The sequence below is a fragment of the Apus apus genome, chromosome 2 (genome assembly GCF_020740795.1).
Source record: "Apus apus isolate bApuApu2 chromosome 2, bApuApu2.pri.cur, whole genome shotgun sequence".
In the NCBI taxonomy this organism is placed as follows: Eukaryota; Metazoa; Chordata; class Aves; order Apodiformes; family Apodidae; genus Apus; species Apus apus.
The window spans coordinates 34,676,553-34,815,080 of record NC_067283.1 but is presented as its reverse complement, the minus strand read 5'-3'; the positions used below and the strand labels follow the sequence as shown (position 1 = coordinate 34,815,080).

General features: G+C 47.0%; 11 protein-coding genes and 1 long non-coding RNA gene across 15 annotated transcripts; 11 read left to right on the top strand and 1 right to left on the bottom strand.

Moving 5' to 3' along the window:
• Window positions 1–9,040: 9,040 nt before the first annotated feature.
• HOXA13 (homeobox A13) lies at window positions 9,041–10,644 on the top strand. Its single transcript, XM_051611461.1, has 2 exons — window positions 9,041–9,716; window positions 10,352–10,644. The coding sequence occupies exons 1-2, from the start codon at window positions 9,041–9,043 to the stop codon at window positions 10,594–10,596; spliced, it is 921 nt and encodes a 306-aa protein (XP_051467421.1). The 3' UTR covers window positions 10,597–10,644.
• Window positions 10,645–25,494: 14,850 nt separating this feature from the next.
• HOXA11 (homeobox A11) lies at window positions 25,495–28,381 on the top strand. Its single transcript, XM_051612177.1, has 2 exons — window positions 25,495–26,277; window positions 27,765–28,381. Exons 1-2 carry the CDS (start codon window positions 25,617–25,619, stop codon window positions 27,995–27,997), a joined length of 894 nt encoding a protein of 297 aa, XP_051468137.1. The 5' UTR covers window positions 25,495–25,616; the 3' UTR covers window positions 27,998–28,381.
• Window positions 28,382–37,594: 9,213 nt separating this feature from the next.
• HOXA10 (homeobox A10) lies at window positions 37,595–41,322 on the top strand. The gene is made up of 2 exons (XM_051610494.1): window positions 37,595–38,422; window positions 39,812–41,322. The coding sequence occupies exons 1-2, from the start codon at window positions 37,603–37,605 to the stop codon at window positions 40,084–40,086; spliced, it is 1,095 nt and encodes a 364-aa protein (XP_051466454.1). The 5' UTR covers window positions 37,595–37,602; the 3' UTR covers window positions 40,087–41,322.
• On the bottom strand, window positions 40,047–41,580 carry LOC127380896 (uncharacterized). Its single transcript, XR_007888602.1, has 3 exons — window positions 41,438–41,580; window positions 40,753–40,890; window positions 40,047–40,311 (listed from the first exon to the last, which is right to left on the bottom strand). It is a non-coding gene; the product is annotated as an uncharacterized LOC127380896 (long non-coding RNA).
• A 5,248-nt stretch (window positions 41,581–46,828) lies between these two features.
• On the top strand, window positions 46,829–49,991 carry HOXA9 (homeobox A9). Of its 2 annotated transcripts, XR_007888775.1 has the most exons (3): window positions 46,829–47,429; window positions 47,865–48,126; window positions 48,545–48,630. XR_007888775.1 is itself a non-coding variant. In XM_051612235.1 (2 exons), the coding sequence occupies exons 1-2, from the start codon at window positions 46,877–46,879 to the stop codon at window positions 48,781–48,783; spliced, it is 792 nt and encodes a 263-aa protein (XP_051468195.1). In that variant the 5' UTR covers window positions 46,829–46,876; the 3' UTR covers window positions 48,784–49,991. The 2 variants fall into 2 exon arrangements, 1 of the variants encoding a protein (XP_051468195.1); XM_051612235.1 differs by lacking the exon at window positions 47,865–48,126 and having other exon boundaries at window positions 48,545–49,991.
• A 5,775-nt stretch (window positions 49,992–55,766) lies between these two features.
• On the top strand, window positions 55,767–59,241 carry HOXA7 (homeobox A7). The gene is made up of 2 exons (XM_051612118.1): window positions 55,767–56,275; window positions 57,410–59,241. The coding sequence occupies exons 1-2, from the start codon at window positions 55,900–55,902 to the stop codon at window positions 57,691–57,693; spliced, it is 660 nt and encodes a 219-aa protein (XP_051468078.1). The 5' UTR covers window positions 55,767–55,899; the 3' UTR covers window positions 57,694–59,241.
• Window positions 59,242–59,892: 651 nt separating this feature from the next.
• Window positions 59,893–67,828, top strand: HOXA6 (homeobox A6). Of its 2 annotated transcripts, XM_051609166.1 has the most exons (3): window positions 59,893–60,564; window positions 65,168–65,273; window positions 66,690–67,828. In XM_051609166.1, exons 2-3 carry the CDS (start codon window positions 65,249–65,251, stop codon window positions 66,947–66,949), a joined length of 285 nt encoding a protein of 94 aa, XP_051465126.1. In that variant the 5' UTR covers window positions 59,893–60,564; window positions 65,168–65,248; the 3' UTR covers window positions 66,950–67,828. The 2 variants fall into 2 exon arrangements, with proteins under 2 accessions (XP_051465126.1, XP_051465125.1); XM_051609165.1 differs by lacking the exon at window positions 59,893–60,564 and having other exon boundaries at window positions 64,527–65,273.
• Window positions 67,829–68,485: 657 nt separating this feature from the next.
• HOXA5 (homeobox A5) lies at window positions 68,486–71,782 on the top strand. The gene is made up of 2 exons (XM_051609164.1): window positions 68,486–69,688; window positions 70,686–71,782. Exons 1-2 carry the CDS (start codon window positions 69,127–69,129, stop codon window positions 70,934–70,936), a joined length of 813 nt encoding a protein of 270 aa, XP_051465124.1. The 5' UTR covers window positions 68,486–69,126; the 3' UTR covers window positions 70,937–71,782.
• Window positions 71,783–82,876: 11,094 nt separating this feature from the next.
• HOXA4 (homeobox A4) lies at window positions 82,877–85,281 on the top strand. The gene is made up of 2 exons (XM_051609162.1): window positions 82,877–83,525; window positions 84,060–85,281. Exons 1-2 carry the CDS (start codon window positions 82,949–82,951, stop codon window positions 84,386–84,388), a joined length of 906 nt encoding a protein of 301 aa, XP_051465122.1. The 5' UTR covers window positions 82,877–82,948; the 3' UTR covers window positions 84,389–85,281.
• A 1,554-nt stretch (window positions 85,282–86,835) lies between these two features.
• Window positions 86,836–106,090, top strand: HOXA3 (homeobox A3). Of its 2 annotated transcripts, XM_051609160.1 has the most exons (4): window positions 86,836–86,977; window positions 90,655–90,732; window positions 102,202–102,790; window positions 104,242–106,090. In XM_051609160.1, exons 3-4 carry the CDS (start codon window positions 102,319–102,321, stop codon window positions 105,009–105,011), a joined length of 1,242 nt encoding a protein of 413 aa, XP_051465120.1. In that variant the 5' UTR covers window positions 86,836–86,977; window positions 90,655–90,732; window positions 102,202–102,318; the 3' UTR covers window positions 105,012–106,090. The 2 variants fall into 2 exon arrangements, with proteins under 2 accessions (XP_051465120.1, XP_051465121.1); XM_051609161.1 differs by lacking the exons at window positions 86,836–86,977; window positions 90,655–90,732 and adding an exon at window positions 94,540–94,758.
• A 3,424-nt stretch (window positions 106,091–109,514) lies between these two features.
• HOXA2 (homeobox A2) lies at window positions 109,515–112,558 on the top strand. The gene is made up of 2 exons (XM_051612261.1): window positions 109,515–110,672; window positions 111,411–112,558. The coding sequence occupies exons 1-2, from the start codon at window positions 110,291–110,293 to the stop codon at window positions 112,154–112,156; spliced, it is 1,128 nt and encodes a 375-aa protein (XP_051468221.1). The 5' UTR covers window positions 109,515–110,290; the 3' UTR covers window positions 112,157–112,558.
• A 4,279-nt stretch (window positions 112,559–116,837) lies between these two features.
• On the top strand, window positions 116,838–118,260 carry HOXA1 (homeobox A1). The gene is made up of 2 exons (XM_051610777.1): window positions 116,838–117,474; window positions 117,898–118,260. The coding sequence occupies exons 1-2, from the start codon at window positions 116,859–116,861 to the stop codon at window positions 118,251–118,253; spliced, it is 972 nt and encodes a 323-aa protein (XP_051466737.1). The 5' UTR covers window positions 116,838–116,858; the 3' UTR covers window positions 118,254–118,260.
• The last annotated feature ends 20,268 nt before the right edge of the window (window positions 118,261–138,528 follow it).

Here is a 138,528-nt window from a genome sequence, read left to right as displayed (position 1 = left end):
TGCGACAAGACCTGCGAGATGCTGCTTTATGTTAAATCCAGCTCTTTTTGTTCTTCTTCTTCTATTTTTTTCCCTTTTCTTTGAGGGAAAAGGGCGGGGTGGCAGCGGGCTATGCCGGGAGATGACAGATGATTTGACATAGTCCCCACACTCGGCAAGAGAAACGGCAAAGAAATATGGTCTTGTGAAAGTGGATGACAATTGGTAATTACTGGCAGGCAGTGAGTATCTTCCTCACAATGGGAAGGAAGCGGCTCCGAGCGAGGATACTCACTCGCTGGCACCAGGGCAGCTACATCTGCAGGAAAGCAGCCTCTAGTTGCGTGCAAGGGGACGGGGGAATTTCTTCCTTTTAGGTATCCCCGCTAGAAGACCAGGGGGCATGCTTGACTATGGACTAACCTTTATTGTTTAGCCGTTCACTATTTCGCATGTCAGAGGGGTTGCTATGTAACCACTCCCTTTTCTCTCTGCCATTATTGGACTAAATATACTTTGGCTCCCGGGACTTTGTGAATTGTCTTCGGAGCGTGGGAACCTTGGCGTGTGCCCTCAGCTCCGCTCCAGCCCCCCTTGGCACCAGCCTGGCTCCTTCTCCCCGGGTATCAGAAGCCTCGCAAGCACTGCAACAGGACTGCTTTTGCTGGGCTGAGGCTCGTCCCACGACCCTCTCTTTGCCCCTGGACAGGATGGCAGAGTCTGTGCCCTCACATCCATTCCCGCCCGTGGAAGTGGGGACAATAAGGTGGCAACACCAGCCGGTGTCGGTGGTCTGGGCAATCGCCATCCTCAAACAGTCCAATTCACTGTGCTCAGGCAGAGGAAGTCCCTACCCCAGATGAGAAGATCTAACCAGGCATGGGGAGATGGGAACTGCTGGTGTGCAGGTTAATTAGGGACCGACTCTGCTCCCGCCTTTCCTGATAAACCACGAAACTCAAATGCAGCACTTCAAGCTGATTCCAGAGTAAATCACATCTTGGAAGTAGTCAGCTGTCGCTTATGTAAGAATGGGATTTAGCCTTCAACAGGGCCACATATGTAACTGCTTATCTAAAGAAGACATAAAATACAATAAGCTTTGGAAAAAATTCATGATTCAGCAAAAATAAAGGGAGCAATACACTTACACAGAGATGCAAGTTATCAGCTAGTCTGCATTTGGCTGGTGTTATGTTTAAAGGAAAATACTGTATAATTCCTGTTTAGAGAATGTGTTCACGGTATGGATAGAAAGACATTAGTTCCATCTAACATGAAGAGTAGCAAATGTCTCTTGTTATTAAAGACAGCATGTATTATATATACCTGAGAATGGACTCTAGGCGCTAGAAAGTATTTTCTAGACCCTGGGTTTACTGTGTCTTTTTACCAAATAAATTTTTAACAGAAATGCGTGTGCTTGGTGAAATGTAAAGCAAATTGGAGACCACAGGATCAGATCACGGTATCGAGTAACTTTCTGCTGGGAGGTGCTTGGTACTGGTAGCACCGACGACATGGACGAAGGGCATTTAAGCAGTGCCGAGGTCTCAGCCAAAGCCAGCTGGCTTTTTCTGCCCGAAACTGATCATATATCCTTGCAGATGATGCATTACTCCTCGAGAAGCATGTCCCCAGGGCTGTCCCTGCGGGGTCCCACCCACGCGAGAAAAAGGCTTACGCCGAGCCAAAGGTGGGAAGCGCCTGGGAATGAGGAAGGACTGACAGGAACCCCGGCCCGCGGCCAAGGGGTGCCCCACTCCCCTCCTCGCTCCGGCACGATTCTCAGCGGGGGGATGAACATAACTTGTCGCACAAGGCGAGAGGCACGTGTGTGGTCACACACAAACTCACCAGCCAGGGTGAGGGGATAGGGGAATTGTTTCAGGTGTGCGCGCTTGCTGCCTGCTTGGGTACGCGCTTCCCCGCGGCCTCGCTCCCCCTTCTCACCCTCTGCAGCCAAAAGCCCTTCTCCGCGCCCGCGGAGCAGAGTGCGCCAGAAAGGCGGAGGAAATGGACCAAAGACAAGAAAAAAAAAACAACACCCAAAAGTGAGCCCGGTCCGTGCCCGGTCCTTGCCCAGGGACTGGAGGCAGCCGTAGGAAGGGCCCAGGCACAGGTGTGCCTGCGGGCAGTGGACAAGGCGCGGCCCAGCGCCGGCGGGTGCGGAAGGCTTGGCCTGGGCCTGCGCTCTGGCGGCCCAGCGTCCTGCGGGGGCTGCGGGGGCTGCGGGGGAGGGCAGGGGACCCCGCAGGCACCGAGGCAGCCCGGCCTGCTGGAGGAGCCAGCGGGGCATGCGACAGCACTCACGGGGCTACCCCGCGGCCGGTCCTGCCCCATGCTCCACCACCTTTTGACGGAGTTGCAGGGGTTGTTAGATACAGCGCGATTTGGTTTTGGTTTTCGTTTACTTGGTTGTTTGTTGGGCTATTTTGTTGTTTTGGGGTTTTGTTGTTGTTGGGTTTTTTGGGTTTTTTGGGTTTTTTTTGTGTGTGGGTTTTGTTTGGGTTTGTTGTTGTTGGGTTTTTTTCCCCGCAGGGAAGTTCTCTACTCGTGACTCCCAGGTAACTTCTAGGGAGACTGTCCCAAGAAGTCACCCTCCCCTCCCGTCAGTGTGGTGAGTCCCTAGATCTATAAGGTATTTCTTAAGACAGCCGTGATTAGAGCCCCGCGTAAATACGGTCTCATCTAAGCAAAGGTCTGGAAAAATGAAGAAAAAGCTCTGTTAGACAAATACAGACATTAGAGATAAACTGCCTCCATCAAGTCAACGTTTTAATCACTCAAACCACTTCTGAAAAGGGAACCAAAAACCCTCTTGGAGAATGGACTCAAACAGCTGTCTTCCCGTAAAGGCAAACATGTCCAGTGCTTCCTGTATGATTTTTATCCCCTCTCCTTTCTTTCTCTAGATACTGCACACAGGCAACTTTAGCACCGAGAGACTAATTGTTTTTCTAGGTGAAGATACAACTTTGGAGTCAGCACGAAAAAGAAAATAATAAAGACCTTGCAACTTCTTGCAAAGAGCAGCAGCGTCCACTCCTGCCCCTGAGCCCTCCTGGTCGGACTCTGTGTAAATGTCACGCTATTACAGGAATGTTATGGTGAGAAGGGCTTTGTGGAAACCTTTTCCCTCGCATAGCGATTTCGACTTCTCTCCGACAGCTTTTCAAAGGGAAATAAAACAGCACAAAGTGAGCCTGAAGCTCAGGAAGAACTTTTTTTTTCTTCCCCTAATGAAAAAGGTGGAGGGATAAGTTTAATTGTAATCAGGCTGCAACAATACACCATGTGATCATGTGGTAGCAATTATTACAAGCTTCCAGCAGAAATAGAGAGGATATGCCATTGCAGCTCACTGTACCCTGCCTTTATTTTTCTCCTTTTTAAATTTTTTTTCCTTTAAAAAAAAAAATAAATTGTGACTTACTGGTAGATAAGGCTAGGAATGAACTTACCCTCAAACACCAACTCATGAAAATCAGAGAATAAACAAACAAACAAATAATTCAAGGAATATTAATTTGAGTATCATGTTGTTGTTATCTGTTGCTTTTACGCGTTCATACTAGGACATTTTTAACTGGAAGATGTAACCGACCTGATAAACTACTGCAGCGGACTCTGCACAGCCAGCCTGGCCTCCTCGCTTATCAGAATTTACGAAGAGTAAAGTAAAAGAGTTCTCGGCTCCCTTTGTGCTAGCGAGCAGAGCTGATTGAGACGAAATCTGTCTCAGTTTGCATGGCAAAATTAATTGAAATTGTAGGAGGGACTTCATCACTGCAGTCAAGCAGCCTGCGGCTGACAGAGCCTTCAAGGGCTTCTCTTCATGGCTAAGTTTACACTACAGTTTAAGTGAAATATTTTCTGCTGACTACCAACACGTAACGGCAGATTTCTGTTGCTTTCACCCCCCAAATATAAACAGAAAACTATCTCACCCTCATAGAAGTACGCTTGTGAAAATATTGGGGGGGAAGGGAGAGAAAAAAAAACCAAAACAACAACCCACAGAGGAAAACAACAACAAAAAAAAAAATCGGAAAAGAGACCTTGTCCGTGAGTCAAGAATCAGGATCATTCCCATTTTCACTTTAATCACATTAAATGCCTCCAGTGTGTTTTCTGGAGCTGAAGCAGAAAAAAATAATATGGAGTGAAGCGATCTTCTGAGACCTCTGTCCATGATGACTAGTCCATGTCTCACACTTTAGATGAAAGCAACTACATTATTTTCCAGCACATCTTATTGACAGGAGGTGCCAGTTTGCGTGGACTGAAATAGATAGGTCCGTATCTAGTGTGCGCCTGAGGATTTTTTAGGATGCCTTCTATACCTGAGAGAGCTGCAGCATTAATCTCTTTGTCAATCTTCCCGGACGATTTTCCTTCCTGCATTTGCTTTTACGAATTATTCTTATTTTGTAATTATTTCAGCCCCCCCCAGTACACAGTGGGAGGGAGAGAGTTAAGATGTCCTGCGAACCCCGCTCGTAAAGCTGCTTACTTCCATTAGAAACACATGAATATCCTGAAATACAAAGTGTCTTTAAAACGGTCTCAGGAATGTTTATCTCAATCCTTAATGCTTTAGAAATTGCGGAAGAAAACAGCGGTGAGAGTACTGCTTCAAATTAACCTTCTGGCAGGTAAATTTCATTTGCTCATGAAAATCAAATTCGATTAAGGTCTTGCTCCTGCTATCACTTTACTCCCGCGTCTCACAAGACTCCTGGGCTCTGCAGGACGGAGATTATTATTAGTAATTAAGATCACCCGCTAGCCCCTTCATTATCAGTTGAGATCTTTTAGCAGGTTTAGAGGGATTTAACTCCGGGACAAACACGTATTTTTCAGCAATCAGCCACGATTTGTTTGGAGTTTTTTTCTTCATGCTCACTAATTAGGTCTAAGCAGTGGATAGAAAAGTAAGAGTGGATTTCCTTGGGCGACAGTTTTTCTTCTGTATTCGTACGGTTGTGACAATCCGTACAAAAAAATCACAGTTCCCATCAGCTGGGCATTGCCGCGGCAGGGCTTCGGAGGGTGCGTGTTTGTGTTATCACACAAAGGCTGGCTTGGGAAGGGAAAAAAAGCCTTCTAGATACTGTGCCGTCGAACTTCGCATTTGCAAAAACTGACATTCAGCCAAAAGGACCTTTGGTTTCTCTAAGAAAAACGAAATCTTAAGGCCTCTTGAGGAAAATGAATGGCCATATTTCTATCACATAGAGAAATTTACAAATAATTAATATTGTCTCGTTTAAGGGCAAAATCCTGAAGTCCTTACTATCTTCGGCTTCATGGCATTAGGAGCACACAGTGACTTGGTTCAAAACACTTGTAAGGGCTAAATTCTGACCTTGTTTACATCTGCGGAGTGGTTTAAATGCATCTGACCGCTCTCGACGCAGCCAAGGGAAGAAAATGCCACTAAAGGATTTCGTAGTGCCTGCGATGGGCATGGCCGTGCACTGCGAGGAGTGACCGTACCACACAGGAGAATCAGTTAGAAATTGCCCAGCTGAAATAATTCAGCACCTTTAAAAATCCTCCTTCTGATTATTATGGTCGTTCATCCTCTTATTTCCTAAGGAATTAATACTCTTTTTAGAGGAAACAATTTAACAAATGTATTTCTCCCTGAGATGTTTTACACGCTATATAAATGCAAAGCACTTCGAAGGTTTGCATCAATTTTCTTGGAAAATGCTGAGGCTCTACCATAGGCTTGTATTTGCTGTATCGTAAATGTATTTGGCACGAAAAATAAAAAATAACAGTAATAAAAAAAAAAAAAAAGGGAAGAAGCTTCGATTGGTTTGTCGGCTGCATACATGGAAGCATTCAATTATCAACTTAATTTTCCAAAACGCAGGTTTTGTAGAGTATGGCCAAATGAATCGGTGCCTTCAAGTTAATTGCTTGCTTAGTTTTGGTTAATTTATCAGGCTCATCCCAAGCCTTACTTTGGAAAAAATAAAAGGTCTTCCACAATTGGTAGGAATGGTATATACACAAAGCGGGGGCCGGAGTGGGGGGAGACAGGCTTGGGCATATTTTTATCCCTGGTGTTCATTACAGGGTCTATGATTTTCGAAGAACATCTGCTCTATGCCTTCAGCCCTCACGATTCCTTTCTAATATTTAGTGGCAGATACCCATTAAGACAGGAGGGAATTGTAGCTGGGTAATGCAAACTGGGTATCGGGGTAAGGAATGTAAAACAGTTGACGAGACTTTTCTCCTTTCTCGGTGTCAATAACTTATTAAAAGTCAGTCAAATTAGGAAAGCAAAACAAAGGCGTAAAATCCTGTGACCGACAATAACTATTTTTCTGATGCTGCAGACCCACCCTGCAGATGCCATTTTGCTTGTTTTAAGGAAACGGTCCCATTCCTTGATTTCCACCCACGTCATGGCAAACGAGGGAAGGGGACAGTTGTATCACTGCTATTATCAGCAGTGAAAAGCACGGCCCTCTTCCCTAATGATTCAATAGCGCTCTAGAGAGATGGAGAGATGCAGAGAAGGGAGAAAAGAGAGCTCTTCAATCTAATCTCCCTTCTCCCTTTTGCACACAGGACTGGAAAAGCTCCAAGTGGGTAAACAAAACAAAAAACAACCACCAAAACTCAGCAGACCGGATGCCCCCCCCCCCTCCTTTTCTCTCCCCCTCAACCCTCTACCACTTGTATAGTTTGCATCGGGGCTGGAAGCTACGGTTTCACAGGGCTTTTCCCTCCTCACGGAGAGGGGCTTAAAAATCAGAGGCAGATAAGCGAGAAACGCTCCAGGCTGAGGGAGAGGAGAGTTTGGAGAGGGGGGCGGGCTGGTGGGTGGGGGGCCAGTGGGGAAGGGAGGGAGGAGAAGCGAGCTGGGTAGATTAGTGTTCTCATGGCTACCCGCTTTTTAGCAAATCAGGCAGATCTTCGGGCTGTGAATGACAGTTCTCACATTGGCTAGACTGCAACTTTCAACTTGACCTTGGCCTCTAGCCGTGTCTAACCCGTATGTAAAACAGCGCTGCCCCATAGAGCTGCCTTCCCTTCCCCCTTCTTTTCGCCCCCACACCCCCGCCCGCTGCAACTCGGTTTTCAGAGGCAACCTCAAGAAACCAGAGGGAAACAAACCGACCCAATTCATGCCAGTCAAGCAATGTTTGGCCAGGGGAATCCACAGGTTTCAAAACTGGAGCCTGAAAAGAAAAGGAAAAATATGCGGGGAATAAATATTTGCTTTTGGCCATGAGGAAGAATGCGGAAAAGGGTATGCGAAGTCAAAATGGGAACTCTTTATTGGTTACAATGAAAGGGGGAAGGGGAGGAAAAGCTGCTAAAATGCTGCCAGATTAGCAGGGGAATGACAGCGGCTTCAGGTGTCCGAACTCATCGCACGGAAAAAACACACTGCAAAATAAAATATCCATGGACGCCAAAGGGCCATTTCTCATGGCTGGCAGCTCTGCGCTAGGCAAGGAAAAGTCTGCTCGGTAACAATGTACGTCCTGGGACCGCTCTGCGCTTGTAGCCATGCGGACAAAACAATGCTACAACGTCAATGGGAAGCACAATAGGATAATAAATACGCCGAGCTGTCAGGCGCAAAACAAAGCAACATGCAATTGCAAAAAAAAAAAAAAAAAAAAAATTAAAAAAAAAAATTAAAATTTAAATACTAGTTTTCAGGATGGGAGTATTCGGGGCTGTTTTGTCCAGAAGCCTGAGCGCTGAGAGTTATTAACTATGAGACGAACGCTGCTACAGGTCGTTTATTGATAACTCGGTGATGGAGCGATTTGAGTTCAAGGTTGTGAGCGAGCAGCTGAATGCTGGGGGGAACGCATCCTCACCAGTGGGAGGTGCGGCGAATATTCATATTTGAGATGATTTCGGCCTATGAAAAATTCCAACATGAATAGTGAAAAAGGACTGCTCTTTTCCGAGCTTTCACTTGCAGAGAGGTACGGCCTTCCAAAAAAAAAAAAAATTTTTTTTAGCCAATAAATCGTTTTTTTCCCAGCACCAAAATAAGAAAAAAAAAAAAGCAGTACCCAGTGTCTGCACAAGCCGATGTTATATTTTACAGCCAGAGAAGATTCAAACTGAATTGTAGGCCCCAGTTTTTATTATTACAGCAACAAATAATACAGCGGAATCGCGATGGAGATCCAGTTAATCCCCCCTCTCCCCGGGCCCATCTTAAAAGATGATAAATAAAATAGGGATTTCCTGGTCTGTTCTTATCTGACTTCTGAGCTCTTCTGGCGAGAGGAGCGAGATGGGTCTTAGGCTTTCGACGGGCGGGAAGGAAGGAGGAAAACACCCAGAATGGACCCCCGGAGGTTCCGCTTCGAGGGCCTTGCCTGGCCCGGCATGCGGCCCAGGGAACGCTTTTCTGCCCGCAGCTTGCGGCGGGCTCCCCGCGCCTCCCGGCCGGTCCCGGCCCGCACTCTCAGGGGAGAGGCGGCGGATAGGACCGGGCGAGGTCGCGGGGTGCCGTTCACCTCTCCCCGGAGAGGAGGGGAGGTCTCCGGGGCTTCCGCGGCTCTCGGGGTGGGGAGGGCCCGAGGAAAGCGGCTCAGGGGAGAAATCAGGTGGGGTGCCGGGGGGAGCCCCGCACCTCGGAGAACGCGCCGAGCAACAACGGGGCCAAAAGGCTCACGCCTCGGTGGCGAGGGGAGGGAGGGCCCGAGGGAGGAAGGAGGGAGGAGGGAAGGAGGGGGAACGGGCGGGCCCCCCCACGCTCCCCCCGCCGCGCCCGCGCCCCGTGTGGCGGCAGCAGGACTGCGCCGTGCCCGCGTCCGTGCCCGCGCCCCCGGGCCGAGACCCGGCCCCGCGCAGTTATTGCGTTATTTAATTATCTCCACTTTATTCCTTCAGATGTTTATCAGCTGCTTTGCATATCACGTGGGGGCTGGCGGCCCAATGAGGGCCTGCCTGGCGCGACACTGGCGCGTCAGCTTTGGTCAAGTCCCGGAGATTGAGTATCTCTTTTTTCAGTCTTTGGGGCTTTTAAAAAAGAGCCACTAGTCTCAATGCGGAGCGGGCTATGACAGCCTCCGTGCTCCTCCACCCCCGCTGGATCGAGCCCGTCATGTTCCTCTACGACAACAGCCTGGATGAGATCAATAAGAACATGGACGGGTTTCACGCCGGCAGCAACTTCGCGGCGGCGGCGGCGGCGGCCAACCCCTGCCGCAACCTGATGGCTCACCCCGCGCCCCTGGCCGCCCCCAGCGCTGCCGCCTACACCTCCAGCGAGGCCCCGTCCGCCGGCATGGCCGAGCCCGCTGTCAAGCAGTGCAGCCCCTGCTCGGCCGCCGTGCAGAGCTCCTCCGGCGCCGCGCTGCCCTACGGCTATTTCGGCAGCGGCTACTACCCCTGCCGCATGACCCACCACAACGCCATCAAGTCCTGCGCCCAGCCCGCCTCCACCTTCGCCGACAAGTACATGGACACCTCGGTCTCCGGCGAGGAGTTCACATCGCGGGCCAAGGAGTTCGCCTTCTACCAGGGCTACGCCGCTGGGCCCTACCAGCCGGTGCCCGGCTATCTGGATATGCCCGTGGTGCCCGCCATCGGCGGCCCCGGCGAGCCGCGCCACGACCCCCTGCTCCCCATGGACAGCTACCAGCCTTGGGCCATCACCAATGGGTGGAATGGGCAAGTGTACTGCCCCAAGGAGCAGAGCCAGCCGCCTCACCTCTGGAAATCTACCCTCTCGGGTAATACACCTGCATGGCTCCCCCATGACCCCCCCCCCCCCCGAACCGTCCTACCCAGCTCGCCCCTCCCGTGTATCCCGCCGGCAGTGCTCCGGGATCAACCCCGGGCTGACCCTTCCCCGCCCCGTCCGCGCTCCCCGGCCCCGTCCCGCCCGGCCCGCACATGCCCCGGCGCCGCCGGAGAGGCCCCGGTGCCGCCCCCTGCCCCCCGCCGGCGCACGGCGCATCCCGCTTCACCCCCCCGGCCCCACCGCCGGCCAAGGGAGAGGAAACAGCTGAAAAGGGCCGCGGGAAAGTCTGCGGTGTTATTTTCCATACATCCCGTAGCACCCAGGCTGGGTAAATCGCCGCAGCACCTCACGATTCTTCCTGGAGTCCTTCGCCAGGCCTGTGGGGTTTGTTAGTATTATTTGTCTGACTGATAGAAGCGAGCCTTTCCGAGCCCAAAAGCTGTCCGCTGCGGCCAGGAAAGAGCAGCCCCAAATGCTGAGCAAGGCTTTAGAAGCTAAGCTGGAGGAGGCCGGCAGAGGAGCGAGTTGTAATTCTAACCCCTCTACCACTTGAAGATGTCCTAAGCGGTTCGAGCGATTTTCTAATACTTGCCTTCATGTTTGTTTGGTTTTTTTCTCTTCCAGACGTCGTTTCTCATCCCTCCGATGCGAACTCGTACAGACGTGGGAGAAAGAAAAGAGTCCCTTACACAAAGGTCCAGTTAAAAGAACTCGAAAGGGAATATGCTACAAATAAATTCATAACCAAAGACAAAAGGAGGAGGATATCGGCGACTACAAATCTGTCAGAGAGACAGGTCACAATCTGGTTCCAAAACAGAAGGGTCAAAGAGAAAAAAGTGATCAACAAATTGAAGACTACCAGTTAATGGATTAAAAATGGAGAAGCAGCAACTCAAGAGTTTCAGAACTTTTTTTTCGTGTTCAGATTAAAATAATTATTAATAATAACTAAAAAGAGAAAAGACAATGAACCTCTTCTTTCAGAACAAGAGATCTGTATCTTTGGAATTATAGCTTTTTTCTTTTTCTTTCTTCTTTTTTTTTTTAATTTTTATTATTATTGCTGTAGCAAAATGGTTAAAACTGACAGTTCTCCTGAAATCCCAAGCAGTCAGCCAGTATCACTGACAGACTGTAAAACCCACACGCCCAGCCCCGAGAGATACACTTTCAACTAAGACACACGATTTTCTGAGAAACTTGTACGTGCTTCTATGACCTTACTATCTGAGAAGACCCTTCGTGGCCATGAGGTGAGAGCTGGTTGACGTGAGGAGGTCGATGTGGACACATAAGCTGGTTTTCTTCCATTGCAATCCAAACTGTATGTTGAATGACTGCTCAGGTAAACCATAGTGAAAAAAAAAAAAAAAGTACAGTTACTGTATGTTTTTAAGCAATGCATTTAATGTCAAAAAGTAATAATAAAACCTCGAAGGTACTGAATAAGGATTTCAGAGACATCAGTAATGAAGGAAGCTCTGTGGAGGATCTATCTCGATAGTAAATTTTTTAAATATCGCAAAGTAGTGGGGATAGAAGGGAAAACATTTTCTTGGAGATGTGTTTCGGTTTTATTTTTTATTTTCAACAGATGATTTCTTGTCATCTGAACTGTTTTTTGTTGTTGTTTTTTTTCCTCCTGCAGACCGTACAATAGATACTTTTTAAAGGACTCTGCCTATTATAAACCTCAAATAATCTTCAATAATTAATATTATAAGTCCCCGGAATTTTTAAAATATTTGACTCTGGGTGGATACAAAAACCATGAACATTGGCATTTCTTTACAGTAGGGGAAAAAATAACAAACCCCTAAAAACTTCCTGGAAAAAAATATCCGAGAACTTTGAACTGAAATACATTTTTTTTCCCTGAACTATTTTGATTTATATAATCTACATTTTGATCTATGAGTAATTAGTCGTTTCTCCTTGTTTATTGTCTGTTATGAGGCCGCAGTAGAACGTTTAGGGATTCTTTTTACAGCACCTTTTAATCCAGTCAGTTATTTCAACCAGCACATTATTTTGTTTTTATTCACTATAAGAAGCTATCTTGTAAATAAAAAAAAAAAAATCAGCGCACTGTGAAAATGTACTTGTGCACCCTCATTTTTTTTATATTTCTACTGAAAGATGAAAACCCAAGACCTGTAGATAGGTATAGTAGTATTAATACTGTTAATAAAATAGTCACTGTAATAAAACCTGAAAGAAATGCTCTTTATTCTTCCATACCTACGTGCATTTCGTAAGAAGAATTAATATATCTGTCTTGGAATTGTAATACTGTTGTCTTCCATTATGTAGCTTATGTATGTACGGTGTTTTTTTTTTCTGGACGGTCTTTCTCTGGGGGCAGGCACGCCTGATAACCAGCGTTCCTAAACGAGAAATGTTTTGGTAATGTTAAACAGCGGTTTTGCAGCGGGTCTGGGGGCCCGGGGGAGGAAAAGCAGGATGACACCAGAGCAGCACTGCAGCCCTCGCGGGCAAATGGAGTCCGGTCCCTGGAGACAGGACGACGCTGCCCAGCCCGGCCATGCCTCGGCCGGAAGGTGGAAGCGGGGAGAACGGGGGTGGGCTGCTTGGCGGCGATGACAGGACGAGGAAGGCCTGAAACCTTGACCTTGAGGGGGAAAAAAAGCCGATTTGTGACCTTGACTTTTGACAGCTCCCCGCGCCAGAGGCATCCGCGGGCCGACAGCGCCACCTCGTGGCTGTCTCCCCGCTGCGCCCGCACCTGGCCCCCCGCGCACACCCTCGTCCGCGGGGGACCGCGCCGCCTGCTCTTATCTCTACATGTGTATTATATGTCTGAATTGGCAAGGCAGAACGCGCAGCAGGTTGTGCTCCGCAGCCCCTATCTCTGGTGGTAGCAGAAGAAAGGCGAGGCTGGGTCGGGGGTGAAAATCGGTGCTCAGCCGGCGTCCGGTTGGAAGATGCCGGTGCCGTGCGAGGAGCCGCCGGCCGGGTGTTGTGAGTGGCGGGCGAGTTTGGTCGGGCACAAAGAGAGGTTTTGCTTTCGCCTCCTGTCTCCTGAGGTGGTCTGCAGCTCTAATTAGAGTTATTGGGGGACCTTTACGGTACATTTAGAGGATATCATATACCACGTTAACTGTGCACTTCTAGCCTTACACTTCTGAAATTCAAAAGGACCCACCTCTGCAGGGATCAGGGCAGAGCGCTTTCCGCCCCTCAGATCTGACTGTAACGTATTTGTGCAATAACTTACAGGAAAAGTACCTGCAGGAACAGGATCTGTTTTCCAGAAGGCTGTGGTGTCGAGGGCTTCGCGCTCCGTGCGGGATTTTAGCTTTCCGGCGGAGCACGGGAGCGTTATCCCCCCGCTTCGCGCAGCTCTTGGGGCCGTGGAGCGTTGTGGTTTCTCAGGCCGCGGGAAACCCGAGAACGTGAAGCGTGGGAATGTAGGCTGAGTCCCTTCGGAGGTCGGTCAGGGACTTTTGAGCGACATTTCCCAGTTCCGCTGAGAAAATAGCCGGAGAGAGGAACATAAGTGGCAGCTGGTTTCCAGGCCTTGCGGTCGGGATGTGCTTCGGGGCGACAGCGTATCCCTGTGAAATTACGAGGGCCAGCCCCGACGGCAAGGACCCGGCCTGCCCGCGGCCTGCGCACCAGGGCGAGGGACCACGAGCAAAACCCCACGGGTGCAAAACTAGAGGGGCAATAACCAGTCCCCGGCGGGCTGGTGGTTTCCCCTCGCTGTTGGGGAGCCAGCAGCCCCCACGACCTCGGCAGCAGCCAGGAGGCCTGGGATTTTTAGCAGAGCTGGATCAGGCAGCAGAACTTCTCCCTGGGGCAGCCGGAGTCGCGGGCAGCAGCTGCTCACAGTTGCACCCTTCTTGGGGGTCGGGAGCTGAGGGCTGGCTACGGAGCCGGTCACCCGCTAGTCGTGCCTGCCGCCCGCGGGCAGATACCCACCGCTCTGCCTCGACTGCAGACACTAGCTACCCGCTTTTACCTGATGGAGCTAATTACCTGGAGAAAGCCACTAGTGAATTACACTTGTTCTCGTTCTGAGTGAACAATTCAATTTATTCCGTTATATTTCGCAACCTGTATAATTACTGCATGAGACACGCCGCAAATTACATGTATTACAGGTCGGAGATGAGGGCGATAGGCAGCGTTCGAGCCCTCTGTATCTTAGACAGGATCTTCTATTTTCACACCGTGCCCCAGAGCGATATAATTCAGGGGCGCCTGGAAAGAAACCCACAACGAGAATATGGCCGACATCAGTAAAATAACAGGGGTTTAAAAAATATTTTTATTTTTAATTTTTTTCCAATGTTAACTTTTAATCCAAGCTAGCGTTTGAAGATATGTTTTCACCCTGAACTACTCACCGTTTAAATCTGCTTAACATTTCTAGACTGACTGTGGATTAGCGAACTTAAATTCCCACTACTGTTCAAATAGCTCTGCCGCATATATATTTCACGGGGTAAAAAGGGGAGGCTTTGACTCGCGATTGCTGGCAGGAGTATGGTAACATTTTGGATGGGACCCCTGCTACCCTGTGAGTCGGCGTCGAGGCTCTCCCAGGCTTCAGCAGGAGGAGTAGCTCGTGTTTCCCGGCCCTGCAGCGGAGAGTCCCTGGCTGGGGATCAGGATCAGGCCCGTGGAAGAGCTTCCCCACAGCCACAGGGTGTTCCCCTTCGGACACCCTCGCTTGCGGCCGCCGTGCCGGCGGCTCCCGCTCCCGGTCCCGTGGGGTCGTCGACTCCTCTTTGGACCTGCTGCCTCCTCCTCTGGCCTGGCTCGAGGCCTCGCACGGGAAACGTCGCCCAGGGGAGAATGACTTGTTCAGGTGAGTAAAGGCCGGGACCTCCATGCCTTCCTCACAGGGGCACCCCTCGGATTGGGGTTGTGCGGAGCGACGCTGCCCGACGGAGCCCTCTGAGCCGCGTCCGTGGGACCACTCAGGGCACGAGGTGTCTGCTGTTTTCGCTAGTCCCGCTTCCGTGGGGCTTGCGTGCCCGCCTGCCCGCCACTTCTGCCCTCCCGGGTCTTTGCAGCCCCAGAGCTGTGCCTACGCAGCCCCCCGCGCCCCCAGCCCTCCGTCCCGCCGGCCAGGAGATGTGGCCTCGGAGCGTGGGGGGGGGAGCGGGTGTGTAGGTGTGTGTGCTCGTGTTATTTATTACCTTCATTTACCGTCCAAAAGCTGTTGGCACATACATTTTCAAGTACAAATTGCTGTTGTATTACATACTCCCTTCTCACCAATCTGCCGCCAGCGTCCTAAAATACATCCCTAATATGTTTTACAAGTAAATATATCACCAAAGAAAATAATTAAGCAACGTGATACATTACTTCACGACGTCCGTCTTTGCACAGGGTTCATAGAGAATTATTATTTATATTCCCCGCGTTACCGAGAATGTTTTGAAATGGTAGTGGAGAACTTATTGTGCCTGGCTTGCTGTGTAGACTTATACGTGCGAGGAGTTTTATTTGCAGATGTAAAAAAAAATGTGCCGGAAGAAGGATTTGAAAATAAAACAAACACAAAATTAAAAAAAAACAAAGAGTACATAAACAAAGTAGGGTGTCTGGTTTCTCGACTCCCCTAGAATTTAAAATGTCAGGTATAACATTTTAGTAGATGTGCAGAGGGACGCAAGGGACCCAGGGAGCAAGTTATTACTGTACATTTAACTTATTTATTGAAACATTAATGACAAAGCAGTATTTAATTCCCAGTCTAAACCGCAAAACATAAATAAAGATTTAAAAACCTATTCGTTCAGTTTCTCTTCAGGTAATTCTTGCGGGATTCAGCGATGTGTACTATAATTTCCAGTGTCTGGATTTGTTGGTTTGTAATCACCTAATTCCGTGCGCCCTAGGTCCCTCAGATTCGAAATTTCCACAGGCAGAAAGTGGCCTTGCATCTTTCGTGTAGACAGATTGGTACAGCAAATGTTTTGGTTTTTTTCCACCAAGAGAATAATCCGGTATTTAATCTATCCCCGCCTCGAGCTCTTGGAAGTAACAAAGGTGGTTTGCTATGGGAAATAAACTTTGACAGGAGCATATTTCCGAAAAAGAAAAAAAAAAGGGAAAAAAAAAAAAAAGTAGAACTGCAAAGCTGTATCTTTTTTCTGCCGCCTTTTCCTGAGAAAGACTCCCGCTTAAAAACCTTCACTAGCTGAGAAGGCCACTGAAGCAAATGGGAGAAATACTGTGCTCAGGATCCAAATGTTCAGATGAAAAAAATCTCCCAATGCTTCCAAAGTAGCGATTTTATTTTGTATGCGCCAGAACAAACGCGTAAGCATCTCGGCCTTCAGCCTATAAATTAAAGTTGTTGTTGGTTTTGGATTTTTTTTTATATATATAAATTACTACGGCTTAAATAAAACTCCTTTCCTGGTGCATTTCAGCATTCTCCGTGGGCAGCGTTAGCAATAAAATCAAGAGAGCGTTTAATTAAAAAAAAAATATTGGCAGGCGCTAAAAGGCCGTGTGTTGCCATTCATAACATTTAGATGCTTTTTAATGCACTTTAATGATGATTTGAAGAGATGGCCTTGCACATTCTCGGCCGGTAAAGGAGTCCAAAAATAAGAGAGGGGGGGGGGGCGGTATCTGGGGGAGGCTTTTCCTCGTGGGCCAGTCGGGACGTGGGGCTGTGGGTGCCGGATCTGGCCGATGCGCCCCGACGGCGGCCGCAGGGGTCCGGCAGCGGGTGTTATAACCACGCCGTGAGACCTTCCCCGAGCCCCCTCCCCCTTGAATGCATTTGATTCATGAACTAGGGGACGAAATGCAAATGTTCATTAAGTCTTTCCTCCTTCCCTCCTCCCTCTGGCCTCCCCCCCGCCTCCACACCCCCTCCAAAAAAAAAAAAAAAAAAAAAAAAAAAAAGGGAAGAAAAAAAAGTTTGATTTTTTTTTTTTTCTGCAGTAAATAGCTTCAACATGGCGTGCTGAAAGGCAGAAGCTTTGCCCCTTCCTAGATCTGAACTGTGATTAAACATCCCGAAAGAGAGCATCTCTCTTCCTCCCTTCGCTCCCTCCTCCCTTCCCTCCCCGTAGCGTAGAGGAAAGCGCCCTCTTCTACGTAGGAAAGGTCAAGTCCTACAACGCACAACCCACGGTCATTACTGTACTGTGACCCGGGGTGTACTGGGGAGGAACGGCCGGCTGTCCCGTGATCAAAAACACTGGGACTTCTTTTTTTTTTTTTTTTTCCTTCTTCTTCTCCTTCTCGTGCGATGAGAATCCGTGGAATTAGACAGAATTTTAGGCTCCTGCAATCACCTTGTGTGCAAATCGCCATCGGAAATACTAGGGGATCAGGAGAGAAAGAGAGAGAGAAAAAATAAATAGCAATAATAGCTGTAATAATAACCGCAATATTCGTCATCAGCCTGTGATATTGCTGCATTTTGCAGCTGAAGCTGGCAGGAAGGACGATGTGACCTAGTGGCTAGATTTCTCTCCGTCTAAAGGCAGACCAACAAGAACTAGAACAACAACAAAAAATAAATCTAAAAGTCCAAATCAACAGAAACCTAAGTCACTGAGAGATCGAGAAGGAATGTTCGGTGGACAGAATATATTTAATCTGTAAGGGAGGAAACAAAAAAAATGTGCAATCCATCCTCATTGATCGGGAGGTCTACAGCCCAGCGCTGGATCCTAGCTGTCAGTCTCCGTGGGGATATAATTTTGCACAGGCGAGACACTTCTGGATGCTGGGGTAAGATTTTCATACTCTTCCTGGAAGTGGCTGAATGTTTCTCCTCTCCCCTTGCTCGGTGGTGAATTAAGCAAACAAGCCTACAACGAACACCCAGTCGGTTCCCCCTCAAAGCCCCCTGCATGACTGGAGCAAAGTAATTTGGAAGGCCTTTGTCGAGGGCTTCCCAGGCCTCTGCTCCCCTTCCCCAGCCCACCCACCCACCCTGCTCCCTTTCTGCCACGGTGTGTGAGGCCGATGTGCTGCTTCTGCTGCAGGCACCTGGGTGAAGAAGGCTGCCTGAGCTAATGCTAGTAAAGCCGAAGAGCCCCCAGAGAAGAGTAAGACTGCTTCTCCTAGCTTGGGTGCTTGCTCCACCTTTCTCAGAGATGCTGCTATGCAGCCTAGCATAGGTGGAAAGCAAAGCAGGCTCTTGGCAGGAAAAGTGGGCCAGAAGAGACTGGGGTCAGAGCCCAAAGACGCGGGCAGACTTGCAGATAGAGCTGCTGGCTGCTTGGCTATCTGCTGCGATGGATTGTCTTGCGGAGTTGGATCAGGCTGCGTGGAAAGCGGTTCCTGGGTTTTATTCCCCCTTGTTTTATTCCCGTGTGTTCGCTTCTGAAATCATGTTAATCTTTCGAGAGCGGGGGTGAACCGTTCTGTGTGGAAGAAAGCAGGGGAAGGGTGTTTAACCTGTCTACTTTTCGCCTTCGCATGTGTGTATCTAGAGAGAAAATGCACGCTGGGTGTTGTAACCTGCCAGTTTAAATTAATCAGAACTTCGTCGTAATCGCCTTGATTTCAACGCACTAAGCGAAGTGCTTTTATTTATTCCTGGTGGTATAAATCTCTAGTCGGCTTGGGCGAGGAGTATTGGGAAAGCAGGGTATTTTAAGTCTGGTGTCAGCCTTCGACATGCCCTTGGGTAGGCATAAAAAAATGATAGATTTTAATACCAACCGATCTTGGACGGGCTTCGTCTCCAGCTACCGGTTGCTTTATGTTTAAATATGTGAGGGTTTGTAAAACGAAAGAACCGTACTGTGCGGACACTTGATGAGAAAATAAAACTGAAAGAGAAAGGACGTGTAACCCACAGACTCCGTCCGGACTGATACGGGGGATTTTGCCCAAAGTCTCCCTGCCTCTGCGGTGTGGACTTGCTCTGAAGCACCCTATAAGTTCCTATAAGAAGTGAAATTATAAGAAGTGGCGTCTTTTGAAGAATCGGGAAAGAGAATTAACTGGGACGGTGAGCGGGTTTCCACGCCGGCATTGGCTAAAGCAGCCATATTAGGCTTAGAGGGAGAGCTATTTTTATGGGTGTTTTTGCGTGACATACGAGAGAACAGACAAGAAGCGGTCCTTACAGAGCCGGGTGCGCTGTGCGTGAGCATACGGTTACATCCACAAATACAGCGCGTATTTTAAGTTAGACAAATAGCTTCCCATAAAGGTTATACAAGTACAGGTACCTTCATTATAATGCAATTCTGAGAGTCTACCAAAATATGAAGTGGAGGCTTTGAAGTCGTTGATTTGACAGCCTCAGTATAGTGATACTTCCTGTACCCGCCCCCTAAAACAATCCTTGATGAAGAAATGTCTTTACTTCGGTGGGTTTCATGACACATGAATAAGGCTCTCCTATAAAGTTAGCAGTGTGGCACAGTAAAATCTGATGTGTTTCTTGGCGAGTTGGGGAAAAAAAAAAAAGTAAAAAAAAAAAAATTGAAATACCTTTATAAATCACTGTTAAAATTCAATGTGCGTTAGGGAGAACCTTATATCCTATAAAATTCAATTTAGCCGAGAATCCCAGTCAATTACCTTGACTTGAATTTCTGTGGCAAAGTGGCAGAAAGAGTCTAGCTCTAAGACTAGTGTAGTTGAGGCAGTTCACTTTCTGAATCTCTTAATCTAGAGGACACATCACATATCTCATAACTCTGGTGTGCTCTTTGTATCCTGAATTGCTAGGCAGAAAAATACTCGTTTGTTAGAGGCAGCGCAGTAGGATTTTTTTCCTCACACTGAATATATTTCCTGGATTAACAAATCTAAGGTCAAGTTCAAGGCACCAGTTGTAGCAATACTTTTAAATGTTAGTCTACATGGGAGTGTTTTGGGGGAGTTTTCCTTTTCTTTTTTGTCTTCTTCTTTTTTTTTTTTTTTTTCCCTTTTATTTTTTTAAGCGTGTAGGGTAAAGAGGCATTCCGGGCTGCCGGTGAACTTTGCATGAGAATATCGCCTGAGATGTGGCCGTCCGTAGGGATAATCGCGTCGTTTAATCATATCGCGCTTTCAAGGGATTGCTGAGGATGTTCCCTAAACCGCTCTGATTAATTCCATATAAAATACGTCAGAGTGAAAAAGGACTGGTACTTGCTTACTACAAACGGCGCTAATGACCCAAGTCCTTCTGGATCTGGGTGGCAGCCGGGGTGCCTGCTTATCTGTAGCGGAGGATTATAACCAGGGAAATCTGCTTTCGCACTCGTTTTAGAGCCGACAGCTTGGACTAGACACCCCTCTCCCGCACCCTATTTTTGCCAAAACTCTCTTGCACCTGTATCTGCATAGTCGGAAGCGGGGAGGGAGGATTGCATGTGCGTTTTCATGCGTCGGGAAAGTCTCAGAACATTCAAAGAGAGAAAAGGAGACATTTATGGTAGTACTGTCGGTCAGTCAATTTCTGATATTTATGAATGTCTGAGAAAATCCCTCCTTACGCCCCTGTTACTGCCAAATCTGCCTCCATTTTCCTTCAGGAGCAAGGTAAGAGCAGTAAGTAAGAACACAATTTGGAGGGCTTCAGCGTCCCCGAGCGCGCAGGGCTGGAGATCCGCGAGGGAGGGAGTGAGAAGACGCGGCGCTAGGAGCAACTCCTCGCCCTTGTGAAGGCGCCGTGCATCTATCACAACAAATCATTTCACTGCAAAAGAGCGAGAAAATAGTTATAGAAAAAGAAAAATATCTGAAAGAACCTTCCTGTCTTGAAAAAAAATTCCCTCCATATTTCGGCTTGTTACAGATATCGGAGTCAGGATCAGCCTTCAGACAGAGCCCTCAGTTCTTCATCAAGTGCAAAGGGATGCAAAATATCGTGGTTGGTCGCCAACGACGGGTAGATTTCTGTAGGTCTGTAACCGTTTAATCCCAATGGTCAAGCTAAACGGGAGAAGGAATAAAACAACCACCCCCTGAAGCTTTTCTATCTCAGAGACTTAAAGACAGTGAGGGTGACAGTGGAAAGGATTTCGGTAATCGATATATTACATCAATCTAAAATATTCTACGCTCAGATAAACCCAGTTTTTTGAGACGTTTAAGCCCCTGAAATAATGTAATGCGATCAAATATATAATCAACAAAAAAAGCCAGAATAACCTCGACTGGAATTCTGTTTACATCTGCCCTTTCTCTTTACACGTATTCTGCAGTTTCCTAGAAAAATCACAACCATACCACTTCAGGTTTTTGGACAATAAATAGTCTTTCCCATATCACAGCACGGAGCTTCCATCTCGCTGGTATAAAAAAAATCACCTATTACTTACATTGTTTGAAAAATCTTAGTTAACTCTTGTATCACTTGCTTTTATTACCATGTTAAGGGAACATATTCTTTTTGGTTTGTTTTTGTTGTTGTTATTGTTGGTTGTTGTGAGTTGATTTGTTTTGATTTTTAAAATAATAATAGATAGTTATGTGTAACTCCTTTCGGCAATGGACAAAAAGGTAAGCAGAAAAGAAATGCCAGTTAAGAACTTCTGAGCTCGAAATATTTAAAATCCAAACAATAAGCAACCTTTTCTGAGGCTGCATTCCTAGCGAATTTGGAGAAGAATTATCACCTTCTGGCTTTATTTTCATCGGAAAAGGTGGGAAGGCATTGCGCTTTTCGTTGGCAACAACGCTGTGAATTCCCTAATATGACGTTTTTCTAACAAGTCTTTGTAAACTTTAATCAACACGCAAGTTAACAAAAGACTGTACTAATTCCTGGGATATTTTCTCCTGCTCCAGCCGTAACACCCTTCACCCTTCCTATGCGAGAGGAGCAGCAGCGATTGAAGCCAGCAATCCTGTCATATTTTAATTAGCTCATTTTGACGCAAATTCCTTTTAGCACAAGTTTCTCCTGTTAATTATAGGCACCCACCCTATTGGCAAGGTAAATGGTGGGCTTCAAATTTTTTTCAATCAAAACAGGGTAGAAAACGACAACTATTTAGATACTATAGAACTTGACCTTTTGGAGACGAGCGGTTGTAAGTTAAACAGTTCCCTTTGCATGCCATCTGTATATATAAAAGCTAGGCGATCGAGAAGTCCTAGTTCTGTTTATATTCCTCAAAAGAAGAGATGTAGGCTTTTTTCTCTCCTCGCTTTGTTTAGCTAAGCTATGGGTAAGCGTGTTCACAGACTCCCCACCTCTTGGCCACGCTTGTCCTGTGCAAAAACGTCCTGCAGCAAGAGCTCCCAAATTCAGAGCGGCTTTACCCTCTCTAATCCGGCCGAAATACATGGGAAGGCGTAACGAATGCATTTTGCTTCTCCAAACGAAATGCCTGCCTTTATGTTGTTTTCAGTGAGGTTAGCGAGGGGAAGGCTCGATTTTCCCCCTTCCTCAACGCGGAAGTCCCAATTACTGTATTAAAAGAGCAATTCGACATTAGACCAAATAACCAACATTGATAATTGTGCTGAACACAGCAACTTAACAGCAGGCTCCCTGCAATTACCCACACATTCCGGGGCTTTAAGCGTACATTATCTCTGTTTCGCTTAACAGCAAATAAAGCAGAGAACAGCCTGTGCCTTGGGTGTCTACTCTCTCCCAGACGAGCTGCGCCCCTTGCAGCCTTCCCCATCACCCTCCCCTCTTGTTTTGCAGGCGGAACCGGGAGGCATTTGGGGGTTCCTTTGCCTTGAAATAAGCTGCTTGTGGGGGGCAGCAACTCGAGCGATTCAAAAGTAGGCATCGGGGCTGCACGTGTGCATGCTGTGCAAGCACACATATGCCCAGACACACGCACACCTCCGCACAGGCACACACACGCCTATTTCCAGTTGCTTTCTCGCCCCTCTAGCCTTAATTTCCCTTTGTTTCCCAGAGACAGCCCCGACCTGTGTAGGCACGGTGGAGCCTCCTCGCCCGGCGCCACAGCCCCGGCTGCAGAGGGGAGCCGGAAAGAGCTCAGTACAAACCTGTGCCAGCTCTGCTCCCCATTTCTAGCCCCCAGGTTTGAAATTTATTGAAATGCAAGAGAGGGGCTGCAGTGAGTCCGTGGAGGTGGCGTCCCGAGATTAGGCGTTGGGCAGTTCTGTCATGTCTGCTCTGACACAAGCTGAAGTTGACTGCCAAAGTGCTATAAAACCGCAGGTCAGTCTAGAACTGTTTTCGGTTCTCCTAGACGCGCCGTGTTCAATTATAGCCTTAAAAGCCCTAATACAAGTGCAAGAATTTGTTTGCCATCACACAGAGGCGGGGCGAGGCTCTGCAATGGTGGCGCCTTTGTTATCTCAAAGTCACTGAAATCCTTATACATTCCTTTTTGTTTGAAGGGAGGGCTGTCTGCGTGTGTGCAGAGTGCGGGGAGAGGTTTTTCATAGACGGAATTGAAGGGTAGGGGGACATGAGGAAAATAAACCGTGCTCGGTTACCAAAAGAGGGCTTCCTACCCCCCAAACCCACCCCCCACCCCCCCCCCGCAAAAGCTAGAGGGGGAAGTAAATGCAAGCAAATGTGTAGCTTTATGGAAAAGCAAAGCAGAGGTCTTGCATTCCCAACACCAATTTAAAGGGGAAGAGAGAAGAAAGAAAGAAAAAAGAAAAAGGAAAGGAAAGAAAAAAAAAAAAAAAGAGAGAGAGAGAGAGAGGGAGAGAGGGAAAACCCCCAAACCCTTTTACAATCCCTAAACGGCACTGCAGTCTTTTGCTAGCGGTTTTGACGACATGCAATCTCTTTCCATCCACTTTCTAGCAAATATGTCAAGCTGGAAGATTAATTCATTAATTTCAAGTTCAGCTAGCAGACGTGCAGTAAGCGTAAGAAGTTCTTGCAGCAAACCAAAATAAAGAGTTCATTACAGGGATACGTCCAGAGCATTTGATTTGTGAACGGTAACCCTTGTAAAATAAGAAAAAGGCGTATAAACATTAATGCTAATAAATTAGTTTACTCCACTACAAAGTAATTACTTGATAATATTGAATTTACAGCTTGAATTCAAACGCTGTAGTTAACTATAATGTAGAGAAAATACATAATGAGAATTTTTTCTCTGTGCACAACATGATTAGATTTGTTATTGAGTCAGTTACGATAAGCTGAGCAATAAATAAACAAATCGATGTTGACATTTAAATACCGAAGATCTCCAGAATTTACTAGAGAACTTTCTCCGGATATATAAATACTTCCACAGCACTGCAGAGGAAGAGGGGGGAAAATCCAAATATTCTCTCTCTCCCTTCCATTAGCCTCCAAAGTCCACGGGGGCATGGATCTTGAACTATGTCTAATTTCCTAAGAGTATCGACTTCACAATAGCCTTTTGCCATTCTGTTTTTCTATTTTGATGAAATCCAGCCGGAACCTAAATATTTCTTTTCTGAAATCGAGCATCAGAATAGCAAAAAAATATTTTTTTCCGAGAGCCTAGGGATGTCCATGTCTCGAAAGGTGCTGTATTTTTTGGCGTATTACTCTGTTTTCTTTGGCGCTGCTCATTCGGTGGGGTGTGCATTTTTATTGGCAGAGAAGTACTTTTTAGTCTCTGCCGTGCACAATCCGCTTTCTATATCATCCCTTTCATGCAACAATAGTAAAAGTTTAACCACGTTTTTAAAATAGGTCTCCCTGGGTCTCAGCCTTCCGCGACGGTACGAAGCAAAAAGGAAAGTATCTCGGTACGGCAAGTTTGTTCCTAGGGGTTAATAGTATGTCAAATAATTTTAACTAGGTTTCTGGCAATTAAACTCGGAGTATTTGTCAAGCCGGGGTAGCCCAACATCCACTGGTTTTCCAAGCATTTAGCTGCAGCGCTGAGGCAAGGAGATCAGCAAACACTTAAGCTCCGTGGTCGGCAGTTTAAAGGGTTTTCTGGCGTTGCGAATGAAGCAAGGGACGGTTTGGAGGGGGTGAGGAGAGAAAACCTGCGTCCTGGGAACACGACATTGTTAACTACCTCCAGCAAAGCTTGGCTGAAGCCTAGTGGGGTATTTGAGGTTAATATGTAAGTAAGGGAAGGAAGACACTAAGCGCTTCGGAAGTGAACATGAATGCAAGCATGTAATCTATTCACCATGAAAATCAGTACAGACTTGACCCTGGCACATTCTTCCTAGTAATGTTTCTAGAAAAACCCTGCAGGGCGAGGGCTTTTTTTTTTATTTCTTCTTTTTTTTTCTTTTTTTCTTTTTTTTTCTCTTTTTTTTCTAAGCGGTCTGGGGGATGACCGAACCCCGAATCAGAACAAACTAAAAAAAAAAAAACAACCCAAAAAACCCCAAAAACTAACAAACAAACAAAAGCACACACAAAAAATAAAAAAAAGAAAAAATAAAAAAAAAGAAGGAAAAAACCCAGCCGATTTCTTCAGAAGCGTTTCCTGCTCGGAAGCCACTTTCCAGAGGAAACCGTGCCTGCATCTCTCCTGTGCCCTCCTTCTCGGAGCCTGCCAGCGAGCCGCCGAACGCCCCAGCAAGAAGCACACAAACAAACAGAAAGGTCTCACCTAACCCTGGGGGGATTGCTAAGCCTCTCTACTCCAGAGCCAGCGGGTGCCATGGGTCGGGGCCGGCTAAATCTGGGGGCAGTGGCAAAGCGGCTTTGTGTGTGTGTGTGTGTGTGTCCCCCCGCCCCAGAGCTACCCCCCAGCCCCTCCCCGGCCAACCTGCGCTCGGCTCGCCCTTAGGCGCTGGCGACGAGCTGTTGCTTCCCCCCGCGATGGCCACAAAGGGAGCGAGCGGGGCCCGGACCCGCCGCTCGTCAATGTCAACGTCGGGCCACGTGACCGCACCTCCCTGCCGCCGCCGGGGAGAGCTTTCCACGTCAGCTTACGTCTCCCCATCTCTTACTTCACGGATCTGCTTCAAAGGGGCAGCTGCGTTAGAGAATCATGTTAAGCTCAGCTAATGCGGAGAAGCCGAGGTAGCCCTAATGATGGATTTTGATGAGCGTGTTCCTTGTTCCTCTAACATGTATTTGCCAAGTTGTACTTACTACGTCTCGGGTCCTGATTTTTCCAGCCTCCCTTCTTTTTTGCCCCAGACCCCGTCTTCTCGCCCTATGACATACTCCTACTCCTCCAACCTACCCCAGGTCCAACCTGTGAGAGAAGTTACCTTCAGGGAATATGCCATTGATCCCTCCAGTAAATGGCACCCCAGGAACAATCTGCCCCACTGCTACTCCGCAGAGGAGATCATGCACAGAGACTGCTTGCCTGCCACCAACACTGCTAGCATGGGCGAGATGTTCGGCAAAAACACAGCTAACGTCTACCACCCCAGCACCAACGTCTCCTCCAATTTCTATAGCACGGTGGGCAGGAACGGGGTCCTACCCCAGGCTTTCGACCAGTTTTTCGAGACGGCTTATGGTACGGCGGAAAACCTGGCCTCGGCGGACTACCCGGTAGACAAGAGTGGCGAGAAGGCGCCCGCGGCCGCCGGGGCGACGGCGGCAACTTCAAGTTCGGAGGGCGGCTGCGGCAGGGCGGCGGCGGCGGCGGCGGAGAAGGAGAGGCGGAGGCGGCCGGAGAGCAGCAGCAGCCCCGAGTCATCTTCCGGCAACAATGAGGAGAAATCCGGCAGCTCCAGTACGTATAAAGGCAGCGCCCGAGCGCTTTTAGGAAAGTCAGCTTGAAATCTAGCGCACCGCCGCTGTTAAATTTTTATATGCTGTTTTATAAGCATATAAGGTTTATGAAGGGCCTTTAGATTTCCCCCAACAAAACTTTGTTATAAAAGGCGAGATCACGTGTTTAGTGCTGAAATTGGCCGTGAAATACCCACCGGGCAATGGATGCCTTAAAAAAAAATTTCTTTCACTTTCCTCTTTTTTTTTCCTTTTTTTCTTTTTTTTTTTTTAAATAATAATAAAAAAGAGCTCTGTGGTCTACTCTCGAAAATATAGTAGCGTACATTCGGTGCTTGTAAATTCGGCAAAAAAAAAGGAGATCCCGACTCCTTTGATATCAATGTAATCCAGTGATTTTATAAAAGACATGTGTTGCACCAGAAGTCTAGTTAGGAGCTGAATTCAAAGCCTTTGCTGTTTTAACGATTGCACTAGAATAGCGTTTAACAGATAAAGTAGCCGCCTGAGCTGTAGCAATATATTAAAAGAAACAAATTAACCTAAAGCTGGCCTTTTTGTCTAAAGGAAGCCATTTTACTAAGGCACTGTGGCAATTACGTGTTGCCTTCTGTCCAACAGTTTGTTACTTACAATTGTTATTCAATCTGTCAAAGTCTGATTTTTTTATGTGGGCTTTTAAAAAGGCTAAGCTAGTATACGGCTCGGGGAAAAAATACCTCGACAATGAACTGTACCAGAAAAGGAAGTTCTTAAAGGGATAGCAGCAGAGTTTAATGTAAAGAGCTCCTGAACCTTGAAACCTTTTATATTCTGCTTAATGAACTTTAAAACCGTAATGACTAATCGAGAGGAGAATACCTCGATGCGGTGGAGATCGTGCTTGAAAATAGCTGGCTGCGGGAGAATGAGGCGCCCTGGCCCCTGGGCTCGGGGGCCTTTCCTCTGCTGAGGACCTAGAGCCGGGATTAACCCAGGGAATGAGAGCGAGATCCGAGCGAGCACGGGCTCGGGGAGGGCTGGGCTCTGGGACCCCTGCCCTATGCCGAGCTGCCTGCTGCACTCAGCCAGGTGGTGGCTGCTCCCGGGGCAGCTCCCTGTGCGTGGCGCCTGGCCGAGCAGCCTACAAAGGCTTTCCTCCAGCTCGTGAAATCTGCAGGAACCCCCTGCCACCACCCGGTCTTCTGGCCGCTCTCCCCGCGGAGGCAGAGAGGCCGGATCCTCGGGTCTCGGCGGGGGTTTCGCCCTGCCCGCTGCTCGGGGGCCGAGGCAGCTCCCGGCGGGTCCCTGTCCCAGGCTACCCTTATCAGCCAGCCAAGGTGGAGGGCTGGCTCCCAGCCTCGGACCTGCCAAGGCCGGCTTCGGAGCAGGCAACATGCATCTTTTCCGTATTAAAATTGTTGCTGGAGTGTCCTCTCCAACCCTTCTCGGGCCCCGATGCCCTCCCCCGCCGGGTCTCAAACACTTCTGCCTTTTTTCACTCCACAGGTGGACAACGTACCCGTAAAAAGAGATGCCCATACACCAAATATCAGATTAGAGAGTTAGAAAGGGAATTCTTCTTCAGTGTCTACATAAACAAAGAGAAACGCCTTCAGCTCTCTCGAATGCTCAATCTGACCGACCGCCAAGTGAAAATATGGTTTCAGAACAGAAGAATGAAAGAAAAAAAAATTAACAGGGACCGATTACAATATTACTCAGCTAATCCACTACTTTAAAACTCATAGCGTTTTCCAATATGAGATTAAATTCAGATTTCGCCCTTGACAAGGTCAATCCACGGGGTTACGTGGAGGAAGGAGGTGTGTATCTGACGGGACTAGAAGAATCCAAGGTTTTACGTACATGTAAAGCTACTCGGGAACTTCAATGATGATTTTTTTTACATACACATATATTTACATATCAACTGGAATCCATTTGATTTAGACACACATGGCATCCATTTCTAACCGTGCACGTCACCTCTGAGTGCAAAATCCATACCTCTTACCTTTCCAGGCACTGCGGCTCACCCTGCTACTGCCTTCGGCAGGCACAGGCAGGGACGGCACCTCTCCGTCCCCAGACTTGCCCCCACGGACCCTCCATCGCCCCTGTGCTGCTGCGGAACAGCTGGACAGAGGTGGCCAGGTCGAGCTCACCCAGCCACTGCAGGATACGAACTCTGAGGAATAATCTTTCATCCTTCCTTAGCGAAAACTGTCTAGATTAGAATCCGGGCTCTATTGCCCATGGGTTTGAAAGAAGAATTTAAGGGACACACACACATACTCAGAACTGAGGGGAGAGCAGGATGACATGCTTCCACCTTCACGAGGCCAATCGCAAGCAGTTGTAATATGGATGTAGTGATGGGTATAATAGCGTTTCCTTTGAGGGTGTGGGGAGAGAAAGGATAGGGGCAAGGAGGAGAACTACATTAAATACTTTAATATTTACTTTACAGATCAGGTATACATTCTCCATATATCTTAAAGAAACAATCAGTGAAGAAAAAAAAAAATAGCAAATTTTAATTAGCTCTCGTTTTATTTATGACAACTGACTGTGCGTTGCCATGTTTTTGGAGACAAATCATATTTAAATACTAGAAATAAAAAAGGAGGAGGGGGGGAAAGAAAGAAAAAAAGTGTGTATTTCAGCGTTTTAAAAGAAACAACTCCATAAAGGAAACTAACCTTCTGGCTTCTGGCTCACAAACTTTCTTCAGGAAATACCTGTGGAGAACGACAGTTTAGCAAATACCACACAACACTTAATTGAAACTTGGAGTTGTGCTATGCACTAACATTGGATCATTAAAATAACTCGATCGCATGTTCGTTTAATGACTAATGAGGAGTCTAAACAGAAGTCAAACAATGTAAATATGGTAATTTTGTTGTTGTCTACTTTAAATGTCATGAGCTCTACTTTGTTGCCCAGTCGACATATGCAAAGAATGGAGAGTTGTTTGGAGTTATTTTAAATATCTATAAATATATATATTTCCCTGCAGGAACCAAAGCGTGGAAAAAATGCAATTAAAAAAAAAAAAAAAGAAAGAAAGAAAAGAAAAGAAAAAAATGAAAATATTTAAAATTCTATATAAGTTTACAAAGGATATGGTGTTCTATCGTTAAGGTGATTTGCTGTTGAGAATATCTGAATGTATATTTCATACAGGAACGGTGTTTTACAAGACTTGTAAATAATTAAAAAAAGAACCCATGATCTATTTTGTGCGAATGCATTTTTTTCCCCTGTTTTTTTTTTGTTTTGTTGTTCCTTTGGGGCTAAAGGGTGTGGGATTTCTCTACATGTGCAACAAGGTGGTGATAAGAATGTTTTTTGATTAATAATTTTACAAAATTGATGTAATTTCTTTGACACTTTCACAAAATGCAATATCTTTGTATGGCATCACTGTTTTTGGTATGCATCATCTATATGTATATACAGTTTTCTTTTAATATGGGAAAGTATTCGGTTGCATGTATACAGTGGAACAGCGCACAAAGAAAATAAAACAATGGAAACTTTATATTTTTACTCTGATGTTATGTTACTGCACATTCTTTTATCCGTAGTAACTCTGGGACCCAAAATTCCTTATGGCCTTGTTCAGTCATTTGGGGCAAATGATCCTCCTTTTGTGAACTTCGCCATTAAATCTTCGACGCTGGAGTTAACAAGTGAACTTAGGCGTGTTCAAGCATCATTTCAGTGGGTCACAGGAAAGTGAAGTCTGCTCATAGCTCCGTGCTAGGCCTTTTCCTCAACCTGCCAACGCTGGCTGGGCAAGGTCCTCTGCTCGAGGGTTTGGTGTGACATAGCTTTTTGCTCTCCCACCACACAGATTCAGAGGAACTGCTGGGGATATGTTTGCAGTGTCGCTAGCATTTAGGGCAGGTTTCATAAGTCCGGCACCAAAGGGAAGGTCCAAGCCAGCTGATGGATGTGGTCAAAAGCGTGAGAGCCTTAAGGACACTGTTTTCTGGGGGGGGGGGGGGAAATAAATATATATATATGTATAATAAAAAAATCCGCATGGCAGTGTGGTGGAAATGGACTGTTTGAAATTGTCCTTGATCTCCAAGGCAGGGAGGGGGTGGTCTGAGGCTGGCGGGGGAAGGGGGAGAAGGAGGGGGAGGAGGGGTGGAGGGAGAAAGTTAGGAGGGGGGAAAAGGAAAACCCCGAACCCTAAACAATAGCTGAGATAGGAATGTGCTTTGGGAAGAGTGTTTGAATCTTTGATGTTGACCCTAATCCTAATCAGCAGAAGAAAGTACATTCTGTTTTCGCATTGTTTTCTGGCTTTGAACTTCTGTATTGCTTGGACATCACCCATAACCTTGAGGTGAAGGACTTACAGACTTTGGGCTTTTGTTGACAACCGCAGCTCATCCAGACAACGTCTACCCAAAGGAAATGTTAAAAAAGTGAGGGGGGTAGGGGGCCGGGGAAAGGGACTTTGTTTGTTTGTCTAGCATGCAAGGGGGAATGCCAGTTAAAAGGAGACGGACAGATGGACAGGCGATGAGAGAGGGACAGAAGGAAGGATGGAAAGCTGAATGGCAATGAAAGTTAAGCCACCCAGCTTCCTTTCCTGGTTAAAAATTAACTGGCACTCATAGCCAATCCCAGGGACAGTTAAACCATGAAGTTTCTCTGCTCGGGGTTTTGATTTCCTAGCCCAATAAAATCTCATCCTCTGTCTTGCTGTGACAATGTGGCCATAAAAACAAACAAACAAAAAAAAGTGCCCGTGACTTGTCCGCTCGCCTGTACGAAATGCATTGCTATAAAGGCAGCGGAGGTTTCTTGCACCGGGAGGTAAGTGGCCACTGCCCTTCGCCGCCGCCGCCGCCCTCCCCTCCCGCCGCCCCGACGCGGGGCCCCGCGGCAGGACGGCGGGCGGGGAGGGCGGCGGCGGTTTGAGGGCTTCTTTGCCACAAGATGGCGATCTTCAGATCAATGTCAAAGCCGCCCGGAGCGAGGGGAACAGCAGCCCTGGGGGAAATAAACAAACAAACAAACAAACAAATAAAATCCTGGCCTTTGTTCATTTTGCATCCGTGGAGCCGCAAGGGTAATTATTGCACCTCCAGGGCTCCGCGTTTTACCGGGATGCGCTCGGGATGCTGGGGCTTGGGGGTGGGTGTGTTGGGGGAGTCGCTGTGGTTTCTCGGTGCGGTTAAAGTTTCCTAAACATTCGGAAATGCTTGAAGGTAAGTGTTTTATACATCTGGAGAAGGGTGAGGAATGTGCGGTGGTCAGAGCGGTGCCTAGCGAGCTGGGGCGGCCCCTGCCCCGACCTCCGCAAGAAAGAACCGTAGGGAGGGGAAGAGAAGTGAAATAATATAGAAGGTACTTTCGAGAGCTGCAAGTTGACCTTTTTATTTTATCTTCGTAAAGTTTTGGCCAGCAGAGTGGAAAATCCACGTTATCTGGAAATATTTTTTTTCAGAGCAACTTGTAGCTTTCTTCCAGTTTTTATATTTATATATATATATATATATATATATATATAATTGTAACACTGGAAATATTATGAAACTTGACATTTATGTGTGGAGCAGTAGGTGTCTTCAATCAAATAGATCTATGGCAATACAGACTGCAGATGACAGACAATTCTGACGGTCTTATTGGACTTGAACTGTAGTTTAGTTAGGGTCGTTTGGTGATTTTAAAGGGTAGTCTGCTTTTTTGCAGCTGGACACAAATTGTGGTAAACAAGTTTTGACACACGTGCTAAAAACTATTCATGTGACTTCATAGTAACTCAATGTTTATGCAAGTCCAGACTTGGATTTCTATCTGTCTATCTATCTATCTATCTATCTATCTATCTATCTATCCCAACACATGTGCTGTAAACAAATAATAGTCACACATTCTCATGTGCTCAGGTCTGCTCCGGGTTGTAGCTTTGAAACTCTATCCTCTCTACAAGTATCCCTGACTCCAGGTTACTTTTCTCGCCCATAAAAGTTTCACATGTTTTTGTTATGTCTCCATTTGAGACGGCGGGAGGAAAGGTGGTATTACAGGGGTTGGATACTGGTTTTGCTGCATATTCCAATCCACGTGTTTCTTAGCAGAGGATGTACAATCTTAAAATATGTGTCTATGTTCCCTAAAAGGGTTATTTTGCCCTTACTCTTGTACTTAAAGTATTGCAGCTTGCATGCAGTAATTTTCACGAAAGCTCCCTTTAAATTTGTGCTTACAGGGAACTGTTGCAAGTGTAGTGAAAAGGACATGGTCAGTCGGCAAAAAGCAGGTTTTAGATTATTATCGGAACCTATCGATTTAATCAAAGATGTTCCATTGAAAGCTGGGGGATCTTGATCTCCTTTGACCTCCCCTCGGCAACTCCAGGACATGGGAAGCCACGTCTCGGGAAGGAGCAAGGCGATTTGAGGGTCCCTTTGCAACATTTCATTTTACGCCAGTTAAGTTAAACTCAGCATATTTGATCAAATATTTATTTTTCCCCTTGTTGTTTCTCTGCCCCATTCAATGCTGGGCTGAATAAATCAAAGGGACCCCAGCAGCAGCTAAAGCGCCCTCTGGTTACGAATTGTTTACTGACGGCCGCGGTCATAGGATAATATTTAAAAAAAACAAGCTTGTTTCTTACAATAACTGTTTATTATTTCACATTATTTGGGTTTGCATGTTTTGGAGAGAAGAGCCGAAGCCAACTCAGTGTCTACACTGTGTTTAATTAATCGTGTACTCAACTTCAGCTCACATACCACATCCAAACCCCTAGGAGGCTTTTTCATAAGCTCTTTGGGTTTGTGTTTTGTTGTCTTTTTCTTTTTTTTCTGTCACAATCTTTTAATTAAAAGCTCTGAAATTGAAACTTCAGGCCAATGTGTGTGTCTGAGAGCCAAACTATACCGCAACCAAAAAAGATATTTATATACGCGTCCAGATCCTATTTAAAGGATAGATAGCTTCGAAAAGGGGAGAAGGGGTACGGTTTCAAATTCTTTATAGAGCTGTGCGGCCCATCTCTGGCAATAGAAAGGCTACACTTGAAAGGCAGTCTTGAGTATGCAAGATTTTCCCGGTACATGCATAACACGATGCCGTTGTTGCTTCTGCATCGTGTTTGAGGCTTTCGGGACAATAGAAAGCCCCGTTGTTCTGGCCAGTGCCGGAGGAATAGCAAGGAGTTACAGCCCTAATTAATTGGTTGAGGTGTATTTTGTCCTGCCGCACACCAGAATTCGGAGCTCGTCAAAATCACTTGCAAAATATGTTCTTAATCCAAATGAGTAAAACGATACACATATACTATCAAATACAGTTAGGACAACACGCCTCCGGAAGGCTCGAATAAAATTAAATCTCAGCCTCGTTTTTAAAAGGATAATCCACCAAAACAAGCCAACCTCCACCCCCCGAGTGGAAGAATTTCTAGTAAAGATAAAATAAGTGGGGACGTCATTTGTCAGCTAACTTGGCATAGACACAATTCCTGAACCTCCTGTTTGAAATCCGCCTTCTTTGGAGCAAATCCAGAAGAGGAAAAAAAAAAAAAAAACCCAACAAAACACCACAAAACACAAAACTAAAATAATAATTAAAAAAGAAATAAAATACAAAAAGAAAGAAAAGGAGGAATCTGGCACACACTCACGTTCCTAACAACTGACAGTTGCAATATTAAATAACTACACCCTGATTGCGTTAATTTTTTTTAAGCTGTATAAAATGTAAGCCACTGCTGTATTCTCAGACAGGCGGCGCATGCACTCCTGCAACAGCCTGCAAGGCCATTTGCTTTTTCACAAATTGCAGTTTGCCTGTATCTACAAATAAAAGCATATTTTAATTAGCTCGCAAAATGCGTCTCTGGATTAACAGCGCTGATCTTTTGGGTTATACGGGCCAATAATAAAAAGATAAATCACGGTTTAACACGATACATTTTGAGATTTCCAGTCAGAGTTTGCCTTGGCTGTCGGGTTTTATTTATTCCCTTTTTGTTTTTAATTTTAGTTCAACCAATAAAACGGCTTAACGACGCTATTAATGCATCTATTATATTTTTCTTAGATCAATAAAATTTTATTTTGATAGTGTTGTCTGTGTACGCCATGAATTTAGATTCTCCGCGAAAGAACCTTCTCTCCGGTTTTGATATTTATCAGAATTTTATTTGCTCTATTTTATAGACCCTCGGATAGCTTTACTTACAGAAGTAGAATTAAAAAGAAAGTATTTTTCGTCCCCTGGCGTCCACAATATTCTTTAAAATTTCTTTTAAATAGGGCTTAAGCTCCAAGGGACACATTGTTAAGCCCTGGAAATGCAGTAGCTACACCCAGCGCATGCCAAATTAGCTCGGTTTAGTCAGAATTGACCATTATCTTTTATAGTTACGAATCAAGTGAACATTATTAGTTTTACTTCGCTGGTTTTGATGATGCTGGTTACTATTTGCCTTGGCCTTGTTAGCGATTAAAGAAAGCGGAGATAATGCAACGCCGAGCTGAGTTCATGATCTAGACGGAGTAGATGCCTTGACCATCAAACCAGCACCGTTCATTGCGTTCGGCACGACCACAACACAACGGTCTCGCCTACGGCAGCTCCTCCAGGTCCTGGCTGGGGGGGTCGAGGGGGAAGCGCGGGGGGTGCAAACCCCAGCCCTCTGCCACAAAACCTAGGAAGGGATGCTAAAGAAAACTGAAACCCTTCCAAAGTGTTCCTGGCCTTCCTGCCTTTTGTCTGAGAGGGAGAAGGAGATGGCCTGTGTTTCTTCCGATACATTTCGAGTCGTTTTATTCCGGCTGACGAGGGTTGCAACGTACTTTTGCAGGCCTTTCCCTTCCTTTAATCCAATTTTTTAAAGCCAGCTGCTTATTTTAAACACAGCTTTGGAAGGATTTCAAGCGTTGCTCCCCGGTTCCGTATGGCTTTTCGGTTTGCAATCCATTTCTATTTAATTTGGCAAATACAAAATAAACATACCGCAAGAGTGGACTTCCCCGGAGTAATTTTTATACCTGACTTGTGTAGAGAAATGTATTTGGAAGGCGGCGTTGAGGCTCACGTTTCATTTTATTTAGATCTGTATTTAAAACGCTAAGCCTATTGATAATAGCCTCCCTGTATATCAGCCAATAAACCGGTGCCTTATACGGTATTAATTTTGTTAGTAGTGATATGGCCCTCATAGGATTCTGATAAGGGTTTGTCCATCGCACATTAACACATCTTGGGGCAAGTCGGGTTGAGGAAATACAAACAATATTACAGGAGGAATGCACGGGGCAGCGGGGGGAAACAATCTCCAAGAGTTTCTATAGGCTGTGGGATCTACCCCTGCCACCGCATCCCACGGGCTGGTCAGAAGGAAGCCGCGCCGTGATGCTTGCCATTAGAAAAACTACACGTCTTTCCACAAAGATTTTAAGGGTATTGCAAAGTTGTAGCAGCCTCTGCCTGCCCCGATTCTCCCAGCGGGCTCCGAGAGAGGCTGGGAAGGGCCTCGCTGGCGCGGCTCGCCTGCGGCAAGGGACGCTCGCCTCCCGCCGTGAGCAGGGACTCCTCCGGGGGAATGTCACCCTGTGGAAAAACCGTTTCCTCCTGGCAGGCAAACATTGCGGGAAGAGACCACGTGGGGCTTGACAGATCTGCGGGGTGGGGGGGAAAGGGCCACCCCAGCCCCTGGCCGCGCTTCTCCCCTGGCCGGTTTGAACGTCAAGGGTATACGCCGAGGAATGCAGGACGCCCGGATTTGCGGGGTGCCGGGGGTGCGGGGAACCAGGAGATGTGGGAAGCCGTGCTCGCTCCAGCGCCAGCCCACTCTGCAGGCAGCAGCCCCGCCGCCGCCCTCCTTCCTTGGCACGGCTGCCGGGTGCCAAGCAGCGGCTCCGGCCCGGGACGAAGCTGACCGCCGGCCGGCAGCCGCTCTCCCCCGCCCACCCTGTTGGAAGCTGATTCCGGTCGGTCGCTGCTTCCCCAGGCAGCATGCGGGAGGGAGAGAGGAGCGAGCCCTATTCCTCAGGGATGGGCAGTGAGTAATGGGCAGCCTCAGGCTCCCCTTGGTCTAAAGAACCCTTAGTTCCGAGTGTTAGGCAGTAAGGCGACTTCAAAATGGCATAAGCGAGGGATGATGGAAATGAAAACAAGCCATCATTAAGCGATTCATTAGGAAATCTGTCTCTCCGCGTCCCTCTCTGTCTGCTATCTGTCTCCTACCTCCGCCACAATTACATATTGACTGGACGTGGCTGTCTAGTATCTCAGGATTCATATAGTTACTTTCCTTTCTATTATTTAGTACATTGCTTGTGAAAGAGACGGTGTTTTTGAAGAGGCAAAAAGTGAATGACCTAAATGGGAGGGAGAAAGGGGGAAATATAAAAATGATCGCCCAAATATAAACACATCAATAAACAGGGTGTGCAACATCCTGCGAAAGATCCATTTGAACTGCTCTCGTCTGGATTCTTTCTGTGGCATGTGTCTGGCTTTATATTTTAAATGGTAATCAGACCTCGGGAAGAATCCAGCGTTAACTAAAGCATTAGGAGTTGCAACCGCACAATCAATCCTCCCGGAGTGTCATTGCTCCCTGAGAGATTCTTCAGCGCAGCAGCGAGCATTTTATCTCCAGGAAATTTAAGTCCAGCCTGGCGTCGTGGTGGTGATGTTAGGCTGGAAGCAGCCTCCTTCCTCAGTAGTTTAAAGCGAGAGGCACCAGGCCCCTTTACGGTTTCCAGTGATCCGTGATAAAGAATAACACGCCTTTTATTTCTTAAAAAACGAGACAATCAAACAAAATGAGCAGAGCCTGAGCATAAAACACCGGGCTAGCCATGGCTTTATTAATTTCGTGAGACACATGGGCTGTGCGGGAAGGTGAGCAGGCATTGCTGCCGAAAAGCCCAGCAGCGGGGAGGGGAGAGTTGATAGTAAAAGCCTTCATCTGGACACCGGTTCAGCCTAGGTATAATAAACATCAGGACCGCCGGGCTATTTTATAGCGGTGCGCGTGATAAGAGGGGAGCAAAACTTGGAGCCAGTACCAGCCAAGCCCGCTCCTTCCCCGTCCCGGGAGCGCGGCTCCCGCCCAGGCGCAGGCACTCGCCCATGTGGAAGAAGCGTGTGCTCCTGTGTGTATGGAAATCCATATTACACATTAATATACATCTATCTCCCAAATTCAGAGGTCGACCTGAGAGCAGCTCGGTGCATACGAAACCAGACGGGGAGGGGTTGCTGGGAAGGCCCGGGCTTCCATTGGCTGCAAGCGTCTGCCGTGGTGCGGGGGTATCTCTAATCATATTCAGCATGTTTTGCACAAGAAATGTCAGCCAGAAAGGGCTATCTGCTCCCTTCGCCAAATTATTCCACAACAATGTCATGCTCCGAGACCCCGGCTGCAAACTCTTTTTTGGTAGACTCCTTGATCAGCTCGGGCAGAGGGGAAGCGGCGGGAGCAGGAGGAGGAGGCGGAGGCGGAGGCGGCTACTACCCCAACAGTGGTATCTACCTGCCACAGGCGTCCGATCTGTCCTACGGGCTGCAAAGCTGCGGACTTTTCCCTGTTTTGAGCAAACGCAATGAAGGTACTTCTCAAAGCATGGTCCCCAGCTCGCACTCCTACGTGTCAGGGATGGAAGTGTGGCTAGATCCCCCCCGGTCCTGTCGCATGGAAGAGCCGGAGAGCCAGCAGGCCACCTCGTGCTCCTTCGCTCCAAGCATTAAGGAGGAGAACTCCTACTGCCTCTATGACTCAGAGAAATGCCCCAAGGGCTCAGCCGCCACAGACCTCGCTCCCTTCCCCCGGCTGAGCGCCGAGGTCAGCCCGGCCGGCAGCGGCGGCGGGGTCCCCGTCCCCGGCTACTTCCGCCTCTCCCAGGCTTATGGCACCTCCAAGAGCTACGGCGCGGGGCCGGCCGGGGCTACCCCCTTCCCTCCGCAGCCCCCCGGCCGCTTTCAGACGCCTCCATCTTTGCCTCCGGTCCCGGACGCAGGGAGGAAGGAGGACGAGGAGGGCTCCCCCAGCCCCTTGGCGTGTGTCTCTCAGAGGGAAGACGAGACTCAGGCTTCATCTTCCACCGCGGAGGAGCTCTCTCCAGCTCCGTCAGAGAGCAGCAAAGCCTCTCCCGAGAAAGACCCCGTAGGTAAGCGAATGATGATCATGATGATTAAAACAAAAATAAAACAAATTTTTAAAAAGGAAAAAAAGCAGTTGAGGATCATAGTGGCATCGCGATGCGAAAGGAAGATCCCAGCAGCCCCGTGGGGCTGCCAAGAAGCTCTGCTCAGAGTGACCTTCTGAACTTTGTAATATTCGGGCATGAGGTTGCCGTAAAAATTAATGTCCATCCTATAGTTTAAAATCCTTAGAGCCTCCGCTCTGGGCAACTTTAGCCTGCATGCTGCTTAAACATATAGAAAAACAAGATCAATCTTTCCCCTGTGATGTGAAGGTGCCTACCAGATAACAGAGATGTTTGTAAAGCATCCAAAATAAGCAATAGGCAGTGCCAATAAATAAACCTATTAACGCGGTAAGTTATATTTTACGATCCAGAATGCTTTTCGGAATAACAGCCGCTCTGAAATGTGCCATCTATGAACGGCTATCAAATTAGACTGATGAATGCACCGAGAATATCCTTCAGCATCTACACTAGATAGCAGCGGTTTTATTTATTCATGTGCTTATTTATTTTTCTTTCGCTTTCACATAGAAAAAAAAATATTAAAAACTAAAAAATCCGCTTTCCTTGGCAGCAGACTTTTCATGCGCTTCACTACGGCCGCATTTCAGATGTCCTGTTACTTCTTCAGGCTCCCCATTGCAAAATAATATCAAAACAAAACAAAAAAGTGCTAGAGTGACGACCCCCAACCATGAAACACTCCGAACCATCGAAAGATCGGTGTTACTTCTTTCCCAGTCAGTTTCACCGGTGGGAATAAAAAGTCTGCAATGAGAATTTTATTTTATTTTATTTTTCTCTCCCGAAATGGCCGGAAAAGAGAGGGCAGGGGTAAAGCGCCCCGGGAAAGCAGGGGCAGGAGGCAAGGAGGTTCTGGCTCCTCAGCTCACCTTATTTTCTTCTTCCAGAGAAAGCTTACAAAGTTCAGATCCGCAGGGTTTGTTTTTTTGAAAGCAGGTGTCTGGGGGGAGAAAACCGAGGACAGGCCATTCACCAAGCCGATCCCCAGTAACAGTGGACTCGGAGCGGCAGAGGGGGAGCAGGAAAAATCCTGTTGGGGGGGGGGGGGGGAGTCTGAGATTAACCCCCCAGCGGGGCACGCAGACCAGCCAGATGCTGCCCGCAGCTTTCTGAGCAGAGGCAAATTTTCCGGGCCGGCTCCACGGCCTTTAGGAAACCGCTTTGAAGCTCTCGGTTCCCACAAGGACACCCCACATTCCAACTCCTCACAGCTGACGGATGAACCCCCTGCACACACCCGCAGATGCTCCTTCCAACCTCTCTCCCCAGCTCTTTGCCTCCTACCCCGCTGGTAACGTCCCTTTTTTACTTTCTCAAAACTAGGCAATTCAAAAGGAGAAAATGCAGCAAACTGGCTCACGGCAAAAAGTGGCAGAAAGAAACGGTGCCCTTATACCAAGCATCAAACTCTCGAGCTGGAAAAGGAGTTTCTATTCAATATGTACCTGACTCGTGAGCGTCGCCTAGAGATCAGCCGCACAGTCCACCTCACAGACAGACAAGTTAAAATCTGGTTTCAGAACCGCAGAATGAAACTGAAGAAAATGAACAGAGAGAATAGGATTCGGGAGCTCACAGCCAACTTTAATTTCTCTTGATGAAACTATAAACACATGGTTTAAAGAGCCAGTATCATTTTCCTAGGCTGTAGTCATCCGCACCTGTATGGATTAACGATTTTAGGCGTTCTCAATATGTCCTTAACCTCTTAAGAGCTACTTCGGGGAGGGGGGGCGGACTGTAGCCACGCTAATGCACAAAATACCGTGCGTGAACCTCCCCGCTTCCTGCAGCCTTCCCCGAGGCCGGTTTGTTCCTTTAAGCTTTGAAACACAGAAATACCATTTCAGGAGCTGCAAATATCTTTCCTCTCATCTCTCCCTCTGAAAAGTAAACAAGCTCGGTTAAAGGCGCATTCTTTTAAATTATAAGCGGTGTAACTTGGACTGTACATAGCTGCAGAATTAAGAATTTAAGCCTTGCCATATTTCTATATATTGGGAGCTTTTCCCTCCTCTAGTTTCCTTTTCTCCCCCCTCCCCCCTTTTCCTTCTAAAAGCAGGACTTACAATAATGAAATGCAGGCATCCTTTAAAAGGGCTTCACGGGAACGGGTGTTAAGAGCGATTTTTTTGTTCTATTTTTGTTTTCTTTACCTTTAAAGTCAATATTACGGCTTTCAAATTGGCCAGGAAAATGAAATATCTTATCTTTAAAGGTATAAAAGAGTTCGTGTTGGTCATGGACTAAATTATGACACTTACCTCTGAATTTCTCTCGCTCTTTCTGGTTGTAGATATTTACTTAATGTAGTTTTGCTTAAATATGTGGAATTAGTGATTTTCTTTGTCTATAAATAATGTTACCGATGGTAACGCGTGACAAGCACACAGAAACCCCCCCTTAAGAAGAAAGTAGTCACTTTTTCCTCACTAATTTCACTTAAAAGTGTATATCCTGAACATCAGAAGGACTTTCTGAGCCAGAGTATGAGATTGCGAGGGAGCATATATGTTCGTCTTCCTTTATACTGTGAAGTTACATACATTAAAGGGTCAAACATATAGGTGAAAAAAAATTTAAAAGGGAAAAAAAAAGAAAGAAGGGGAAAAACTATAATTGCAGATATGTATAGATGTCTATTATTATTAAAATGCCGATACTGTTTTAAGCAAATGCATTCTATCGTTATTATAAATGTTAGTTGTAGCTATATCTAGTTCTTACCTTAAATCGGAATAAATTAATATTGTAATGCTGCTGTGCGTGAAAAATACGATGTTTATGTTCTCATAGAAGAATAAAAAATCGTGGAATTAATCCTTTTAATTTTACCTCTTTTTGTGGCTGTTTATCCTCAGGTTCTACTTTATGTCTTGGAGAACTTTTACAACAGGAATAGTTGCCTAAACCCCCTCCAATTACTTTAGGAATCTATTTAAATATTACCTAGACGGTCGTAATTTGTCTGGGCCATATAGCGATGGTGCTCTAAGGTTTGTCGGCTTTTGTTCAGTTTTATGACTTGCTAGTATATCTGGATTGTTGCTGTCTTGAACGAGTGGTTTCAGTTGACTGAGGAGCTGCATAGACTGAGGAAGCAAATTACCATTTCTTGAGGGTAGAGAAACGATTTTTATTTTTTTAATATCAAACACCTACAAATGTGCGGAGATCTTTAACTCCAGAGGTCCAGAGGACGTTTACAAAATCGTAGCTTTATCTCAGGGCCGAGAAGAAATCGTAAAGGTGAGCGCATGTGTGTGTGGGGGGGACCCCAGCCTTGCCTCCCTGCCAGCGGACCCCTCCAGACAAGGCTGTTCTCTACCTGGTTGCATGTGGAAGAGCTTATTTCACACTGCTTGCCTTTTTTTTTTTTCTTTTTTTTTTTTTTCCTTTTTTTTTTTTTTTTCTTCATCCTCCTTGCCTCGCTGCATGTTTAGCTAATAGAGTCTTGCACAAAGGGAAGGCAAAAGGAGAGCTGGGAGCAGTGCGACAGCTTCTTTGCAGGGTACGCGTATGCCGGGAGGAGGGGGGGCACAGACTTTGAACCCGGGCTTCTTGGGAGCCGTTAGCTTTTAATGATGTAACATTGTCGTGCACGGCCTTTTCCTTCCCGATTGCATCTGCATGGAGAGGAGAAAGCTGCTCGCGGGTGGGTGGGTGGGGTGTGTTATTATTTTTTTTTTCTTGTTTTCACTAACCCAACCGAGGCTGGCCGGGGGGCGCGGAGGGGCGCCGGCGGGGCGGGCGGGCCAAAGTGATGTTTTAGTCATGTTTCTGGTTTTATTTTCGTAGCGGGATCCTTGCGTTAAGGACCACGGCAATGGGGAAAGTAATAATTAGCGCCTGAGAACTGCTCTGTGGTTTAGGTAGTTTCATGTTGTTGGGGCTCCACCTTTCTCTCTACAGCACGAAACTGCCTTAATTACTTCAGTTGATATCATCACCAGGTATGCTTGGTGCGAGGGTCCTTTCTGCCCGAAGAAAACTTAGCGCTGAAGTGATCTGTAGGCGTCAAGTCCCAATGCCATTGTTCCCCATCTGCAGCGGAGCCTCCTTTGATTCCTCAGATAAACACGGCAGCCGAGGGGGGAAGCTTGACAAGTTCTTCAAGGTTAGCTAGCTCCTAAGCGAGTCCCTGCCTGCTTGCAGGATTTTAATATCTCTCAGGTTGCATTCAAGGTCAGGTGCGTTTTTGCATTCTGCTCGGCGTGGGTCGAGCGAGGGGGGCGAGCGGGGCGTTGGGGCATGTGTGTGTGTTTTTATTTTTCTCTCTGGATGTATTAAAAAACAGAGACCCAGAAATCTGCCTGGGGGAGGGGGTGGGGAGAGATCAAGTCTGCCGGCCCCGCTCTCTGCACCACCACAAACAAGGCCCCGGAGCAGGGCAGGGCCCGCGGCCGGGTGTATCCCACTCGCGGCAGGGATGCCCTGCCCCTCCGATGGCTCTCGTCCTCGGTGGGTGGTAGCTGGTGCCCACAGGGGCCTGTCGCAGGGCTCCGCCGTCCCTCGTCGGGCCCACTCCCCCGAGGGTGCCCGGGGGCGCCGGCTGCCCCGCGGCCCGCAAGGCCTCGGTTACGATCACGATTGTGGCGCTGGCGCGGCCGCTCTCCGCGGCAGCGGAACGGGCAACAGCGACCTCTCCGGGCTCCCCGCCGCCGCCGCCTTTTGTGTCCGCAGCGCGACCGCGGGCAGGGGCGGCCTCCCGCCGGGCCCTCCGCCCGGCAGCCAGCGCCGGCGCGGCCGCGGAACCGGGCACCCGCAGCAGCGGAAAGGCGGGCGGGGGAAAGGGCAGAAAACCCAGTCGTTAGCGGGGGTACTTCTATTTCGGTGGGGGTTTTTTTGTTTTTGTTTTGTTTTTTTTTGCTTGGATGAGGTTTTTTGTGTTTTTTTGTGTTGTTTTGTTTTGGGTTTTTTATTTTATTAACAATATTTTAATCGACCGTGATTTTTTTTTTTTTTTGCCTAGATAATAATAATACATATATATAAAAAAAAAGAACCCCAAACAGCTATAAACTTATTCGAAACTCCCGGCTGAGCTGCTGGAACTCAGAGTCAGGATAGCGGATTTTAGCTAGCCTCATCTTAGCCAGTTCCTTAGAGAAGCAGAGGTCCTCGGCTGGGACAGGAGCAGTGCTCCCAATCCCAGTCAAATTGAAGCGCTAGTGGCTACACACGCCGTGCCTCTGACAGGCTATCTGCTGGGTCTGTGGACATACCGGGAGTGTATTTACAGTGTATATGTCTGTGCGTGCCTGTATGGCTTTTGTACATAGGTTTGCCTCTGCGCTTTATTTCCCTCCCATCTGTATCACATCATCCTGGTTTTGGACAGCTTCCTTCAAGTTCTGAATCATTTTTCCCCTCAGCTGTGCCAAAACATCTCCGTGCATTCGTAGCACCGGCCATTCCGTGAGAGTGTTGTTTGGGGTTTTTTTTCTGCAGTGGCAGGAAAACCTAGGGAAAGGCGATCCTGAACTTCCCGTTCAGGAAAGCTCGCCAACGCCCGCGGATTTCTGCCCCGCGCCCGCGTACACTCCGCGCCTCCGCGGTGTGTGGCTAGTGAAGAAGTGCTTGCAGAAGACCCTCGCTTAAAAACTGACAGTGTCTTCCTGTTGGAGCCGGGAATAACAGCTAGCGGAATGGAAGCTCTGCTAATTTGATTATGGAGGGCAGGCAGTATTTTTATTGAGGCATGATCCCTCCAAGGGCGCTTCATTCCTGGGCACTCTGCCTTCGTATCGCAATTTGACTTGAACGTCTATTTCTGCCCTGTTTTGGGGTCTTTTGCCTCCAAGGGTGTAAGTCACCAAAACCCCAAGTAATTTGCAACGCAAATTGAGCGAAGCCCGCTCTATCCCTGCCGGCCTTCGTGGCTCGTATGCAAAACGTAGTTTGGGAAAAAATGGGTCCAAAAAGGAGGAAAAGAGAGACGAATGCTCCAGCGTTATTATCAGCGACGTGAGCGCGTGAAGTGTCTGTAATTATTTGCTGTATTTTATATTTTGCTTTCTGTACACTCTCTCCTGCCGCTTGAATGTCAGCAGTGAACAAATACAGAATTTTACAGGGAAATAAAAATGCAGGCACGTCCTTTTAAACGTTATTGTTGTTGTTATTCATTTGCTATTATTTTTGGTGAGGAACCAAAAAAATTAAACCCGCTGCAAGTTGAGAACCCAAATTCGAATATAAACATCCAGAACTCCTGCAGCTAAGATTATTTTTTCTGAATGGAAAAAGGAAGTTCTACAATCACATTTCACCACAGCTGACTCTTAATAATAAATACAAATGACGTCGAGTTCCGTCTTTCCAGGAAAGAAATACAATTATTTTTTTCTATTATGGCGTGTCTATACAATAGCCACAAAACATAGCAGAGGAGAGCTTTATTTGCATTTTTTAAATTGTTAGAAAATAACGGGCTCCTTGTTTGTGGAGATCTTGCAACTGTTCCGTAATTTTCGAACTCTAATGGGGCATAATAGTTTCATTATGGGCCTTTGTAATTCTTAATGGGGGGAGAGAGCGTTGTTAAAATAGGATCTCTGTAAGATTTCGGATTAAACTGTTGGGAAGACATGAAAAGAAAAAGAAAGAGAGAAGGAGAGAGGGGGAGAGAGAGAGAGGGAGCGAGCCAGCCCACATAGCTATGTAAAACTAATTAGAACCACACTTTCGCATGCACAATATTTACACGTGATTCTAATTATTACTCAGCCGTCCCTACCATTTGCTGGGCTCTATTTTCAATAAAAGATATTTAGAGTAAATCGAGCCTCTGGCGGAGATTTTTTGGTGCCCCCTGCATCCCATTGACCGCCCTTCTTCGCCAGCCACACGCATAACCAACGTGAGCGTCCGCCGGAGAAAAAAAATCGGATTAGTCCCAGACACATTTGCAAGGCGCTTAGCCACGACTTTAGTTCCTAACACTGGACTTGGATCTGGCCGCCTCTTACTCTTCCCCCCAGCGCGCCCTCCCCTCCTTCTGCAGAGGACTGTAACCCTCCAGTCGGTTTCCGATGCGGCTAGAGTGTGTCCTGCAGTCAAAAGAGGTGCCAGCAAATAAATAACTATATTTGCACATAAATTTGATTCAGCAGAATGCGGGACGGCCGACTGCGAGCGCCCCTTTGATAGCCGCCCTGAGAAGCAGGGTGCCTTTCGGCAGCGGGGAGACGGGGCTTTTTCTCCCCGTTCCCCCCCGCTGCTTCCCTGCATTAATTCCCTGAATTAATCGTTGTGATAAATACCCCCGCCCGGCTCTGCCCGCGCTCTCTCCTTCCCTCCCGGCCGGGAGCGGCGGCTCCGCTCGCCTCCAGCTTCGGCCGCCCAGCCCTGGCTCCGTTCCCGGGCCTGGCCTGGGGGTCCCCGGCCGCCGCGGCCCCGTCCAAGGGCAGGCGCGGCGGGGAGGACGAGGTGGGTGTTTCGGTCACTGCTGCGCTCTGCCCGGCGGGGTGGGGTGGTGAAGTGCACTTTGGAGCAGGGCGGCCTAAATACCGAGCCAGAGCCTGCCCCGGTCCTCCTCCTCCGGCCGAGCGGGGAGGGCCGGCTCAGCGGCGCAATTTCGGAAAGGGGATACGTTGAATTTGACTTTCCGCTGCCAGCTCTGAGCCGAACGGAACGGTATTATTTACAGTGAGTTCCCAAACTAAACACAATAGTATAATTTAACCTTTCCAAGCACTCGTAAATTTTTACTGCTGTGAAACACAGCCATGCAAATGAGCGCGCTCATCGTTACTGACTTAATAACAACCCTGTGGCTCCCGAAACAATAACTCCTTATGAAATATAATAAATATATATTTAAATACACTATACCGCAACTGCTATTTTGCCTTTTTTATTGCTTCAATTATTGTATAATTTTATGTGAAGGTCTCCGATCACAAGGGTGGTGGTTGTTGGTTTTTTTGTTGTTGTTGTTTTTTTTTTTTCTCTGGGAACACGACCCACTGATGGGATGATTAATTATGATATAAAATAGTCCGCTTAAACGAAAAAAAAATTTAAAAAAAGAAAAAGAGGAGTGGGAGAGAAAGAGGGAAGGGGGAACTGTAATAAGGAATCTGATCTTTTAATCTCAGTTGGCCGCAATTAAAACAAACCCCGCCGTATAACTCCAATATCCCTTTGCATAAAAACATATGGCCTCGCTATAAAAATTATGGCTGGAAAACACTGACCCATTAATAGCCCGCGGACTGATTTATACTTTATTGTTCTGCTCCCCCGCCACGTGACCGGGGCAGCCAATGGGCGCCCGGGCTGCCCTCAACTTATTACTGACTCTACTTCTCCGCCAGCACCAAGTTGTTACGTGAAACCCGCAGCCCCGAACCGCGGCGGGTCCGCCGCCCGCCCGCGCCCGCCATGTCGGCTCCCGGGACCCTCAGCAATTACTACGTGGACTCCTTCCTGGTGCCGGAGGGGGACGAGCTGGCGGCGCCCCGCTACGCCCCCGCCCCGCTGGGGCCGCCGCCGCCGCCGCGGCCGGCGGGGCTGGCCGAGCACCCCGAGCTGGCCCCCTGCAGCTTCCAGCCCAAGGCGCCCGTCTTCGGCCCCCCCTGGAGCCCCGCGCACCCCGCCGGCGCCAGCGGCGTTCCCGCCGTCTACCACCCCTACGCGCACCACCAGGCGCCCGTGGCACCGCCCGACGGCAGGTACATGCGTTCGTGGCTTGAGCCTGTGCCGGGCTCCTTGTCTTTCCCCGGGTTACCTACCAGCAGGCATTACGGCATTAAACCTGAACCGCTGGCGGCCAGGAGGGCTGACTGTACCACGTTTGACACTCACACTTTGTCTCTCTCTGATTATGCTTGTGGTTCTCCTCCAGTTGATAGGGATAAGCAAAGCCACGAAGGCGCATTCTCTGAAAGCAATGGAGAAAGTGAGGCAAACGGAGAGAAACCGCAGATCGATCCAAGTAAGTGGGACTGCGAGGGTAATGGACTTCAGAAGGGCTCTGCGCCGGCCGCGGGGCGGTGTCGAGGCGCTGGGGCTAATGACGCGGCCGAGCACCGGCTGCTGCTGCTGCTGCTCCAGCTCGCCGGGCTCTCCGGTTAGCAAAAGCTAGCCCTGCCTTCCGCAAGCTCGAAGGGGATTTAGCATGGCTCGGGTTTTCCAGGCTGAGAGGAAAACAAAACCCCACCCTACAACTGCAACCTAAAGAGGAAAAAAAAAAAAAAGGGAGAAAACTGCCCACCCCTGCACCAGCCACCCCAGCAAACTCCGCAGAACGTGCTGGCATCCTCCCACCGCCCTCCCAGGCGTGGGCAGACACCGGAGAGAGGGTGCCTAGAAAGCATTGGTCGTGAATCTGATTTTTTTTTTTTTTTTTTTTTTTTGTGGCGACTGGCAGGCCGTGGAGGCTATTGCGGGGCTGAGAGCAGAAACCTCAGCGTTGACTTGGTGCCCATAACCCCCCCTTCGCGTCTCCTCGTTGGAAAACCCCGGGCTGGATGTTCCTAGGGCTGCGGGGGGCTGGTGGCAGAGTGCCTCGGGATTGCTATCGCGATTAGCGCCGTGCGAATAAGGGTCCTAAGAGGGCGAGGCTTTAATTATGCCAGCTGGAGACTGACTTGCCAGCTCCCTGAGTCTTGCCAGTGATGACAGGGGAGAAGGTTGATATTCAAAAGTGAAAAAATTTCAGTGACATGTTGGTCTGTCTGGTCACTCCCCGGGCTGGCAGTTTGATGGGGGTGTGTGCGTTGGGAGGCCAGGAAGGAGGGAGGGAGCCAGCAGAGAGGAGAGAGAGAGAGAGAGAGAGGAGGAGAAAGAGTATTTTAAATTTGCATCCTACAAACAATAAAAAAGGCGAGGGGGGGGGGGGATGGCGGGGCTTTGCTGCGTGTGACCTCTCCATGTGTCTGTATTTTGGAATCCATTGTGCCTCACCATCCTCTGTGACTGAGGAAATGCGAGCCACTTCCTAAACCCCAATATTGGGACACCTAAGTGGCTGGTCCTGAGCGGGTCCCCCTCCCAAGCTCCCTCGTTCTCCCCCTGTTCGAGCCTGAACTTCTGTTGTTTTCGTTGTAGATAATCCAGCTGCAAATTGGCTCCACGCGAGGTCCACTAGGAAAAAGCGATGCCCTTATACCAAGCATCAGACGCTGGAACTGGAGAAGGAGTTTCTGTTCAATATGTATCTCACTAGGGACCGTAGATACGAGGTGGCCAGACTCCTCAATTTAACTGAGAGACAAGTGAAAATCTGGTTTCAGAACAGGAGGATGAAAATGAAGAAAATCAACAAAGATCGAGCGAAGGACGAATGATGGAGACAAGCGGGTTAAATTGAAAATGCATAAAGAAAAAAAAAAAGAGAGAGAGAGAGAAAGAGAAAGAAAAAAAAATGTGAAAAACAAAACAAAACAAATATTCCTCCCCTCGAGCCCTGCCATGCAAAGCGTCTGGGTCCAGGCCTCATTTTTTTCCCCGTAGCAAATTCTAATTATGATTGTACCTTGCTTGTCACAGTGGCCAGTTTGCCAGGAGAGGTACAGTAAGACTTTTAATTTTCTAATAGGAAAGAAAAAGGGGGCATTAGCACGAAAAGGCTTTTTAGCTGGCTTGTATAAATCTACCTGTTTCTTCACTTACGGAAAGGAATAAGGAAGAAGAAAAAAGAAATGAAAAAAAGAAGAAAACTACCTTTTCATAATGCACAACTATTTACGGACTCTATAGTTTAGTCTGTGTAGTTAATTTTATTCGCTCTTTGCGCAGCAGAGAGATCTCTGCTCTAATACTTGAACACTGTGTTTTATTGTGGTAATTATGTTTGTGACTCAATTTATGTGCTTGGGTGCTGTACCGGATGTAATGGTGTAAGCTAGGATTCAATTTGAACTCAGGTTGTTTATTATAAAAATTGCATAGAGTATAGCTCTGTAGTGTATTAAGTATTTTCTGTATAATTAGACACTTAACCTTTGATTGTAAAATATATATTATATATATATCTCAACGCAAAAAAAAAAAAAAAAGGCAAAAAAAAAGCTCGTCCGGGATGTCTGGGAATTACGGTTCTCAAAATATTGAAGCAAGTCATTTTAGTATGCACAGTTGATAAATATATAGTACTGTCTTTGTCTGTTGTATATATAATCTATATATTAAAAAAATAAATAAACAGACTAGCATAAATATTGTTTTTGCACCAGTGAGCAGTTATCAGATATCGGAGCTATACGTATATGTGAAAAGGGTAACTACCTATGGTTTACGTTTTAATTTTAATCGAATGATTTGATGGTTATTGTGATGAAGGTTAATTTTATTGATAATAAATTATACACTATAAACCCCTACATTTGGTTATTGTAAATTTGTATCGATTTAACAAAATAAATCTGGGAAGTTATGTTGATGCAGGACATACATTGTCTATTTTGAAATAGTTACCTCATGGCCTACTGACCAAATCGTTGTGTTGAAATGATATTTAACTTTTTGCCAAATAAAATATATTGATTCTTTTCTATTTTGTGATGTTTAAAGATTATTAAGGAGGGGTTCTTTCACGGCACGCCCAGTCTCAGCAGCAGACGTGGCAGGGCTAAGGCAGCTGCCGAGGCGAAGCAGGAGCTGTGTTAGTTCTGAGCCAAGACAAACGCACGGTTCTATAAACGCAGCCCCCAGGTGATGAAAATCTGGGGTTATTTTGTCCAAAATGGGCAGATTCAGGTCTAAATGCCATTGCTTCGCTGAGGCTCCCTCCTCTCGGATATAATTTGGTAAGTGGGCGCTTTGCAGCGAGAGGGGGGAGCCCCTTCGGTTGGCAGCGGGGGTACTCTGCCCACTTAGCGCGGGCTTCATAAATTGGCCTGGCAGGGTGGGGGGATTTAGGACCGACCCAAAATGTCCGACGTTCTTTAGTGCGGAAAATAAGGTTAATCAGCTCAGACAGCGACATTTAAGCTGAGATGGTTAATTAGCCTCCACCAGAAAATGTCCAGCACTGTGCTTCAACAAGCTCTGTGAGAAGGTTCGCCTAACCAGCGCATTCATTTTAAATTGCCTTCTAGAGATAATTGCCCATGCAAAATATGTTATTTCAAACGTCACCCATTTTTTCCTTTCCCTTGCCTTCACGTTTTCATTTTTTGTCCTCCTTTTTAAATGTCCCGTGGCAAATAAAAATAACGCCTTGCATTTTACTAGCGCCTCAGATTATACATGCATATATAGGTAAAAAAATAATGTTACTGACAATTATGGTAGAGTTTATGGTGTCGATTTTACGCGCTGATTTAGCCGAGGGAAAGAGCTGGGATCTGGAGCAGTAAAGGCAAAATCGGATTTTTATTTTATTAAAAAAAAAAAAAAGGTTTCTTCTGGGTCGAAGATTTTCACACACACCCCCATTGCACCCCCTCCTCCCCCCGTCACCCCAAGCCAAAACAAGCTCAGCAACAAAAGAAATAGCGAAGTCTGTGAGCTTGCTGAATTTTACCCTTGTTTTGGGCGGACATCTTACTGCTCAGAGTAGATATCTTCCATAATATGAGCCGCAGCCCACTCCTGCGCCACACCGACCCTTGTTTGCAGATATGTCGAATAACAATAAAAGCCTTCTCAGTTTACGGAGGAACACTTACATATCTATGTATATATATGTATTCAAAGCAAAATAAGGCGGAACACACTGATGGTCTTGGTAGAAGCTGTTGTTCGGAAAATTCAGAGCCATACAGTGCAATAAAAGAAAATGACTGCTGTAACCGTTTATGGGGTGTAAAACGCTGCAGGGCTAAAGACAAAACTTAGGGAGCCGGCAAGAAGTTTACAGATGTGCAGAACTGCGGGGCAAAAAAAAAAAAAAGAAAAAAAAGAAAAGAAAAAAAAAGCTTTCAGCTTCACCTTAAACCAAACCAAAACAAGCAGCACACAAGCACACAAACCCCACAACAAACAAACAAGCAAGCAAACAAAAAACCCAAGCAAAGCCAAAAAGCCCCCACAGAAATCTGGGGTAAGATTTGGTGAGTTCTAATTAGCAAAAGGGAGCTCGTTCTGGTGTGCGCACACACACAAAAAAGCCTCTAATTGATCCCTGAGCCAGTATTTGGGGATGATGGGACGCCCTCTGTTGTTGCAGACAGAGGCAACTTCAAAGAATCAGCATTAAGAGTGTGTAATAAATGACGGGTCTGCAAACTGTCTGGAATTCGGCTCTTAATGAGTTTACAACTGTCCAGCCACAATTAAGATTTTCTACAAAAGCCTTTTCATTTGTTTTGTCTGGCTGTTTTAGATAAAGCCGGCGAGCGGAAATAACAACCTTTTATTGGCCTTCCCCTCGCTTAAACCCAGGCTGGGCGCTGGACATTCATCTTCCCGGGCGCTGGCGAGCGGAGAGAGGCGCGGGCGCGGCGGGGCGGGCGCGGCGCGGGCGGCTGCGCTGGCGGGCGGCAGGCGGCAGGTGGCGCTCGCAGCCCGCGAAACAGGGCCCCGCGCGCCCGCCCGCCATCAAGCGCTCGGCCGCCTCCCCGACAGCTCCTAAAATGTCGACTTGATGGGAGCATAACTGGGGCTTGGAGCTGCTGGTCTGGTGTTGCTGAAGGCCCGGCGGTTTAGGGTGGGGGTTGGGTTTTCCTTTCCCTCCCCCCCACGCCTTATCCCGGGATGCCGCGCTGCCACCAGCAGTGGGTAAGACGGCATTTACTGCCCAGCCACCCTCGGTGAACTCGTGGCTTAAGTAAATCTTGCTACGCACCAAGGACATACCCTGCATTTATTAATCTCCCAACATCGGGGCATTTCCTGTTATCTTATAGAGACCGATGGAGCCTTGGCATTGGAATGCCAGCTCCTCTTTCCCTTGCCCAAAACCTTCTCCCTTCTCTGGCGGACCTCTGAGCCTGCAAAGGGGGTGTCCTGACCTGCCGAAGGGCTGGTGAGAAATTAAGTATTTCGAGAAAGTGGGAATTGAAGGCTTCGGGCAGGATGGGCGATCATCTCCCCGGATCAGCCCGAGAGAAGAGCCCCCGAAAAGGTTCTCTCTCTGAGCGGGGGGAGAAGCGATAGATTTTCCAATGCCCTTCACCCTGCATAGCTGGGGACACAGCCGTGCGGGGCAAAGCCAGCTCCGCAAATCTCTCGTTTGACTCCTGTTTAGCGGAGAGAGAAATTCATCAGCAGCTGTCTTTAATAGAAATAAAAAGCCCTGTTTGTGTCCCCAGAAATTTCAGCTGTGGGACCCGTTGTAATTATATGATACAGATGCGAACAGGCTGATGCTGGGCAAACTTGACGTGTCTCTCAAAGTCATTCCTAACTTCTCCTCGCTTTCAATTTTTATTTCCTCGAGTCGTTTTCGAATTTTTTTCCCCTTCTGCTTTTGTTGGCTTTCGCGTCTTGAAAATGAGGCTTAGTGGGGAACTGTGGAGCATTTTCAGATAGCAGTTGCCAAAAGAGAGGGGAGGAAAGTAATTGGAAGGAAAATAAAGGCAGGAGCAAAGAAAACATAAAATGTGGACCCAAGTATGTACGTTGTATTTTTTCAAGTTAAAGCCAGGAAAACAGACAATTCTCTGCATAGTACTCCCTAACAGAACTACTTTCTCTGCGTTTTATTTACGTTTCCTTAAATCAAAATCAATATCTATCGAAATTCAGCATCGGGAAGCACTGAGCACTAAGCTATTTTTTTCTCCGCACGGTTTCAAAGATTTAATTCTTTCTAGGGATAAAGACTAACAGCCACTCCCTGCTTTCTAACAAGAGCCATCCTATGAAATGTTTGTCTACAATGGCATTGCTAAACTTCTTATGATTAATTATTTTTTCTCCTTGGGCAGTAAAATTATAGTGAAATTAAAAAGTGCTTATGCGTCGTCGTACTAAGTAACAACTTGGCACAGTACTCTCCATTATAATCGTGGGCAAATTACGGCGAGAACAGATTTCAAAACAACAAAATCCTCCCTAGTAGGAACCACATCAAGATACTGCTTAATACACAAGCCATAACCGTGTAGTGCTCCCAGGTCGCTTATAACTTATGAGCATCGTTTTATCACTACCTTTTACTTTCCGGAAAAGCTCAGAAGGCAAAGAGAGGTAGTCCAGACCTCACAAGAAAATAAATAATAATTAAAAAATTCCAATTAATCGCGCCTAGAGGGTTGTTTTTAAAGCGTGAGAGTATATTGCGGTGACCAAAACCTTGCAATCTGCTCTCCTTCGGCGTTTCCTGGACTGCAAAAAAATACATCCAAATGAAAATTGCGTTTTCAGGCGCTGGGATCTAGCTTGGTTTTATTTGCGACAAAACAAGGTATTTCAGAGGCTGTTTCAGAGGCAGCGTTATGCCTTACACGCAGAGGATGAGGGAAGTAAATAAGGTGTTGGGGACCCATGTCTGGGGGTCTTTTTATGATTTATTCAATGAAGATTTTTTGAGAAATCTTAAGGGTCGGCAGGAAAAAAAACAGCTGAAAGGAAAATACATATTCTAACCAAACAACAACAAAAAAGGTGGCGGCGGCAAATATACACACGTAAATAAAAAATATTAACGTGCGAACTATGCAGAATCAGAGAACTCGAAACACAACCACCCATCTGATCTATTCGGTCCTACGCTATCCATATTTAAGTCTAGACATTGGTTATATTTGCTGTTTCTTTCTTCTTGCATTTTGGTATGTTGTCACCAGAGGAGCAATTTATTGGTCTAATGTCATCTATTTCAGCCTCTTTGATCTTCTTAGTCGTCGTCTTGTTTGCTTCGCATTCGTTTTAACTTCTTGGGCCTTTATTACTTTCCAGCAGCCTCTTCTCCGGCGTGCTCCCACATCGCGATTGCGACCGCAGGGATATTGTCTAATATTGGAGAATTGTGAGAAATAACCGAAGGGGGCTCTTTAGCCAGCTTCTCCCTTATGCCTGCGAATAATAACTGCGTTTTCACGTGCTTAACACTTGGCAAATATCTAGATACAGCCGCCACATTTGTATGTTCCGAAGCACAAATATCTCAGGGATCTGGCTTTAGAGAATATGCTTGCTTCTGTCAGTAAGCAATATTCATGGAGCTGCAATAACCGCACATAAAGAGTCCCAAAGGGTGCGTGCGTATGTGTGTGTGTTGGAGGTGTGTGTGGGGGGAGAGGGTGTCTCACTTTTACGAAACGTAAAGTTTAGGGTCCGTGCGAAATATCGCCAACCACAATTTTAAGTGGTGAGAAAGTCTTTGTACACAGGGCACCAAACTATAATTGAAAGGAGAATTTCCGGGGCAATTCCATTGTGCTCCTTCCAGTTTATGATGTGCAATACAGGCAGGCAGTAAAAGCTGTCTTTACCAGGACTCCCTGTCTGAGGGAAGGAAACCCATTTTATGATCCGTTTAAAGGAAGGGCACGGTGCAGCATCCTCAATGGAGAGCCATTCGCATTGTTGGGGAGCCCAGTGTTTAGAAAAGCAGCAGCGCTCCCCGTTATCTGAGCGCACGGCTGCCGCTTGACACTTGGGACTGTAAGGTATGTAGGACGGAAAGGTAAAAACAGGCGGCTGAGATTTCAAGCCATTTGTAGGCGATTTTTTTAACAGTGGGATTTTGATTTATTTTTGTTTGGAGATGTTTTGGGTTGTGGGTTTTGTGTTGGTTTGTTTGTTGTTGTTGTTGTTGTTTTTAAAGCGTTCAGAAGTTGAGTCCTCAGATTTTTATATTTTTTATTTTTCTTGCTGTTGTTGTTCGATTGGCTTATTTGTTTTTCCTGTGTGTGACCGTATTTTTTTCCTAGGGGCAAACTAGCGGGGCTGACTCCAGACCGACTCCTTGATTTTCAAGGCTCGGGCATCCCTTCGGGGTCTGCAGAGGGGTAGAGGGGCCCAGCGGCCGGGGGGGTACCCCCATAAACCCCTCTGAGAAGTGACCCTCTTCCCTCCCCCTTCCCCCCGCTCTTATTCTCTTTGCGGAAAACCGCGCGTGGGTGACCAACGTCCTCCTTTAAAGCTCATGTTTTATTTTATTTTTTCCACATTCTCGCCGTCCCCGGCCCCTCGAAAGGACCGCACGGTGTGTGTGCGTGTGTGTCCCGAGGGGGACCAGCCACGCCACCCCTTCCCGAGGCGGCGGCGGCGCCGTCGGGGGGCGAGAGGGCGGCGGCGGCCGGAGGGCGCTCCCGGGCGCGGAGCCGGCGGCGGCGGCGGCGACCCCGGCCCGTCCATGGCCGGGCACCGTCGGGCCGCGGCCGGCACCACCTGTGAGGCGGGCGGGGATTGGCGGGCGGCGTCATATGACCGGTCACGTGCTCGAGGCAGCTCAGTCCAAAAGAAAATGGGGTTTGGTGTAAATCTGGGGGTGTAATGTTATCATATATCACGCTACCTCGTAAAACCGACACTGAAGCCTGCCGGACAACAAATCACAGGTCAAAATTATGAGCTCTTCGTATTATGTGAATGCGCTTTTTAGCAAATATACGGCGGGGGCTTCTCTTTTCCAAAATGCAGAGCCTACTTCTTGCTCCTTTGCAAGCAACTCCCAGAGAAGCGGCTATGGACCAGGCGCGGGTGCCTTCGCCTCCTCCATGCCCGGCTTGTACAATGTGAACAGTACCATATATCAAAGCCCGTTCTCTTCCGGATACAGCCTGGGCTCTGATGCCTACAACCTGCATTGTTCCTCTTTTGATCAGAACATTCCCGTCCTCTGCAATGAGCTAACCAAACCCAGCTGTGAGAAAGCGGAGGAAAGCAACCTGCACAACCAGGCTGAGCCTAATTTCCGGATATACCCCTGGATGAGGTCTTCAGGTAGGGGCAAGCGGAGAGGGCTCGGAGCCGTGGCAGCCAGGCAAAGCGTGTCGCCAGAATTACTGTCAGCACAGCCTTTATGGTTTTAATTATAGCCGAGGCGCCATTGCGTAGAAAGCCCGTGGCATTGTATGTAAATGAGTATCATAAAACTTTTTATTGCTCAATTAATGGGTTCTAGCCTCGTAAATTTATTTAACTCCATTTGCTATGGAATTTTAGCATTGAGTTGATTTGCGCTGTTCGCTATAGAAATGTGGAGAGTTGGCTGCGGGCTTCCAGAGCCCCCACGGGTAAGCGTTCTCCCCTGCACTCTGCCGAAGTTGGGCAAAAAAATAAAAAAATAATAAAAAAATCCTGCTGGCTGGGGAAGGCGGAGGGGAAGAGGGGCGTTCAGGAGCGGGGGACGGGCTGCTAAGGACTTTGCCAGCCCACGTTGCCGAGATGTGCCACTCTCGTCCTCCTTGCCCTTTCCACGGAGATAAGGATCTATAGAAACGTACTAAACAGGAAAACGGGGCGGGGGGGTGGGGGGGGGGCGGTAAAGGGGGCGGCTGGGGGCGAGAGTGTGTGAAAAAGGAGAGCTCTCTTCTGGAGCTAAATGCGATGTATTGTTTACGATCCAGGCGGGGTGAGGGAGGGGGGTGTGGGGGGAGCCCCCGACATTAAAATAAAATAAATACAGCCCAGCCTTGCAGCTTTTTATTTCTCTTTTGCGAAACGAGAAAGTCTGGAAGGTTTTAGGGAAATACATCGCCTGAGGGGAAAGTTCCTCCTCCCAAAAGCAATTTCCTCCCCCACCTCCTCTCCTGAATGCTTTCTCTCCACTTTTTCTAGGTCTCGAGCAACTTAATTTTTGCTCTGCCTGAGCAGGGCAGGTCGTGTGGCTGCAAGGTCTTTGTTAGGGCAAAATGGGGGGGCGGGTGGAAGTGAAAGAAGGGGGTCATTCACTCTCGCTCGGCCGCCGTTTGTTTGTTTGTCGTAAAATTAATAATAATAAGGGGGGGGGGGGGGAAATACCAAAACAAAAACAACAAAATACAAACCACAACAAACAAAACCCCCACAACTTTAAAGAGGAAACTTTCCACCTCTCTCCTTGCCTAACTCCTGGCCGTGTGTGCCTGTTTTCAGGTCCAGATAGGAAGCGAGGGCGCCAGACCTACACCCGCTACCAGACCCTGGAGCTGGAGAAGGAATTCCACTTCAATCGTTATCTGACTCGGCGGCGGAGGATAGAGATCGCCCATGCTCTCTGCCTGACGGAGAGGCAGATCAAAATCTGGTTCCAAAACCGGAGGATGAAGTGGAAGAAGGAGCACAAGGAAGAGAGCTCCAGCACCCCTGCTCCCAACGAGCCCACGTCAGCTGCAGCCTCTGTTGAGAAAGTGGAAGAAGACGAAGAGGAGGAGGACTAAGGAGTCCCACTCGAGGAAGCGATCTCTTAGTATAATATGCACATGACAGTTGGAAAGGCTCCCCTTAAAAAAGAAAAAAAAAAGTAAAAGAAAAAAATAGACTCGCTGTTTTTATTAAGGAAAAAAAAAATCAGTTCCCTTTAATAATCATCTTGCAAGCGAGCGTTTGCAAACATGAAAACGTTTCTTGGGGTGGTTTTCCAGCCCTCTCTCCATTCTCCCGCACTCCTCCAACCTGCCCTGTGCCGAATCTTTCAGTAATATCTCCTAAGAGCATCTTGCAATCATTTACTTTTTCTTTCACCCAAACCTGGGTGGGTTGGTCCAGGGAACATTTCAGTGGGAGAACTGCTGCTTGCACAGGCAGCAAACCGTGACCTTCAGAAGTAACTACCTGACTCGATAGCCCCAATCATGTGTAAGGGAAAAAGTGCATTAGGCTCACATTAAGAAAAACTACCTAATTTTGAATAAGTAGCTCTGCACTTATCTCTTTTATTATTATTATTATTATTATTCCCAATTGTTGTTAAGTTTCATAACTACCAGCTACATTAACAAAAGGTTAAACAGCAAGTAAAGGAAAAAAATATATTTCACAAACCACTACAATCTACAGCAATGATTAGTACTACCTATTTTCCAGACTACCTATATATCTTGCTCCGCCTACCTATCTTCGAAAGTATACTGTATTTTAGTAGTCAAAAGAAGATAACATTACTAATGTGAATGGCAAAATGCTTTTAGAAATGTAAGTGTAGTCGTTCGAAAAGCACGCTTCAATAGCTTTGGTATAGAATTTGGTACCGAAAAGGCTGAATATATTTAAATTTAAAATAATATATTTATTCCAAAGCAATTATAAATGAAAACAATATGCTGCAATATATCTTTGTTCTCGATTCTTTACTCTTCCGAGTAAGGAAACAAACATACGCCAATATTGTACAAAGCGGTTTAATATCTCCCCTTGGCTTCTACCTTCGGCTGCCTTTGCTAAAGGCCGTTTTCTCGTTCTAGGTTGATTTTACTTAATATTGCAGAAAGTGTTATTTGAAAAGTGAATTTAAATGACCATGTAACCACCTTTAAAAAAACCCTGTTTGTCCTGATTATCCGAACGTGTTAGTATGTAATACCGTGAATTTTCCTACAATAGCAGATACTGTATATTTGAACGTTTTTTGGTTGTTGGTTTTTGTTTGATTTTTTTTTTTCATTTATATTCGTCTTGGAGCGCATTTGTAAGATCACGTCATAAATTGGGAAGTATGTAATTAATCTGGAAACTTTGTAGCATGGTGTATTGTTAAGAACTCTGTATAAATCCGTCTTGAAGGTTTGGCTACAGTTTATTAAAAAATTGTATGTTACAATGTGTTTCGATGTGTTCGTTGTGAACATTTGGATATGCCGTGTAAGTATTAGAAGTGGAAAAAAAATAATGTCTGTGAACTCCTTTGGAAGTGATACCGTGTTCAAGTATCTCCCACAATAAATGTGTTTTATGTTACACAGAAAATAAATATGCTTGTTGACGATGAATTGTGTTTCTTTATTAGGGAAATAGTTCGAAGGGAGCATCAGAAAATAATTTACACAGACAAATAAAGAAATTAAACCGTATAAATCTGGGGTTTTTTTGGTTTTGTTTTTTTTTTTCCCCCCTAATCAGAATAATAATTTAAAAAAAAATCCAGGTGATGAATTGGTACGAATCAGTCAATTTCTCTACCTCGACTTCGTGGTTTGGTGTTTTTTTGTTGTTGTTGTTTTTTTTTTTTTTCCTAGCGCAGTTGATTAATAAAGCGGAAAGCCTTCTTTATGGGAGGGCTTCCTTCCACCGTCTTCCCGTGTCCTTTTGCAATCATAACCCCAGCCCAGGCGGCCGGCGATCAAGCTGAAATCGCATGCAATGAAATAGTATTTGGTAATGAACTGAAAGTGCGATGCAAAACTTCCAAGTGTAAATGATCTGGTCGGGTACGTCTGCAGTTTGTGCGTGCGGCTTTCGGGAGGCGGGGGGCATCAGGGTGGCACTAAAAAGGGGGAAAATAGCCCCTTTTTAGCAAAGGTACCGTTTTTGTCAGGGACCACGTAACCTCAAGGAGATCTGATATTTTCAATCTTTTCTAAAAAATGAGGAAAAAAGGGGAAAAAAAAAAAAAAAAAAGCTCGTCTGAAAAGTCCCTTTATTCGGCCGAGCAAATGCAGGTAAAACCAGAGAATCGTTTGCGCTGAAGTTCCCTTTTTCTACCAAGCTCAACGTACTAATTGTAATTTTAATAAAATTAGTACAAACTCCAGATCTTTTTAAAGAACTCCAGGGCTGCCTCTGTGGTAAGATGGCGCCTCTCTAAGACCTGCCTCTTCTTAGTGATGAGGAAAAGGCCATAAATCCGTTGTTGTTTATGAAAATTTACAACTTTGCAATACAACTTTATGAGTTGTTCGGTTTTTCCATTGGTCGTTGTCGGTCATGTGGATGGTAACCGTGAACATGAACTTTTTTATAATTTCCCTTGCGAGAATAGAGCCGCATTCTTTTGCTGAGCTCTGTCCTGCTTCGGATCTCTCTGGCTTTCAATCCCCATTTCATTTGTCCTTTGTAAGGCAATAGTGAACAAAGTGTGCGGAGGTTCGGCATAAGCAGCCGCCTAGAACACAGATCCGGGATGGCAATTTCCAGTTCCCCCGCTGGAAGGTGTGGCATATTGGATTCAAAGCACTGGCGTGGCAGATTTTCAACTTGCAACCTGGCTAATTTCCTGCTTCTTCTGGCACCAAAAGGAGGGCGATTCGTCTCCTGTGCAGCCAAAGCGACAGCTGTCAAAGTCGCAGGGGCTCCTGTGAGCCAGAACCTAAAAGGTGAGAAATGTATATGACACTACCGTAAGCAGGGAAACATGGTTTAATACGTTTAAATATTAGACATGTGCAATTAAACCAAATAGAAATGTTACCGGTAAAATAGAGGCTGCTGCAGCTCAGCTAGTTTCGACTTAAGCAGTGCATGCAAAAATATGCCTGAATAAAATGTTTGTTTTCTATTATTTAGTAAGGAAGACGTGGATTTTTAATTTTTTTTTTTCACGAGGGTTATTTCTGTTTGCATTTGCCAGGGGTTTACTGTGATGTTAAGATTATTTTCTATTAATTCAGGTTTACAGCATCAAGCAGAGGGGATTTTTTTTTTTTTTCCAGCACAAGGAAAAAAACCCACAACCTTCCGAAATATTATTAATTTTTATTATTATTTTGCAACATTAATCCAAAGTTCATTTTCGGCAGCTGAAATTTAGATGTAATTTTTTTTTTGCTATTTCAGGAAAAAACAAAAACAAAAACAAAACCATTCAGCACAATGTCTCCTGGCTGCCCTGGCATGTCCAGGGGAAAGGTTATTTCTAGCCCGGGGAAAAAGTACGAATATGTCTTTGATTTTTTTTCTGTATGGGATCAAACGCTGCCTACAAAATCCCCGTGCTCCGCAGTGGGTCCTTCAGAACAACGTTCCCGCCTGCGTGTGTAGCTGGTGCTGCGCGGAGCGTGCTTTAGCAGCAGCTAAACCCATTTCAGCGACGAAGCTTTTTTTCCTTTTTTTTTTTTGTTCCTTTCCCCTTTGCTGTGACTGTTACCGTGCGGAGCTGGGGGGGAGGTGGGGGGGGTGGGGGTAGCGGCGGCGGGCGGGTCGATGCCGGCGGGGGAGAGCGGGGGGCTCCGGGGAAGGCGCCCCCAAAACCCCCGGCTCGGCTCCCGCCTCCTCATGGCGAACGGGCGGCTCGGTGTGTGTTAAAGTGCTGGCCTCCGGCTCTGCTTGTGCTGCCGGGCTGATAAAGCCTTGCATTTGCATTGCATTGCGGTATCCGCCGGACTGGAGCAGCAGCCAGCGCCGGATTATTTATTGCGGGGCCGCGGGTGCTCAGTGCTGCCACGGCGTGGCGGGACGGCGGAGGCGGGAGCGGAGCCGGGCGGCCCCCGCAGCCCTTGGGAAGGGCAGCTCTGGGACCCTGCTCTGCTCAGGGAAAACCCAAATAAAATATTAGGGGAAAAAAAAAAATAAAAAAGCAAAGCAATCCGGCCTACCTTTTTTTTTTTTTTTTTTTTTTTTTTTCTACGAGAGGATCGCAAGTTGCCCCCAGGCAAGATAATCCGGCAAGGCCGGCTCTGCCTCCTCCCCTTCCCCTCCGCTGTACCTCGATGTGTGTCAACCGTAAAATATCACCGTGCGAGCTGGCTGGGGAGGACCCGCCCGCGTCCCCCTGGCCGGGCTTTCGGTACCCCGCCAGTCTAAACAACGGTTCCCCTTGACCAAACTGTTTGGATTAGGAGCTATTAGTTAAAGGCTGGTTTTGGTGACGCTGCGGAGCACGAGAAGGATTTGTAAGTGGTTTTATATACGAGGAGAAGGAGGCTTTTAAGTTTAAGAGGGTAACTGCCCCCGCACCTGTGTCTGAGAGTGGCTGGGGCTGCTGGCCGGGTTCTCGGCGGGAGGACGAAGGCAAAGTGCTTGGTGGAGGAGGTGCTGGGGGTGCGTGGAATTCCGAAAACAAATAAAATGCGGATGAAATACACGGATATCGCCAAGTGTGACTTTGCTGCGGTGGCAAAATGCAGCGGCTGGCTTTCTGCTTTTCGGGGGGGGGGGCGGGGGGGCGGTGAATGGTGAAGGGAAACTGCCACGAAATGTGTCCGGGCAAGGCAATTTCTCTGGCAGAGCTGGGGGGTAACAGGTTATTGTAACTCGGGGTTTTCTGGGGGTAGGGGGAGGAGCGGAGAGGACGCCTGAATGTGACTGAAGCGGAGATTGCAGTGCAGATTGTTTAGCTGTCACTGTAACTACTCTAACAAGACCTAGGCAGGCAAACGTGCACATTTTATTCCGTTTAATATCGTGGGATCAACGAATAAATGTTTTCGCTGCCTGCGGGTCCGGATTTCGACACTTTGATTTGGACGCAAATAGCTACTTGAAAAAGAGGAAAGAATCAGAAAGAAAAAGAGAGGGGGGAAAAGAAATCCGTAGCCGATGCTATAAAATGTAAATATAGCTCAGGCTGGCGCGATTTTTTTATTTTGGTCTCTGTGTGATAGATTAAAGCAAAAGACCGTCTGGCCACAACTTTTTTAAAGTAAGGCCGGTGGATTCCGCGTGTCCCGAGTATTCATTTTCACGGTGCGTTTTCGCTCTGACCTATGTTGGTGAAAATCTGCTCTTTTAAATACCTCTTTGTATTTAGCGTGTTGTGTGCTTGTTTGCTGGTGTTCCCTGCGTTTAAAAACTCGGTTCTCACTGAGTAAAAAAAAAAATTTTCTTTTTTTCTTTTTTCTTTTCTTTTTTTTTTTTGTCTGGGAAGTTTGGTTTTCAGGAAATACAAGTTCCTGAAATTGCCTCCTAAAACATGCAGCGAGTGAGCTGTAATTCTACCAGGTGTGTTTATGGATTAGATGGGCTGAAGAGGTTAAGTAAGTTGAAAAAAAAAATATTGGAGGCAATCAACATCTGAATGTGAAAGTCCAGCTGAGACTGTGAACAATACAAACTATTGTGAAGAGATGTTTTAACTCACTACTGGTTTATAGGTATCGTAATCTGCCCCCGGAAATGAGACAAATAGTCTCCCAACAACAACAAAACTCTCCTTTGAAAGCTACTTTAGGAAACGGGGCTAATACGAATGTCACTTTCCGTCAGAGGCGTTTAAAATTAGGCTTTTCAATGTGTTGTAAGGGGCACGGACTATAGTAAACACAGCTTGGAATGAACAACCTCATGTTATCTCCAGGAACTGCAGGGTTACGGCTGAATTAAAAGCGTCTCAGCGAATTTCATCAGCACTGTTACTGTCCCTGCCCTGGGCCAAGAATTATATTTCCGCGATGGGGTAACTGCCATGTTGAAAAATGAAGGTGGAAATGTTTGTTTCACGTATTTCCCCCCACCCCCCCACCCTTAAAGACACACGTCCGCATTTAATCAAATTATTCGGAGCAACAACGAAACCGATTGGCTTCTGCTCACTCGTTAGCGGAGCTACATTAATTAGGAATAGTCCTACTGGCTCAATTTTGAATGTCGATGTTTGATTCCCTCGGCTCCACTCTGGCGGGGGGTACTCGGGGAGAAGAGACACGTGGAACTTTATCTGGGCTTCTCGGAGGGCGCCGGCAGCCCGTCCAGCCCTTCCCGGGCCTTCTCGGGCACTTGGTGCAAAAGAAAAATCTCCCACCGTTTCCTGCCACAGCCACAGCTTCTGCGTTAATTATGGGGGTGTTCATTAAGATACAAGCCTTCTTCCACGCAGGAGGCGTCAGACTCTCTCACAAAAGCTGTGTTAGGCAATGGGGCTGGCTCGGAAGGGAAGCCTCATCGGAGAGACAATTCCCGAGAATAATCGCCTAAAAACTCCTGGATGCGGTTGTGGCATCGCGGTGGGAAAACGGATAGAGGCCGGGCCGGCCCTCCCGCCCCCTCCCCAGCGCTGCGCGGCGCTCCGCTCCCCCTTTCACGTGCTACCTCTGCTCCAAACTTTCCCTCCGCAGCATCCACCGCCGCCTCCCTCCGCCGGAGGGCCGGGGGTGACTCGCCCTCCCTGCCGGCAGGGCTCCGCGGCTCCCTCGGGGGCGACGTGCCTGTCTCGGGGCCGCTAACTTTTCAGGGCGCCCCCCCACCCCGGCCCATCCAGCCACCGGGGGGAGAGGGGGACTGTCTCCCCGTCCGCCGCCGTCACACTGCCTGCTCCTGCCGGGAATTATTACTATTCTTACTATTTCTAGCATTATTACCGGAGGAAAAAAAAAAAAAAAAAAAAAAAAGAGGCAAAAAAGGAAAACATTTTTCCCTTTGAGGGGCGGTGCCGCCGCAGGGGCGCGGCCGGTATTCGCGGGGCTGCGCGGGGCTGCGCGGGGCGGCGCGGCGGGGTCGGGGCTGCCGGTAAGTTGGCGGCGCGGTGGCGGCGGCCCCGGGGGAGCGGGCGCCGCGCGCGCTCCCATTGGCCGCCCCGCCGTCAGCTGCTCCTATTTTCTGCTGTCGCTTTTGGCGCTCGGCCATCCAGAAACAAACCACTTCGATGACTCCTAATAGTTATCGCCAGATGTACTAATACACAACAAATCACGGTCCGGGAGAGGGGGAGAGCAAATGAGTTCCTATTTCGTGAATCCCACTTTCCCGGGGAGCCTGCCCGGGGGCCAGGACTCTTTCCTCGGGCAGATCCCCCTTTACCCGGCGGGTTATGATGCTCTCAGGCATTTTCCGGCTTCGTACGGGGCAAGCAGCCTGCAGGACAAGACTTACACCTCACCTTGTTTCTACCAACAGTCCAACACCGTCATTGCTTGCAATCGGGCTTCCTATGAGTACGGAGGCTCTTGTTTTTATTCGGACAAGGAAATTAGTAGCGCCTCTCCCTCCGGCAGTGGCAAACAGAGGGGGCCCGGGGACTACCTGCATTTTTCTCCCGATCAACAGTACAAATCCAGCGGCGTCCAAGCCAAAATTGTAAATGACGAAGGCACCGACCGGAAGTACACGAGTCCTGTTTACCCCTGGATGCAGCGGATGAACTCCTGCGCTGGTAAGGCATTTCTGTGCAATCTAAGAGGGGGGGTGGGGGAGGGGGTGGGTGGCTTGGGGGGGGAAGGAAGGAAAAGTTTCTTTCCCCAATTTTTTTTTTTTTTTTTGGTGGTGGTGGTTCTTAGATAAAGTCCAGACTGTTGGAGAGACACGGTTCCTACAGGGCAATTTGTAACATGAAACCTTCCCAGGTTATTTTAAACCTGGCACGTTGGCACCCTGGGAACCGTGGCCGAGAGCCCAGCTTGTGGGTTCACTGGTGAAAGTTACTGGGGAATACTCAGGAAGCAAAGGAACAAAAACCAAAACAAAAAAAAACACAAACAAACAAACAAAAAAAAGAAAGAGAGAGAGAGCGAAAGGAGCAAAGCTGTTTTACCACTCTCCTTAAGCCATCCCAAAGCCTGTGCTTCGCTCCCTCATTGTAGGGAGCGATGTAGGGAATATGCCCTCTGTACTGAGAATCCAATGCGTTTGTGGCACGTTCCTCCTCGCCCCCCTCCCCCAGCTCATTAGGCTGTAAATATTGGATATTGAAAGCACGTTTCTGGGGCTGTGGGCGCACTTCCATGGCATTGCGGATTTTCTCTGACTTACAAATGAACTTCATAGAATTGAACTATTCTGTCCAGGATTGGTGCTGGGGGGAGGGTTGTATTGGGGTGGCACTTATTTTTAATAATCCCATACTGAGACGTTTACTTCCAGTGTTTGTTAATGAATCCCCTCCTCCCGAGTGTATGTTTGCTGGACTGTGGGGTCGCATTTCTTTTTTTGAAAGATAAACTTCCAGCAAGACCATTCCGAAGCTACTTTGCATTCTAGGGCAATAAATTCCGGAGCAAATGGCAAAGGCTCTTCTATGATCTTTAGCTGATGTCTATAATTATACTTAAATTACAGACCCTCTGTAGTCACAGCCATGGCAATGGCGAGTGTTTGTGTAAACACACCCGTGTGCACACGCACACGCACACACACATGCGTGCAGTTCGCCGGGGTGCACGTGTGTGCATGTGTGTGTGTGCGCGAGTGTGTGTGCGTGTGCGCGCACAGGCTCTCGGCGCGCAGAGGGCAGACACTGCTCAGCGATTCACACGGGTCCTACCTACTTCGCTTTCCCTACGTCCACCTTTTAGCTTCTTTGTATCCCAGTTACCCCACCACCGTTAAGCACGCTGCACGTCCGAGTTTACGGCTGGTCAGGCAGGAAAGAAAGGAAAAAAGAGACAATTAAAAAAAAAAAAGGAAAGGAAAAATAAATAACATAAAAAAGAAGGTCCTGCAGGAAACCAGAGCAGCTCCCTCACCCCCTGTGATTGTGACTGCAAAAGGAGGCAGAATATACTAACCTCTCTTTCTGGTTTGAAATCACTGGGCCCTGTCCAATGCGATCGTTTTGTCTTTACTTCTACAGGTACAGTATATGGAACTCAAGGGAGACGAGGGAGGCAAACTTACACCAGATACCAAACGCTAGAGTTAGAGAAGGAATTTCATTTTAACAGATACTTAACCCGAAGACGACGTATTGAGATTGCAAACGCTCTCTGCCTTACTGAACGCCAGATTAAAATATGGTTTCAAAACAGGCGGATGAAATGGAAAAAGGAAAACAAATTCATAAATTCCACACAGCCCAGCAGCGAAGAAACAGAGGAAAAGTCAGGGGAGTAGAATCACGTTTAATAAACACTACCAGGCCTTTCCGTTGCCCTTACTATTACTATTATTATTTACCTTGTGTTCTTCCTGCTACTAAAATCCTATAGGTTTGTCACAGTCTATTAATTCCCCAAAGGCTTGGTTAAAAAATGTACATTTGCAATCGTCTGTGACTTTCTTTGATATATGTGGAAGTCCTAGCTTTTGAGCTACAGGCATGTATGTAAATAGCCACATTTCCAAAGCGTGAATGGTGCTGCATATAGTGTTAGAGAAGTAGCTCAGATTTTTTAATATCTGGAGTAAACATCTGTGTGTGGGTGAATGTCCCTGGTGTGCCTGTGTGAGAAGAGATAAGCAAGTGATTTTTTTTTTTTTTTTTATTAGGAATGTTCATGTTGTAGAAATAGGAGAGATTTTAGAAAGTCTTGAGTTTAATGTTTTTGCTAACTCCCGCTACGTCGGGTCGTCTCTTTATGCTGTTTTTGGGAGCTTATGGTCTGCGGGGGGGGGGGGGGAAGTTTTATGCATGTATAGGTTATTTAAAAAGCAAAGTGAAGAAAAATCCTTTTTAAAAATCGTTGTATAAATCCCTGGGTATAAACTTGCAGTTAAAGCAAAGATGAATGGCAGGGAGAGTTTTAAACGCCGCTAAACTGCCTGATCTGCACTACGAGTGTTAAAATAGAAACTCGGCGTTAAACTTCAGGGGAAGCGAGGGAAGAGGCTTCGAAGCAGGCGAATTTCTGTGGTTCCCATTGAGCTTACACTGAGGTTTCGGTGAGCTCTACACTGAAGGGACTTTGAATTATGGACTACATTTCTTGAGGCTTCGTGGGCTCGGGTCGATCTTTCTTTCTTTTCTTTTCTTTGATTTTTTTTTTTTTTTAATTAAAAGAAAAAAGATGAGCATATTAACTCGAGGATCTTCTTCCTCGCTATTGTGGTATCTTAATTCACATTAATTCGCAATTCTTAACACTGGAAAGAAAATAAATAGATACTCTAAAGAAAAGTAGCTGCCATTAAATGTTTCCACTTGAAGTTCTATGTAAGTAAAATAAGTGCAGCGAAATGATTGATTAATATATATGTTATAGATCTCTATATTACATTGTGTGGGCATGAATGTGTGTGTGCGTGAAGCTGTGTACAAATACACTTGTATACGCATCAAGGCTCTTTTGTTCCAAAGGCAGCGCATTTTAGGCTACGGCTGGAAATATTTTAAAAGCCAAATCTGTAAAATACTAATGCAAAATGGCTACCGCCGCATTTGGAAGGGTTTTGTGGCTTTTGCTTTTTGTTGGGGCTTTTTTGTTGGTTTTGTTGTTGTTGGGGTTTTTTTTTTGTTGGGTTTTTGTGTTGTTTTTTTTTTCCGAGAGGCGGAAAAACAACAGCGGCCGTAGAGCTGACTGGAATTTGACCCCGTAGTTGGAAAAGCACTGCACGATATTTTTCTTTCATAGGTACCTGCCTTTTCATATCGGCAGGACCCGAGTGCCCCTCGAAATCTCCGACACAGAAAAAAAAAAAAAAAAAAAAAAAAAGCGGGGAGTGATGCGGGGGGGGTAAATAAATAAATAAATAAATAAGGGACATAAGCGCTGCCAGCATCCGAGGAGGGATCATAGAGGTTTTGTGACTGGTAATAAAATAAGCCCCGCACGGAGGAGACAAGAGGCACAAAGCGGAGGGCTGCCGGCGCCCGGGGAGGGGCAGCTGAAGCAAGCCCCGCCGGCCCCACCGGCCCCGCCGCCCGCTCCCTGTGTCCCGGTCGGCTCCGCGCCTCTCCGCGCCTCTCGGCGCAGCCGGTGGGGCCGTCACCCCGCGCCGACCCCGCGGAGCCGCCGCCATCCCCCGCGCCGCCAGCGGGTGGCGCCCGAGGCCGGAGGACGGGCGGGCGGTGGCGGCGGCGGCGCGCAGCGGCGGCGCGCCCCGGGCCGCCCGCGCCCTCCCAGCTCCCCCACCAGTGCACGAGTTTACCTCTAGAGGTCATCAGGCAGGATTTACGACTGGACAACAAAAGCACGTGATGTGAAGCCGTACCCCATATTTGGGTGCCTACGTAGGAGGGAACCAAGTACATGTCCCAGTCATTTCCATAATTCATCATAAATTGTGCAAGGGTGCTATAGACGCACAAAACGACCAAGAGCCACAAATCAAGCACACATATCAAAAAACAAATGAGCTCTTATTTTGTAAACTCATTTTGCGGTCGCTATCCAAATGGCCCGGACTACCAGTTACATAATTATGGAGATCACAGCTCGGTGAGCGAGCAATACAGGGACTCCGCCAGCATGCACTCCGGCAGGTACGGATACGGCTACAATGGCATGGACCTCAGCGTCGGGCGCTCTGCTTCCACCCACTTTGGTGCCAATGAGAGACCCCGCAGTTACCCGGCCAACACCACCTCTGCTTCGACAGAGCCCAGGTACAACCAGCCCGCGACGGCTTCCCACTCGCCTCCCCCTGACCCTCTGCCCTGCACCGCCGTGGCCGGTTCGCCTGTCAGCGAGAGTCACCACGGGGTGAAAAACTCCCTCGTCAACTCCACCAGCACTTCGTCCAATTCCAGCAGCAACACGCACATCAGCAGAGACGGGGTTGGCACCTCGTCTGGGACTGAGGAAGACACTCCAGCAAGCAGCGAGCAGGCAAGTGCCCCGACCGACCAAAGCACAGCCCAGCCTTCACAGCCCCAGATCTACCCCTGGATGCGAAAACTGCACATAAGTCATGGTAAAGCAAATACCCTGTTCTTTCTTTATTTCTCTGGAGGAAAAGGAGGATTTAATGTAAACCGGGTGGCTGCGCCGAGCAAGGTCGGGGAGAGGGGGAGAGAAGGGCGTAAGAGCGGGCAGCCTCCGCGCACAGCACAACTCCACTCGCAGGGGAGCACGCTCCCTTCTCTGGGCGAGTTTCCCCCCCTCAAACGCAAAAGAAACCCCCCCAAAAACAAAACCAAAAAAGCCCGGCCCCAGGAACACAGCCCGCCCGGCTTCCAGCGCCGGCCCCGGAGGGCAGCGGGGGAGTAGAAAGCGCCTTCCCGGAGGAGGGATCGGGAGCAGAGGCTGCTCCCGGCTCTCCTCTGGAAGGGGGATCTTCCAGTGGGAACGGAGCTCCTGACCCCATTTATTTCGCCGAGACGTATTAAACAGAGAATAGGAGAGGGCGAGGACGGCAGTTTTCAATGGTGGGAAGTCGTGGGGGAGGGGGGGGGGCTAGTCGCCCCAAACTCCGGGTAAAGGGCTTGAGGGGCGCGGGGAAGCCGAGAACTTTCAGCCCCGGGTACCTGCCCTGCCCTCGCTGCTGGGGGAGCAGCCGGGGGCTCGCTGCCTCCCAGAGCCTTCCCCATCTCAGCCGTGGGAAAGGGCTGCATGCATCAGCTTTGCTCTCCCACCCTGAAAACTCAGATAGCAGCAGAGGCATCCTCCAAAGCACTTTATCTGGGGGACTCGTAGAGGAGGGATGTTAGCCTTAAAAATATATATATTATAGAAAAAATATAAAAAATCGAACCCAAATCCAAGCGAAAACTTACCAAGACCACCAAATCCCCCTCCCCCAAGCCTGTCCTAAAAGGGGCTGGAGGGGGAAACTTGTTGAGCCTTTATCCAAACCAGAAACAAAACCAAGCAGGACTGAGAATAACGGTCCTGGTCGCTGGTAGCTGCAATAAGACACGAAGGCTCCGAGTGGCTGCTGAGAATCTAAATCATGTACTTTTCTCTTCCAGACAACATAGGGGGACCAGAAGGGAAAAGGGCTCGGACTGCTTACACCCGCTATCAGACCTTGGAGCTGGAAAAGGAATTTCACTTCAATAGATACCTGACCCGCAGAAGAAGGATTGAAATAGCACATGCTCTTTGCCTCTCAGAGAGACAAATAAAGATCTGGTTCCAAAACAGGAGAATGAAATGGAAAAAGGATAATAAGCTGAAAAGTATGAGCATGGCAGCTGCAGGAGGGGCATTCCGTCCCTAAGCGTTTGATCAATTAAAAGTACTGAGCAGTATTAGCTGACCCTGCGTCTCATGTCAGTACTAAGTTGACTTTCTAAAACTTCCTTGTGTTACTTCTGTGAAGAAACCCTGTTCTTGTCGCCCTTATTCATCTTTTAATCATGAGCCTGTTTATTACCATTCTCTCGCGTGTATAAGTAGATCTGCTTTTATCGTACATTTCTTTGTCTTGAATGGCTTTGTCTTGAAAAAAAATAATAGATGTTTTAACTTATTTATATGAAGCGAGCTGTGTTACTTGAAGTAACTGTTAAAACAAAACTAAACTAAACAAAAAAAAAGAAAAAAAAACACAACAAAAAGGAAAAAAAAGACGAAGGTAAAAAAAAAAAGGAGAGAGAGAAAGAAACCCTCCCCCGGTTTAGTACAAATGTTATGTGTTGCACTCAACCTGCTTAACTGTGCATGTGTGGTCAAGTGTTAATGTCTGTATAGCTCCAAGCTGTTAAAAATATTTTTATTCAAACTACCTATATAATTCCTGTGTAATTAATGCTGTTGTAGAGGTGAAATGATGAAATCAACTGAACTTGTCCTACGTGTAGTGAATAGTGAATCTGTGACGAAAACTGTGATTCCAAGCAGTATGTCCTTGCTGTGCCTTTGTATATGACTCTTTGCACGAACTCTTAGAAGTGGCTCTTATTAAGCGCAGCTTCTGTGATGTATGTTTTTTTGTGAACAAAGTTACAAATATAGTCAAAGTCTGGCTGTTTGAGCAAACTGTGATCAGCTTTTTTTTTAATTATTATTTGTTTTTAAAAAAACTGACTGGAAATCAACAAAAAAATAAACTTTCTATTGTAAAGTTTTTGTGATCTGGTTTGTGCAAAGCAAGAAGTTGTGCTTCCTGATTTGCCTCTGAAAAAAAAAATAAAATAAAAAATTAACCCGTGCAGGGCTTGTAATAATATTTTACCTGGCTCCTGCTGCACGTTGCAAATGGTAGATGCTGCAGTTGTCCGCTACCACTATTTTTAATTGAAAGTTTGACCCTAAGTTCCTCCTTACCGGTTTCTCACTAGGTGGAAAGCTGCATCGCAGGACCACAATCAACACCCTTTGTGGGTGAATCAACTGTTAGCTGTTTGCTGATGGTTGGGGAAAAAAAACAAAACAACATGTGCTTTGTTAAAACACACTGCTAACTCCAAGGCGTGTTTGCATCTCTCTAGAATTTCTCCTGTGGTTTCATTAAGTATATTTGCAGGACAGCCACGTCCGAGCCCTCTGCGTCTATCAGTAGCCCTCGCTAGCCACATTCCCACTTTTCACCCTTTAAAGATTTTTGGTTTTCTTCGCTACAATTAGTTTGCTATAAACGTAATGTTACTTACCCCATCAGAGCTTGAATGGTTAACTCTTCTGAGCTTCTAAGAGCAACTAAAGATTTGCACATTTACTGACTGGTTACATTGATGCCTTCCCTTAAAAGTTATAAAACAGTAAACTTTATAAGCCCCAGTTCCGGCTATATGACATTTGGGTGCCAAATGAATAGGGTTTTGTCTATGAATTAGATCGTAAAATCATCCATAGCACAGACAGATAGGCTCACTGGCTATAAAAAGTCACGTGGTGCCATTAAAGTAAGTTTTATGGTTTTGGGGAGTTGACATCCAACATTATATACCACATAACATATAATCTCACTGACGCTGGACTTCATTTGACTCTTTTGCAGGCTACGTGTGCCTCCTGGCCATTCAAATTGTCAGGTTTAGGGACAGAAGTATCCAAACCACAAGTTCTCAGTACTGTATGAAAAATGGCTCCTTGCAAGTTAAAGGTAAGTTTTGTGCACAAGTTCCTTAAAGTTTATTTGTACAGTGGGGAAGCTGAGGCTCCCGCTTGGTCTCGCTGCCTCTCGCCTCTCTTTCTTTCTCTTTCTCTTTCTCTTTCCCTTCCTCTCCGCCTGGAGCTTTTTAGGACGGTCCCACGGAGCCCGAGAGGCAGGATCAACCACTAATGATCCAAGTAGCGCTGTAAATTCCTCTTCCCCCCCCCCCCCCCCCCCCCATCCCTTCACTCGCAAGAGCTAGCTCTCTATTTTAACGATCAAATCAAAGTAAACCACAATAAGCGACTTTGGCAGAGATGGATTTTGGGGCCTAGCTTTAATCACTTTGACTACCGCAGAAGATAATTACTTCCTTTGCTCCAATAGACTCTCCAAGTTTGGAGAGGTTTTGTTTAGCAAAGAGTTGTTACTGCAGGCGATTAAAAAAAAAAAGGGAAACAAAATAGATAGGGCTTGATATTATCTGGGCAGTGTCTTATGGAGGCATTATAGAGTTGGAGGTGTGCTGATATGGTAATAATCTTTGGATTGATGAAATACATTGCACGTTGGAGATGGTGTTAAAATGGCACAAAGTGTACTGGAGCGCTTAAGGTTCCTGTTTTCTGCTTTGGGTTGTGCAGAAAGCTTTAGCTGTGTGTGTGTGTCTGTCTGCGAGCGCGTAGCGTGTTGCGGGGTCTGCATTTGTAACATTGCTGTAACTTTTTCCAGATCCTACATGTAATTGCATCAATATAAATATATGTAAATGATGTGCTTGTGTTTGTGCATGTACAAATAGATGTGTACGCCCATATAAAGCCGTGCACAGGCATATGTGTGTCCAATATTGGTGTATTTTTGTGTACAAAGGGGGTGTGTACGTGTATGTACATAGATATGCTCCTGTGAGGGGTTTCGGGTTTTTGGTTTGGTTTGGTTTTTTTAAGCAAACCAATTGACTATAACTTGTAGCATTAATACAGGAGACTACAGGTCATTAGAGTGCTACAAATTATGAAGTATGGGCTTAGTTTATTGAAGATTGTAAATATCCCCTCAGCTCTGTTCTCTCCCTCTCCGCCTTATATTGCAGGCTGCCATTGTGGGGTAGGCCCCAGCTGCGTGTTTACTTCAACATTCTTTTTATTTAAGTGGACTGTTCTCACTAGAGTGTGATTACTCAGCAATAAACTTTATGGCCGGATTTAACTTTAGTCTTTGAATTTCAGGACTTGAATGAAAGGGTGAAAGGAACTCTGTCATTCTCGGGGTAGCATTAAGGCCTGATCCTTATCCTTAGAACTGTTACTTAAGCGAGTGATCTGGAGGGGGGTGCAGCAGAGTGACTAGTCAGGGGCTAGGGAAGAGATTTGAGAATTGGCTAAAAAAAAAATATATATATATATAAAATATATGTCTATACCTACGTGTGTATGTGTATTGCCAAAGCAGCTGTGAGTATCTCGTTTTCCACTCAGGTTTAGAGTAGAAGGGATTCAGAAGGTCGCATTGTTTTCCTTCATGTGTCATAAACTCTAGTTTGCAAAAAGATCGGGTTGGTTTGATGTGAGCTGCGAGATGGGCTTTGTTTTATTTTGCTTGCGCTACCCCACTCGAATATTGTGGTTTAGGCTGTATCTGCTACTGTGAGTAAAAACAAGAGAAAGGCACAGGGGTACAGGAGGGTAAGGTTGTTGTGTACCTCTAAAAGGTCTGCACATTGCCAACTCACTCCTCTTTTTAATTTATTTGCCTTTAACTCTAAAGAAACTGCAATTTTAAGGTTGACTCAGCTCAAAGATCTCACAGGTTTACAAATATTTAACATTTAGAGTCAATGTGTAAGATAAATGGAATCTGAAGCCTTTGTGCCTATATATCCTTCGTATGAACACTAAACAAACACATATGCATATATTTTATATTAAAAATATGGGAAAAGCTTTAAAAGTGCATAACCAAATGCACATTTGAAAACCATTTCCGCAATAAACAGCTGGAGATTTTATAGTACACTAGCTGTTACATTTCCATCAATAGGAATACCAGAAAGTTATATATGATGGCGTGTATTATATTATATGACATAAAATTTTATAGTTTGAGGCAAACGCATGAAAACCCTTTAAAGGTATGGGCTTCTTTTATATACGTGTCCTGTTCAGAGGAAAATCCTCCGCTGGTAAAGGGGAATTATTCTAGATGCAAACCGTTCGCAGTTACTCATTCTTAAACAACACTGCCTCTTTTGAACTATCTACTCTATACACAAACACACACGGGCACCCGTTCGACTGGTATTTTAAGAACCTGGATATCATCGCAGAATGTAATTTTTCCTCGTCAAGAGCGAAAATATTTGCTATTGCATCTTTTTACTTTTTGGAATGTAAATGGTGGAGCATATTCCACGAAAAGCAGTGTACAGAGCTTCAAGAACTGCGCAAAAGAAAAATATCCCCAAACCTGTAAGCATATAAGCCCGCCTGCACTGCGAGAAACTCTGTCACAACAAAACAAAGTTACCTAGAAATTACAGCTTCGCCATATTTCTGGCCCTGCCTTGTCCTAAGCAAGACAGTCGAAGCCATTCAAATCGAGAAACGCATTAAGATTTTCTAATCCGGTTTGAAATTCGAAATTCCAACAACCCTAGACTGCCGAACTCTACCAAAATATTCTCGGGTCCTAATTGTTTTCCGAGGGAAAGTGCCATGGAGAATAATCGCTGGGAATCAGGAGAAAGGTCTTATCTGTGCACATTATTTTTCTGCTGTGTCTGAGGGATTACTGCATGCGAGTTTGTTTTACTTTAGGCATGGCAAGTGGCGTTCTGCGATTTGAAATATAGTTTACCTAATCCTTTGGAAGAAATACTTGAGTGTAGTGTGTCATGTCTAAGCGTAAGGCCAATTAAAGATTAGACAACTCTCTTAATGTGTGTAACTAGCGACTTTGCAAGGCGTAACTTTCTCTAAACCAGAAGTATAACAATCCGATGGAAAGTCATCCGTAAATTACAGCTCTGCAGCCTTGTCTAAGCCTTGCAAACGCCCTAATTGCAGAACATTACGGGGAAATTATTATTCTGCCATTTCCTTACATTTAATAAGTGTGTATCTGTGGAAGGGTGACAATAGAGGGGTTTGCAATCTGCTCCATGGGAAATTGAATGGAACAGATCATGAGGGGAGGATCAGGAGGTTTCGATTTCAAACCTTGGATACTGGAGCAATGTCTTTTCCCTCCCCGCAAATACAGATTTAACGCATTAAATGCAGACATAAGTAAATCTCCTGACGAAGTTAAGACAGCGCTTTGCTTTCTTATGTCCTTCTCTTTCCTGTCCTTAAAATCTCCACGATTTGTTGCCAGAGTTGCTAGCCAGAGCGCAAAAACACAGCTCCCATGGCCGCCTGGTCATTTTTTAAAATATTATCCCTCTCAAATTAAAGCATCCTCACTAATGTCTCTCTAGAAGGCAAATGCCCATGGACCGTCGCAGTCACATGTTCCTGTAGCTACACGCACAAACGATATCAAATCTGACATAAAGAGCGTGTAAAATTTACAAGGATTTCGCCTTATAGCACACATAAGAAGCCTTTCCTATATTCCCCCCTCCCCCCCCCCAAAAAAAAAAAAAAAAGATGTCTTTTCAATAATAATATTTGCTATGAAGGTTATTGGGTAATTATTGCAATTTTGTGGAACAGTCCTTGCTTGAGGTGAAGTCTGTCTCTGGATAACAAATGGCAGCCCGTGCAGTTCACTGCCAGGTTAAGTAAATGCAGAAAAGATAAATCTGCACACCCTAGGAATCACCAGCAGAGCTCGCTTTAGACCAAGTTCACAGTCAACTCGTTTGCCTAGACAAGGCTTCGCAAATAATTAGAGTTGTTTCTTTATGTTTAAATCAAGGAGAAATGACTAAGAACCTCGCAGCAGAGAGCTGCAGCTTTCCCCCCAACGCTCGTCGCTACGTTCCTTCCAACCTCAACGCCCAGAACTTACCCAGCATTTCACCTGCAATTGTAACCATATAGCGCCTTTGAGTTACAGGCTCCCCTCCAACGCTGCCGAAAGGCTGTGCAAACTGATTTAACAGCACTTTACCAAGCCGCGAGATTAAAGAAAAGAGGGAAAAAAAAAAAAAAAAAAAAAAAAAAGAGGGGAAAAAAAAAAGGAAAGAAGGAAAAAAGGTAATAATTAAAACTGCTTAAGTATCCGAATTCTCAACAGCAAGAAGGAAAAAGGAAAAAAAAACAAAAAACAACAACCATTAGAAAACTGGGGGAAACGGCAGAACTATTGAAACAAACAGTGCGAGTCTCTTACTCCTAAAAGAAGCTGCATAGCTTTTGTATATCTTTGTGGTTAAGGGCGTTACAACTGCAGGTCAAAAAGTTGAGGGTCAAAAGTTTACGTTTTGCACCACTCTTACTCATTCGCTCAGACAGAGTTTGATGTCAATGTTATAGCCGAGATCTTGACTATCAGCACAAAAGATAAAATAGCTTTGAGTTACGTGTGTATCACAGTATGGACTCCAGGTGAACCCTACTGGCTGAATGACCTCAATTACCGAGGAAAGGATAGAAAATTCCTCTTTTCAAGAGTAATACACGTTGTATTTCATCTTGAATTATCGGTCACATTTGTGTCTGAATATCTCGGGTTCAGCAGCGGCAGGTAAACATGCGTGTTACCGCTACAGCAGCCTCTGATGCTGCCTCCTCCGAGAGTCAGGTAGCAAAATGTTTCGCCCTTGTTTATTATATAATAACCTGCTTTAAGAGGTTTAATGTTAAGCCTTCTCACTTTGCAAAATGGCAGGAAGATAAGATAGGAGGGAAGCTATTAACGCGTGTATCGATCCTAGCCGCGCCTTTGTTTTGGCTCTTATTTCTGTAGCGACCGCTAAACTGTGCTTAAACAGGACATGCTGGAGATAATAAGGGTTATATGTTTGATCTGAAGGAGCTCGTTTAAAATGAGGACCGGTGAGGCCGTGTTCTGCTACCGATAGAAAATGTTGCGGAGAAGCTGGCGCCCTGCGCCGCTCCGTGATTTGGAGGGAATTCTCACAGCCTTCTGGAATTACTCGAGGTAGCAGATCCTACAGAAATCAGGAGCAGGGAGGGTTGTTTTCCCTCCCTCCAACCCCCGCCTTCCGCTCTCCCCAAATAAAAAGTTTAGTGGAATTTCTTTGCGCTGAGAGTTATTACCACGTTGCTGAGATTTTTGTTTCTCGGTGTTGAAGCATCAGCTCCTAGGCTAGGCGTGTCTGTAGGGAGAACTGACCAATATTGAGTAGGGAATTTAATTCTGGGAGAGATCACAGCAAACTGGATTCAGCCTGAAATTATGAGGATGAGGGATGGAAGAGGGAAAGGATATTTCCAAATATTCATAAGCAGATACGAAAGGTGTGGAGAAGGGGTTGGGACGACGAAGAAATCCGAGAAAGGGTGCACCTCACCCCATCCGTGCCTTTCCACCCACACCCAAGGCAGGAAACTACACCGGCCTCTGTGGAGGTGGTACGCGGGAATTATTTGTCAGAGACCCAGCTGGATCGTGGCGGTCGAGTGTTATTTCTTGAGAACAAATATACGAGGGGTTAGATTTCAGATTCGTCGAAGTGAGCATTGGAAATTTTGCCTGAAGTACCTGCTGAAGCCTGGGGAGTACATAATGCAAGTGCTTGCTCTGCGTGCAGACGTTGTTCACAAGTTGCTGCTGTTGCTCACTTGTAGCGAGCCCTGGCATTGCATGTTTGGGGAGCCTGCCCTCGCTGGAGATAGTATATAACCTTTCACATCCAGAGTATTTATTTGGTGTGTGAGCGAAGCCTGATAACAAGCTAAAAACCGTAGCCAAATATCTATTTTGTTAGAAAATAGCAGGCGGATTGTTTCCAAGAATAACAATGCGTCTTTGATATACCCAGAAAGAAAGCTGTTACTATAACCGGCTTACTCAAGAGTAGGAGACCGAAATCCATTTGCTTCCTCACCAAAACAATTACTGGCTCGAATTCCATATTTTCGGTCTGGTGTAGAATAAAAATATCAATGAGAATATTTTCAAGGAAGTTGAAACTGCGATCTCAATAAAGACTAGCTCTACTGAATTTTTGTTTAAATTATTATTATTATTATTAAAATAATAAAAAAATAGGCAACAACCTGGAGCAGAACTGTTAATATTTGAGACGAAGTCTTTTCCTCCTTTCACTCTCTGCACTCAGCACACTGCTCTCTGGAGTGGAAGGTCTGTTCAAAAGACCATTCATTTAAAATCCGGGCACAAATCACATTTTACGAATGTTTATTTAACAGCGCCAGAACAGAATGAGCAAACCCCGCCAACCACCCCGGTGTTAAGAAGAGCCCCAGCTCCAGGGAAGTCACCGTTTTTACCAAATGCTGAACTTGGGGCAAAACTGCCAGCATTGCCCCAGCAGCGAGCTTTAGGAAAGAGCGCTCCCGCCCGCGGAGGCAGGAGCAGCTTCAGGGGCTGCATCATTCCCAGGAACAAAGGAGGGAATACAGTCGATACATTCCATAACGTTTACATTTTTCCCGCGATTTTTTCTTAATTTTCCCTTAGAAGTAGTGACCTGGGCAAAGCACCCCGCTATCTAAAAGACACTGTTATAGACCTTTTAGAAAAACTAAGTCCAAGGCCGAGGTGAACTTCAGGTCACCGCGTCTAACAAATATGAAAATGTCGCCTGGTGAAGGGCACGCCTTGTTATTTAACAAAGACTGTCAATGTGTAAGATTAATAAGAAACAAAATGCACACGGTGTCACTTTTCGGTCACTTTGAAACTTGGGACAGCCTCGCATTCAAGATGGGAAAGCTGGGGCTAAATATATTCAAAATAGTTCAAATAAAATTCAAACCAGGCTGCTAGTGCGATTCGTCCTCCTCCTGCCCCTCTCGGTGGAGGATGCCCCGGCACGGCGAAAGGTTGACTTGAATTATTACTATTACTATTCCTGCTGTTAATATTATTTTTATCTTTCGGGGTAATTACGTTTTAGCCTCGCATATGGAGGGTAGTAGGAATGCTCTTCTGTTTCACAGGAAAAAGGGGTATCCTCCTTTTTCCCCTCTGTGGGTATGTATGAGGTTGGCTCTTCTGGGTGCATGGAAATTAAGTCTCTCCCTCTGAACTTAATTCCACTGGAGTCCTCATATCCTCCTCGGCCAGCTTCGGCCGGGAAACTCTCACTGCTTTATTAACTGATTAAAGTCTCTTTCGCCAGAGAAATCGAGCCTTTAGTCCTTCTGGAAAACTAAGTAAGCTGGCCCATTTTTTCTCCCCTTTTCTTTCTTTGGGAGCTTAGGACGACGCTAGAAGTTTGTTAAAGGGAAGTAAGGGGGGAAAAAAGGGTTTCTGAGATTGTTTATTACAGCCATAAATCTTGCAGTAAAATGTCGAAATGGCCGTGTGCAAGATAACACTTGGTGGTCTTGGCTGGGTTCTTGTTTATGATAACAAAACCACAAAGACATGGAACAGGCCTTTTGGAGGTCCTGCCTCAGCACATCTTCGCAGACTAATAGAACCACACGAAAAAAACAGACTTCAGCTGAGCAGCTCAGGTCACCTTCCAGATTTAGAGTTGTATTCAAAATTGCATCCTTCTCCCTGTAACCGAGCCCCACGGTAGAGAGCGGCTTAGTGAAACAAGTATACTTTGAGATTTAATCACGGTAAATAATACGAAACAGAACCCGCTCAGCTCTCCCGATATAGCGCTGAGCTTACAAACCGAGACACCACTTTTCGTTGTGTTTTAGCGTGGCTTGGAAGCACGGCAGCCCGCTCTGTTGCTCTGGCCATAGTGCCTCAGGATAACATTTACGATAACCCAGTGTAATTCATCTGGTGCTGGCCGGCAGGTATTTGTACGTCTGTGTCTATATGTGTGCATGTATCTCTTTACGCCGGGAAAATGCTCGCTGATGGACTTTGGCAATCTTACTTTTTACTGCAATGTAGGAGGGAGCTTTATTCTTTTACGACATAGGTTGCTTTTTTGTTGTCGGTGGTGGTGTTGTTTCTTGTTTTATTTTTCAAAATATAAATAAAACAATCTCTCCTTTCCTGTCAAATGTGTGTTGTTCAACAGTTGCAGCTATCTCTGTGTGTGTAACCACATTTCCTCTCCAAGCAGAGTAAATAGAGAAACTTATCTGTTACCCCAGTTAAAGAGTTCCATAGATGTGCTGTTGGAAATGAGTAAGTAAATGTGTTTTAACTCTTTTTACAAATTAGGCATTCGATAGGAGGGGGAAATGAGTGATTGTTTAGATAAGTACCCCAGTATACCCAAGTGCTGGAAACGTTCTAACATATTACAAGCAGCCTGCAATGTGCGTGCCTGTGTGTCTGTGTGTCTAAAATATAAATCGATACAATGCGTGTCTTGTTAGATAGAATATATATTCAAATAGAATTTTATTGCGTGTATCCATTATCTACAAAACTGCACAAGACAATAATCTGAATTTAAACCAGGGCAACTATTAATGTAATATCTTTAGGAGGGCAAGATCTAAACCGTATCATATTTACGCTTGATATATTAGATGTATTTTCCCATACCAGCAGATGAGATTACCCACTCAGCAATTATATTCTCGAAGGGTGCGGTAAATATTTCTATATGTTTATATCCTTGCCTGAAAAGGAGGGGGGGAAAAAGGAATCCAAAAAGTTCGCTTCTAACTCCGAATGTACCAGACTAGCTGACGTTCAATAAGAATTTTTTTTTCCCCTTAGAATAAGAGCGTAATTAGTTTAACCATCAAATTTCAATTACCTAAGGTCAGGGCTGTTGCCTCTTACCCCTCTGAGCTGCAAATATCGTTAAGAGCCTCAGTTTTAGCAACGCAGAAGTGTCCGACTGCCCTCTCCCTCCTACGCCAGGGTTTGCGAGTTGCTTCGGCGAAGGCGCTAGCGATTTCTCGCGGAAATTAAAATTAAGAAATAAACCCAAGACGAGGCATATCAAACAGACGGCTTAAATTCGTAGTTTGGAAACCGCTCTTCCTCGGGGAGGGATGCTCGCAGTGAGCCCTGCGACCGCCGGTAGGAAGTATTTTATACCGTCGTGTCCGCCTTCCCCTCTCTCCCTTCCCCCCCTCTTCCCCGTTATTTCAAGCTCGCTATATCCTTTACAGCCCGCAAGATACTCGAGGACTTCCCTCGGCAGCCCCGCCACCTTCATACTAACTTTTTTCATCTATTCCTCCTGCTAGCAGGGCTTCAAAGGTGCTAAAGGGCTACTAGCCCCCAGGTTCCGGGCAGCCAGCGGTTCGCAGCGGCGGGGCGCTGGGGCAGACCCCGCAGGGCTGCCTCTGGCCTGTGCCCGGCAGCCGCTGCCGCCCTCTGCCTGCGCGCAGCCCCGGCTCCAGGCATTTGGAGACGGGCTTGTTTTAAGAGGATTGTGCAACGCCTTGTGCAACGCCTGCCTCCCTCTGGATCACGCAGCTGGGCTGCGCTCTGCTTCCTACACTCTGCCGCCGGGGAACGGAGAAACAAAAAGTGCTGAGGGGTCGGGGGTGGGAGAAAGACTGTCAGAGCCGGATTAGTTTTATCTCGCTTGACACCGCGACTGCCGGACGCGGCCCGGGTCGGCGGGCGGGAGGAGCCGGGGATGCTGGTGAGGAGCGGACACGGGGCGCGGGCGTCCGGTAAGGCCCCGGCGGGGCGCTCCCTCGGCGGGCAGCCGCCGTCTAGGGAGGGGGCGAGGCAGCAGCAGCCCCCAGGAGCGGCCCCCGCGGTGGGTCCGCGGGCGCGGAGCTGCCCCGCGGCCGCTCGCCCTCCTTCCATTTCCTGATCCGGGGTCCGCGGCCCCGCGCGGTAATTGGCGCTGGCGGTCAGGTGGTGATGGGGTGGCGGGGGGTGCGGGGGTGTGTGTGCGTGTGTGTGTTGTGTGTGTTGTAGGCGCTCCAGGGGTGGGAAGAGAGGAAGGGAGGGGAGTGCGGCGGGGAAGGGCGGGGGGGGGGTGGGGGAAGCTGGAGGCCCAAACTTTGGCAGCAGCGAGCACTTGACAGCAGCGGGAGGGGGAGAGGGAGGGAGAGGAGGGGGGGGGAAGGGGAGGGGCCTCGCCGAGCCCAGAAAAACGACAACGCGAGAAAAATTAGTATTTTTGCACTTCACAAATTAATGACCATGAGTTCGTTTTTGATAAACTCCAACTACATCGAGCCCAAATTCCCTCCCTGCGAGGAGTACACGCAGCACAGCGGCAGCGCCGGCAGCTCCGCCAGCTACCACCCGCACCACCCGCACTCGCACGCCCCACCGCCGCCGCCGCCGCCGCCGCACCTGCACGCCGCACACCCGGGCCCGGCGCTGGGCGAGTACTTCCCGCGGTCGCGCCGGGAAGCGGGCTACCAGGCTCCCGCGGCGCCGCCGGGGCCGCCTCCCGAGGCTCTCTACCCCGCGCAGGCACCTTCCTACCCCCAGGCTCCCTACAGCTACAGCAGCGCTGGCAGCACCGCCCCGGGCCCCGAGCAGCCGCCCCCGGGGGCTTCTCCGCCGCCGCCCGCCAAGGGCCACCCCGGCCCGCCCCAGCCCCTGCTGCCAGGCCATGCCCTGCAGCGCCGGTGCGAAGCCGCCCCAGCCGCCGGGGCCGGCACTGGGGCCGGCTGCCCGCTCCTGCCCGACAAGAGCCTGCCCGGGCTGAAGGGGAAGGAGCCGGTGGTCTACCCCTGGATGAAGAAGATCCATGTGAGCACGGGTGAGTTGCCATTGCCCGGGGGGAGGTGGGGATGCGCCTGAAGAGGAGGGAAGGGGGGAGGGTGCTCCCGGGGCCGGGATGGCTCGTTGCGTGTGTGGCTTTTCTTTTTTTTTGTTTTGTTTTGTTTTGTTTTTTCCTCCTTCTCCCTCCGCGTTTCCTAATAATAATAATAAAAAAAAAAAAAAAGTGAGAAACCTTTTGTATCCGGGGTCCTTTATGAAAAGATTTACGAGACGCCAAACTGTTAGGGCAGTAATTATAGCCCCCATAAATTTAATTGCCCTGCAGTGGCTCTGGGCCATGTGTCTTTGAAGCTTTTCTTCTAACCCAAATGCCCATCACCATTTTTTATTGCTCCTCGATTGTCCCCACTGTCGATAGGCCGTGAAACAATTTTTCTTGCCGTTTATGTATCTTATGTGAGCCTGGTGTCAAGTTATTATATAATGATTATGTTCCATCGCTTTCCCCCCCTTCTCTCCCTTTCTTTCCCCTCCGCGTGTGTGTGTGTGATCCTGTGTGTGCACGTTTCAGTCAATCCCAATTACAACGGAGGGGAGCCCAAGAGGTCTCGCACTGCCTATACCAGACAGCAGGTTCTGGAGCTGGAGAAGGAGTTTCACTTCAACCGCTACCTGACCAGGAGGCGACGCATCGAGATCGCGCACACTCTCTGCCTCTCCGAGCGCCAGGTCAAGATCTGGTTCCAGAACAGGCGTATGAAGTGGAAGAAAGACCATAAACTGCCTAACACAAAGATGCGCTCCTCAAACCAGTCCACACTGAGCCAGCAGTCCAAAGCACAGACACAGGGCCACCCCCGTCCGCTCGATGGGGCTACACCCAACGCAGCCGCGCTATAAATACGTTTTGGGGTTTAAATATATATATAAACATATATATATATATATTTCCCTACCTATTGGGGTTTTCCAGAAGCCCCATGGTGGAGGCTGGCCCTTTGGACCAAACAACTGTGTAAAACAAAACAGGAGCAGGAAAGGAAGATGAGACGTGCCCAAGAAGGGGCACATGTTTAAACCAAAACCCGGACGATTGTCTACATTGTATATAGATAATGGTTCCATGCCCATCATTTTTTTTCTATTTATGGAAACGCTCTCTTGCCCTCGGTGTAAAAGAGGGCTGGATGCTGTCACGGACGAATTGTCTGTACCTAAGACGGACTCCTTTTTCTTGTCTTTTTGTTTTTCTTTTTTTTGGTTTGTTTTTCTTTTTTCCCCCTTCCTTGAGAACACTTTAAAAATAAAAGACGGTTAAGACAAAGCAAAGACCTCGTGAAACACTTGTGTAAGGTATTAACTTGAATATCGCTGTTCCGTGGCGTGTTCGTGGATTCCCGTGTGTTCGCGTGTGTGTGTGTGTGAGGGTGCACATACACGTATGCACACACCAGCACGAGAGAGAGGACGAACACGTCCATGGGAGGTTAAAGACTTACGAAAAACTTCCCCTCACGCTGTCTAAAGGAAAATGTTTTATGTATCAAAGGTAATTTAACTGGTTTTAAGTGTAGCCCCGCAGTAGCTGTGATCTATTAGTTTTTCTCCACGTTCCCTGTTGCATTTATTTAAAGAAATATTGCTATAAAAGTTGTTGCTGTTTTCATATTTGGCACCGTCTAAATCGTTTGGGTCCATGTACAATTTGTGGATTTTTGGTGTAATGTATAACAGTGCCAAATGCTGGTAATAAAGATAATTCTGTACAAAAGAATTAAACGCTTGAAACACAAGTCCACTCGGTGCTGCTTCATCCATCCTGTGGTTGACTGGTGTTGGCACCAGGAATGGAAAACAACGGTTTAATGTATTGTTTTAGCTTGGATTGATCTTGTCAATAAGGTAATAGTTGCTTTAAATATAGTGAAAAACCTCTTGACTCCTAATTGCCTGGCTGGAAAAACAAAACAAAATGGGCTATAGGACGAGGAAAGGTCTTGCTATTTTCTATAGGTGAGTGGTGCTCTCCTTAGCGGATTTACGGCAGGATTACTCCAGCTCTCCATGGTTGCCTCTACGCCTGTTTTCTGCTGCGTTACAGATAAACTGAGCTTCTACTGGGAGCCAATAAGCTCCCACGACGGGTTTTGCTGGAAGAAAAGTCACACATGCTCCCCATGATAACACTTTAAATCTTTAGCCAGTCGTGATTTATTCGTTCATTTTCGCCCCATTATGGTTTCTCAATTGGCTAGCACTTCTGAAGGGGAATACATGGGCGGTAACCTAAAGTTTCTCTGAGCTGCCTTTTCTGTTTCTGTTTCCTTTCGTTTTCTAATACTATTTCGAAATGTGCTGAGAAAACCTCAACAGAAACATGAATCTGGGTACAACTCCCGAGGTTTATTGACCGAGACTGTCGAAACGTTTGTGGCAAAATGGGGTTCAAGCGGTTCCAGCTCAGGCTGCGCATCTCGCTGCTTCCAGGCAGCTCAGGAGCGCAGGCAAAGGGGAGCTGATAATGGACAGTCTTGCTTAGGGCTTCTACAACAGAGAGTAGCACTGAGCAGGGTGGGAAAAGGCTTAGAAAGGAACTCGAGTGCTACCAAATCCTCCACGAAAAGCCTGAAGGCCAAGACTTATTATTTACCCAAATACATCTGAGAAGGATTTTTTAAAATCAATGCTTCTCTTATTGTGAGCGTGGCTGCCAGGACCAGGTGCACCATCACATCCTGGGTAAGGTAGCACCAGGCCCAAAGGTACTACCAGCATCCCTGCCTGGACAAGGAACGCAGATCATGCTGAAGAAAAATGTAACGTGCTACTGGCAGAGCACATCGGCATCAGAAAAGGGGTGGCTGAAATATGCTTAGTAAACAGTGCTGTCTCCAAACCTGACCAAGGCCTGAAAAGCGTGCTTCCACTCACATATCACTGTTTACTAAACCCTAAATTGCCAGCTCCATCCTTATAAAGGATGAACAAAATAGCTGCAAGTGAGGTAACTACTATCTGCAAGCGTGTAGCTCTTCTTTTTGTTCGTAGCTTGAGAATCCCTCAATATATTTAGAGCCAAAAGTAGCACAGCCGAGCAAAATTCCAGCTGAAATGTGTTAACCAGCGATGCAGGATTTCTTTAGTGTGCAGCCTATGCATATAAACCTGGTTTGCTCCCATTGTAAAGAGAAATGAAATCAAGCTGCAAATAGCAATTTTAGCGAGAATCATTAATCACCTCCTACAATAAATACTTCTTTGTGATTCAACAGCGGTTCTGAAAGCCATTCTCTTGGAAAAGTCTGTGAAGATGCGAAGGATTTTCCTGGAAAAAAAAAATGAAAGAAAAAAAAAAAAAAAAGAAGAAAAAAGAGTGGTCATGTGTAAAGATACAGCATCTTGGCTGTCTCCTAAAAAAATGTACACTTTCTTGCTGGAGGTGGAACCGCGGACTGCAAAATTCCTCATGGCCTATTATCGTCGTTTAAGGTAAATTTTCTTTTCCCCCCCCTCCTTATTCCTCTGCCTTTGCTGGGACCGGGACACTGCTCCCAGGCCGGGAGTCCTCTGCTCCCCCTCCGATACCTCCCGTCTTTATAATAACTTCGAAAATTACCGTCCAGTTTAAATTCTCGCATTGTGCTCCCTTTGCTAAGGCAACCGGGAGTTCACCGAGAGGACAAATTTTCTATCCCATTAATTGTTTTTTTTAGAGGAGCAGACTGACCCTTCAAACCCTTGACCTTTAAAGACAGTATTCTTTTTAATCCGGCACTTGGACCTAAATGTCTTTTTCAAACCCCCCCCCCCTCTCCCCGCCTCTCTCCTGGTGTCTCTCACACACAGATTTATCTGCTCTGGCCGCAAAGACGAGCGCGGCCCAAAACGCTGGAAGTGGAAGTTTGTCAATAATTCAAAGAAAGACCAAATCACCTCGGAGTCAATTTGCTGGCCGCAGGGAACGCCACGCCGTTAACCCCGGCACCCACCTCCCCTCCACCCACCAAGAAAAATGTTTCCCAGATCCCCCTCCTCGTTTCTCCTGCAGCTCTTGCTATACCTGGTGTTTTATTACACGGGGAACTCAGCTGTGACAAGCGCCTTGTGATATTTAATAACTAGAGCCGTCCTGTATTGGAGGATTACCCAATGCTGGGACCTTTTTTTTCTTTCTTTCTTTTTTTTTTTCTCTTTCAGGGTTCTTGCCGTCCCGTGGCCTTGTTTCCCAATGTTTGTAAACGAGGAAGGGGTGGGGGGGAGGCCTCACACAGGCAGAGAGATCTTGACAGGCTTGCCATGCAACTCCGGCCCCCCTCCCCCCGCCCTCCTGTTCCCCTCTTGCCCCGCTCTGGGGCCCGATCCGACCGGCCCCGGGCCCGCCCGCGGTTCCCACACCTCCGCCGGAGCCGGCCGGGCGGCCCCGGGGGCCCCAGCACGTCTCGGCCCCGGGGAGGAGGAGGAGGCTCTTGCCCGGTCCGGAGCCTCGGGGCCTGGCCGGGCGGCGGCAGGGTGGGACCACCCCTGGGGGTCTCTCCGGGGCCGTTCTCTCAGACGCGGGGGCCCAAGCCCGGCCCACACGGGTCCCGGCGGGACCAGGACTCCCCTCATGGGCAGAGGAAGTGCCGCGGCCGCCTCTCCCAGGCCCCGGACAGCCCGCCTGGCTCCGCCCGGGCCCGTAAGCAGGCAGTAGAGACCCGCGGAGGGCAGCCCGGGGGATGCTGCCCCTGACCCTCCTCTGTTACACGGGCAGCAGCTCTCAGAGCCACCTTTCATCCCCCTTCTCTGCAGACAATGAGGATCTGGGTTCAGCTGACTAATCTGGGGGGCTGGAGTGGCGGTGCTAAGCTGCCCCATCTCGCTTTACAGAGCGGGACAAACCCGTGTTATTAATGCCCAAGCACTCTCTCTAGAAACTGAGGAGCTGTCAAAGTCAGCAGAGATTAGGGGACCAAAGTACGAGGATCCCTGAGCTCACAGATAAAAGGTGTTGCGTCTGTTCTGGGGGAGATATTGAAATTTTAATCTTTAGGGTCACGTGACTCATTAAATAATTAATGCAGATAGTCAGGAATGGATCTGTGGCCGTCAGTCCTCACTAGGAGTGATTCTCTCAGAAGTGAAACTCAACTCCTTATTACTGGAGTTTTTTAATCTTTTTTTTTTTTTTGTGGTTTTTTTTTCCTTTAAAAAACCCACCTGATTTATCTTGAAAGATTCTAAACTTCTTAAGCAAGCAGTAGGGTCTGTGTTGGTAAGTAGGTAGTGTGTCTTTCTAGCTTGATTACTTTAATTGTTTGTGCTTGCTTTGTCTACTGAGCATTTGCTTAACAAGTTTAATATTTAGAAATGTTAAATCTTTGTTTTAGCTGCCTTGTGGTCACATTACGGCTTTTGGTGATTAAGTGTTACGGAGGCAAACACATTTGATAATGTTCTAATTCACACTGTGGAAGGCTGGGTGCCACAGTGCAGGAGGACCTGCTTTGTTCAATTTTCCTGGCGTTAATAAATCACTGGCTCCTAATGCAGGGCCAAAAAAGCAATGGAAAGGCAGTGAGCATTGTAAGGGAAAAGTCATGGACGGATTTCTCTATGACTCATTAGTCTGAACGATTTATGTACGAACTTAGAGTGCCGCAATGAATATTAGAGTTTGGGATAACAACAAATTTAAAAAAGAATGTCATAGCATTTGTAAAGTGCTTTATTTCTACTTAGCAACTCTTTCAAGAAGTAGCATAGTTTAAGGGATTGTAGAAGTGTAAAATACGGTAGCGTGACTTAATAGCTCCAAAATAAATAACAGAAAGTAGCTGGCACCATTTTCAGATGCATGCTCCATATTTAACACGAGTGGGGTAACCCAGTCACGACACTCTTGATCGATGATTATTGCCGTTTGTAACATGACTATTGATTAGGTATCAAAACGGCTAAGGTATGAGTTGGAGCCTAAAACGCCAGGGGGTTCCCCCTGTGCTATGGCCGAGTGGAGAGAAAGGTAGAGCTAAGAATAACCCCAAGCAGTAATGCCCGGGCTCCGCGATTACAGATGGAACTTCCCATTTTCTTTTGTGTTTGCCAGTAGATTTTAGCAGTCAGCGCTCTCAAATTTATGACACTGCAATAAACAGCTTAGTAGGCTATTATTGCACGATTTTATGTAGACTGGAGTTCAACACCAAATTTAAAATTATTAGAGTAATTATGGAACTACTAAATTACCAAAGCTAAGGCTCTTCTCGAAAAGATCTCCCAAGACAGACTTTATATTTCCAAGGCTCAGATGACAACCTTCCGCAACAACTGTGTTATTTAATTATTAGCATTTACGTTTACTGACAGTTCTAAGATGCTTTAGATGACTTTTATTAGCCAGAATGAATACGAGGGGTACATTATTATATCTGACAAATTCGTGTGTACACGTGATTCAGTAAGTGGCACGCGAATAATCTAGCTATTGTCTCTTAGGATTGTGCATTATTGTTTATTTTAGAGGGACAGAACTGGTCCAGGCTTTTTCTCTCCTTCAATGCCTTGCAGTGTGGGTTTGGGGAGAAAAAAAACAAAACAAACCAAAACAAAAAGGTTTTGGGCGCGATCCCGTTTCAGTGAGGTCAATTGTTAGTTACTTATTGAGCTAGTGGTGGCAGAATCGGGCCCCGGCCAACGGTTTGAATAAAAGCCCAACCACAATACGCCCCTCATTTAAACTGGAACTCTTTCCGAGTTTTATTCAGTAGAGATGAACACCACGAGTTGTGTTTAATGTCTGTTCTTGATTAAATGATCCTAAACAAAAGTTTCCCAGAGGAAAATAAAGCAGACATTCATGTAACAAGAGTTTGGAATGACAATATTTCCAAACACTTGGAGACAGAAGGCATAGCTGTCTACGGGAAAAAAAAAAAAAAAAAAAAAAGGCAAGGGAAAAAAAAAAAAAAGCCGAACCAACAACCACACGCTTTTATTTCTCAGCTCCCCCTGTTCTTCACCCGGGTGGGAACCCACGTTCCGCACCGGGAGCCCACGCCCGCTCCATCCCTGCCCGCCCCGCTCCGGGGCTCTCCCAGCGCACCCGGCAAACCATGTATTGCCTATGAAGAAACAAAATACCTCCCCCTGCACTCCCCGGTAAGGCACTGTTTGTTGCTTCTTTACAGGGAGCCCCGAAAAGAAGCCTCTGGGCTGGGGCAGTGGAAGTGGGAGCGCCTCAGCCCAACTCTGCGCAGCTGGAGGAGGTAAGAGCCGAGAAGCGGCCAGGCTGCTTTTGCGCCGATCGCAGCTGTAAGAAAGCCATTTGCCCAGTACCTGCATGCAGAGGAAGCCTACTGGAATGAGATTTTTGTTGTTGTTGTGAGAAATAGTTAACCTAGCTGGGTTGTTTCTTTCTTTCTTTTTTTTTCTTCTTCTTCTTCTTCTCTCTTTTTTTTTTTTTTTTTTTTCCCCCTGGAATGACTCTATTCATCTTCCGTGGGTGGTGAATGCGCGTGTCTGGACAGACAAAGAAGTGTACGGGACCTGAGTGATCGCCATCCTTATAAAGGCATTGGGGACAGGAAGGATGCAAAGTCATTTGAAGAGCGAAAGAGGCTGAGATTTTCTTTGTCCATTCTTAGCTCCTTCCCAAGTCAAAGGCGTAAGGCGAGGGAGAGCGGGTTGGAGCCATTTCGGTGTTGAATGGCTTATCGCGGCTTGTTTGTTTGCCTCCACCTCGAGGAGTTCCTCAGCCAAGTCCTGTAAACGCGGACGGTAGAAAACCTGATTTTTGTCTGAGTGCTGGCAGCAGAATGGATCGCGAATAAGTTTCGGGTGTTTGCCTGGCTTGGCCTGCTTTGAACCGGGCGGAGGTTCGTGTTTGGTGGTTCAGAGTTGCTGGAGTCCTTGATGCGCTTGGTCTTTTGGCAGGAGAAATGTAATGCTTTTCATAGTGACCATTTTCTTCTGCCGGCAGCCGAGAGGGGAGGATTACATAGAATTAACTCAAATTCCTGCTAGATTTACCTGCTTACTTTTGGACGCTGATGTACAATTAGTGTATTTTACTACCTTTTAAAAGCGGTCATAAATTACAGGACTACAAGGGCTCTTTGTGTTGGCTTAATGGGCTGCTTAAATCTTAACTACAAAAAGGCTCTGCAAATGTCTATTCAAGCTTGTGTTAGGAAATCAAAAGCGAAAATACGGTACGAAGGAACCTTCCTCCTGTAGCATGTGCCCATAGCATTGCGCGCAGAGATATTTGGGATTCCTAAACTGACCTAAACACTCGCAGACTCAGCTGATTCTGAGCAGAACTTTTCCCAAAAGGGCACAGCCGATAGTTCTATTCTTTTTATCTGCTTGGAAGTGATCAAAGACCAACTTTATCTCTATCAGACACACAGATGTAGGTAAACAGCTCTGCGTCCCAGCAGAATTCAAAGCTTTCTAGGAAGCGAGGAAATAAATACTCAGAATGTACGGTGATTCCCATTTCGTCTCCACATGGGAGTGACAGGCTTACCTCTTAGCAACTGGCATAAAAGTAAACTTGAAAGACAAGAAAAATTCTAAATCAAATTATATTGATAGTAACTTTAAATAGTATTAATGCTAAGAGTGGCTATTAATGCCAGAGCTGGCACAAAAAGTCTCTCCTAATGAAGGCACTTTATGAACTCAGGTCTGTTTGTTGTTACTGAGGCTGGAATTCCAGCTCAACTCGAAGCCATGTGTATAAAGCACAGAAAAATCAGTAGCAGACCTACTGATAAACTCCACATTTTTCTGCTAGAAACCGTGTTTAAGGTCTCCAAATCATCGAGGTAATAAAATACAGTGTTGAATGTCCAGGAACAAGGGGTTACGGAGGAAACCTAGCTTCTGCAACCCTCAAGATCATTTGAATTTGTATGTGAAAACTCTTAATCACGATAATGCAGCAAGGAAAGCTTTCTCCAAAATCGGCAGGAGGGAATAATTTTCAGCTGCGATCCAGGACAGCATAAACTTAGGCAGACTCCCCCTTCCGCCTTCCCAAAGCACACCCTGTGGAAGGTATTCACACGTCAAGAAGTTACTTTTCTAAAGAATTAATTAGTTTTCCCACTATATACACGAAGTTAATTGTTAAACAGTAGTTTTAGCATTAACTTGACCATTAATACTAATAAAGATGTTCATAGAAACAGGGGTTTTAAGCCAATAGCCATAGCTAGCGTTAAGGCATTTAAGTTGACTTATGATTGTGATTTATTGCTTTTGTAGTTTCTATTTGCCCAGGACTGTAACTTCTAAAGCCATCTTTCTGCTTTTGACGCAAGGCAGTCGATAACTTTTTACAACAGCCCCAAGAAAGTCTTGCTCTGCTTTTTTCCACATCTGCTCCATTCCCCATTAATTTCAGTTCCACTGTTGCAGAAGAACTTCTCTGTGTGTTTCTGTTATGGGATCTCAGCGCAAAGTATTTGAAAGAGTCGTGAATCCATCTCGAGTGACTATCAGCCTCGGTCTGTGTTGAGCACGAGAGCTGTGGAGATACCAGACGTGCTGAAAGTTACAGACTTGCCCATGTCGTGTGTGGCTAGTGCTTTCTATTTTTTTTTCACAGGCATATAGTTTTAGTCACAGTTCTTAGTGAGGGATAGTATATGTTTATACCCACTACTACCAGTTTAGTCCCTTCCACGTGAAAAACTGAAAATTCTTCCCTTGTTGTAAGACCACGTTGACTTTGCTGTAATGTCCACTACTACACATTGTTCCTGATGGGTTTAAATTCCGGTGGCCCAGTTTTACAACCCAAGAGAGTGTATATAAGGCTTGCCCATAACACTACAAATCAACTTTAAAAAGAAATCTCCTTCCATTGGGTTCAGTGAAGTGCAGGTGGAACAGTAAGAGGGGATAAGCAGTCAGCCGAAGTTTTCTCCGAGGTCCTGGGGGCTGGTGGTAAGATTGAGGCAAGGGTATGTGTATACTTCATGATGCAAAATGCTGGAGTCACAAAACCGGACCAAACACACGTGAAGAGCGTGAACTACCTGATTTTCTTTGATACCTTCCAGAAAAGTTATGTGAGTTTAGGGTTTCTTTTGTTTGTTTAGCTTATTGTGTCAATAACACAAATTAAACAATCTTGCAGGGAAGAGGTGGTGTATTCACACACAGGCGAAGCTGCCTGGCTCAAGGGCCGCATGCAACTTTGCTCCCTTATTTTTTTTCTTACTTTTTTTCCCGGTAGGAAGAGACCACCCCCTCCTCATTTTTTTTTTTTTTTTTTTTTTTTTAATTTTCATTGTTGGAAACCTATAATTTTGTGCATCACTCAAACTAGCTGTATAGGAAATGCGTAAGCAAGAGTTTAACAGCAAGGTCCCAAAAGGTTTTGCAAAATCAAGAGCCCCAGCAGTGGAGGAAGGTGTATGCTTCATAGTGTGTTACAAGGACAAAATTCAACTAGCCTCTTAGAAGAGACTCTTTTTTGCCTTTGTCAGGTAATTATAGGTCTTTTTAGTTTCTACAGGAGCCCTGATGTAGCGTGTGGGAGTTGAGCAACCTCTGTACAATGGCAGGGTAGAGGCGGCTGGGGGTGGGGGGAAGGCTGGTAATGGTCCCATTTAGAAGGTGGCTGGAAATAATAGTATTAAGATTTGAGCTTTCTTTAGGGGTTGCAGAGGACATGCGACGTGGAGCAGAGTGATGGGCCTGGGGAACAAATGCCGGTTAGTTAGGCTAAGTATCAAAGTGCAGCATAATCCCATATTATAAGAAGAACTCCTCTTACCTTCCTATGGGCTTTGTGTAAAGAAATATTGGTGTGGGAGGAAAAAGAATCAAGCGAATTTCCCCCCCGCCCGAGTCATCTGCATCTCTTGAATCCCCCCCCCCCCCCTCCTTCCCCCCCCCCTTCAAACTCTTCTTTAACATATTGGGTTAAGGCTTTAAAAAGCGAAGGCTCGCGCTAAGAAACCCTGTTCCTTCAATGATTCCCTATTTCAAATAAAAGGATTTAAGTTGACGTATGACCACGTGAGCACATAATACAGCGCATTATTGTGGCATTTGGAGTGGAGACCCGGTCTGGCTCCGTCTGCGATTACGCTTTTCCAGTTTCTGTTCAGAGCAAGCACTGCTTTTTATTATTTTTTTTTTTTCCTCCTGCCCCCATCACCGTCCCCGCAAGAGCTGCCCATTTCGCTGACAGCTTTCGTTCCTTATGGAAAGGTTATTGTCGAGCCGAGAGGACGAAATGCTTCGTTAGAAAGGATGGATTTTATTTTAAGGTATTTCCGTTGATTGTTCATTTATGTGGTGAGTTATTGCTGTTCGAGGCAAAGGTCAGTAGCAGAGGCTAGTAAGAGTGCGTGTGTGTGCGTGCGGGTGTGTGTGCACCCGGAGCCAGGCTGCTTCCCCCTTTGTTTCAATTTGCTGCGGTAAATATTCAACTCTCCCCTCACAGCGAGCAGAGCAGGGAGAGTTTGCTTCTTTATTTATTTTTCTCCATAGAGATCCCACACTGCTGTTGATGGCCAGCTGCCTCCGCTCCAGCCCCTCGATTGCCATCTTATCATTATTTATGATCGGCTGGAGACGGAAAGCCTTTTTTATTGTCGTGTTTGGATTTTACCTCCCCCCGCAGCACCTTAATTTAATTTTATTATTTTATTTTATGCTATTTTATTTGTGTGTTTATGTATTTGGGGAAGTTGGAGAAAACGATGCGGGGGGTAGGGGGATGCTCCTCGGTCGGGGTCGTGCTCGAGTGTGCGACGGCGGCGGTTGTTGTTTTATGGGTGTTTGTTCGGCCGCTGCCGCTTCGTAAATCGATGAGTACGCGATCGTGCTGCCATTTTATTTATGATGCTTTAGTGGTACTTTGTTTCCCCTGCGCGGAGGACTGCATGTGCACTCAGCTCTGTGGTAAAGCTTCCCCTTCCCAAAAGAGCCAAGGGGCTCCCCTTTATTTCTCCGCGGTGGGAAAGAGCAGAGCCAAGGGCCGGCCATGGCTTCTAACAATAAATCAGCCTTGGAAATGTGGGATGTTTTTTTTTTCTCTTTCTCTCTGAGTGGGGATCTGGAAAGCGAGAGTAGAAAGTGTAAGAGTGGAAAATATCTTCTAGAAGAACATACACCAGTCCGAAATTCATATCTATACTGTCGTGTATAGAAATAGTTATATATTAATGGGAGCAAAAGTATGTAAATACTGGCATATACTTATAAATATGTGTGTGTAGCTATATGTAAGGAATGCACTTTAAATAACGAGAATGAAAGATTACTTGGCTAACCAAGGAGGGCAAAATGCTATATAAAACGACATTTCCCCATCGTGTCCCGGTTTTGGGAAAGGTCGGATTTCTGGGGCTCGCTGTCCTCCAGTTCTATCGGCGCCTCTCGCCTATTCCTGCTGTACCGTTTCGTGCCCAATTACAAGGTGCTTGTGATTACTCATCTTCTAAGGGGTCAGAAAGAAAGGTGGAAAAGGGAACGACGATAAAAACTCCACTGAAAACAAACAAAAGGTTATTTCCACTGCGAGCTAATCGCTGCCGTTCTGCAGAGACCTGCAGGACAGAGGTGTCTGGGCCGGTTTCTACTCTTTAAGCCTCTGTCAGAGCAGAACTGACCCAAATAAATGCTATTTTCCCTTCTCGACATACTGAAGCACGTTGTCCGTTCTTAGTCCCGGTTGCTCGCTCTCTTCGGCGAGAGGAGGAAAGTTGTTTCTCACTCAGCTGTGTGTCTAAAAGCCAAGTCTGGTTTTGCCGTATTTTGAAATGGGCCAAAACGCACCTCAAAAATACAGTGCAAGCTTTAATTGCAGCTCAATTACTTGGCAGTGTTTCCTCTGATTTATGACCCAGTTCGGATGCATATTGACCCAGTTAAAACAGTCATAAATAATACAGTCCAGCTCTAGAGCAAAAGAAAGCAAGAGGAGTTTTGGAGGAGAGGTGGACTTCGGTGAGTTGTGTAAATAACCTCAGTCTGCTGAGCAAATAGCAGGGAGTCTGTTGCCATTCTTTAGTGTTAGATAATATAAACAATAAATCAGATTAACCATGGCTTACTTCGATAGTCCAGTCCTTCTCTAGGGCAGATAATATCCCCTCCTAACTCTCTGACGAGACTTGGACAGGCACCACTTCCAGAATTGGTCCCATGCTCCAGCAACATCCCTTCATGCTATTTCATCCCTAAGAGATCCCCCCAAATCAGCTTTGAATTATGGTGCTGTCTGCTTCCATTTCGGAGCATCCAAGGACAAAGCGCTTTACAGACATAATTTTATTACGAAACTAAGAGTAATTCCATGAAAGGGGGGAGTCCCGCAGAGTGGAACCCTTCGGGAAGAAGAAGCATCTTATTTCAGACCCGGGAATGAGCCCTAAACGCTGCCGGTCTCTCCCGGAGTTGAGCCCTATCGCTCTCGGCGGAATAGAGCAGAAAGAAAATATTCGGCCTCTGGGAGGGAAAGACAGATAAAAGCAGCGGGGATCTGTGCTTTGGGACACTTATTCCGACATCATAGGAGACATTAAAAAAAATAATCATCTTCTCATGTTTAGAATGACCTCTTTGGGGAGAGAGGGGGCGTGGGGAAACGGAACTAATAGGCGAAATCTCGCAAAATACTCTTTGCAGGCATTAAGGCGAATGGAGGAAACACTTCACTATTCCTATGAACCACTTTGGTTCTCACGATTAAAGTCTCTAGCAAACTCCTCCAGTTTTAAAAAGACCTCCTCCCTCCTTCCCCGTCCCAGCTCTTAAATACAGACATGTAGTCAGAATATACCGCTGGAGATCGCTTCAAAGTTTAAACGCGCTCCTAGAAAAAGATGGCCCAGGCTTTCGGCAGGGCTCCCCAAATCGGCAGCTCCCCGGCGTTTGCAGGTTCCTGCAGTCCCCAGCTCTCTCTCCCTTGCCAAATCCTTCTCTCCAGTCCCGGGAGCTCCGTCGGGGCGCAGCGCTGCCTCTCGCGATTTGGTCGGGCAAGAGGGCGAATGGCAGATCAGCAGTTTCAGAAGAAAGTGTGGGGTTGATTATTGACTAAAAAGACTTTTTTTTTTCCTTTTTTCCTTTTTTTTTTTTTTTTTTTTTCCTTCCCATGCTACATTCAAGGGATTGTTTGAAGCAAAACGCATACGCGGGATTTTTGCTTCTCCTCTCCTCCTACGCTGCCCGCTTCCCCTTTCATGTGGTGCCTTCTCACTTATGCCATAAGGAGCAAGTGTTTTCTGTTTTAGTGCTCTGTTTACAGCTTTGGTGCATGAAGTCATAAATCTTGCATAGCCATAAATGACAAAAACCATTGGTATGCGTAAGAGGCCACCCCAGCCTTATAGTGCTTTTTATTTCTCGCTTCCCCCTCGCTTTGTTTGTGCTTTAAGATGACGCCGGGTTCCCTCGTGCTTTAAAAGAGCTAGTTATAATTTTTATGCCTTAATTAACGAAGTAACGTCAAATTTACACCTAGGCACTATTCGGAGCCGCCGCGTCATGCACAGAGTCCATACCGTCTGCCAAGAGGGACAGGGGCTGCAACTTAACTTTAAAGTTGTCGTTTGCACTGTCGCTGACGTCCTTCTGTTGCAGGGAAAGATGTGGGGGGGACACCGTCACCCCCAGACCCGGGGGGCTGAAAAACGAGGCGCGCCTTTCCCAGAGCTGCCGAGGCGCGGGGGGCAAGGGCGGGCTGTGCGGCGCCGGGCCCGCGCCCAGGCGGGGCTGCATCCCAGGCGTCCTCAACGGGGGGCTGCGGGCACCCCGACACGCCTACGCTGCACATGTGTGCATGTGTGAGCGCCTCTGTGCCCGTCCTGGGCGCTGGGGATATTTGGGGGGCGGGGGGGAATCTGTGGGTACATCTGTGTGTGTGCGCGCTCACGCATGCATGAGTTAGTCATTAGTAACTCTAATGATTTCCAGCGTGGCTCTGAAAGCATTGCCCAGAGCGGGGAACCTGGTGGGCTTCTGTTGACTCTCCGGACCCAACCCCGGCTCTCCGGGCTTTGCTCCCCTCCCCGGGACTCAGCCAGGGCTTTGCGGGGCTCCCTGCCGTGGGGAGCGACAGAGGGGCTATTCCGCAGCCTCCCCCTAAGCCCACCGGTAAGAGGGACAAAACCAGCCCCCCTCCAGCAGCACCCTCTGAGGCTGGTGAGAGCGACCCTTTGTGAGCGCCGTTTGTCTTCATTAGCATAATTTTCCTGGACTTTGGTGACGCCCGGGTGGGGGGGCGCACTCCTTCACCGCCGCGCTCCTCTGCTCCCTCCCCAGCCCCCACCCTGCCCCAGGCTTCCCCAGGCGGTCGCCTTTCTTTCTTCCTTCCCTTTCTTTTTTTTTTTTTTTTTCCCCCCTTTTTTTTTTTTTCTTTTTTTTTTTTCCCCTCCACTCCCCCAAACCCCTCTTTCTCCTTTCCTCTTTCTCCTTCCCTTCCCAGAGCAGCACTCGGAAACATCCTCGTCCTCCGTGCCCCGCGCAGGGGGACCTCGGCACGCCAGGGACCGGGGTCGGGGCAGGGTGGGCAGCCTGGAGCGGGAGCGGAGCGGGGGAAGCGGGTGTTTGGAGCAACCGTCCCCATCCCTTGCGGGGCAGGGTTCACCTCTCCCGACCGGGGGGTGCCGGGTGCGGAGGAGCTGAACTGGTGCTCACCCGCCGCCTCAGCGACCGGGGACCGGGCTGGAGCAGACAGCCCCCCTACTCCCTGGGTTGTGTCGCCTCAAAAAAAAAAAAAAAAAAAAAAAAAAAAAAAAAAAAAAAAGGAAAAAAAAGAGAGAGAGAGAGAGCGCGAGCATGCTGGCTTCCGCCTCAGTCGTCAGAAGTTAAGGTAAGCAGGCCACAAATACGCTGCTATCAGTCGCGAATGGCGGAGTTTATGTCCCAGTGATTTATGACCGTAGACTTAAATGTCGGTTCAAGAAGAGTTCACAAGCTGGGGCTTCCTTCCAGGCAGTGACTGATACCCTTACACTTCGTGTTCAGGCAGCTCTCTCTTCTCTCTTTCCCCCCAACCCCCCTACCCTCTCTCTACTTTGTCTTTATCTTTCAGGAAATCTTTCAGGGGGGCTGCCTGGTTTTCAGTCCTATAGTCAGAGTTTGGGTCTCGGCTGGGAGTTACAGGGCGAAGATCTGGTGTGCCCGGGAAGGGGGGAGGCGGGGGGAAGGAGAGGGAAGGGGAGAGCTGAAGTGGGGAGTGGGGGACACGAGAGGGACTTGCCTCCCCAGGCAACTTTCTTTTGCTGTCTCCGGGCTGTCTGTGTGGGGAGTGAGAAGCTGGTAAAGGGCAAGAGAAACGTATTGATCAAAAGGAGATGGAGCTGGTTAAATGGGCACTGGAAAAACCGGGGGCCCGTGTGTGTTTGAGACCGAGCCTTTTGTCTCCGAGGGGGACAGGAGAGCTATTCCTATCCCAGGCACCGGCTGGGGTGGCAAACTTTCTCTGCCTCCTGTCTCGTTTGGGCTCTGTTATTATCGTGATCATTATCGCTCTTAATCCCGCTATTCCCGCTTTCTCCAGGAATGGCCGGGCGCTCCTCAGGTTGCTCTTGCTTCTCTATAACTTTGTAGGAAGTGATTAACTTGGCGAAGCCAAAGGCGGGAGCTATTTTTTTTTTTCCCCTTGTTGGCAAGCAGCCGAAGGTTCAGTAACATTTTGCCTTCCGAGTAAAGTTGCCTGTTGGTTGTGGGAAGGCGGCTGTGGGACCAGTCCGCTCCGCTTGCCCGCTCTGCGCTGCCAGTCCCGCCCGAGCCAGGGAACTTCCAAGCGCCATGGGGAAGGCGAAATATTTGATGTCGCGACAGTAAAAGGCGTTTGTCTTTGTAATAATCACCGCTGGTTCGTTATTTCCTCTTTCTTCTCTGGTAGTGGTGTCTATATTCTCTCTTTCAAAGGAATGGAGAAAAATCACACCAGGCCTCGATAACATCAGGAAGGAGAGGCGAGGAGCTGGAAATCGTGTGCGCGCCTCAGATCTCCATCGGTTTATTAGCATAATAACATTAAAAGAGCTTGATTAGTGCAATAACAGGGTAGCCTCTCTGCCGTAGGTGTGTTACCTTAATTTTGTTACGATCTAACAAAGGGAATACTGTCTTCTAAGAACTTGTGTAACTTGAAAGGCGAAGAATTAGCTCGTTTGGTGCATATGTTGTGTAAGGCTTTTCGCCCCTAAGCATTTGTCCTCGTTAGATGTTGAAAGGGGGGGTGGGGTGGGGGGGGGAGATATCCAGCTGCTTAAGTACAGGGAAAGTGGCAAAAGAAACGAGAGCTCTTCTGGTCCAAAAAGACGTGGCTGTTTGTCAGCAAGGGGGTAGGGGGACACTGAGGAACACACTTCAATTTCTGAGAACAGTGCCAGTGCGTGTGGAAAGAGTGCCTAGACAGGAGATTACACACAGGTCTCCTCTCATTAATGCAGGGGATTATTTAAATTGTTATTTTCAGGCAGGTAACCAGTAGACTTTAATCTGGAAAAAAAATAATAATGCCGGAAAGAAAGAAGGACAGAGGGGGGGGAAATAAGGTGAGGGGGGAGGGATGTGGGTGGGATGGGGAAGAAAGGGATTCGCCTGGGCAGGAGAAGCATTCTCTGGGTTTGTGTCCACCCTCTCGCCAGCCAAGTGACCCTCATACATCAAATTACATAGCAGTTTCCAAGACAGAACCTATTATCGCTAAGTTGGAAGGAAAGTTCAAGCCGTGGTCATGGAGATGAACGCTGGTTTTTCAGGTTCCCGGTGTGTTTTTTTTCCCCCAATCCATCATGTTTTAACAGGTAGGATCTGGCTGATTCCACGAAAAGTCAGTGTCTTGACAATAACTGCTGAAAAAAACAAACCAACAGCCGCTCAAGCCCCCGACTTGCCCCTGCTGGCCTTGCTGAAGGGGCTTCGCGCTGCTCCGGGTGCTGCTGGGACTCCGGACCAGTTAGCGGGTGGGAGGCGGGCTCGGGGGCTGCGTGGGGTATCCGCAGCCCGGCTGCAGGGCCGAGCGGGAGTCACTGCGGTCGGCGGCGGAGGCTCGCCCCGGCAGAAACCGCTGCTACCCGGATGCCTGACCCGGGCGGCTCGGGGTGGTGTGAGAGCACGGAGGGGAGCAGGCGCTGGCTTTGTTTATTTCCCTATCGCGCATTTCATAGACAAGCCAAAATCTGTCACTTGGGAGTGCGGTGTGTAAATATTCCTGGCTAGGAAACCTTTCCACCCTGCTCCTGCCCCCTGCCACACGTAGACATGAACAATCTCATGTATTTCTTTGAAGTTGTATGGAGAGCCGTAACCTGGAGAGAAAGGCTAAAAACAAAACATCGCTGGTTACAGGACGCGGTTTGATCCTAGAGCTGGAGAGAAGGAACAGCCCAGCCCCTGACATTACCTATTCCTCGATCACCGTTATCTCGGAGACTGGTATTAAAACAGCCTCTTGGTGATAAACGATCAGCCCCCTTGCCATGTGGTGCCCTGCTCTGTTTCTTCAGAAGAAAGAAAGAAAGGAAGAAAAACCCTAGAAAGCCCCTATCCTGATGCAGGAAAGCACATATTTGTAGCTGCCAGTAAATCCAGGCAGCTTTTATATCGAAATGCTCTGCGCCTGAGGCCAAGTCATGCTGCTAAATATTGCTGACCACTTTTTCTTTTATGGCTTTCATGTCACTTAGCTATTGAAAGTAAGATGGATTTGTACCATTTCTTCACCCTGCTCTGCTCTCCCCACACCCCAGGTCTGCCCAGAGAGGCCATTGGAGGAAGAGTGCCACGTGACAGAGGGGTGCCAATGTTATTCTCCAAGGGTGTCAAGACCCTGTCAGTTTGCGAAATAAATATTGGGAAACAACGAAATGCAAAAAGCGACCTACTACGACAGCTCTGCAATCTATGGTGCCTACCCCTACCAAGGAGCAAATGGTTTCACTTATAATGCGAGTCAGCAGCAATATCCTCCATCTTCATCACTTGTGGAAACTGAGTACCACCGCCCTGCGTGCTCACTCCAGTCCCCCAGCAGCTCTGTGTCCCACCACAAGACCAATGACATCAGTGAGAGTTGCATGAGGACCCTCCCCAGCCAGCCTCTGCAGCCCCCTGGCCTCGCTGACCCACAGGCCCCACCACAGCCGCCTCCGGCCCAGCAGGCACAACCTCCTCCTCCATCCTCCACCTCACCATCTCAAAATGCCAGCAGCAACCCTGCCTCAGCCAACCCCACCAAGAGCCCAGCTCTTAACTCGCCCACCATGTCCAAACAGATATTCCCATGGATGAAAGAGTCTCGGCAAAACACAAAACAGAAAAACAGCAGTTCCAGTTCAGGTATGATCCATGCTTCCCTCTCTCCCTGGGTATCCCTGGGCTGGTCATGCATCTAGCAGGGAGAAGGGCAGCCCTGCCCATCTTCACTTCGGGGAGGGAAGGGAAGGAGGGGGCTTTTTTCCTTGCTGATTTGACTCCCTAGAACTTTTGGAAAGGGGTTGCCACCACTTGTAAGGGGACCTCAGTGAGCAAACCAGCCGTTGTAAAACTTTCCAGCCTTGAAGGATGGGTCCAAAGTGATTTAGTTTCCTACTGACTAAACCACTTGCACCCTCCTGCATCTATTGCATTTCCTATGTAAGCCCTCCTTCAGTAAATCATGTTAGTGTGGAGCGGCCCAGGCCTTAAGCCAGAGGCCTGTCCTGAGTACTTTGTTGGCATGGTGCTGTTAGATTAATAAGACAGTGACCTATCTCTACTGAAGTGTAACAGGAATAAAATAGCTCATAATAACAAACAGGCAGGATCAATGCCCTGCATACAGTCAGAACTTCTTCCTATTTTAGCAAGTTGATTGGCAAAGTTATAAGCCTGGTAAACAAAAATCATTCTCAAGTGCCATAAACTTCAACCCATAAAATATTATTTGAGGAATGGAAGTGTATATTAATGCTGTTATTACTCCAGGAACCCAAATAGATAACATCACTGCTAGCTCCAATGCCCAGGAGTTGAGCTTATATTAACCTCTTCCTCTTTTTTTCTTAAATGTGCCTTGGAAACAGAACCCAAAACTTTAGCAAATGTCTTTGCCATTCTGCTTTTTAAAGCCCTGGTAACATTACTGTTTACAGCCTGTCATATAATGTATGATTTTATTAAAAAGCAGTAACATTTAAATATGTCTGTATGCCACTGCACAAACCTAGCCACTCTGTTCTTACATGTATTATACTTCCCAATCACTACCATATGTTCATGCTATACATTAGACATGATAGAAACACTGTACTATCAATTTTATGCTTATATATTATCATGTTATATTGTAGCTACCTAACTTTCAAGCATCTCCAGCTGATGTGTATGTATCAGGTTTTTTTCAGAAAAGGAGGGCTGCAGGTCTTTACTGTAATGGAGAACAGCTAGTTCTTGAAGACCCTGATCCCACTACATTAGCAGAGACATAAGTTCACCTTCAGAGTTTCTAAACCGCACTGTATTTCCCTGAACCTTTCTTAATTCTTTAGGCAAAGCTCAAGATATATGTTGGTATTCTTAAAGGAAGCAAGTATACTCATATAGTGATACTAACAAGGTGAAAGAAATCTGTTGAGGATTGTAGCTTGGTACAACTGAGCTCAAGTCATGGGGGAGTACTCACTGCACATGTGGGCATCCATTTCATGTCCACGAGTTGGACTCTTCAGGTGCTGGTGTTGTTGGCCATTGTCTCTGGTTGCCGTGTCGGGTTCGCCATGCTGATTGTGTTCTTTGTGTGATTTACATAGGTGAGAGTTGTGCTGGTGATAAAAGCCCCCCAGGGCAAGCCTCCTCTAAGCGAGCCCGTACAGCTTACACAAGTGCCCAGCTGGTAGAACTGGAAAAGGAGTTCCACTTCAATAGATACCTTTGCAGGCCACGAAGGGTAGAGATGGCTAATTTGCTCAATCTCACAGAAAGACAGATCAAAATCTGGTTTCAGAACCGCAGAATGAAATACAAAAAGGATCAAAAGGGCAAGGGCATGATGACCTCTTCAGGAGGACAGTCCCCAAGCAGAAGCCCTGTCCCTCCAGCTGCTGGAGGATATCTAAACTCTATGCATTCTTTAGTAAACAGTGTCCCCTACGAGCCCCAGTCACCTCCGCCATTTAACAAGCCTCATCAAAACACCTATGGCATCCCTGCATCGTATACCACTCCTCTTAATAATTGCCCACCTCCTCAAAAGAGATACACGGGGACGGCAGCTGTGACACCTGAATATGATACTCATCCTCTTCAAGGCAATGGTTATGGGAATCCACATTTACAGGGAAGCCCCGTCTATGTAGGGGGCAACTACGTGGAGACCATGACCAATTCTGGGCCTTCCATCTTCGGTCTAACTCATCTCCCTCATCCTCCCTCTGCCAACATGGACTACAGCGGGGCTGGGCCAATGGCCAACAATCACCACCATGGACCTTGTGATCCGCACCCAACATACACAGACCTTACCGCTCACCATCCTTCTCAGGGAAGAATTCAGGAAGCGCCCAAACTCACCCATCTGTAAGAGACAGGAGTCACTAAGTGGAATACCGAGCCCCCAACTTTTGGAAAGTACTCAGCCCTTCCCTTCTCTCCCTCCTCCCCTTGCCTTGTGCCCTCCCTTCCTTGTTTCTTTTGTTCGTTATGGTTTGTTTTGTTTCCTTTGGTAAAAGCGTTTTCTAGTTTATGTGACGTAGCAATATTTGTTGCTTGAATTGCTCTATAGTTTCAGTAGTGGATATTTATCTTCTTGAACTGTAGCCTTGTGTCTCACTTTGGGAGTATGCAGAGGCTTTATACTTTACCTTCTACACTTTTATCAAAACAGGGTATATGAACAAATTTTCTATAAAAGGAATTCTTAAATGTGAATTTGTTCGTACATGATTGATCCCACGGGGAAGCAATTTTTTTTATTGCACTTCTTTTAAATAGCGAGAAAGACATCAAAAGCGCTTGGACAGGGACTCCCTGGACAATTATTAATACGTGTAAGTCTTTCAATGTGTGTATGCTGGTGAACATTCAGATTTATTTATTTTTTTTTTTTTGTTGCAAACATTTGAATAATCTAAGTGTTTAAAATTTTATTTATCCCCATTTGTTCATATTTATATATATATATTAAAAAATCTGTACCCTGAATATTCAGGAAGTATTTACCTGGCCATATGTTAGATGGCACACGTAGGAAATATCATTTGAAAGGAAACTATAACTCCTTTTATTAAAAATGGTGGTGATGATGATGATGACGATGCAATAAAATCTGGGAAAAAAGATCACGGTTTGAATAATTTATGCTTGTACCATCCAGCTAGGTGGAAAGCGTGTGAAGCTGAAAAGGCTAGATTTGTTTTGAAAGTTATACATTCCTTGCTGCTCAAGTTCTGAAAAAATAAAAAAATAAAGTTTTTATTCTGAATAATAAAGAGTTAAGAACATGTTCTTCGCAGCTCAAGGGAAGGGAGAGCCCTTCATGACGTGGGGAGTTGGGAAACTCGTCTGTAAACTCCAACGAGGATCCGCTCGCCCACCCGAGGGCCCCGCAATGCCTTTTCAGCATTTCATAGGCAGGGAGACGGATTTTTTTTTTCCCCCCTTTTTTTTTCTTTCCCCCCCCTCAGCGGCATTTCAGGCCCGCTCCCCGCCTCTTCCCGCGCCCGCTGCGCGTGGGCACCAGGGCCCCCCCGCTCCCCGCCTCAGGGCTCCGGTGGGGGGACCGACCGCGGAGCACCTGGGGAGTGTGTGTGTGTGTGTATGTACGAGTGTGAAGCACATGGGAGCAGAGCTCAGGATAAAGCCCTGCGTGGGCGCGGACGCGGAGGGGCCGCCTCGCCCCTGGGCTGGCCCCGTGGGGAGGGAGGGGGTGGCGGGCGGCGGCACTTGGGAGCAAGAGTGGGCGAGCGGGCCCGCGGCCAGACCCCAATCCCGGCTGGGGATGCCGAGCTGCTGCCCCCGGGCACCACGGCTCCTTCCGCCCGCCACCCCTGCAGCCGTTTTTTCCTTTTTCCTTAAAGAAATTGATTTTTTTTTCCCCTTTTAAGAAAAAAAAATAATATTTTATTTTATTTTGGGCTTGTTTCATTTTTGCTGACCCGCCTTCCCTCCCCACCGCAGCCTGAAGCTGTGGGGGAGGGGAGCCTTGCGCTCCCTCTCTTCTGGCGGGGGTGTGGATAAGTGTGTGTGTCAGTGCATGTATGTATCTGTGTGCATGGGGGGGGGGAGGAAGCACACGGTACTGCAGAAGAGACTGTTCCTGCCCCAAATGGGCACCGGCGGGGGTCTCCTGGCCGAACCGGTTAGGGGTGAAAGGCAGAAACCCGCAAGCATGTGCTTAAATCTGATTTTATTTATTTTCATGCCAAATGTCCGTAGATTTTAGATTGAAATTTGAAAGATAAATCAAAATGGACCTTAATAGACTAGGTAAAATATACCTCTGCACGTTTATAAAGACATATTCCTATGCTGTGTAGATAATAACGCACGCTGTTCACCATCTGTATCTTTTAGAGCACAGAAAAAAAATGTCGCCATTTTGGTCTCATGCTGAAATACTATTAATCTTTGGGCTTTATCTTGTTCCCAGAACTAGCCTTGCCTAATGCTGAAACATTGTCATGCATCCATGAATCTGTGTAGACCTTTTCTGGGTAAATAGATAAAGAATATTCAGTCAAAGAAAGGGGTTGCAAATATATTTATACGGTGCTGGTTATTGTATATGTATAGATATGTAACCGTGGAAGGAAAGGTTATGGAGTCTGATATTTTAATTGGAATCGGATTATTACCCAATACGGACCAACCACTGATTATTATTTTGTAGGGGAAGGAAGCATTTTTTCAACATTGCAAGAGATTGTTCGTTTCAAATGAGAGCCCGTATCAAATTCAGGCCGGGCCCCCACCCCTCGGATTAGTTAGATTAGGTACAACAAAAGGTAACGGTACAAACGATAATTCATAACTGCGTGGCTCCTTTAGCATCACGAATTACATTTAAGAAAATTTTCAGCGAGAAAGAATTTGGCGTTTCACCCCCCTCTCACTCCGAAGCAAGAAAAATAGGCACGATTTTGCCCCCTTCTTTCCAGAAAACGTACTCAACCCCTTCTTCGGAGCCTGTAGGTTGCAAATAATAATTTGTATTTTTGCATTCAAGATTAACCAGATTAAAAGATCCCTCTGGAGGCAAAAGTAATTGATTTGCCCAAGAATTTCGCTTCCCCTCTCCAAAGGTTTTGTTCCAGGTGGTTTTTGTATTAGACTGACCACAAGAAACAAATGTGCAGAATAGAGACACCCACACAGGTTTTACTCACAAAGCCTGGTTAAAGTCCAAACCTCTCTCTTTTATTATTTGTCATCCTGCTGTTAATCCCAATATTTTCCAGAGGGAGGAAAAAAATTAAAGAAAAGAAAAAGAAAATCCCGACCCCAAGGTAGACACTGAGAAACAAAATACAACCGGACTTTTCCCACAAGCAGCCCAGTCCTCTGCCAGCATATTTTAAAAGCAGCTTTTTTCCTTGTTTACTTGCGTTTCTTGCTCTGCCTCTTTTCTCGGCCACATTTGATCTTGGAAAGAGCAAGAAGCTTTAAATGTGTTCTTAAGGGCCAGTAGCTGTCAAACCTTTTGGCGGCCAAGATTGATCGCGCGCAGACACCACCAGAGCTTTGTTTGGACTAAAAGCAAGAAAATTAAACCCCTTGCATTTTCCAGCAGCATCGATATTTGTAAGGCATCCCTTTTGAGGGATTAAATGACAAGTCTCGTTCTATATTTTATTTAAACAAGCAACCACCAAAAAGCCCATTTAAAGCTTCCCAGCCCCTCCCCCTCTCTCCAATGCCTTCGCAGATATACTACATCTTGTGGGTGCATTAACTTAAAACCGATTTTTAAAATGCACTTCATGCAGTCTGGACGCAGGCTGATCCGCTGAGTGCTTGGGGTCTTGTTTTCTTTCTTCCCCCTCCCCTTCTTTTTCTCCTTTTTTTTTTTTCTTTTTTTTTTATTTTCTTTTTTTAAATTGCAAAGACGCTTGCCGACCCCTTTTTCGCAACTCCGAAAATCAAGAGACATGGCACCGCATCGCGTTGGAGATAGTCCCTGGCTCCTGGAGAAGGCGGAGAGCGGCTCGGATGCTCCTTTACCCCCCGACCCCCCGACGCACCCCATCCCGCCGGGCACCCCGGGAAGTCAAGCCCCATCCAGGCTGCCCAGGGCAGCTCTGACCATAGGATTCATCAGGCTGGTGATTGTGGCCATCATCGCTCTCCCTCTCGCCTCGGTCTGGTTGGAAAACTGTGCCCAAAACATCCAAATTCGGGACTTGCCTCGACCAGGGGCGACTGGAGACGGCGGCAGCGAAAGCCAAGCGTCCGAGGCGAGTCCCGTCCCTCAAGTCATATTCCCGCTGCATTTTCGCTCTTCCTGGCCCGGTGAAAACAAACCCGCTACCAGCCCATACATTTCCTGGTAATCGAAAATACTCACCAGACCCAGCCTACTACGGTTATTAAGCAAATTATGCCAGCAGACGGGAGTATCGTTTGCAAGCTAAGGCACAGGATTTGGGTTTTTTTTTAAAGAGGCAACAGCCAGACGGGTTTGCAGCCTCGCGATTTGGCTCGCCCAGAGAGGTACTCCTAGGGTTATGTTTTACGGTCCAATCCCGGGAAGCCAACTGGAGAGGGAAGTCATGAAGCACAAGGGCTGCTGCCTATGTGACTCTTCCCCTAGAAGCAAGGTTGCTGAGGAAGAAGATCCTGTTAAACAATGGCTCCGCATCGGCCGCCAATTGTTCTCCGTACTGTACACGCGATAGCCAAGAAAAAAAGAGAAAATAGAAGAAAAAAAAAGAAAGATAGAAAAAAAAAAGGGGGGGTAAAAGAATAAAATGAAAAAAAAAGTAAGAAAAAAAAAAAGGGGAAAAGGGGGGGGGAAAGGGAAAAAAAAAGGAAAAAAAAAAAGAAAAAGGAAAAAGGAGCCCATCGAGGCTGAGCCGGGAAGGAGGAACTACTTTTGGAGGAAGTCCTATTCCTAGGAAAAAATCAAGACCCTCTGCTTCAGACTCCTGCCTGGGTGCAACTTCTTATGCGGGGGCTTGGCGGTGTCAAAACTTTGAAGATTAATGGATTACTTTGTTAATGACTCAAGGCGTCAGATTGAGGTGCTTAAATGATTTGTGAGGTGCAAAGCGTTTTCCTGACAGTCCCAAACAATGAGAGAAGAGTGTGCGGGTGGAGGCGATGGAGGCAGCAAGCTGCAGGACAAGCAGCCACACGCACACACACACACACACACACTCGCACACACACACACTCGCAGCCTCTCACACAAACATATCCACGCACACGCACTCTCCCTCCCACCACCGGTCATTTCAGATTAGGACGCCAAGGGGATAGATACTCGAGATATCATTTCCCTCTTTTAAAAAAGTGTAAATAAAGCCTTTCTGGCCCCCAATGAGGCGTTCCTTCCCGACTTTTTTGGATCAATCAAACAGACAGTGGCTTCTTTTGATTAAAGCCCAAATTGTCATTGGGCAGAGGCAATCATGTGACAGCCAATTCGGTCCAATTTCAACCTTGTCTCCATGAATTCAATAGTTTAATAGTAGCACGGTCCCCATACGGCTGTAATCAGTGAATTAGAAAAAAAACACCCCACCAGCGATCTTCTATGCTATATTTTTTTCTCCTCTCTCTCCTTTTTCCTGGGCCTTCCCCCCCCCGAGCCCCCTGAATCCGAGGGAACTTTTTCTCCGCGGGGGCTGCCAGTTGAAGGCCATGAATTTCGCATTTGAGCGAGAGATCGGTTTTATCAATAGCCAGCCATCGCTTGCTGAGTGCCTGACATCTTTTCCCCCTGTCGGTGATACATTTCAAAGTTCATCAATCAAGAACTCGACGCTTTCACACTCGACACTGATTCCTCCTCCTTTCGAGCAGACCATCCCCAGCCTGAACCCCGGCAGCCACCCTCGCCACAGCGGCGGCGGTCGCCCCAAGGCGAGCCCCCGCGGCCGTAGCGGCAGCCCGGGCCCCGCCGGAGCTCCGCCGCCCCCGGAGTACCCCTGGATGAAAGAGAAAAAGGCGTCCAAGCGATCCGCGCTGCCGCCCGCCTCGGCCTCCGCCTCAGCCGCTGGACCTGCCTGCCTCAGCCACAAAGGTCAGTCCAAAGACTTGGCCCGCCGGGCCGCTTTTTTGGCTCCCCGCATCCCTCCGGCTTCGCGGGGGGACGAGGCGAAGGGGCGGGCGGGTGGGGAGGACGGAGCTGGCGGGGCTCTCTGGAAACTCAAACTTTCCCCAAACTTGTTTAATGCGGGATGATTTATTTGAGTTGGAGCTGACCTCTCTTGTCTCGCCGTCCTAGAGTTAGGATATTTGACAGTAATGAAGAGTGATAGATTGCTCCCGCTCAGCTAAGCAGCTGATGCATTAATTATAAATTGCTGTATGGCTAATATAAAGTTTGCTCTGGTGTGGGGAGGTTGGGGAGCTGGAGGCAGTAATTTTGCGGAGGTGGCCGAGAGGCACGCAGCACTGGGCGCTCAGCAGTGCAACACAATGGGTTTACTGCATCCAAAGGCGGCCATTTTGTTGCAGTTACTATTTTATGCTATATGGGCATATAGATATAGACACATACGCACAGAGAGAGCACTTCCCCCCCCACACCCCCTCATCCTCCCCCCCCGCGTCCCGGGATGCGATGTGCTCGGGTGCTGAAATTCAATCCTTGCATTTATCTGTTTTGTGTGTGCGTGCGTGTGTTTTTGCTTTCGCTCTTCTGGCGGTGATGCTTTGGGGTGCGTGTGGTGGTGCGCTTCTTTTTCTTTTTTTCTTTTCTTTTTTTTTCCTTTTTTTTTTTCCTTTTTTTTTTTTTTTCTTTCTTTTTTTTTAACAGACCCCCTTGAAATCCCTGATAGTGGTAGCGGTGGATCTAGGCGGCTGAGGACGGCTTACACCAACACCCAGCTTTTGGAGCTAGAGAAAGAATTTCATTTCAACAAGTATCTCTGTAGACCAAGGAGGGTTGAGATTGCAGCCCTGCTGGATCTGACTGAGAGACAAGTCAAAGTCTGGTTCCAGAACAGGAGGATGAAGCACAAGAGACAGACCCAGTGCAAGGAGAACCAAAACAACGAGGGGAAATTTAAGAGCCTAGAGGACCCCGAGAAAGCTGCGGAGGAGGAGGAGGAGGAGAAATCCCTCTTTGAACAAGCCCTCAGCAACGTCTCCGGCGCTCTCTTGGAGCGGGAAGGCTACGCTTTCCAGCAGAATGCTCTCTCCCAGCAGCAGGCGCAGAATGCGCACAATGGCGAGTCCCAAACTTTCCCCGTTTCGCCTTTAACGAGCAATGAGAAAAATCTGAAACATTTTCAACATCAGTCACCCACTGTTCAAAACTGCCTCTCAACAATGGCCCAGAACTGTGCAGCTGGCCTGAACAATGACAGTCCTGAGGCCCTAGATGTCCCTTCTTTACAGGACTTTAACGTTTTCTCCACAGATTCCTGCCTACAGCTTTCAGATGCAGTTTCCCCCAGTTTGCCAGGATCCCTGGACAGTCCCGTAGATATTTCTGCTGACAGTTTTGACTTTTTTACAGACACACTTACTACAATTGACTTGCAGCATCTGAATTACTGAGAAATTAAAGACGTCCTCTCCAAGTGTCCTGCTTTCTCCTCCTTACTCTTCTTTATTTTTCCCTTGAATTAATTTTATTTTTTTCCCTCCTCCCTCTCCCTGGTTGGTATTTTCTGTTTATTACCTCCCTCTATTGTGCCATTTTACTGTTTCTTACGAAGTTTTAATTGTGTTCGATTTTAACCTAGCCACATTCTAGGTCCTTCTATGAAAGCAATATATGAGGTCTGCAAGAAAGTGATCATATAGGAATTGTATCTTCACTTTCTTTTTATTTTTGTATTGCATTAGGATGCATTGTCATAAGTATTTTTGGTAGAATAAATTCTTGTTTGCTACAAGAAGCTTTCTCTTTTTTTCTTTCTCTTTCTTCCTCTTTCTTTCTCTCTCTCTTTAAGACTATTAACACGATGAGTATTTCTACCCTCTCTTGTACTCTAAATTTACTAATAATCAAAACATTCTGACTACGAGCTCTCCCCAGTTGGAATTCTAGGACACTTATTAGAGAGAAAAAAGATGTTCAAATTCTTTATTGCCAGGGTTCTCACAAGGAAAACAAAACAAAAAATACGAACAAAAACACCCAGAGAAACGAAAACCATTCACAGCTTTGATGGATACCTCTTTCTTTTAATGTATAAATGTAGCATCTTAACGCCATGTGGATACAAAGCTTGGAAATGCTGAGCTGTAACAAAAGCATGAAGGAGCACTTTCTCTGTTACAGGCAAAACATCAGAGAGACCCAGTAGGATAAGAGTCTCCTGCAGAAACTAGCCTGTTACATACACCAAAGGCTTTTTTTGGGGAAACCATTCTGTTTTTCTAGAAAGTAGCGCTGAGCAGCCAGCAGGCTGTTTCAGGAACCGTATCTTTAAAAATATCAGAGCTCACAGAGAACGCGTTTGGTTACTTCTGACGTGCTGAGCGGTCCAAGAAACCAGCCCTAGAAGGAGAGGAAATGGAGAAGTTAGTGCTTGCAAAATCAAAAGGGTGGCAGAAACTCAGGGCAGAAAAAAAGCATTTAGGGAGAAATCAGTTCCTCCACTCTGTCCTTTTGAGGGGCCGTGCGGGGGCACAATCGAAGATATTTTTCTGGTTAAAACTTCTTGCAGGGCGAAGGACTTGTAACGAAAAAGGAAAACTCAGACCTTGAAGTTCCAATTTTCTTGGGGCTCCCCACTCTCTGCTGGCAGCAGCAAAGATGGGCTTTCAGAAATCTCCACCAAACTGCTTGCCACCCGGCTAGCCGCGTGGTCGGACCCCATAAGCGGGAGGTGAGCCCCGTCCTGCGGGTTAAAACTGAGCAACAGATGCCAGCAGGGTTTTGCCGTTCCGGAGCTGGGGGATCCCGGGCGGGTGCGAGCGCGGCTCCCTGTGTGTGTGTGAGTGCGTGGGTACATTACACAGGCCAGGGGGCTTGTGGCCGGGGGTCTGCTGCCCGTCCGTGCAAGGAGTGTTGTCTCCCAGCTCTGCAACACGTTGTGGAAGCGGGGATGTGTGGGTTATTGCTGGAAGGGCAGCACGCAATTCTTCCGAAAGTCATAAATCAAACTCTTTCTATGAATGAGAATGTCATCAAATAGATCAATTGCAGGAACACATGCACAAATAAAAATCCTCTTACGTATTTGCCGGGCTTGGGGATCCCCGTCTAAAACCATTAAGTGAGAAGGCGTTTAGTCATAATTCATTTTTATTACTCTTTTAAAACAACAGCTTGGCTGAGCTGTGGAAGCGGCGAAACCTCGGCCCTGCTTCTTGTCCTTCTCTGCTCCAGCCCTGTCCCTGAGGAAAGCGAGCAGCCTCACCGGCATTTTAACTCCTCTGCCACTGGGTTAAACTGGGCTGCAACGTGCACATACGAGCTGTGGTTTCTTTTGTACCCAGATTTCTGGATGCTGACTCCACTTTAAAAAACAACAACAAAGCAAACAAACAAACAAAACAAAACACAACACAAAACCGAAGCAACAAGATTTAAACTTTTTGCAAACTCCTTTGAAATAAATAGGGAGATTCAGAGGACAGGAGTCGCCTCCGAGTCTCCCGGTGAGCCCTGGGGCCACAGCGGGGGGGCAATCCCACGGAAAAGCCTAAAGCGCTGGGATTGCCCCCTCGGCCCCAGTCCCGGGGCAGGAAACGCGGAGCGGTTCCGCGGAGGGGCCTGGCCTGCTGCGGGCAGAGGGAAGGGGGTGCAGTTTTCCAGCTTCCCTCCCCCATCCACGGAGAGGGAGGAAAAAAGGGGTTCCTCTTTGAGCCAGCCCTTCTCGTGATGTTGCCCCCACCCACAGCACAGGCAGCAACCACCCCAGTCCCCGCCAGGGAGACAATGCAACCAAAGAGACAATGGTACGAAAAGGGAGAGAAAAAAAGATTTCAGGATGCTGGAGACTGCAAGAGGTGCTGTGATTCGGCGCAAATTACGGGTAAAACGTATCTATTTATACTAAAATATGCATTTTTTCTTGTCTGCCTGAAAAAGCACTGGAAGGATGCCAGGTCTTCTATTAGTAAACACTCCCAGCAGCCTGCCTTTTTTTTTTTTTTTTTTTCTCTGCCTTATACAGTTATTTATCACTACTGGTTTACAAGGACGAAATAAATATGTTTACAGCCGTAGCCATAGCCAAAATCGGTGCAGTATAATGCCATAAATGCCTCTGGAGTGTTGTTGCTCTTGTCTTCCACCCTGCCCCCTTGGAATTTAAGAAACTGAATCTTTCCAGAGCACCTTTAACCATCCATGCCTGAGTAGTAAATCAGAACATATAGAAATACTGAGGGCATACAGATAGATGCGTGGTGGAGAGCAGCCTTTCGGTTTTGCCTGGCAGTGGAGAGGTAGTAGGGGATAAGGGCTGACCTAATAGTAGTAGGAAAGCTTTGCACCTAGGAGAGGCTGTTTCAGTTCATATGGGAGGGAGGAGCTTGAGGAGTTTGTGTGTGCGTGATCGTAGGGAGAGGTGGCGGAGTAGAAATAACTAATGGATTTCATAACAAGCAACAATCGAGCGTGAGAACAGAGGGATGTAGGAGTCGGCTGGAAATGCACCTGCAGAAATAGAGGGGGTAGCCCTGGTGGCAGGGGACACGACTTTTATCCATCTGTCCCCGAGGCTAACATTTTTGCAGGACGCCTCTTTGAAGCTTGTTGAAATGGGCTAGTTGTTGCCGTTGTCTCTCCCTGTAGACGGGTGGGTGCGCCCGGACGGACAGATGCCCGGCCTTTACCTCCCTTTTCCTTTTCCGCATACGTAAATCTCATACGAGGTTGCAACCCACATCCCAGCACCCTCCCTCCTTCTCTGTTCACGGACCCTTTTTTTTTTTTTTTTTTCGGTGGGGGTGGGGAGAGGCAGGTTTGTGTCGGTGCTCAGCGCGGTTCCCAAGGGTCCTGGGGCCGCCTCTGCCGCTAGCCATCTGCCACCTCCTGCCACTGCCGGCCCGGGTGGTGAAGCACAGGGACAAAGGGGTCGGGGCTGTAGGCCCGGTACCTCCCGCCGCTCCTCTGCCCCTGCCCCGGGACGCCTCCCCGGGACGCCGGACTGCGACCCGTGGCACCCCGGGCAGCCTTCCCTCCCGCCCGATCCCAGAGAGGGCGGGCAGGCGGCAGCGGCGCCGCGGGGACCCAGCAGATGGGCTGCGGAGCCCGCTGGCCCCCGCCCCATCATCCATCCCTTTGCCTCCGGCTCCTCCTCCCCTTCCCCAGCCCAGGGCTGGAGCGGGTGAGCCTGGCAGAGGTGCGGGGGGAGCAGGGATGCGGGCCCACGAGAGCACAATGGCCGTCAGTCCCATAAGCGGCTCATTTCCATGCTAATGTCCGCAGCCGCCTGGTGATGAGGCTGGACAAGCCCCTTTAACTCTTGGCGTCGCGTCGCGCTGGGTCTGCGGCAGGGCAGGAACAGCGAGATCTCTCACTCTCATCGCCATCCCATCTCCATCCCCATCCTGTCTCCACTCCCATTCACACCCCTATCTTGGTCTTCATCCTATTATTTGCTTTATCCTCATCCCCGTCCCTGTCTCTATCCCTATAGCAGCCCCCAGCTACATCCACGGTCCCAATCTCATCCCCATCCCCAGGGCAGATGCTCTCAGAGCTGCTCCCACCGCCCTGTCCCCCAGCCCCGTACCGCGGATTCAACCGCCCCCCCGCGGCCCCGGCCGGGGGATGGGGGGCAGGGGGCAGCTGAGGTGCCCAGCGCCGGTCTGACAACGCCGACAGCAGGGGAGGCGCCGGGGCACCCTCGCTGCGGCAGCACTCACCCTGAAGGGGACTGTCGGTGAGCTCCGCTGGCCGTGCGCAGCCGTCGGGTCTCTCCTGCCTTCATCATCAGTCGGCGAGCAGGACTCCGGTGGCGGCAGCGGGGCGGCAGCCTGGCCCGGCCCTCCCCCGCCCCCCCTTCGCTCCGGGGGGGGGGGGTCGCCGCCCTGCCCCGCGGTGCCGCGCCGCGCCGTGGCGCGCCGTCGGAGCGCTCGGCGTTTAAATGCCCCCGACGCGGCGATCTATCAGCGGCAGGAGCCGGGAAAGTCCCGCAGGCTCCGCAGCCATTGGCTGCCGCCCCCCACGTGCCTGCCCGCTGCCTGTACCTTCGTGTAATTTTCCTGCCGGCCCCATGGAGGAAGTGGGAAAGTTGGCGCGGCCCCGTAGGACACTGAAGACCCGGTGGCGGCGTGACAGAAGGACTCCACGAGGATGAGCTCCTTCCTCGAGTACCCCGTCCTCGGAGGCGAGGCGGGGGGCTGCGCCGCCCGCGCCTACCACCCCGACCACGGGATTACAACTTTCCAGCCCTGCGCCGTCAGCGCCAGCAGCTGCAGCGGGGAGGACCGCTTCCTCGCGGGCCGCGGGGTGCCCATCAGCCCCCACCGCCACCACCACCATCACCCCCCGGCCCAGCCCGCTGCTTATCAGCACCACAGCGGCCTGGGGGTGTCCTACGCGCACCCCGGCTGCGGCCCGACTTACGGCGCGCAGGGCTTCGGACCGGCGTACGGCCCCTACCCCCTCGGGCAGGACGCGGAGCTGGGAGGCAGCTTCCCACCCTGCACCCCTGCCGTGTACTCGGGGAGCATCTCCTCGTCCGCAGCCGCGCAGCATCCTCACCAGGGCTACGCGGGGGGGCCCACTCAGTACGTGCCTCCCCCCTACGGGCAGGAGCAGCAGAGTCTGCCCCTGGGCACCTACAACCATGCTCTGTCTCCCCTCCACGCCGGCCATCGAGAAAACGCCCGCTCCCCCTCCGCCGAGACCTCGCCACCGGCGCAAACCTTCGACTGGATGAAAGTGAAAAGAAACCCACCCAAAACAGGTCAGTGGCCGGCGGTAGGGTAGGGGAGGAGGGACGCTCCTCTCTCTCTCTCTCTTTGCCGTGGGTGTGGGGAAAGTGGCTCTGTGGCCCGCGGGGTGCCGGGCAGGTAGGGTGGCCCGCACCTCTGGGAGCAGCTGCAGCCATCTGCCCGCGGCGCTGGAAGCCAGCCCCGCTTATTCCTGACTCCCCCTCTCCGCCTCTGCCGCGGTCATATTTCTTGTAATTCATAAACCACTTATCAAGTTTCCTCTGACACTAGAGGCTGACTCCGGTCTAGCACCTCGCACTCCATCACTCACCCTGCCGGGGCTTCCCTCTTATCCTAAGAAGTTCTTGCTCCCTATCGCTTAGCCGGTGTGGACATATTGATTACGTCTCCTATAAATCACTTGCGCTTACTTACTGCTGCATGTCCCCTCGCAGGCAAGGCTGGTGAGTACGGCTTCGTGGGGCAACCCAACACCGTCAGAACTAACTTCACCACCAAGCAGCTCACCGAGCTGGAGAAGGAATTTCATTTCAACAAGTACCTGACCAGAGCCAGGCGAGTGGAAATCGCCGCCTCCCTTCAGCTCAACGAGACGCAGGTGAAGATCTGGTTCCAGAACCGTCGGATGAAGCAAAAGAAACGGGAGAAAGAGGGGCTGCTGCCCATCTCCCCCGCCACCCCCACGGGCTGCGAGGAGAAAGCGGAGGACTCCTCAGAGAAGTCCTGCTCGTCCCCCTGCAGCGCCTCGCCCGCCTCCTCCGCCTCGGACACCCTGCCTGCCACCAACTGAGGCCCGCCGCGCCCCGACGGCCGCCCGCCTCGCCGCCCCGGCCTCGCGTCCCTTCACCGCGCTTATGTCGGTCCCTCCGTCGGTCCCTCGGTCTGTCGGTCTCCCCGAGAGGTCCCGGCGCGCCGGTGCCCCTCCTTCTCGCCCCGCTGCTGCCTGGCCCCGGGGATGCAGGGTCTGCCGGCTGCTCGCCTCACCGCTGTCGGGTCCTGGCACCTTGGTGCCAGGAGATTGTCATTCGCCCCCCAACCCTTTCTGCTGGTGGAGCTGCGTTGGCGCACGCATAAGGGTCTCCCTCCTCCGCTGCAAGAACGTTCCTCTGAGTGAAAGACAGGTGATCTAGGGTACATAACCTCACCAAGAGATGCACTATTGCAAGTGTTTACAGGACTTAAAGGACTTTCGCCCCCTTAATTTAATGTATTATTTGTTTGTGTCTATGAGTTTGTTGCTTGTAAATACTTTGTCCGAGAGATTTATCTTTTTACAGATTTTTCTAGAAATGACATTTCGATTATCAGGTTAAGCAGGGTGAGCGCATTCTCCAAACTGAATCCACTTTTATATTGGTAGAGCCGACGACCGTATCAAGTAAACCTCTTAATCTCAAGCAGATACCTCAAAATAAAAATAAAAATAGCGCTATCTCTTTAAATGTGACAAACAAGGCTTCAATTGCACTAGGTTTTGTAAACCTCACCCAGTGTGCTTGCCCCCCCCCCCCCCCCCAAGCTGTGCTGGATTGTACTCAACCGAAGGGTATAACTGTCCAACGACCTCACCTCTTCCCGTTTTCATATTAACCTTCCTTTAGACTCGATGTGTTTTCAGCCTACTCGTGAATGTGACGAATGGCCAAATGAATGTATAATCTCTGTGATTGGTGTCTGGACCATTGCATGAAGCAACGTGCTTTGCTGTACTGCGGGTACACTGAGTTCTATCAGTTGTCGTGTGTGAGCGAAATGTCCTCCTGATTTTCTGTACAATCATTAAAGGCTCTGGGATTCCACCGGTGATGGAAGCCAGGGCAGGATTTACGGGTCCTTATAATGTCTGTAATAAATATATTCCACTTTCAGGTAGCTCTTGTCTGCCTACCTCTGTGTGACGTCAGCGCTGAGACACAGGCTGTATTCAGCAGTTTGTTTTCCCTTATTTTCTACTGCCAGGGCCTTTCCAAGGAGGAAAGGGAGGAAGAGCCTCTAAGTATTACTCCTCATGCCTTGTTTTGCCAGGGTCAGAGCTCTGGCTGCCCAGGCTGGCTCGTAACACAAAGCTTCTTCCTTTCCTATGCTCAAATAATATTATTTTTAGAAAATATAAGGCCCTCCTCTCCCTCCTCCGTAACTGGGAGGAATTTATGACCCCGATCTATTTCTGAAGCACAAACACGAGAACTTCCTGGGTCAAGTGCTAACCTTTTCACCTCGGGATGGATGCTGACACTTATATAAACAGAGCACCCTTCAAAAGCAGTAACTGTCTTCAGCCAGTCTGTCTTCACATGGTAGGCCCCTCACGAAGGGCTGCACATTTAATTAACCCGGGCACTAAGCTGGTCGAGCTTTTCTCTCCCCCCACCTCACCGCCGCAGGCTGCCATCCCCATCGGCTGGGTGCCAAGGTGGGAGATGGCTCCCAGGTGTTGTGCAGTGAGCTTCTGGCATTAACCCCGTCCCGTCCCCCTCCCCCCCCATTTTTTTTTTTTTTAGCAAACCCTTGCAGGTAAATATAACAAGATTTTCAAGAGGTATCAAATCAACAGCGGGGCGCGGGGGCGAAGGGTGTGTGCGGAGAAACCGGGTGGCAGGACGGAGCAGAGACATTCTCGGCTGGACGTGGGGAGTCTCAAGTCACTGCTGCCTCCTCAATTTCAGCGCAAACACGCGTAACATCTTCACCCGGCCCAGCTGCAGGAGAGTGTTTCCGAGCTGTCCCCGGGGCTGGGCTACCCACGCAGACTCGGCTGTGCGGGATCCGCGAGAGAGTCAACGAAATTTTCTTCACTTGGGTGTCAAAAGAGACAAGCCCTGATTTGCAAGGCGCGGCGGCCATATCAAGAGCCGAGCTATCTGCAAGGAGCAGGGCTGTCTCCAAAGGCTCCCGCAGATGCCTCTATTTCTTTAATTTCCCCGCCTGCCATATACTTTACCTTTTGTTTATTAGTGTAAAGCCACAGAGCAAAACAGATGGCCTTCTCCCAGAGACTTAGATGTGTTAAAGTGGCATTTGCATGCCAATAAGGGCATTTCAATATCGAAATCTGGATCTAAACATTGCTGGAATCCGGATCTGCAACCCAGCTCCCCCGGTGTTGACTTAATGTGTTAGAAAGAGTGGCCATAAATTATAGCCTAAATGCGAGAGACAAGTCACTTGTCAGTGCGTCAATCTGCGATGAGCGATTCATCGGCAAAGAATCTCATTGCCGTCCAAGCCCAAACCCAGGGTTATATATATATATATATATATGTGTGTGTGTGTGTTTTTGTTTTGTTTTGTTTTGTTTTGTTTTTTCGCAGCCCTGATCGATTTCAAGCAAGAATATCCCAAGCATCCCGATCCTGGCTCCTTTTGTTAGCATTATTATTACTATTTTTATACCATCAACCTTCCGGGTCAGGGGGCGCGGGGAAGAGGAATGAAAATCTCTATTTTAGAGTTTCTACCAAAAAAACATCGCTATAATCTCGCAGCGTGCTTTAACCCACTGGATACTCTAATTTGCTCTTCAGGTCGTAGGGATCCTTTTGTTTTTACAGGTAAAAATTTTTATTTTAATTTTTCTGTCTAGAGTTTCAGGAAGAAGGATGAAGAAGCCCTCCCCCTCAAAAAAACCCCAACAACAAACCCTCAAACAAAACCAACCAAAAACCAAAAAACGAAAAACAAAACCCAACAACCCAACCCGAACCGCGTCCAAATGTCAAACGGAGTTTAGCATCTTCCTATCATACTTAAGGCCATTTCTGCTGTTCACCTTTAAAGTTTACTTTTGGAGGCTATTGAGATGCTTTGGTGTTTTCCTCTGGGGCAATCAGATTGAAACCGATCAATATTTACTCAGTCTGAAAGGGCTGTTGAAAAGGCAGCTAACAACAAACTGCTTAGCTGCTCTCCCCTCTTTAATCTCAGGTTCACCGAAAGTTCAAGCAGAAATGAATTCGGTGATGGGTCACTTTAGAATAAATCCCAGTGGTTAATCTCTCGGTCCCGGTAAAGGCAACAATTACAGAGTCATCCCTCTCGCTGTCTCCCCAGCAGTGGCAACTTTCCTCTCATTTTTGCCCAGCAATATTTACTATTTCTTAACCGCTTTTTTGCAGAGACAGCAAAACCCAGCATCGCCCCCGCTGCAGCCGTCTCAAAGGCGGGTGCCCCCGGCCAGAGATACCGGGGGTGACGGAGACAAGCCCTCCCGCAAGGGATACGGCATTTTCAAGGGGGAGGTGGGGAGAGGGGACTTTGTCCAGGGGCAAAGTGAGGGTGCTTGGGGCTTGCTTTCTCCCCGGCAGCGCCGGGGGGTGGCTGGAGGGGAGCCCGGCAGTTGGAGGCGCTGACGGAGCCGCGGGGCTATATTCCCCTCTCCGTTCTCGATGGGGAAAAAAATAAAAGCAGAGAGAAATCTGGGCAAAACGCGATGGACGTCGCTGCTAATTGCAGGAACTCTTCAAAGGCCAAAGTTCACGTAATCACTGCATAAATGCATGCCTAATAGGGATCTATTAGTACCTCTCTAATGGCAGCTCACGTTTGGGCTATAGACTCGAGCGGGTTTTCACTGGTAAATTGCTTCTCGGGAGCTACCCCCTCCCTCTCAGGCACTGCCGGGGGACCCCGGGCACGACAGGCGATGAGCTCCCGACCGGGCCCCGGGGAGGCTCTGACCTGGGCCGGGCCCCGGGGTAGCCCGTGGGAGAGCCTGGGCGGCAGCGTCGGGCCGGGAAGGGGGCCCGGTGGGATCCGCTCCCCTCCCGCGGCTCGGAGGGGGCCCCCGGTGCGCCTCGGAGGGGGGGTTGTCATTTTTTTTTTTTTTTTGAGGAAAATAAACATTTCAGGATATTTTTTTTTTTTCTGAGCACGCTTGGGAGGAAGATCTCTTGTTTCCCCCCAGCAATTAGCTTTTTGAGATAGCAGTAAATTGGTAACCACAAAAAGGGAATACAGAACTAATTAAAATGAATAATTGAATATATATATGAACAAATAGCACTAGAATAGTTTTTTACATTTCTTTCTTTACTTTCTTTAATTGCTTTCTTCTTTCCTTCGTTTTTCGTTCTTTCGGTCTTTATTTGTGTATTCCTCTCTCACTTTTTCTAAATTTCTCCTTCCTTTTTCCCTTTCTCCACTTTCAAGACGAACATTCCTTTTCTACCCCAGGCACACTACTCGGCCGGCTTTCACTGTTAACATTGCTCTTTTATGGTTTATATGTAATAAAATATTACAGGTCACAGTTACTCCTGTTCCAAGCTCAGAAAGACCATTGAAATCAATGGGAGCTGTAGGGAAAAGAAGGCTTCCCTCTTGCCTGAGAAAACTGTTGATTTTGAACATGCGAGGAGCCCTATTTGCCATACACTTCAAAAGGATGACACATTTCCATCGTACGAGCAGAAATTGGCCCGAAATAAAAAGCTTCCACGCTTTTTTTTATAGGGCAATGACATATTTTAAGATTTTTTCCCCATGGAGAATGTTTCAGCCACTACTTTTATAATTATTTTGGCTTTCCTATCTACTTTCCATGGCAGTGCATATCTCGTAAAGTTTATTTGGGACTACTGATTTTTATAAAATGTGGCCCAATAACGATCACTCTCGATTATGATCAGTTATAGTCAGTTCATTACTTCTTTTGGGGTGCTCTGTTTCTATATGCAAACTCAGCGGTTGCAAAAATTCTCCTCGTTCAAGAAAGTAAAAGCAGAAGCAAAAAAATGCAAGTAAAACCAAATACAAGCCCAAAAGAGGGACGGCGAGCGGACACGAAGCCAATCTCACCACAAACCCTTTGCCTCTGCTCGCATCAGTCTAAGATGTGGTGTAGCCAGCGGGAAGCGGAGGGATTAGGAAAATACAGGGACTCATGGAGGGTTTCGCTAGCAACAGCTGTAGGAAGTGTCGGAGCAGTCGGGAGCCGGGGGACCCTCCCGCCCTGCCCGGTGCCTGCCCCTCGGCGCGGCGCAGCGGTTGCTCTTTGCATCCGATACGCTTGGCTTTGTGCTTAAGTATGTCTACATTTTCTAATTCTAACCTACGCGGGGCTGTAACTCGGCGGGCCACTCGCCGCCAGAAAAAGAAAAAAGGAAAAAACCAAACAAACCACAAACTAAAACAAAACAAAACAACAACAAACCCCCCCCCAAAAAACCAAAACAACAAAAAAACAAACAAGCAATACTATCGATTATTAATAAATAAATAAATATAAAGGAAATAAATCCAAGGAAATATCTACTTTGATGGAACGGTTCTCTAACGCATTTTGTACGGATCGATTGCATTCGCAGCTGTCCTCAGGTCTGATCTTCGGGAAATTACTAATACGGGGAAAATTCGTTGTGTGAATGGTAACAAGGGAGCGGGGCCGCGGCCGAGGGGCCGCTCCGAGCCCCTCCGCGCCTCGCCCGGGGGCCGCGGGGCGCCGGGCCCGGCGGTCGCGCTCCTCGCACCCCAGGACGCCCGGTGCAGGGAGTTGGCAAACGCCGATCTCAGCCGGGGGGTGCCCCCGGCGGCCTCCCCGCCCTCCTGCCTGGCTGCGGGCCGGCTGGCCGCGCCTGAGGTGGCACCGCGGCGCTGAGCCAGGGGTATCGCTTCTGATCTCCTTTGTCTATTAATACAGCCATCACCAAATCCCGGATAACCTCCCTTTCCCTCTGTCAACACCCCTCCAGTTCAGCCCGTGCTGGGGGAAGAGGGATGGGACCTGCCATCAGGGTCCTGGAGCAAGGGGGTGCCCCTTTTAGGGGTAACTTGGTGACAGATGTTGACGTTTCTAGGGAGCTCGGTAAACAGAAAGTTGGACTGGACTTTTTCATAGCCCATGTGGTTTTCATCATTGCCCGTCAGGCTCAGACCAAAGGCAGAAGCTTCCCTCTTCACACTCCTCATCCCCTCTCATCTTCAGCAGTCACTCAGCCCCAGTGACATGGAATAAAGAGCAGAGAAAACACAGGAGACCAGGTTCGTTAAGTAATAAAAAGAGATGGGGGTGAGGATGAGGCTGGCATGGAAATGGGGCCGGGGGGAAGTAGGAATCTCTCCTTCACTGCACACCAGTGAGCCTTCAGGTGCAAAGCACATCTGTGTAAACCACAAACTCCATCTGGGGACAAAGCAGGGGGAGAACAGCGGAGTCTCAGAGAATAACCACTTGTCCAGACTTCTCACTGCCTTCATAAGAAAGTGAAGGTTATGGAAGCAGCTCAGCCATAGATGTGGGGATTTCTAAACAGTTTTAATTGAAACTCCTCTGTACCAATAAACTAAAGCTTTTGCTTGACTTCTGCAACAGGTCTACTACCTCAATTAATTCCCACGCAAAACATCAATTGCAGTGGGAATACCATCCAAGCCTCAATTTATTTTCTTACTGTAGTTGTAAAATACTCTTGCTAGCACCCAGCAATGGTGGAGACTTTAACCAGCATAGTCTATTTTGGAAGACACAAAATCTTGCAACACTGCTCTGTAGTATCAGTGGATTTAACATCTGTGCATGGTTCTGAGTACAGATGGATCCTAAAACAAAATGCCTTGGTTGGAATAGTGTTGTGTTCCTCACACTGTGCTGGGAAAAAAAAGAAATAAAAAATCCCCAAAACAGTATCTAGAAACTGAAATATGATCCCATCTGAGCAGTCATTGAAAAGCCATGCATATTTCACTGTGCAAAAATCTTGGAGGAACACTCCTTCCAGCAAGCAGCGTTAGCATTGAACAATATGTATAGACATGAAAGTGGCTATTGCAGACAGGCAGAACACAGTGGGGTTTTGCAGTTTATTACATCCCCCCCTTTCCCATGCTATATATTTTATTTTTGGTATTTCTGACTGTGCTAAGAAGCAGGGCAATAATAATGAAAACAGAAGGTGATGCAAAAACAGTCGGAGAAGACCCATCCTCAATGGCACACCTCAGTTCACACTGAGTAGGAGATATGCAATGTCTTTATCCATAGGAACATGTACATTCCCTTAGAATCTAGATTAATTTAAAGAGACATTACCTGAGCTTCTTCCAAATCAGGTTGCAGGCTGAAAGGTTTGAATGTCAGCAAAGGCTTGTAGCTGACCCCATGCATACACTGGCTTTGAGTGGGATTTACTGTGGCTCATATCCCATGGAGATTCAGCTCACCTGAGACCCACAGGTCTGCAAATCAAAATATTAGGCCCATTGAATCTAGTAATCCAGCAGCAATGACAACTTTTCTCTCTTCAGATCACACCTTTCTCACCCAAGGGTTTGAACGGCACAGTAAACGATATAAGGAACATAGAAGAAACCCCCTGAAAACTCTGCTGAAGCTCCTCTAATGAATAAGTTTGATTGCCAAATCAGATGAGAGACTCTAGAAATCCTGATTATCTCCATGTAATGCCCCTTTTGAACAGGGTGATGTATTTTAAAACATGTGAACCATACAGGTTGACTCCTACTTTTGCTGGAGCTGAAACAGAAGAAGATCCACCCATTACCCTGGGCTCTGGATCAGGCCCTAAACTGCAAACTCCATATTCAACAACAGGTAAAAACTTCCATTCTGCTTCTTTTCACTGAGAAAACAGCAGGGCAGCCTGTGTGCTGAAAGCAGTGGAAACCTAACAAGAAATCTCTTGGTCAGACATCCAAGGTTTCTGGTGTGGTTTTTTTGTATTGTATATGTGAAGAGACAGAAGGGAATCCGGCTTGTGGAAGGGAAAGACGATGCATTTAAAATATCTGCTGCTATCAGAAAGAACAATTTTGCCCACTTTCTCCAGTAGGTGTGAATCAAAACAAATGCAAGTCATTGAGGCTTTAATACAAACCTTAGCTGCAACCTTAGCTATGATTCTGTTAAAAAAAACAGGAATGGAGAAGGCCCTTTAGTAACCCATTTTAACCAGGATTAAATACAGAACACATAATGGTATCCTTTTCTGCAGCCTTTTTTCATTAAAATCAGTGGAGTTTTGCCTTAGAAAATACTGCAGACATGATTTTTTGAGACACTAACCATTTTTCTATTTGACACTTCACAATTTAAAATAATAAGTGAAAATTAGTTACCACAAATACAGAATTTAAAGCCAGAGTGAGCCCATGTTAACATTGATTTCTTCCTGTGTGTCTCCTTCTCTCTTTCTTTATAAAGCTTATGTACTCCGTCGATATAACACTACCCACTTTGATAATAAATCTGTTCTTTCAAGCTAGGATGCTACTGTTTCCTTTTCCATCTAATTTATAGTTATATTGATTCTAAAGCTGCGGTTCTCTATTTCCTCCCTGTTGTATTAAAAATGAGTTCTAATTGCAAGGCAAATGATCTTTGGTTGAAGCACCTCACTGAGTATTTTAAGTATGGCTAAAGAGATCTAATTTGATTAACAGAGAAATGAAAGCCCCGAACATTTTACACGATAATTTTCAGTTTAGGAAAAAAAGAGATCGAGAAAGAAGGGAGGTTAATGGAGCCAGGGAAAGCATTCATAGATCAGCCCAAGCAGTTGTTCTTTTGCTTTTCTGTCAACATCTTTGGTTTGTTGTGCATATAGCAAAACAAGCTTTTCAACTCTCATCATGATTTCAGTCTGTTGCCAGCTTTGCTCGCCTGCAGGATATCTGCTTATCTAGCACAGGAGCAGGATCAGACCTCCTCCCCTTTGGTCTAGAAGCAAAACAACCTTCTGCAGGGGATGCAAGGTTTGTCACATCCCCCCTCCTTTGCACATACATTTTCAACCCTTAGATCTTTATTTCATAAAATTCCTTTCCTCTTAGAGGCCAAAAAATGGTTAGAAGATGAATGGAAGAGCTGAGCAATATTAACTGCATTCAGGTGTGTGTTGGCTGAGAGATAGACAGAAGAAACCCAAGCCTTTCCTCGAGGGCAGCATGGGCATTCAGCCACTTGGGACTGTGGTCACTGTGCAGCTGTACAGGGACCTCTGTGCCTCTGGTGCCTGAACTCAGTGTGTAACCTCATACAGGGAGAAGGATGCTGTCACTTCCTCTGGGAAATTCAAATAGCCATTCTCTTTGGCGAGGTGCCTTTGAGAGTTGTCTTGTGTGCTTACATGTCTGAAGTGTCCGTGTTGAACAAAGAGAATGATCTGTGGGTGCATGGACATGTCCTTTAGGATTTATGAGAATGAGGCATATTTTATCATGTTTTTAATCCTGAAGGCATTTCTTCTCTTTAGTGTGATTCTGTATCAGTTCAGAGCAGCAGCACTGAAGGTGTTGGACTCCAGCCTGAGCCTTAAAATGAGATTTCTTTGTCTCTAAGTATTCTCCAGGGCAAAAAATTATATATCAGCCTTTGGATAAAAGGAATCTGCATGTAAGTGAAGATTAAATAATCTAAGATTTATTGTTTACCTCTTAGAGGGTAGGACTTCTTTTATTGTAGTAAAGCATTTCGAGTAAAAAAGTGCCAGCAGGCATCAGATAGATAATTCCCTTTCATCACAAAAGGGAATATTTCTGCTATATAAAATGCTCTCACAGTTTCAAGGGGGAGTTTCTCAGAAAAAGAACTGTGGAAGTAGCCCCAGAAGTCACTACCTATGGGGTAAACACTATCTGAGCTCACAGAGAAGAAGGGAGAAAGGAATTAAGTCTATCAGCAGCCCTGTCTTGAGACATATCTGCTTGATGTGAGTTTGTCTGAATGCAAGCACCATGCTCTGCTCCAGAGATCCTGTCAGCTAGATCTGAAGGACACTTCTTGAGCTGTCACATGAGAACATCCCTTTAATTGTGAGTAGGAGTACGTGTGCTTAGCCAGAACACCACTACTGAAAAGACTGTTTTTTCTTAACCAGCAAAATGTACTTGAAAGATGAAGAGCTGCAAAAATTCTTATTAGGAAAGCAGGGGGAAGAATTTCCTGCTTGCATACAATTTACACTCTTACTTAAAAGAATTTAAAAAGCCACACTTCATCTAGATTTTTCCAAGATGCTTATTCACATCTATGAGACAAGCTCTTCGGGGTTGTTCACTGGTGCTCCAAGCCTTTCCAGTTTTCAAGACTTCATGAGTTTACATTCTCCACCCCTTGCTGCAGCGTGTCCATTGCTTTTAATCCAAGTTAGGATGAGGATGGTGAAAAGGGCAAGGCTGATGTGAGGAAAGAAGAGGGACAACCATGAAGGGGCTGTGCTGGCCATTGCTGCCACTGTCCCAAGGATTATCGGATATAGGTCAGTGGGGCAGCTGGAAGGAGGGACTGCAGCCCAGGTTAGTCAGGAGTAGGAAACAACACAGAGAGAGAAACATACAGGTTTTGCTGTGACTTTAGTGGTGATATTTCCTCCTTTCCCAAGAACAATGTGAAATTGTTATGATGCGTGGGGAGGTATCCGAAGTTGCATTTCATGGGACCATTGATTTACATATTAATGATAAAAATATATTTTATAATTCCCTCCTAATATATTTATAATTCCTTCCTTTCTTCCTTCCTTCCTTCCTTCCTTCCTTCCTTCCTTCCTTCCTTCCTTCCTTCCTTCCTTCCTTCCTTCCTTCCTGCCTGCCTGCCTGCCTGCCTGCCTGCCTGCCTGCCTGCCTGCCTGTCTTCCTGCTTTCCTGCCTGCCTGCCTTCTTGCCTTCCTTCCTCCTGCCTGCCTGCCTTCCTGCCTACCTGCCTTCCTTCCCGCCTTCCTTCCTCCCTTTAATTCAGACAATCCGAAAATATTATCCCTGTCAGCCAGGTGTGACTGTAAGACGTACACACCTCCACTTCCCTTCTGGAAGGCCCCACATTTTTTATCTTATTTGTTTATTTTTTTGGTTGTTGTTTTTGTGAGGGGACAGAAAAGAAGGATATACATTTTCCTCAGATTTTTATCTGCCTTTTCCATGCAGGGTTTTAAAGTGTGGCTTTGATCTGAGCAGTGTTAACTCTGCTGAGGGTAACAATGGTGTATTACTCTCATTTGATATTAGTTCATGGTTTGCTTTTGATTTTGAGTCTTCCCCTATTTTCTGCAGTCTGGAATTCACAGACTCAGACTCCTGCTGCAGGGAAAAATGGAAATTGTTTTCTCCCTTGCCACAAAATGTTTTCTAATAGTTGCCTCCTTTTCTGCTGTCTTCTTTTCTGCTTTAATATCTTTAATAAGTTTTCCCATCTGCTTGGGTGCCTGGTACTACACGTTTTGAACAAGGCCAAGAGTTTCCAAGGAGCTGGGATGGTGTTGTTTGCTATTAGGCATAAGGAAGATTGTTGGCTTTGCCTGGGGCAGGTGGGCTAGGGATGGAGCACACACAGAAATGCAAAACATGTGCTGGGTTTGAGACATGTACAGTTCTCTTAAAAGTAGGTTGTGCTGATGAGCTAGTGAAGCTTACTTAGTATGCAGGGACTCTTTCCTCCTGTCATTCTCTGGCCGCTAACATGCTTAACCTTAGAGAGAAAGACACAACATATTGTGATGCTACTAACTGGTCGAAAAGCACCATCAATTTTAGACGTGATAGGTGCGTGTCAGAATCAGCATAATTAACTGGAATGACAATCCTGTTAAATGTGTTCATGCCATTGCTCCAGCAATAAAGCATGTGTAAATTCACAATTAAGGCCTGTCTTTCTTCTATACCTTGGAGACTGGTGACAAACATTAAGAAGTTGTATAGCATCAGGAGCTGAAATGAGGTATTTATCACAATAAAAACATCAGGTGATGCATTTCCCAGTTTATCTGTCCTTCTTCTGCAAATACTCTTTTTGCTGGAAATTTCAGGCTAAATAATAATGTTTCTGATCGAAAGGTGGTATTTCACTCTCTGAATTTTTGTTTGCATTTGCAAGATGGATGAGAGCCATATTGTTTAGCTACCTTGCATAAAGGGATTTAAAATAGTTCTCATTTGAAATTATACATCAAGCCGCACTTTCTTTATATTGGGTACACTGCACATGGTTTATCCACAGAGAAATTTTCAGGGATTCTAGAAGACGTTTCCCTGCATTGGTCATAGACACTACAGCTCCTGTTACAGCAGTGGCTGGAAAGCATCAGCACAAGTAAGATAAAAGTGATTTAAAGTGCGCCTGTGAGTCAGGCAGTGAACTGACAGCCATCTTTAACCAGCCTGACCCTGGGATGACCCTGAGCTCAGCTGGTTGTGAGATAGTTTGGTCTATTATGGGACAAAGGATCGTATGTCTGACAGGATGCAGAGAACACATTATGGGATCACAGCTGAGTAACAGTGCAGGACATAATGTACATTTATTTGATGAACAACACAAGCATATCTTGCCAAGAAAATTTAATTTCAACTATTTTGTTTATTTCAAGTCAATCTCTTTCTGCTGCCTATTTCAAGAAATTCATATTTGCTAGCTTTTTCTCTTCTAGGAATGAAAACAGATGACCATGCTAGTGAAATTTATAAAGCATGCAGAATGTACACTGATGAATTAATACAATGGAGTTGCACATTTCTATTGTATTTCCTGCTTCCTATGTGGGCTCAATCTGCATCTATTTGACATTAAATTTCAAACATCTTTGCCTAAACCCGCATGTAATTTGGTCAGGTGAGGCTGGAAGTGTCAGAATGAGTGAACCAGTGGTTAGAGTGAAGGCCATGGGCTTGAGACTGTATATGGTCTTGTATATGAGTAACTGCACTTGTGTGAGCAGAGACAAAAATTTGGTGTGACAGAGTTCTCAGTCAGAAAGGGACAGAAATACCTGTGCACTTTTCCAGGCTGAAGTACCTTCACATCTAGTCTTAGAGATAATGCTGTGGCAAGGGATCTGATATCCTCAGTTTCAGCACAGGGAAAAAGGCTGATAGGGTTGTGGAAAATATGTATAACCTTGCACATCACAAATTAGATCAGCTCTAGCCTCTCCTCTGTGGAGCTCGTTGTGTGCCATGGAAGGATGTGATGGCCAAGTTGGAGAGGTGGAAGCTGAGGGTGGGGAGGCAAGGGACTTTTCCAAGCCATTTTGCCACCAGCCTTGGTGCCCTGACCCTGCTGCTGATCATACCAGCTCTCTGATGTGGAGGAGAGGGAGGATGAGTGCCTCTTTGCCCCAGAGGCATAGCTTAGCACTGAGGGGGAGCGCAGTGCTGCATGGTCCCTGCCAAGCCCTTGGTCAGACCCACGAGCTGTGGCACTGGTGAGAAACCCTTTGCAAGGAAGGGCCCCAATGGGCTTCACAGCATGTCCCGTCTTCTGAAAAAAACAAACAAACCCCAAAAGAGAGTGGTTAGCAACACTTCCCACAGCCTCCAGTGGTTAAGCTGCTGGTATAGTGAGTGAAAGAGGTGAAGAGATGGGGAAGGGGGTGGGGGGTGGGCAGCGTGTCTGTCAGAAGACAAGCCTCTTGTCCTCCTGTGAGGGAGGCAGGACCACATCTGCCACAGCTCCTGGAAGTGCCGTGCCCTGATCCCTCTGCTACCTACCCCAAAGCTGCCACCATGGGGTCTGGCATTGCTAAATGGGAGGCAAAAGCTTCAATCAGCAGAAGGAAAATGGAGAGTTAACCCCCCGCCTTCCCTGCTGCCCCCACGGTCGGCCGATGTGGCGGGGCGATGAGAGGCGGGAGGAAGCACCGCACCACAGGGCGGGCCGAGGGCAGAGCTTTGCCTCAGCCAGCTTTCGAGGGGGCTGGGGGGTCTATCTGCTCCTCAGGCCCTGTTGTCAGTATCTGCACATCCTATTGCTCCAGGCAAGCTTGGATCTGGCTGGGAGTCCTATACAAACAGCTCACTCTTTACAGAGCTACTGCGCTGGGTGACCTCTTGTAATGTATTGCTGGTTTATATTTGGGCTGATTGCTTCCGAAGGGGAAATGACATGAAGTGAATCAGTGTGACCTCATTAGCATGGCTCACACTGGTAAATGGATGACCACCATTAGGAAGGCTCTGTTGTGGCAGCGTTTCCATCGTGTTACCTGTGGATAGTATCATCAGCTTGCTGCAACCTGCTGCAAAGATTTATGCACTACGCTAACTTGCGTACTACAGCTGCTTTCTGTCTTATAAATATTGACTTGTGTGCCAAAAACAACAACTCGGTACAACAGGAATTAATCTTCTGCTTGACTGATGCATCTTTACAGACCAGTTTGTCTTTAGAAAATAGAGCTCAAGAGAGTTTTATGATTTAGAGAAATACTTTATAAGTTGATCTAAAATATAGGCTGTGATAAGCAGAGGCATCATTAAAGTGACATGGGGGCTATATTTTGCCTTCTAGATTTTCCTTACTGTGCCATCTGTTTGTCATCTCGACATGTGTGAAATTTAAAAGAAATTGCCAGACTCTGGGTCCTGAATCTTTTCTGTATGTTGCAGTTTCTCTGATAATTTATCTATCACACTGTCCAAATGGTTTTAATTAACTTGCTTTTTTAAATTAGAGTTTGAATTGTTGTTATTTTTAAATGATTACTTTTTTTAAATAACAAAAAACCTTTACGTGATCTGATTTATCAAAACACTTGCAGATGTTATACCTTTTATCCTCAGCTACAGCATTACAATGCCAGGGGAGCAAACTGCATCCCTCACCTGGTACTGGACACTAAGATGAACCCACAATGTTGCAGGATTCCAGAGCTGACAGTAAATAGCAACATACAGAGTCAAGGTGCTACAAAGACAGAGACAGAACATCAGCTCATCTTACCCAAGTTCCTTCTAGGAAGGCTTGTGCACTACAATGCTTAAACAAAGATATTTTACTGTGCAAAGGAATAATTTAGGATATTAGGCTTAAATAAACCTAGAGTGTTTTGACAATTGCCCTTTATTGAAGTTCAGGTGTTCAGAGCTCCAGTTACAGATATTTTTTAAGCCTGTCCATACTAAATGCAGGAGTGACAGAAACTGAATACTTCCTGCTAAAGTGGAATTTTTTACTCGACTGTGCTCTTATGGGTCATGTGAAAAGTAGGGAAATACTGTGTTTTAGGACAATACTGAATCAGATATATTACCATGTATTATGTCCTTAGGCCAGAACTGCAACTGACTTGCAAACTAAACTGTTTGGTTGGAGACTTCAGCGCTGGTTCTTTAATGCTTTTAATGAAGCTCATTGCCATATATCCCTGGATAGGTAAGCTTGTAGCAGGAATTTCTCTCCTGGCGTGAAACCTGTGCCTCTGAAATGGAGCCAAGTCACTGGGTTTTCTCATAGTCAGGCGACTGTTTGGTTTATGCAATGCCATGATGATGCCTTCAGAGCCACTCTCCCCACTGGAATTCTCCTTCAGTTTCACTAAAATCTATGGTAAAATACCAATAACCACTATGTGGTGGAATCATGGATGGAGACCCCTGATCTGGCTGAGGCTGTCATTGATAGGAATTTTGACAAATCCTAGATGACAAGCCTTGTGAAAGCTGAATTAATCTGAATGGCTGATGTTAGCTATAGTACACCAACTGCTCATTTTGCCTTAAGGTTTATATAAAACAGAAAAAGAGAACAATGGGAAATACTAAATGTGCATAATACGAACAAATGTATAGTATTTTGCTAACTTCTTACATAGTGAAATTAAGCATTTAGGTTTCGATAAACCATTAGCTTTCTTTCTTTTTTTATATAGTTGGTTTCCATGCTTGCTCAGTGCTTAGGAACTAAAGCAAGTAGCTGTTTGAACTGGCTGAGCTGTCTGGCTGTCTCAAAAATGGAATTTTAAAACTTTCCTTATCCACAGGAAATGGATATGTCCATGTATTTAAAATGATGATGCTGCATATCTTCAAACAAGAGTTGTTTCTCTCTCTTCAAGAGAGACAGCCAGGCAAAGTAAACCAACACTGAATTTTAAGCTTCATCCCTTGTATGGGTCCTACTAGTGCAAATATCCTCATATGGGAAAAGGCTATTTATTTTGTAGTCAATCCTCTAAAAAAACAACTGAACTGATTAAAATAACTTTCAATCAATAGGAATTGTAATCAGTAGGAATCTTCATCAATAGGACTTTTAAAATGTTAACGGAGAATTCAATTTCTGTTGTGATTATAAGCTCTGCAGCTATTTAATTACTTCACATGCAATGCTGATATTAGAAAAAGGTTCATTCATAGTGAAATGCACATAATTGAGGCATTTTTAATATATAGCTTCAAACAGTAGCAGTTTTTAGTCTACTAAAAAAAATAAATAACTTCTGTAACTGCCTGATAAACTGTGCATCTAATTATAAATATGCCAAAACACAGATGTGATCTTCAGTAAATACGTGTTCGTACAGCACATTAATGGATTAATATTAAGCAGATGAACATATTTTGAACTCTAGGAATGATTAATGTATGGAAAGTAACACAAGCTGTAGTTTAGATGTGTTAAATTCCAGACTTCAGATTGCAAGGTAGGAAACCTTATGATAGCTTAGTCTCAATTCTGATTTCAAACCTGTAAAGCAAAGACTCTTTACTTCTTTTTTCAACACCTTCCACAAATGGGATGCTGATCAACACTGTAGTAGTAACTGCTATTGTTTTTCCTTTTCAGAAAGCAAAACTAGACACTGGCACTTAGGCAGTGCTCCTGATTTGTGGTATAGGAGTCATTGGCAGGAGCTGTGACTGAAGGCCCAGAACTGGCCAGGTTTAGGTGTCTCCTCACCTTGTCTACAAAAACTGCTCACTCTCTCAATGTAGCTGTCTGTGCTCCTGTTGGGTGGGTTGCCCTGGTGCTTTATGTTATTCCAGGAAATTGTGACTTTATTACATACTGGCAGAATAATCTGTTTGTTTCTGAGAAAGTGAAGTTTTGTGGAAAGGGTTTTCTCTGTTATCCAGCTTTAATCTTGAGATTCTAAGCAAATAAGCTTGTATATCACAGTCAGTGATATACAGACAATGTTTTGGGCTTTCATGGCTCTCTGGTTGCATAATACACTAATACTTCAATCCCTGACAGAACTGTGGAGCAATTTTTTATGTGCTACCTGATATTACCGACTTGCTTCGGCTCTGACATTATGTGTACTGGTAATTCTGTCCCAGATGTATAAAGCTAAGCATAGGCATCACTCTGGATTTCTAGGATGAGAGCAAAGCTTCAGTGCCAGCTGAGTACTCAGGTAGCAGCTGAGCCCAGCTCTGGGTCAGCACAACTGCAGAGGAAAAGACTTCAGAGAACGTGTGCATGGGACGTTGTGAACCCCTCAAGTTTCTTAAAAAGTCCCCTTGGATTATGATTGTCCATTAGAGAGCGGATGAGGTGAGCATTTCTGGGTTGGAGGTTCAGCAAGGTCATTCACCTACATTTAGGAGAGGAAGGAAAGATCCTTCCTTTTCCCATGTCTCTCCCCTTGCTTTCCTTCTCTTGTATTCATGTGAACCTGAATGAGACAGTTAGCAGAAAGCCAGAAAAAAGTAAGTGGAAGATTTAGCCTTGAGTCTTACTCATGTTGCTTTGAAAAAGTTGAAGCTTTATTTATCTGGAGGCCGTGGTAGGAAGAGAGACAGGAACTGCGTTTCCCCAGGTGTCAGGAAAGTCGCTCTTGGCACATTTGTTTTTTTTCCTCCATTTCAAATGCTTGTAAATTCCTCCCAAGCTTCTCTAGGTCTGAAAGCTTTGATGCTCGATCTCAGTTCATAAAAGACCTTTTTTTCGGATGAAGCTTAGAGGAAAATTCTTTGATTCAACTTTGGGTCACAGAAGAGTGAGACAATGAACCTTCTTACAGGCTACAATGTAAAAACAAGTAAGCAAGCAAACAAAAATACCCCAGAGAAAATGATATCTATTCTTGATGTCCAAGTATTCTTCTGCAGAGGCCAATGTCCTTATCCAGCTGTAGTCCTACAAAACTCAAGGAATGCCATGTACAGAAGACTCCTGGGTAAAATCTCAAGTTTGGAAAATAGAGTGTTGAGAAAGAAAATTCTAAATGTGCATGCAAAAAATATTCCTCTAAGGAATGCAAACAAAGGAAAACACCTAGGACAACAACACGGGAAGTGGAGAAGAGCTATTTATTTGACTGGAACAGCACATTGGGGCCAGGATCCTGTGGGGAATTTGGAAATGCCTTCAGATGTACCCATCCCAGTACAGTGACGACTTGCCTATCCCATGCAGATACCAGCTTTTTGGAAACCACTTAAAGCACCAAATTTTAATATGTGGCTTATGCATTCAAAATGTTCTGAGTAATACCTTTGCTACTGGTGTTGGTGACATTCAAATAGTGAGTTTGCAGAAAATATCCTACTGTTACATTTCACATTTATTTAAAAATATGCTGATAATGGCCTTAAAATCAGTTTAAATCTTCTAGTAAGTTAAGAGATGGTTGAAGGGAGAGATGGTGGGAGTATATCTAACTAGTCAATATGGATCCATAGACACAGATGGATTTGGGCTTTACAGTGGTAATCACCCCTCTCCAGCGCAGTAGTGAGTGGATGCCTGCTCAGCTGGACTATGGGATGTCCAAGCATGTAGATGTGCTGTTAGCCTCAACACTTTCCTATGTGCTATTGGTGGTAGAAATTTGTTTTTTAAGCTGTGAAGTGCTAGCCATGTTCTGTTGGCCTGATTTTGTATGACGACAAATAAAAGCCTGTAAAATAGCTGTTACCATGCAATAATACCAGAAGGAATATGTAATGAAAGCAAAGTAATAGTGTTTACAAAATCAAGGCTTATCATGCTGTGTAAAACAAAGCTCTTATTTCAGCTGCATTCAAATTTAGGCTCTTTTCAGTGGTTTTGTCTTAATAATGAGCTCACATCTCATACTGGCAAATAGAGCAATCCCTATTGAGAATGATATGCCTGTTGTTGTCATAATGGATCTCCATTGACACATTTAACAGCTTGAAGGTATACACTTTAGACACTATAACTTATACTAATTAATCTTTATGACATCATTAGTGCCTTGTGGGGAAAAAAAAAAGCAAGCAAGCAGAGCCTCTGTAAGAACTTGTCATTGACAGTAATGAATATGCCTGATGTTAGCAAAGTTAAACTTTATTTTGAAACAGAGGTGCTCTAAGAACAAACAGTGAGTAGAAAAACCCAGCCAGTTGAAACTCTCTTCTCCATTACTGTAGAGTGTAACTGCAGCATATTCTTACCTGATGACGAGTTACGGGTTTCTGTGTTTAGAATTCAGAGGATTACTAAAGAGATTATCTGATCTGTCAATCAAACTGATATCTTGATGGCTCAGAATACTGCTACAGATTTAGCAAAGTATCTTTGCTCTAATGCTCATTCTGAGTGTCATGGTTAACCAACATCTTAATTACGTATAATGAATAATCTCTCTGATGGCATATTATTGTAATACAAGTCTCAGTAGCATCACATAAGCAGAGTCCATAGCTGGGAATCACTTTGAGCTTCAGGGTCCCACAAAAAGACTACTATAATAAAGAATTCAGTAAGCCTTACCTATATTGAGTTGAATTAATTTGCTTCTGGCCTGCTTTGGAAACCAAGCACTCTCAGGGCTGTCCAGGGTACTCAGATGACCATATAGAAAGACTAGGTGCAGCAAGCACAAGCTTCATCATGGCCAAACACCTGGCCTCAGAAATAATATAACTGAAGCTGAAATGATTCACTCATATCTACTGCTGCTACTATACTGATGTTTATGGTGAAGAGAAGCCATAGCACAGTCTGTTGAAAACAACTTTTTTCATTCAGTAGTGACCTTTACTGAAAGAGTAGTCAGGTGCTAGAACGGGCTGCCCAGAGAGGTAGCAGGGTCACCATCCCTGGAGGTATTTAAAAACTGCTTAGATGAGGCACTTCAGGACATGCTCTAGTGGGATTTATTTTTTTTCCTTTTCTTTTTGGGCAGGGCAGGGATTAACAGTTGGATGTGGTGATCTTAGAGGTCTTTTCCAACCATGACAATTCTGTGATTCTGTGCATCTAGGTGTCTAGTAGGACCTGGGACATTGCATTGCCCTAACGGCCTCTTGGCTCATAGACTAATACCTTGGCAAGTTCACTTGTCTTCTTTACCTCACCCTTTCTGCTTTCCTAGATCAACTTTTTGTTCCCATCCCTCGATCACTCTGCATATCTCACACAG

Coding starts and splice junctions, on each gene's coding strand:
- HOXA13 (XM_051611461.1), top strand. CDS start 9,041: ATGACAGCCTCCGTGCTCCTCCACCCCCGCTGGATCGAGCCCGTCATG. Junction 9,717..10,351: donor CTGGAAATCTACCCTCTCGG/GTAATACACCTG, acceptor TTTCTCTTCCAG/ACGTCGTTTCTCATCCCTCC.
- HOXA11 (XM_051612177.1), top strand. CDS start 25,617: ATGATGGATTTTGATGAGCGTGTTCCTTGTTCCTCTAACATGTATTTG. Junction 26,278..27,764: donor GGAGAAATCCGGCAGCTCCA/GTACGTATAAAG, acceptor TTCACTCCACAG/GTGGACAACGTACCCGTAAA.
- HOXA10 (XM_051610494.1), top strand. CDS start 37,603: ATGTCAGCCAGAAAGGGCTATCTGCTCCCTTCGCCAAATTATTCCACA. Junction 38,423..39,811: donor TCCCGAGAAAGACCCCGTAG/GTAAGCGAATGA, acceptor TCTCAAAACTAG/GCAATTCAAAAGGAGAAAAT.
- HOXA9 (XM_051612235.1), top strand. CDS start 46,877: ATGTCGGCTCCCGGGACCCTCAGCAATTACTACGTGGACTCCTTCCTG. Junction 47,430..48,544: donor GAAACCGCAGATCGATCCAA/GTAAGTGGGACT, acceptor TTTTCGTTGTAG/ATAATCCAGCTGCAAATTGG.
- HOXA7 (XM_051612118.1), top strand. CDS start 55,900: ATGAGCTCTTCGTATTATGTGAATGCGCTTTTTAGCAAATATACGGCG. Junction 56,276..57,409: donor CCCCTGGATGAGGTCTTCAG/GTAGGGGCAAGC, acceptor GCCTGTTTTCAG/GTCCAGATAGGAAGCGAGGG.
- HOXA6 (XM_051609165.1), top strand. CDS start 64,838: ATGAGTTCCTATTTCGTGAATCCCACTTTCCCGGGGAGCCTGCCCGGG. Junction 65,274..66,689: donor GCGGATGAACTCCTGCGCTG/GTAAGGCATTTC, acceptor TTACTTCTACAG/GTACAGTATATGGAACTCAA.
- HOXA5 (XM_051609164.1), top strand. CDS start 69,127: ATGAGCTCTTATTTTGTAAACTCATTTTGCGGTCGCTATCCAAATGGC. Junction 69,689..70,685: donor AAAACTGCACATAAGTCATG/GTAAAGCAAATA, acceptor TTTCTCTTCCAG/ACAACATAGGGGGACCAGAA.
- HOXA4 (XM_051609162.1), top strand. CDS start 82,949: ATGACCATGAGTTCGTTTTTGATAAACTCCAACTACATCGAGCCCAAA. Junction 83,526..84,059: donor GAAGATCCATGTGAGCACGG/GTGAGTTGCCAT, acceptor TGCACGTTTCAG/TCAATCCCAATTACAACGGA.
- HOXA3 (XM_051609160.1), top strand. CDS start 102,319: ATGCAAAAAGCGACCTACTACGACAGCTCTGCAATCTATGGTGCCTAC. Junction 102,791..104,241: donor AAACAGCAGTTCCAGTTCAG/GTATGATCCATG, acceptor TGATTTACATAG/GTGAGAGTTGTGCTGGTGAT.
- HOXA2 (XM_051612261.1), top strand. CDS start 110,291: ATGAATTTCGCATTTGAGCGAGAGATCGGTTTTATCAATAGCCAGCCA. Junction 110,673..111,410: donor TGCCTGCCTCAGCCACAAAG/GTCAGTCCAAAG, acceptor TTTTTTTAACAG/ACCCCCTTGAAATCCCTGAT.
- HOXA1 (XM_051610777.1), top strand. CDS start 116,859: ATGAGCTCCTTCCTCGAGTACCCCGTCCTCGGAGGCGAGGCGGGGGGC. Junction 117,475..117,897: donor AAGAAACCCACCCAAAACAG/GTCAGTGGCCGG, acceptor GTCCCCTCGCAG/GCAAGGCTGGTGAGTACGGC.